The sequence below is a fragment of the Eschrichtius robustus genome, chromosome 19 (genome assembly GCF_028021215.1).
Source record: "Eschrichtius robustus isolate mEscRob2 chromosome 19, mEscRob2.pri, whole genome shotgun sequence".
NCBI classification, from domain to species: Eukaryota; Metazoa; Chordata; class Mammalia; order Artiodactyla; family Eschrichtiidae; genus Eschrichtius; species Eschrichtius robustus.
Window position 1 is genome coordinate 61,501,006 of NC_090842.1, and position 138,550 is coordinate 61,639,555.

Sequence of the window (138,550 nt, forward strand, 5' to 3'; positions counted from 1 at the left end):
CCCTCAGGTTGCCTGGCAAATTATGGTCTTGGTGCTTATGTGTTTTTTTAGGGAGATGGCCCATAGTTTTCATCCTATGATCAAAAAGGATACTTGACCCCCCAAAAGTTACAAACCATCACCCCAGAGTAAGAGCTCCAGAGAGAAATGAAACAGAGATCCAGAGAGAAAGGGACAGAAATTGGAGGAGGGGACAAAGACCCAGAGAAAGGAGGGCAGAGATGGGAGGGGGAGACAGAGTCCCAGAGAGAGAGAAGGGGGTTGAGAGGGCAGGCTGTAAGCCGTACACCCACCCCTGCTGGGCTCTCTAAGGATATTTTTATGACCCTCATAAACAGCTCCACCTCTGCCACACCCTGCTGCTCTTACCTCCTCCCAGCCTGTGGAAATTAAACCAAACCACCCGGGCCAGGGAAGGGGGTGAGAGAGCTGGAGCTACAGCATGAAGGATTGAGGTTAGGACAGCAGCAGCACTTCCCAGAGGGAGAAGGCAAGTTGGAGGGCTCTGGTTGAGGGCGAGGATGATGGCCCTGGTCCCCCTCAGGCCCGGGGAAGGCTGTTCCTCGTCCACCCAGGATTCAGCCTCACCTCCAGCCCACCCCCCCATCTCTGTCTCTCCCTGGATCTCTTTCTCGTCGACCCTCACTCTCTCTGTCTCACCCAGGATCTCCATTCCTGTCTTTCTCTGTGTCCCTGACTCTTGTCCTCTGACTCCCCCCTCGGCACACCACCAACCTTCCTTCCTGGCTATCCCTGGGTCTCCTCCAGGAATCTGGGGTCCAGACCCACCTCAGACCAACTCTTCCTTCTCTAAGCCTCAATCTCCCCATCAGCTGGATGAGCCTTGGGCTTGAGGAGTGAGGAGTGATGGCAAAATGGTTAAACTGGTAGGTGCCAGGACTCTGGGCACCTTGTCTGAGTCCGGGGTCCTCAAGCCAATGGGTGCTCCCCCTGAAACTTTCCCACGCACTGTCCCTCGGGTGACGCTGGCACTTTAAGGCAGGCGGAGGGTCAGGGGAGAGCTTTTAATGACTGCCACACACACCCCGCCCCCCAGATAGGGGTTTTGGAGCAGAAAATTTATTTAAATCACTTTTTAATTAAAGACGCAAAGCTTTTCTGGGTGCACCCCCTCCCCTCCCCCTACTGCTCTCAGCCGAGGCTTAGGGTGCGGGAGCCAGGGGTCTGGGCCCCCAGCCTTGCTTTGGGTCTTGGGGGGTGTGTTGAGGTCCCCTCGCCCAAGCTGATTCTGAAAACAAGGAGGGTGGCCTGATCTGATGGGGGGCAAGGAGGGTGGCCTGATCTGATTGGGGGGCGGGGGGTGGTAAGTGGATGGAGGGAAGGAGCCAGCTGTGTCTTAACTGGGTGGCGGTCTTGGTGAAGCCAATGGGGGCAGGGCGGCTGGGGAAAGGCAGAAACAGAGTGGCGCAAAGAGGGAAAGAAGGAAAGGGGGCAGACTGAGGCCCAGAGTGAGCCGGACAGAGGAGGGGGTTGGGGGGAGAGGGAGGAGGGAGAGGGAGGAGGGAGAGGGAGGAGGGAGAGGGAGGGAGAGACGGAGACAGAGAAGACAGGAGACAGAGACCAGAGTTATTCCTTGCATCGCTCAGCCCCCAAACAGGGAGGAGGGGCTTGGACTCTTGGGCATAAATCTTTTTAATTAAAGAGAAGAGCAAGGGGAAAGTAGGAGTGTCTGGGAGAGAACCTGCTGGGGAAGGTAAGAGCCTGGAGGGAGGAGGAAGCAGGAGGCTGGTTTTCTCACTCCTTCTGCCCCCATTCTGTCTGTCTGACACACAGACACACCCTGGCCCATCTCTCTCAGACCTCAGGCCTCCTCTGCAGAGCTGTCTCCCTTAATTGGTCCTTGGTTAGACATTTGTACCCATCGTCTCAGGCAGGGGAGGGTGCAGATGGATCCAGGCCCAGCCCCTTTGTTGGCAGGTGCCCCGTACTTGCTGGTCCCGCCTTGGTTGCATCTGTGAGGTGATGTTTGGGCCCCTATGTGCAGGAATCTGGAAGCATTCCGACTGCCCGTGTGCATTTCTCTCTGGGTGCGTGTATCTGGGTGCGTCTCTTGGTGTGTGTGTGTGTGTGTGTGTCTGTGCGTGTGTGTGTGTCTGTGCGTGTCTGTGTGTGTCTCTGTGTGTGTCTGTGTGTGTGTGTGCATCTCAGCGGGGGCACAGACTCGCACATGAACACCAGACCCAGGATGGGGTCTCGCCCCCTAGCCCCACCCTGCCCCCATTTTATAGATGGGAAGGCCCCAAGCCTAGCCCACCCCGTTGAGATCTGCATGAATAGATCTGGGGGACCTCACAGGTCTCCCCAACACCAGTTTCTCCCAGCGTGCCACCAACCTCTCAGTGGCTGGGCGGGACCTTCTTGCTCTCTTCGGTCCCCCCACCGGAGCACGGGCCACTGGGGCTGTGCCCACCAGGCAGCGGCGACCCCCAGGGAACCCCAGTGGTCCCCAGGGTCTGCGCTCCGAGGCTGTGGGAGCTGAGGGAGTGAGCGAGGACCAGCTCAGGGCCCCCCATCTTCTCTCGTGGGCCTGCTAGCTCTCCGCCTCAGTTTCCCCTCTTTCTCATGAGCTGTGTTTGCCTCGCCCTCCTCCCCCACTCCTAGTCTCTCTCCAAGGGTCTGTATCTCGGGGGTGGGGAAAAGGGGGTCCTATATGAGGGGGCCTCTGTGTCTCTGTTTCGGTCTTGGGTGTCTGTCTTTCCAGCTGTTTGCCTCATGTGTCTCTCCCTCTATTTTTTTCTCTCTGTCTCTGTGTCTCTCTTTCTCTGGGCTATCTCTCTGTGTCTCTGTCTCCATCTCTCTCTCTCTCTCACTCTCACTCCCGGTCTCTCCCCTTCACTTTCTCTCAGGCCTCCCTCCCTCCCCCACCCCCAGTCCGTCTCTGGGTACCTGTGTCTCTGGGCCTTTGTCTCTCCACCTCTCTGCACCCCCATCCCTGTCCCCGGGTTTCTGCCTTCCTCCACCCCGCTGCCCAGGCCTTTCATAGATGCATCGCACCGAATCCCCAGTTCCTCCCCCTGTGCCCGGCCCGGCTCCAGGAGAAGGAAACATTTATCTTGGTGGGCCCCCTCTCCTCCGCTCCGGGGCCCGCCCCTCCGCCTGCCGCCCAGGCCCATCCATCACCAGAGCTGGTGACTCCGGAGGCTCATTTGTCACCCGCTGCCTGCCGCCCCACCAAGCAATCATACCATTAGCCATGGCTGGCCAGAGGCCACCGGGAGGACCGGGCCTGACGCGGGCGGGGGAGGGGCACAGGGCCGCCGCTCCCCCACCCACTTCCCGTCTCTCCGGCCTCTCTCTCCCTTTTCTCCGCATCTGCCTCCCTGTCTCCTTTCTGGGTCTCCCCTCTTCACTCTTCCTGCCCACCCCCTCCCCCCCACCCCCATTCCTCTTTCACTGTGTCCCTCCCTGTCTTGGGTGTGTGTGTGTGTGTGTGTCTGTCCATCCGTCTGTCTCATGTGTCTCTCCCTCCATCTTTTTCTGTCTCCATCTCTCTCTCTCTCATTCTCACTCTCATTCTCAATCTCTCCTTTCCTTTCTCTGTCTCTCCCCCCTCCCCCTCCCCATCTCTCTCTAGCTCTGGGGACCTCTTTCTCTCCTGTCTGTCTCTGTTGCCCTCCCCCCACCCGATGTTTTGTTCTGGACCCCCTCCCTCCCCTGCTCCCTCCCTCCTGCCTCTTGTCTGTTCCTCTTCCCCTCTGTCCTTCGGTCCCTCCTCTCCTGACCCCAGCTGCCCCTTTTCAATCCATCATCCTAGACGTTTCCTTCCCTCCACCCCAGGGGGAGAAAATTGCAGGGAGAGGGCAGGGGGAGGAAGAAGCAAGAGGGCGAGCGCCCTGGGAGGCACTGAGGACTGGGTCCCTGGAGGCCTGGGAGGCCCATCCCTTCTGCCCCCCACCGCCAGCCCTGAGTGCCTGGAAGTCCTCCCTAGAGTCTGACTTCAGTCCTCAGGGAGACAGCAGGATGCAGAGAAGGTGCCAGGAGCAAGCCCTCCCTGTTCCCTGGAGGGACCAGAAGCTCTGTGCTCCCAGGTGCGAGGGGCGGAGAAGGGGGCTGGGGGATGTGGGGCAAGGGAGGGGGAGACCTGGGCACAGGTGTGCCTCCCCTCGTTCCTTGGTGCCCACAGATTTCCCCACGGGAACAGGGATGCGCCGTTCGCACCCCTCTGACCCAATAGCAGTCCCCACGCTGCCACCTGTGACGCCCCCCACTGAATGAAGCAGCCTTCCCCCTCAGCAGCCGGGAGTTAGTAAATAAACACCCCAATTTCTTCACCCCGGGTTGGGCCCCCAAAGAGGGTTCTACAGAGTCCCCAGCGGACCTCATTGTCCACGGGGGGTGCCCTGTTTGTCAACACGCCCCTTAATGGTTTCTTTCCCTGTCTCCCCTCCAGTGTTTCCTGGAATAGCCTTCCAAACAAGCCACTTGCCTTGGGCTGACTTCTCTGGAGCCCAGCCTGAGACAGCAGCCAGCCAGGCACATGGTGGATGGGCAGAAAGGGGGGCAAGGTGAGAAGAGACCCCCCCCCCCCCCGTGATGGTTAATTGTATATGTCCACTTGGCTAGGCTATGGTACCCAGTTGTTTGGTCAAACACCAGCCTAGATGTTGCTGTGAAGGTATCTTGCAGGTGAGATTCAAACTGAAACCAGCTGACTTGGAGTAAAGCAGTTTATCCTCCATAATGCGGGTGGGCCTCACCCAATCAGTTGAAGGTCTTAAAAGGAAAAGACTGAGGTTCTTTGAGAAAGAGGGAATTCTGCTTCCAGATTGTCTTCAGATTTGAGCTGCAACCTCAGTGCTTCCCTGGGTTCCCAGTTTTGGACTTGCCAGACCCCACAGTCACATAAGCCAATTCTTTAAAATAAATCCTTTACTATCTGTCTATCTACCTATACATCCTATTGGTTTCATTTCTCTGGGGAACCCTTACTAATATACTTCCAAAATCTAAATTGCTATGAGCATGTGAGGCATGACAAAGAAATAAAAAGAACATAAGTGTTCAAGATGTAGCACCCTTCGGGGCTTCCCTGGTGGCGCAGTGGTTAAGAATCCATCTGCCAATACAGGGGGCACGGGTTCGAGCCCTGGTCTGGGAAGATCCCACATGCCCCAGAGCAACTAAGCCCATGCGCCACAACTACTGAGCCTGTGCTCTAGAGCCCGCGAGCCACAACTACTGAGCCCACGTGCCACAACTACTGAAGCCCGCACGCCTACAGCCAGTGCTCCACAACAAGAAAAGCCACTGCAATGAGAAGCCCGTGCACCGCAACGAAGAGTAGCCCCCGCTCGCCACAAATAGAGAAAGCCCGCGTGCAGCAACGAAGACCCAACGCAGCCAAAAAAAAAAAAAAGTAGCATCCTTCAACAGATGACTGGATAAGCAAAATGTGGTATTTTCCTCCAGTGGAATATTATTCCTCCATAAAAAGGAATGAAGTTCTGCTCCATGCTACCGCATGGATGGACCTTGAAAACATTACTCATGCTGAGTGAAAGAAGCCAGTCAAAAAATACCACACATTGTAGGATGCCATTTATGTGAAATGTCCAGAATAGGCAAAACCATAGAGACAGGAAGTAGATTAGTGGCTGCCTGGGGGTGGGGTGGGGTGGGGTGGGGTGGGGGGCGAATAGGGCGTAACTCCTAATGGGTACGGGGTTTCCTTTGGGGGAGATGAAAAAGGTCTGGAACTAGATAGTGATGATGGTTGCACCACATCGTGGTGGTACTAAACGCCACTGAATTGTGCCCTTGAAAATGGTTAAAATGGTACATTTTATGTTATGTGTATTTTACCACAATTTAAAAAAAGAGTTCAAGATGTAGAGATCCACAGAAACTCAGACAAGAGGCAGTGATGAATTAGCTCTAGAGATGGTGTGTTAATTTCCTGCTGCTGTTGTAACAAATTAGTGCAGTCTCAGTGACTTAAAACAACACAAATTTATTCTCTCACAGTTCTGGAAGCTGAAAGTCCAAAATCAGTCCCAGTTGGCCAAAATCCAGGTGTCAGCCGGGCTGCAATCCCTCCAGAGGCTCTAGGGGAGAATCAGTTCCTTGCCTCGTCCAGCTTCTGGGGGCTGTGGCATTCCTTGGCTTGCAGCCACATTGCTGCAATCTTCAAGGCCAGCATCTTCAAATCTCTGCCCCGTCTTCACACGGCCTCCTCCTCCGTGTGTAGTATAATCTCCTCTTTGCCTCCCTCTTCTAAGGATCCATGTGATCCAGGATGATCTCCTCATCTCAAGATCCTTAATGTAATCACACCTGCCAAATCCTGTTTTGTCATAGAAGGGAACACATTCACAGTTTCTGGGAATTAGGATGTGGATATCTTTTGGGGGCTATTATTCAGCCTACCATGAATGGCCACCAACAATTCCTCCCCTCCTTCTAGGGTGCCCTCTCCACCCACCAAGAGGTGGTGTCCATTACCCTGCCCCTTGAATCTTGTGACTTGCTTTGACCCACCGAATATGGCAGACGTGGCCTTACAGCTTCCACGGTGGCTCTCTTGGAACCCAGTCACCATGCTGCAAAGAAGTTGGTCTAGACAACTAGGGGAGGTAGGGGGGCTCCAGGGAGAAGTGAGGTGGCCCAGCCCACAGACAGCGCCCACTGCCAGCCATGAACGAGGGCACCTCGCGCATTCGAGCCCCAGCCAAGCTCCAAGATGAATGCAGCCACACGATGACGTCAGCCAACACCACCATCAACACACAGAATCGTTAAAATCATTTTTTTAAGCCACCAAGTTTCAGGGTGGTTTGTTACTCAGATAACTGATACACACACAGAGACACAGACACAGGGGCGGTGGGCAGGGGACACTGACATTTGGAAACAGAGAGATAAGGTGGGGGGGGGGGGCGGAAGATACAGATCGAGGAAGCAAAGCAGAGAAACAGAGAGGTGAAAGGGTCAAAAAGCAACAGAGACCTCTGGAAAGAGACGGGTTGGTGGGGGGGGGGGGCGTGTGGGGAGACAGCAGTGCACAGACAAGATACAAAAAAAGAGAGAAACAGAAATTGTCAAGAAAGACACGGGCTAAAAAAAAAGAAAAAGGAAAGACACGGGCTCCTGTCAACAGCCCCAGCTAAGCTTTCAGCTGACAGCCAGCGTCAACTGTCAGCCATGTGAGTGAGTTATCTTAGGAGTTAGTGAGTTGCCTCCAGATAACTGTACGCTCATCTGACAGCTGATTGCAATCGTGAGAGACCCCAAGTCAACCCGTAGAGCCTAAGTCAACTGGAGCCAACCACATAACCATGAGAGACAATATCTTGTCATTTTAAGCCACTAAGTTTTGGACGGTTGTTATGTAGCAACAGATACCCAGAACAGGATGCATGGAGTGTCACAGAAAAGGCAAGTGAGGAAACTGGGGGAGTAGGGGGAGGTTTTAAGCTGAAGATTTAGCTGGAGGAAATAGATTAAGAACTTGGGAAACTGTTAGAAAGATGAAGCAGAGGAAATGTGCATTTCAGAATTTGGGGAAGGTTAGAGGGTCAGGACTGGCTACAGATGAGGACCTGGGTTCGCAGAACAGACGATGCAGAGGATCTAGGGTCCTTTGGCATTCATTTCAGTGCTGATTTCATCCAGTACCCACAGTCTGATTGGTTTTTGGAGCATCAGATCTGTGAGTTCCCTCAAACCTTTCTGCAGAAGAGACTGTTCATTGCCCCTCAACCTCCAACTTCCCCACTTTTCCTTAAACGTTCTCTATGAGTTTTAGCATAATGACTCAGAATTAAAACTACTTTCTCCCCAGCTCCTCTTGCAGCTCAGTGTGGCCAGATGATTCGGGTCTGGACACTGAGATGTAGCAGGAATCGTTAAGTGGAACTCCTGGGTCAAAGCCTTGCAGGGGACGGTGGATCCGGGACCTCTCCTTCCCTCTCCGTCCTTCTGGTTGGAAGATGAATACATGGAGGTGCACCATCCCAGACTAAACAGGTGAGGGTCATATTCTAGCTATGTCAGAGCAACAAGGTAGAAACAGGTTCTGTATTGCCCCCCTGAAACAGAGGTGCCATACCAGACGCGAACTGTTACATAAGAAAGAAAGAAACTCTTATCGTATTTAAACCACTATTATTTTGGATCCTTGTTATTCACATCTAAACCCATATCTAACTGCTATTAATAAAAATCTGATTAGGAAGCTCTTACGAGGACTTACAAACAGCCATCCTCTTCAGGTTCTGGAAATCACCCCCTTCTATTGCCCAGCAGGCTAGGGGTAGTAATAGCTCCCACCTCTGCTAGCCCCAGGGTGCCCCACCATCCCTTGTCTGTTTCCCTGCACTCTGCACAGCCTCGTTAATATCCCCTTTCACACTTGCCTAAGTCACCCAGTTCAGTGCCATCAGTGTCCTGCTGTGCCTTGCTACAGAGTTCTTGCCCTCACAAGTCCCACTGTGGTCACCACCTCTGGCACCCTGTTTGGCGTATGTCCCGCCACTACCGTGTAAGCCTCGGGAGAACAGGGCCCAGAGACGTTGTGGTCACTGCAGTGTCCCCAGCACAGCGCCAGACACAGGGCAGGCACCCAATGGAAAAGTGAATTAAAGAAACCCAGGGTCTGGAGGGAGGGGAAGGAATACTCCCCCTTGTCTAGTTCTTGCCCCCTGGGTTTGGTGACTTAGCATCTGGGACTCAGGTGGCAAAGCAGTTCATGGGGAGTCTGCATTTCTCTGTCATTCTGAGGCTGTCTGTTCCAGGATGGCAATGGTGGGGCATGTGTGTGTGTGTGTGTGTGTGTGTGTGTGTGTGTGTGTGTAAGTGAGCAAGTAAGGGGGAAATACCTGGAAAATATAACTATTCCCATTTGTTAAGCTCTTACTATGTGCCAGGTATTATTCTAAAAATATATATGTATATATTCAATACAACAATCCTGTGAAACAGGTACTGTTAGTTCCTATTATTATTATCCCCATTTTCCAGATGAGGGAACTGAAGCACCCAGAAAGTAAATCATTATGTTATGTTGCATCCCATGACAAATAATTCAAATCACTCCCAAGCTGCCCCTTGGATCGCCTTGCATCCCGGTGAGGATCATGGCATTTGGGGTGGGATGAAGGGGCATTTGTAATGTTCCTCGTCTCGTCCACACCCCAAGCTCTGGAGACGCCCCGCTTTGAAGCTGAGCCCTCACTCCTCTCCCCAGACTCACACCTTTCCCTATTCACGTCTGGTAGAATAGAGGTGTCCTGGTCCCGTTCTGCACCCTGGATGTCATCCTCTTCCATCTCTGTCCTTCCTCGCTGTGAGACTTGGGGCGAGTTGCTTCACCTCTCCGAGCCTCAGTTTCCTCACTGGTAGAAGGGGGGCACTCCGGGGACTGGCAGGGGACCGGACGAGGCTGTGCCCTGGGAAGCCCAGCACAGTGCTGGCATCGTGGGTGCTCCCTAACTGCCCGCTGCTGTTGGCACTGTTCTCAAGAGCTTCAGCCCCCTTGCATTCAGTGCCCTCCTGCTCCACACGTCTCCCCACCTTGCAGGAAAAGCCCTCTCAGGTCCCGTAGTTTCCTTCCTTTCTCTCAAGATTCTCCAAAGCGTGGTCTATATGCTCTGACTCAGTTTCCCCAACTTCCACCCCCTCCTCACTCTATATCAGCCTGACTTCTGCCCCCACACCCTCCCCCTAACTGCTCACATCAAAACCTAAACCCAAGGGTAGCCTCTAAGTTCTCATCTTCCTCCACCTCTCCATGGCCTTGGGTCCTGCTGACCACACCTTCATTCTGGAAACTTCTCTCGGCTTCAGGTGCCCCAGTCTCCTGTCTTCCCACCTACTTCTCTGGCTTCTTCTCCATTGACAGGTCTCCCACCTTCCATGTGCCCCTTAGGTACTGGGGCTCCTCAAGGCACTGCTTTCTTCTCACACTATCCACGCCCTGGGCAGCCCACCCCCTCCTGCGGCTCGGTGACACCTCATTGCCAACAAATCCCAAATCTCTCTCAAGTGCGGCCTCCTCTACTGAGCTCCAGGTGTCCCCTGGCTCCCTCCCCACCCTGACATCTCCTCTGGATGTCCCACAGGCATCTCACGTTCGGCATGTACTCACCTGAATCCAGCATATCCTTCAAACCTGTTCTTTCTACTTACCCCCCACTTGGCTCCCCAAGCCCAGGGGAGACCTCACTCTCTGGGCTGGAAACTGTCCACATTGCCCACCCCCTCCCAGGTCCACTCCCCACTCCCCACGTGCCCACACTCCATTCTTGCTTGCAGGATTCAACCACTTGCAAGACTATGAAAAAGTCATTAACTCACAAGGCTGCACACCTTTACAGAGGCTGTGCCCTTTAACCGGACACACACACACCCCTCCTCTGAGACAGTTACCTGCTTTCTTTAGGAAACCCGCATCAACCCCGGCTCTCCTGCTCAGGCGACTCAGGGTCCTTCTCTTCCGCGTTCCCAGGATACCCTATGACGCGGAATAGTTTGTGGCTGAGGGAGTGGGGGCGTGGCTAGGGAAGCTACTGGGTGATGGATGAGGGCGTGGCTAGTGCAGCTCCTGGGTAATGAGTGGGGGCGTGGCTAGGGGGAGCTTAGGGCTGATCTTCAGAGTGGCTGGTGCCTGCCGGTGTGTCCTGGCAGAGGATGAGGGGAGCATGGAAAAACCCAGATTATTTGGTGTATTTCACAGTTGCCCAAATTTCCATCAAAGACTTCATTAGCCCTCCCCTCGTGAATCCCAACTTCCCACGGGGAGGCTGTTTTTCCAGGCAGAATTTCAAAGTTTTATGGCAACTTTTACAGAAATCACAAAGAAAAGAGACAGCGACTGGTGCTGATGAGCTAGGAGTAGAGAAGGCAAGTGGGCAACAGGTCTGGGACGCTGGGGCTGATGCACAGCAGGACGATAGGACGCTAAAAACCTGTGGGAAGAAGAGTGCTACGGGGGTTGCGGGGTCATCCTCAGGGTCCCAAGAAGTGGGCAGCACTCCTCGCACCCCAAGTGTGTCCTTTGGGCAGGAAACATCAACAGTAAGAAAATGCACATGGCCTACCAACAGATAGGTGGCCTCCGAAGTTAAAAATGCCCACCCAGACCCCCTGGCCCCAGTCCCACCCTCCCACCCACCCCTGCTCCCCATCAGGCAGAGATGTGGCAGCATTTGCTGGCATGTAGCATTGGTCCTCTGGGACCCTCGGTCTCCTCTTCGAGGGTCCTGCCCGGATTGGCTGGCACTGAGGGCAAAATGAGCCTTCTAGATAGTCAGGGGAGATCGGCTGTACTCCCTTGGATTCCTGGCCTCCTCCCCAAAGCCAATTCTCACGGCTGAGGGAGTCTGCTGCCCTCTCAGTAGAAACGTCTGTCACCCTTTCCCCAAGTCATGCACCCTCCCGCGTCCCCCCGCCCCCAAACACACTATGTACACACATAGCCCCCCTCCCACCTCCAAGGCGTGGCTGGGCTCTCAGAGGTAGTGGAGGCAAGTGAGGGCGCTGGAAGGTGAGAAGTTACAGGTCCAAAATGTGCCTCCTCCAGCTCTGGAAGCCCAAACTTTCCCCTCCCTTCTCCAAGCCTCGAGAATTAGTGTCCTCCCAAGGGCCTGAGTGGAGAAATCAGGGAAGGTGTGCCCCCCTGTGCTCGTACCCATCTGTTCCTCCCCCATCCCCCGAGGCCCACAGAGCTCCCTGAGGGTTGGGGGAAAGGGCTGAGATCTGTGACCTCCTGGGATGGACCAGCCTCCTTCAAGGGCCCCCCAGGCAGGGCTGAGTTCTGAGGCCCTGGGGCACAGGTCCGTGGAAGTGGTGAGGGGGTCCTCTAGAGGAAGGGGGACTTATGGCATGGAGCAAGCCTGGGTGCCTAGGGAGACAGATGGGAGACTCTGTAGAGGATTCCGGATGAGGGAGGGTTCTCTGGGGAGGGGCCTCGAGGTGGAAATTGCTCCAGTAACAAAGCCGGTAACGAACACGGACGGACGGGCTGGACTTGCAGGTAACCGACGGGGCTGTTGGCAGGAGGACCTGGGGAGGCTCCCGAGGGGAAGGGAGGAGGCTGGAAGCGGGGACCGAGGACAGGGGGAGATGGCTTCCCAGGAGGAAGGGAGGCCGAGGCCCAGGAGAGGAGGCTGGAGGACAAATCTCTGGAGGACAAAGGAGAGCCAGTCCAGCGCGGAGGCGGTGGTCTCGAGGGGCAGGCCGAGTCCCTGGGGAGGACCCTAGAAGCCCCGGATGTGGCAGTAAGCCTCCAGGCTGGCGAAGAGGATGTAGAGGAACCAGAGGCCCAGGAAGAGCGCGGTGGTGGCGAGCTTGGGGCCGCGCGGGCCGCCCAGCTCGCCGCCGATGTGCGGCCGGCGCCGGTACAGCAGCACGGCGATCCCCACGAAGGCGAAGACGGTGAAGAGCGTGACGGAGAAAGCCAGCGTGCCGGTGCGCACCTCGAAGGGGCGGCCCTGCACCGCCCAGTACACGGCGGCCACCGACCAGGCCACGCCCAGGCCCAGGAACACGTTCACGGCGTTGGAGCCCGTCACGTTGCCGATGGATGCGTCGGCGCACTGGTCCTGCAGCGCCGCCACCTTGCTGGCGAACGTGTCTGCAGGGGCAGAGACGCCGCGGTTCAGGGGGGGCTCCGCGGGCCCCCCCACGAGCATCCGCCTGGCTTCGTCAGTCACTTGCTCCCCAGAGACCCACCAGCACCCCGCTGGCCCAAGGATCCAGACTCCTCACCCCAGTGTCGCGCGGGCCTCGCCTCCCACTCCTGGAGTTCTGTGCCCTTGACCCCACCCAGGGGGCAAAGTCGATCGCCATCTCTGTGCCTGCTCGCTACAGGCCCCGCTGCCTGCTTTCTATGGAACGGGTCTGCAACCAATGGGATCCACTACCTACTCCCTGGAACTCACCGCCTCTCTCAATGGGACCTGCTGCCTGCTTTCTATGGGACCCACTACATGGTTTCTATCAAGTCCTCACCTTATTTCTATGAGACCCCCCCCCCCTCCCATCACCTGTCTCTTCAATGCCCTGGCACCTTCTTTCTATGGAATCCATCGTCTGGTATCTACCATTTCCCACCACCTTAGTTCTACGGGACATCCCATTTGTTGCTTTGGGGGAGGATTCAGTTGACATACTGAATCTATGGGCCCCCCTGCCTAGTTTCTATTATTCCCCACCATTGCCTATGTTCTATGGGGTCTGCTGCTTGCTCTCTACAAGACTTGCTGCCCGCTTACTGTGGGACTCAATCTGCTTTCTGTCGGACACACACACTACCTGATTTTTGTGGAATCCACTCTATTCTATGGGGCTTGCTGCCTACTTTCTCTGGGACTTGCTGCCTGCTTTCGCCGGGAATCACTAGCTGTTTCCCATGAACCCACTGCCCATTGCCACCTGGCTGGACAAGATAAATGTTAGGCCCCAGCCACATGGCACCCCTTGCCCATCAATTCCCCACTTGGCTTCTGTCAAGCTTCGCTTCTCTGGCCTCCACCCATTCCTGAACATCTCACTAAGACTGCAAGTCTCTGGTGTGGAGGGCAGGCTTCACAGACCCATTCACCAATGGTTGCTTTCTACAGGACCCATCACCTGCTGTCTGGGCCTACAGCGCCACCACCTGGCTGGTGAACACATTGATGTGGAAAAGAAAGGTGTCTGCCTCCTCGCGTGGTCTCCTCCCTCCTACAGGAATTTCAGTCTCCTCCACCTGGTTTCTAAGGGACTCTCCCTCAGATTTTAGGGGAAGAGGGGATCACGTACATTGTAGTCTCTGAGGCCTCACTATCTTATTTCTATGGCACCTTCTCCAACACGTGGTTTCTACTCTGACTCTCATCTTAGTTAAAGCTTTGAGATTCATTGGCCTGGTTCCTATCATGCCCAGCAACAAAGGTCTATGGAATCTTTCATCTGGTTGCTCGGCAGGGGGAGGAAACGGAAAATGAACATCTTGTTTCTGTGGAACTCACTGCACGGTTTCTATGAAGTTCCCACCTTATTTCTATGGGACCCTCCTTCCAACACCTGTCTCTTCAATGTCCTGCCACTTTCTTTCCCTGGCATCCATCGTCTGGTTTCTGCCATTTCCCACCATCTTAGTTCTATGGGACATTCCACCTGCTTGCTTTTGGGGAGGATTCAATTCACATATTGAATCCATGGGTTCCCTCCACCTAGTTTCTATTATACCCACCTGCCTATTTCCAAGGGACCCACCATATGGGTTCTGTAGGATTCCACCACCTTATTTCTGCAGGGCCTTTCTCTTAGGGTCCACCTGCCTGGCTTCTCTGAGACACTCCCCCAACAAGTGGTCTCCTGAGGGGTTACCGGGGATGGAGGTGCCCAGGGCCACGAAGACGACAGCGTTGACAGAGTCCTTGAGGCCAACGGTGCAGCCGAAGTGGGAGGCGAGGTCCCCAATGAGGGCGGTGAGCAGCCCGATGACCAGGATGCAGACACCGAAGCAGGCCCAGCCGTGGCAGTACTCGGTGGGGGGCACGCAGGCGAACAGAACCTTCCAGAACACCGTCAGGAAGTGCATGACGTAGTCAAAGCACGACGGCAGTCGCTCCTCCCGGGACCCGTCCTCCTCCTCCTCCTCGTCCCCTGTGGGCACACGACCCAGCTGGGGCACACGCCCATGCCTCCTTCCTCACCTACAGGGCCCCCCTTTCGTTCAACTTCTAGGCAGCAAGTCCCCAACGAATTGCTTTCCCAGAATCCCTTGCAGCTAAGAGAATGTATGGGCCCAGGTAAAAATATTCATTTTCTCAGAATCATTTGAAGCTAGAGGAGGCCATGTGCCCAGATAAAAAATACGCAGTTTCCCAGGATCCCTTCTGCTAGGGGTGGCCATGTCCCTAGCTAAAGATATGCCTTTCCCAGAAGCCTTTACAGCTACTGACAGCCAGGTGTGCAGCTAGAAATATTCACTTCCTCTGATTCATTGCAGCTGACGGTAGCCACATGCTCAGCTAAAGGTGCTCACTTTCCCAGAATACCCTGAGGCTAGAGAGAACCATGTGCCCAGCTAACATTAGTCACTTTCCCAGAATCCCTTGAGGCTAGCAACAGCACTGTCCTCAGATAAAAATATTCACTTTCCCAGAATTCCATGCAGCCAACAGCAGTCAGGTCCTCAGCTAAATACTTGGTTTCCCAGAATACCTTGCAGCAGTGGTCGTGTGATCCAGTCTGGCCATGAGACATAAACAGAGGGTTTCTGGAAAGCTCTAGCTTTCCTGATAGGGGTCCTGTTGTTACAGATGTGTTTTCTGAGATTTGTAAAGGATGCATCATCCTTAGAGCTGTTTGTGTCACCTATTGTGACCGAATTTGACCCACTTTTGACCTGCAGTGACTTGTGTAATGGGAAAGTGCAGATGAAATGTCTTCCTACCTCACCTGAAACTGATAAGCAGAAAGCAATGAATGAGAAGCAATGAACACACTTGAGTGTGCCACGAATTACATCTGGAAGGATGCTGATAAGAAACATTGTAACCCCTGGCCAGTTGCTCACGTTAAGTCAGGAAATAAAAGCCAGACCAGCCACCAAATCATGAAGCCACTTTCCATGGTCCCACCCAATGGTTCCTTGGAATGTCAGGGAGCATAGGACAGCTGGTGGCAGTGGAGGCAGAGAGAGACTGATGGATTTGGGGATTCAGGTCATATATCCCTTTCCCACTTTTCTAGCTCACATAGCCACTTGACTTGTTAAAGAAATAAATGGTTGAATTTGTAAATGTTTAACTAAGTGGTTTGTGAGGTTTCTCGGTTCTGCATGTTGCATCACAAAGAAAATGTTTTTGCTGCGACCCCAAGTAAAATGCAATTGGAAACTAGAACTGGAAACTCAAATGCAACAGGCACTCTGCCCCTTCCTGCTTCCCAGCTTCCTTTCTTCCTGCCTGGAGTATGGACTTGACACCTGGATGTACGGCAGCCATCTTGCAACCATGAGGACCACAGCTGAGAATGGGAAAGAGAAATAAAGACGGGGCCTGGGCCCTTAATGACATTACTGAGCTGCTGCTAACTCTTGATTGCCTCCTACAGATTTTTTTTTTGTTCCGTGAGAAAAAATAAAGTCTAGTGTGCTTAAGCCACTTACGGTCAAGTTTTCTGTTGTTTGCCACTGAACGCATCCCTAACTGACCATACTGAGACATGGCGGAGGTCAGAGCAGGGAAGACACACTCTTGGGAGGGAGGGGGCTGCTATCACTCTGTCTCTTGGGGCTTCTCCCTGTCCTGCTCCAAATCCTGCCTTGGCTCCCCATTGCCCTCAGATCCAGGCCCACACTCCTGAGCTTGGCATTCCAGTACCCACAGGCTCTGGCCTCTGCTTACTTCTCCAGCCTCTCCCATCTAGAGGGAGCCTCACGGGTATGCCTGTGGTTCTGGAGCTGACTCTTTGGTGTCAAACCCTGTGTGATCTTGAATCAGTGTCCTAACCTGTCTGAGCCTCTGAATGTCTATTTGAGAAATGGGAATAATAATCAGACCTGCCTCAAGAGAGGCTGGGATGACTACATGAGTCAGGCCATATAATATGCTCTCTATGGGGCCGGGCACATCTCCACTGTGACTGTCATTGTTGCAGCCATTGTTGAAGGCCCATGCCGGTGCCTGGGGGGCGATTCAAAGATGCCTGAAACCAAGTCCAGCCTGCAAAGAACTTTCCATCGGGAGGTGAAGGAAATACAAAATCACCTCTAAGTGCAAGATGGGACATGATTCATCCCCTAAGGAAGCGAGAACCACCCTTCTTCAGCACCTCAAAAAGCTTTGTGCTCACGTGAGGAACCAAAAGGAACAAAGTACAAAATGATCAAGCCCCAACCCAGATACTCGGGATACATTCATTAAATGAGTTCATACAGGAAATGGACTTCAAAGCTGCCTGACACTCAATCTGTCTTCATCGTCGTCATCGTTGTGATTATTATTACTGTTATTATTACCATAATGGTTTTATTCTTCCTCTACTACTTCCTCTGATCTAATCACTTGCTTTCTATAGACCCATGGCCTCCACAACCACCATCTCACACCCCCAGTTTCAGTTTCATGCAACCCTCTTACCTTCACTAAGCCCCTAGAGGGACCTCTCTGGCTCCCCACTGTTCTTGAAGCTCAAATTCCTCACCACATCCTCTCAGACCCTGCATGACCCATCTCCTGCCAGTTTTGACAGCCTCAACTCACACCCCATCCCACCCTCTCGCTCTTCCTTCCACAGGTTCTCTCCACTTCCAGGAGTTCCCCTCATTCAAAAAACACTCCATGGGGAAAAAAAAGAAAAGACAAGAAAAAAGCTCCATGGCTCCCCACTGCACCTAAAATGACACCCAAGCCCACTCCTGTGGCCTCTAAGGCCTTTGGGGTCTGGACCCTGCTCACCTCTCATACCTCATCCCATGCCTTTTCTTCATGCCTGAAACCAATCACCCTCCCTAAATGTGCCATAATCTTGCACATTTCCAGACTCTGGATTTCCCTCTGCCTGGCTCCCTCCTCCTGGCTAACTCTTATTCCTATTTGAAGACTCAGATCAGAAGGCTCCTCCTCCAGGAAGCCCTCCCTGACCTTCAAGTTGGGTCAGACACCCGATGTGGTTCCCCCATAGCTCCCTGCGGATCCCGTCCCAGTCCTGCCCAATCTGGGTCGTCACTCTCTTGTGACAGGTTGTTTCCCCCACTGGACAGTGAGCTCTGTCAGGACAGGTCCCGAGCTGTCATGATCATTTCTTTGTCCCCAGCAATGGCCCTGCATAGGACCGGGTCCAGAGGATCCTTCAGAAGTAGATGTTGAAAGAATGTGGCTTCAGAGGGAGATGCCACTTCATTTCTATTAGGCCTACAATCTGGTGTCTCTAGGCCTGCTACCGGCTACTTTTCCATCCCTGATGCCTCGTTTCTTTTGATCCCACCGACCAGTTTCTTTCCAACCACAATTCCTCGTGTGTTTTCAGTTCCCACCAGCTTGGCCTCCCTGAAGGAAACCTGATGTTATTCAAGTGACAGAAGTCCTGAGTTCCACCCTGGTCCTTTCTGGATTCCCTGAGGGACTTCAGGCCAGTCCCTCTTAAGTCTCTTGGCCTCAGTTTCCCCAATTCCTATCACAGATGGCCAGTGTTGGTCTCCAAGATTGTGTCTGTGAATCCATGTCATCAAATATCTGGCCACAGGGGGGCAGTGTGAGCCTGTCTGAGGCCTAAGGGGGTGAGAACCCGCTCAGGTGGGAGAACTGGGTGCCCTGGAGACTGTCTCCATAGCAACAGAGGAACCCAGGCTGTGTGGAGAGGCCACGCCATTTAACCTGTTTCCACCCTCCAATTACCTGACGCCAGGAGAAAGCCCGGGCTGGGATCCCACCGCTTCACAGCTCTCCACCTCTGCCCCTGTCTCCACCAACTTTTCCGTGTCTCTGTGTCTACCTGCCTCTCTCTCTCTCTGGCCCTCTGCGTCTTCATTTTCCACACCTTTCATGCTTTCTCCGCATCTCTGTCCTTCTCTGGGATTCTGTGTGCCTCTCTGTGTGTCTATCTCTCCTATTTGTATACTTTCCCTATCTTTTCCTTTGTCTTTCTGTATCTGTTTCTTAGTCTTTTTCTTTGCATATCCCTGTGTCTTTCCTGTCTTCTTTCTCTTCTCTATCGCTCTCTGTCCTTCTCTCCATGTCCCTCTTTCCCTCTCCCTTTCAGTTCTCTTCCTCTGTCTCTCTGTCTCTCCATCCCTCTCTTCTTTCTCTCTTCCTCTCTCCTCCCTTCCCACTTACCTGCGCTCACCGTAATTGCCTCTAAAAACTGCTCTCTCCACGAATGGGTCCCAATCACCAAAGCCAAGTTCGTTTTCTTGATGAGTTTATCCACCGTGTTCTGGGGATGAGAGGGTGGGGAGAGACCATGGCCCATGATCACCCCAGGGCAGCTCCATGAGGGGTACTGGGGATGCGGGCTCACACCCCATGCTCAGGGGTCCTCAACCTTTCATATCCCAGTTCTAGCAAGAAGGGACAAGGGAAGCGTGTGCTGTCCATGGTGCTAACGGAGGGACACAGACGGTGGCCTCGGACCTTGGTTGCCCTTCCCTTGTGACCCTCATGGTTGATCCCCTCCTGGACTCTCCCCAAGGAAATGACCCAGGCAAGACTCCAGGAAGGTGAGGTCCCAGAAAATCACCTTAAAATCATACGACTCCTCAATGATGACCTCCAGTCGACAGTTTTCCCCAAGAACCGGCTTGCCCATTTCTGCTATCCTCCGAGCCTCTTCCTCCTCAGCTGTCAGTTTCCTGTCCCCATCCCCTGCAGCATGAGGGATGGGAGTTAGACTCCAAGGAGACCTACCTACCTGGGCCTGCGACGCCTTTACTACCTGTTCCCACTGATGAAGAAAACCCTGTCTGCTCTTCTCTGGGACGCCTCCTTGGTGATGCTTCCGCCCCCTGCCCCTGCCTCCCATCTGACCACCACCTTCCCCAACCTGAGACCCAGCTCCCATGGGCTGGTCCACGAAGTTCAGTTGGTGGGCTCTGAGGTTCATGTGGTGGGGGCTGTGTGACCTTGGACAATACCTTAGTCTCTCTGTGCCTCAGAGTTCACATCTGTAAAATGGGCACAATAACAGTACCTACCTCATAGGGTGGTTTCCTATTAACTCCTAGTTAAAGGAGTTAATTCATGTGAAGTGCTTAGAAGAGTGCCTGGCACACAATAACTAAAAAGGTTACTTTATTATTATCACCACTATCGTCATTACCATCACCACCCTGTGGAAGAGGCCTGGTCTTCATATCCAAGCTCTGAAAACATCCTAGAGTGTGTTTGAGGTGGTGAGGAGAGAGGGGGATTCCCGATTTTGGTACAAATCTTGGACCCAGAACCATCTACAGTTGGCTCTGGGCTCATTGACCTCCCCAAAGGATGTTGATCCTTTGCTCCAAGCCCAGCACCAACCCAATCCTAACTCTCATAAGAAAGCCACCCGCCAACCAGGAACAGTCTCAGAAAACTATGCCTGAGTGAGAAATGACTTTTATTGTGTTAAGCTACTGGGATTTAGGGGCCTATTTGTTCTAGTAGCTTGTATTACTTACCTTGACTAATATAATCTTCAGTCTATCCTTAATCTTAACCCCAAACCCCAATTCTGATCTCAGCTCCAAAATTACTCTGTCACTATCTCCAAGCCCCTGACCCTAGACCCAACTCTCACCCCCATCTCTGACCTTGGCTCCAACTCTACCCTCAAATTCCTCAAACTCACCTCAAATTCCAACCTTAGCTTTGACCTCAATCTGACCCCAGTTCTAATCAGATCCCACCACAAACCCAGAAGCCAATCTCCATCTTAATTCTAGCTTTGACCCAGTTCCTAATACTGATCCCAAATCCCAACCTCAACCCAGCCCTAATCAACCTCAAACCTGATTCCCTCTGACCCCACCACAAACCCAAATTGGATTCTATGACTTACTCCCCCCCACCATCTTAACTACAACCAAAACACGATCTTGGCCTTTAAACTTCTGTCACCCCAAATTCACACTGGTTCCACCAAATTTATCACACCTGCAACCTGCCTCAAACCTGACCTTGAGGGGAACTTGAGGCACTGACCCACCCCCAAGACCCTCCCTCCGGTGCCCCCCCCCCCCCAAGGTCTGGAAGTAAGTCCACTCACCTTGATTGAGTAGCAGAGCTGGGGAGAGACAGAGACAGGGAGAAGGTGAGATCTTCCCTGGGAAGCTCAGATCCACGAGCTTGAAGGATTGCCCACAACTGAGCCTCCAAGGGTCCCCCCACCCTGGACCCCTTACCTCTCCCACAGCCCACCCATCACCCCTTACCTGAAATCCCTCGCTTAAGCCACTGTGGCTGGCCCAGCTCGATGAAGAAATTATCCTTTTTCTCATATTCCTCATCGTCAACTATCTTCACCTGAAGAGTTTTCCTGAGCAGAGAGGGAGAGCACGCAGCCTAAGACCCCCTCCCCCTGAATCACCAATAACTTGCCCATTAGCCACCCAGTTTCTTGAGCACTCACTCCATCTCAGGCTCTGGAATCTCATTCAATGTTCACAACAACCCTTGGGAGGAAGGCTCTCTTATTATCCCCATTTGACAGAAACAAGCTCAGAAGCATCTGACGAAGCTGAGTTTGTATGAAGCATCAAGCTGAGGGATCCCGATAAAACCTAGGTTAGACTGGGTGCTTCCTTCCTCTGCTCAGAACATTCACCTGGCTCCCATCTCACCCAGAAGAAGAGCCAAAGACCCAAGAATGGCCCACAAGAACCCCTGCCATCTGGCCCTTGTTCCCTTTCTGGCCTCCCAGCCCTCTCGCCCTCGCTCACTCCCTCCAGCGACGCTGGCCTCCTCGCTGTTCCTTGAACCTACCAGGTCTGCTTGTGCCTCAGGGCCTTTGCACCGGCTGTTCCCTCCACCTAGAACACGGTTTCCCCATGCTCACTCCCTCAGCTCCTCCAGTTCTCTGTTCAAACTTTACTTTCTTTCTCAATGAGACCCACTCCCACTGCATTCTTTAATATTGAAATCCATCCCTACCCCTACCCCAGCATGCTTGGCCCCCTTCCCCTGCTCTATGTCTTCTTTGTTCCAGATCATCTTCTAACACACCGTCTAATGTGTTTATTTTGTTTATTGTTTGCCATTTGCCTCTTCACATTAAATTGTAAGTTCCACCAGGGCAGTGATCTTTGTTCATTTATGTTCTTTGCTGTATCCCCAACGCCTAGAACAGTGCCTGGCATATAGTGTGCCCTCCATAAGCAGTTGTTCACTCAGAGTTTTCAGTCCGGGAGACCCTTGGCTTCCTGTTTCCTGTCCTGACCACATTCGCAGGTGTAACAGAGGGCTAATTGATTTTCTCTGCATCCCCGCTGCCATGGTAACCAGGAGGGTGGGCGGGGAGAAACAGCCAAAAGTTATCCATCCCCTTCAGGCATACAACCGACCCCCCCTCTATTACGAAGACCCACAACCCCCCAAAGCCCACAGCTCTGCCACTAGCAGCTCTTTCAGCTGTAGGAACCACAAGGCCTGGCCCCAGAACCCAGAAACACAAACACCCAGCCCACACAGTCACCCAGCAGAGGAAGCACAGCCAATCACATCGCCCACACCCACACACCATCATACCCCACAGCCATTCCCTATGCAGTGGCAAAATCACACGGACCAGATGCCAACTAGCACGACACCCCCTCCACAGCCTGGGCGACATCACCAACGTGTAAGACCCCTGCTGTGGTTCCATGTAGATTCTCCTTCCTTACACCTCACTCTTTATGCCTCTTGGTGTCTGTTTATTCCCTTCAACATCTCTCTCTGCATCACAGTCTCTCAGTCTTCCTTTGTCTCTCTGCCCATCTATCAGCCTCTGTGTCTCTCTCTCTCCATCTCTCTGACCTTCTCTGTCTCAGTCTCTCCCCAGCTCTCTGCCTTTCTTTCTGTGTCCTCCTCTCCCCATCTCCGTCTGTCAGTGTTGGAGAGACTGAATGCAACAGAATGGAATAGCCAAAGTCAACACAATCTAAGCAAAGGGGTCTCAGTCAACAGACCTATCTCAACACACGAACGCACAGGACACAGTGACACCCATGCAAAGACAGACGCACACAAGACGGTCACGTGGAGACATACGCCTACTTCCGCCTTCACCCACTCCCAGTCTCAAGATATTTAAAATTTTCTGTGGGTGGAAAAAATGGGTGCCCCCCACCTCAGGAGTGGGCTGGGAGCTGTCCGCGGTGCTGAAACACCGCAGCAAGCAGGGGGTCTCCTGACACACGCAGACGGCTATTGACACGTTGACACACTGACAGGGTGATACACACACACCTCCGACGCTCACTCTCTCTCAGACACGCCGTGATCCACTGACACGCAGTGACTGACACGCAGTGACACACGCGCCAACTGGCGCCCAGACAAGTGTGCCCTCACGGGACCCAAAAGGAGGAGAAACCCAACTACCAAGGGACAGCAAGAGGGACTCGAGCTAGACAAGGGCAGGACTTCCTGAGATCAAAGGAAGCAGCCTTAGGAGTATGGGATTAACAGATACACACCATTATATATAACATAGATAAACAACAAGGATTTACTGTATAGCACAAGGAACTATATTCAATATCCTGTAATAATCTGTAATGGAAAAGAATCTGAGAAAGAATATATATATACATATATATACATATACATATACCTGAATCACTGAGCTGTACACCTGAAACTAACACAATATCATAAATCAACTATAGTTCAAATAAAAACTGATTAATTAATTATTTTTTTAAAAAGGAAACAGCCTTCCTCCCCAGCCTGACATTTTGTCATACTCACGCCTGCCCTCCTTGTTTCCTGGGAACTCCACTCTGATTTCAGACCCAGTCTCTTTCTTATCCTGTCTCCCATCCTCTCTTGCTGACCCAAACTCTTTTCTCTCTGTAGCATCAGGAGGACCTTTCCTTCCCTGAGTCCCACTGACTTCCTCTCAGTGAGAAGAACGTCTCTCTTGATCTCCCCTGCATCTCTCTTCCTTTCAGTTTTCCTCTGTCTCAGTCTCCCAATCCCGTTTCCCCTCTCTTGATGGGCCTCTGTCACTCAGCTTCTGGCTTCCTCGGTATCCATCTCTCAGTTTGTGTCTTTCTGTCTCTCTCGTGCTCTCTCTCTCTTCTCTGTTTCTCTCTCTGACTCTCCCTTACTCTGGCTCCGTCTCTCTTTCGCTAGGTCTCTTCTGTCTTTGGGTGCCTCTCTGTCTGTCTCTCTCTCTTGCATATCTCCCCGCCGCCCCATCTCTGGGTGTCTCTCTTCCATCTCTGTGTTGATCCTGCCTGGGGCCAACCCTCCAAACCAGCTGCTTCGAAGCATCTCTAATTAGCGCCTGCCCGTCAGAGGAAGGATGTGTTTCCCTAAACGCTAATTAGCCTCCTGTTCTCTGTCTCCTGAAGCCACAGCTGGAAGCTTGGGCGGGGGTGGGGGACAGAGGGTGTCCCAGCCTGGGGAAGCCATGTGCTGGAGGAGAGGGCCTGTGGGTTTGTAGCGGCGGGAAGTTGGTTGGAAGCGACAGACTACAAGAAGGACTGGAACAAGTAGAAAGATAACGCCCTCCATCCCCTCGGCCTCTTGGGTGGGAGACATGGGGCCCGGAACGGTGCCCTCAGCCCCCAACCTAAGTTCTCAACCCAAGTCAGACAGAGAGAGAGATGGAAAGGTATGGAGAGTTCGTGACTGAAATATAACCCGAGTCAGAGAGCTAGCTAGATACTGGGGACAGAGATCTAGAGATTAACAGAAACCCAGAGGGGGAGTGCCAGGAGCGAGAGACGCAGAGACGCAAACGGAGAGATGGAGAGATAGAGCAGTGAGAAGCTGAGCGGGAGGCCAAGCCACTAGAAGCTGGGAGGGGGAGAGGGAAGGGGAGCGCGGTAGGGCCTCCGCTAGGTGGGGGGAGCGTGGGCGGCAGGAGGAGAGAGACAGACTGGCGTGCGGGGGCGGAAGGGAGCGGGCAAAGGAGGGGAGGAACCTTCTGCATCCCAGGCAGGCGGGGGGGGGGGGGGGGGCGGGGGGAAGGGGGAGGGGGATGTGAGGCTGCAGGCACACATGGGGGGGGACTCGGGCATCTGTGTAAGGGGTGGCCGGGTGTCTGGGCGTGAGACCAGCCCTGACTCTGTGTCTTTGACTTTGTGTGTCCGTATGTGCCGGTGTGCGTGTTGGTTGTGTCTGTGTGTCTACATACGTATTCCTGTGTATCCAGCTCGCCTCCCGAGATTCCACCCCACCCTCCCAAATCCCAGCCCTCCAGCTTCCCGTGTCTCTTCCTAGGCCCCCATATTCCTACTCGGCCTCTTCCCAAAGCCTCTCCCACATTCCTCTTAGGTCTCCTGCTATTTCCCCAGGTTCTTCCGCCTACCCAATAGCTTCACCCCTTCTCCCATCCACCTCCTCAGTCTCTGCCCCATCTCCTTAGACCCCGCCCTCTTTCGCTGTCCTTGTCCTTTTCCCTGAGTCCCTACCCAGACCCCACTCGCCCTCCATTTCCACAGACACCTTCCCACCTCGAAAGGAACCTCAGGCCACACTCCTCCATTCTACCAATTAAGCCTTCCACATTCCTCTCCCCGGGTCCCACCCTATTTCCTCTCCTCTCTCCTCACTTGGCCTTTCTTCCTGGGGTCCCACTCTCCTCTCCCCAAACCAGCCCCGTTCTCCCAAGCCCCGCCCACATCCCGTCCCAACATCTTGGCCACGCCCCGTCACTCCAGTCTCCTCCCTCCTCTCCCCTGTCTCACCTCTTCCCTGGGCCCTGCCCCACTTCCCCTGACCTCTCCGTTTCAAGAGGAGGGCTCCATCAAGGCCCCACCCCTTTCCAAGACCACGCCTCTCCGAGGTCCACCCGCTTCTCGACCTCGCCCATCCAGGCCCCGCCCCGCCCGGGCACCGTCCCGTCCTGGTCCCGCCCCTCTCGCCGGCCGCGCTCGGTCTGCCCCGGCCCGCGGGCTGCCCGACCGGCGCGCTCACATGGTCTCGTCGTCGCCGAACTCGAGCTCGCCGCACGCGTCCTCGTAGTGCACGCCGCCGCCGCGCGCCGTCCCGTCCACTGTGCGGTAGGGGAGGCGCACGGTGCCGCGCGCGCCCGAGCTGCGCACGACGCGCACGTCCACGGTGCCCATGCACTCGCTCACGTGCAGCAGGCGGTCCTGGAAGGAGAAGATGCCCGCGTGGTCGTCGTCCAGGATGGTGACGGTGGCCAGCAGCGGCGCCACCAGCCGCCCCTTGGGCCGCCCGCCGCCGTCGGGCTCGAACATGCCCTGCGCGTCGCCCACGCGTAGGTTCAGCAGCCGCACGAAGAAGTGCTCGTCCTCCTCGAAGATGTCGTCGTCGATGATGCCGATACGCAGCTCCTTCTGTGTCTCGCCCGGCTTGAACACCAGCGTGCCCTCGCTGCGGTGGAGGAGAGGGGAAAGAAAGGGGTGAAGGTCGCTCAAAGGCTGTGGGGGAGGTGGGAGGAGTCAGGGTGGGCCTCCTAGAGGAGGGGGCCGCACCACGGAAGAACTTACAAATATAATGGTGGACAGGCATTAAACAAGTAATACCGAGGGTGAATGAGGGTGGGCTTCTCCGGGGCAAGAGATGCAGGGGGAGAACAAGACAGAGTTGGTCCCTCCCAACATCATCATCTGATGATGAAGGTCAGATCAGGGCAGGCTTCATGGGAGAAGATTTAGTGGGCAGGAGAGCTCCAGGCAGAGGGAACAGCACATGCAAAGTCCCAGGGTGTAGAGGGAGCCTGGAGTGGTCCACAGCCATGCTTCTCCAACCTCCATGTGCACACGAATTCCCTGGGGCATCTTGTTAAAATGCAGATTCTGGTTCAGTAGCGCCTGGGTTTCAAGACTCTGCAGTTTTAGTTAGCGCCCAAAGGATGTGAATGGTTCTGGTACATGGATCACACTTTCAGTAGCAGGGACATAGGGCCCAGAATTGACCTTGCCATGCTTCTCATAAAAACCATTCTGTGCTCCCAGATATCCCCAAGAGAAAGTCCACACTCCTTAACTTGGCATCATTCAGTCATTCAACATACACTCCCCGAGTAACTGCTGGGCAATGCTGGGAACACGGGAACAGCCCCATGGCAGAGCCATATCACAGTGACAATTACACATCTAGGGATTTAATTACAGTTCATTCATCCAACAAACATGTATTGTGCATCTGCTGTGTGCCAGGCACTGTTCTTAGTGTTGGGGAAACAGCAGCAAACCAGATCAGAGGAAAACCCTTGCCCTGGTGGAGCTTCTGTTCCAGTGCAGGAGACGAATAATAAAACATATAATGTCAGGTGGTGATGATGGTCTGGAGAAAACAGAGGAAGGAGGGTAGAGAGTGAGGAGAAGGAGCTGTGTTAGAGTGGTCAGGGAAAGCTTTTCTGAGGAGGTGACGTCTGAGCAGAGGCCTGAGGGAGGGAGCCACGTGGAGGATATCTGGGGAAGAGTATTCCTGTAAAGGGAACAGCCAGTGCAAATGTCCTGAGGCAGGAGTGAGCCTGGACTGTTTGAGGAACACCAGGGAGGCTGCATCTTGAGGGAGCAGGGGAACAGGGGCAGATGTCATGGGGCCTTGGTGGGCCACGGTGAGGACTTTGGCCTTTACTCCAAGTGAGATGGGAACCATGAGAGGCCTCCGAGCAGAGGAGGGACGTGAACTGGCTTAGGTTTAAAAGAGCGTCAGTTGTGTAACTCTCTAAAGCACATGCAAGATGTTCTATTATGGGGTGGGGGAGGGAATGAGGCAGGGCCTGAGTCAGGGTGAAACTTTGAGGGAACAGGGAATGAGTGGGCTCCTCCTGGCAGGGCTGCAGACATCAAAATGACTCTGGGATGTTAACAGATGTCAAAACTCTATAATATCCCCCCTATCCCTCTGTGGGAGGGGCAGAGGGACCCCTAGATTCTGGCAGAGGTAGAACTGGATGACGAGATCTGGATGGAGGGAACTAGGGCTCCCTGTTGGGGCAGCCGTCAGCCTAGGGGTGCTATCCGTGGTGGCTAAGGCACCCAGCTGGGTGGGCCGACCTGTGCCAGCTGTGTGATCTCCAGGCAGTTAGGATTCTGTAGCCCTCTGAGCCTCGGTTTCCTCATCTATAAAATGGAGGTAATAACCCTGTCTACCTCATGGTAGTGTTATAAGGATTGAGTTAATACAGGGGAAACACTCAACAAAAGTTAGCTCGTGATATTTGCACTAGCTAACTAGTGAATCCTAAAGTAATGGCATGTTAGAAGTGGAAACTTAAGGGATAGTAGAATGTTGGGCTTTTAGCACCATCTTTACGAAACGGTTAACCTGGACATCACCAGTAATGGGACACGTGGGCGTCATGTGCCTCCCGGCACCATGCACCGAGGAGGGCACCATGCACCGAGGAGGGCACAGCGTCACCTCCATGGAGTCCTGCCAAAGTGCATCACCTGAATCTAATCATGAGGAAATATTAGATGAACCCAAATTGAGGCTTGTTCTAGTAAGTGGTCTAACGTCTTCAAAAGTGTCGGGGTCATGAAAGTCATGGAAAGGCTGAGGGATCGATCCAGACTGAAGAAGGTGAAAGAGACATGACGACCAAATGCACCATGTGGTTCCAGATTGCATGGGAAGAGAGGGGGTGAAGACACAGCCATGAAGGGTGAGATAGGGACAACCGGGGAAATGCAAACATAGACTGTAGATTGGATCATAATATTGATTCAGTATCAAATGTCCTAAGTGTGATCATCGTATTGTGATGATGGAGGAGAATATCATTATTCGTAGCAGATGCACACTTATGTTTATGGGTGAATGGCCATGCTGTCTGCAGCTCACTCTAATAAAGTGCCACAGTTATTAATATTATTATATATTTTTCTAAAACAAACTTATGGTTACCAAAGGGGAAAGGTGGGGGGGGGGGGGAAGGATAAATTAGGAGTTTGGGATTAATATACACTACTATATATGAAATAGATAATCAACAAGGACCTACTGTATAGCACAGGGAACTCAATATTCTGTCATCACCTATATAGGAAAAGAATCTGAAAAAGAGTGGATATATGTATATGTATAACTGAATCACTTTGCTGTACACCCAAAACTAACACAACATTGAAAATCAACTATACTCCAATATAAAATAAAAATTAAAAAAGAGTAGCATCTCAAAAAGCATATTATTATATATTAAAGAAAGAGAGTGAATGCACACAGGACAAAATAGGAACAATTGGTGAATCTGGGTGGAGGTTACGTGAGGGCTCGCCAGACTATATTTGCAGCCCTTCTGTAGGTGTGAAATTTTTCAAAATAAAAAGTTGGGGAGAATCCGCCTGCCAATGCAGGGGACGCGGGTTCGAGCCCTGGTCCAGGAAGATCCCACATGCCGCGAAGCAACTAAGCCCGTGCTCCACAACAAGAGAAGCCACCGCAATGAGAAGCCTGCACACTGCAACGAAGAGTAGCCCCGCTCGCCGCAACTAGAGAAAGCCGCGCACAGCAGTGAAGACCCAATGCAGCCAATAAATAAATAAATGAAGAAAAAAGAAAGTTGGGGAGAAAAAGAACATGGGGATTTTAGAAACCAGATATCAGAATCATAGAAGGCTAGGTGCACAGGACTCATATTCCCATACTGGGTGCACAACATCTGAGAAAATGAAAATCTTAGAACCATCAGATCAGAGACTGGTTGGGGTACAGATTAGAATATCAAAATGTGGGAAACCTGGAATCTTAGAATTTTAGACCCTTAGCATGTTAGGATTATAGGGGCTTAAATCTCAGAGTCTTGGAAGAGCTGTGCAGTTTGGGGGCCTCAGAGATCATTATTAATTTGGAGAAACTAAGACCCCAGAGGACCACCATAGCCTAGTGATACCTGTGGGCAAATTAGAAAACGGCTCCCCTTCTTCAAGACACTATTTCCACGAATCTGGAAATTGTCATAATAGACATAGAAATCTACAATGTCCACTATATGAATAGCGCTTTCTTAGATGTGCTGCTCTTGTGCAGTGCACAACCTCAACAACTGTACGTGACAGCCCTGTCTACCCAGACTGAGGCAGGAACTTACACAGGGAACAGGGGGCAGGGCTAAGCTTGGGCTGGAGCCCAGGTGTCCTCCCTCCCAGTCCTGGACCTAAGCTGCCTTGATAAGTGATGCCAGGCCTGTGAATATCAACTGCGTTGGGAGAACAGGGATGGATAGGAAGGTGTCAACTCCTCCTGGCTCTTTGGTTCCACCACTGAACAGCATTTACTCCTTCACTTCAAACATCTCCTTCGTGACGTCACTGGCAGGTGAGAAGGCAGCCTCTGATCCCAGCAGGTGACACGTGTACTCACTTCCTTCTGCAAAGGCTTGGGGCTTTGATGGGGGCAATGCAGACCCAGAGGTGTGGGTAGGAGGGGAATGGTGGATAGACTGAGTCACAGCAAGCCCCCAAACAGTGAATACCTTTTCTTCAGTCGAAGAAGGCTGGAGATGTAGGATGGGCAGAGAGGATGGAGGGAGGAGGTCATGGGTGGCCAAAGGGATCCCATGCTACAGGATGATGGAACAAAGGTCCGTGAACAGCTGTGCTCCATTCAGGGAAGGCTGCGGAGGGGCAGGGTGGGAGAGGTGGATGAGGATGGGCAGACTAAAGGATCCTGGACTGACTGAGGTGGAGGGAAAGACCTACAAATGTCCAAAGCAGTGGAAAGATGTGTAGATATGATGGGGCAGAGGGGAGCCTGGGCTACCAAAGGTCTTTGCTGAGGCACAGTGGTGGAACTAAAAATCTGTGAAACAGGTACCTCAGTCCCAGAAAGAGAAGAGTTCGCGGATGAGGGGCTGGCTGCTGCATGATGGCAGAACCAAAGATCTGTGAACAGTTCAGCTTCCACTCAGCAGGTGGAACCCATGAAAAGCTCAGCCATCAACACTCTCTCCCGTATTCTGCTTTATTTTTCTTCACTGTTCTTACCACTCCCTGATATTTTAATGTATTGAATGTATACTTTCTAATGGCCTGTCTTTCCCATGAGAATGTCAGCTGCATTGGGGCAGGGACTTTTACGTTTTTCGTTTACTGCTGGTCTCCATTGCCCAGATTCGTTTCTGGCACATAGAAGACACACAATAAATGCTATTATTATAGGAAACCATGGGAGACTTGCACATCAGTTAACATAACAAAACATACTGTAAACCTATAATTCTTGAAAGAGTGTGGTATGGACAGAACTACAAATACATAAAGAATTTTGTGGTCCCATGAGGACACAGAAGTTATCTTCTTTACTGTTCTCTGTTGAGCCCCTTAAAAAAGCATCTGTCAGATGGATAAACAACAAGGTCTTACTTACTATATTCAATATCCTGTGATAAGCCATAATGGAAAAGAATATGAAAAAGAATGTATATATATATATATATATAACTGAGTCACTTTGCTGTACAGCAGAAATTAACACAACATTGCAAATCAGCTATATTTCAATAAAAAATTTTTAAAAAGCATCTGGCACCTAGTAGGCGTGCAGTAGGAGTTGCTGAACAAGATCACAGTTCTGCTCAAAGAGGGGTGCGGAGAGAGACTGGGGCAGTGAGACACAGGAGGGTGCAAAGAGTGGGTAGCTTTATGGTGGAACCAAAGACCCAGGGACAATTTGGACACTGTCTGTCCTCTTATCCCACTTCATTTCCCCCCATCACCTGATGTTTTTATATGTTTCATAGTTTATGACCTTATTGCAACTTGAGGGTAGGGACCTTAGCTGTCTTGTTCACCGCGGTATACACCTGGCATATAGTAGGTGCTCAATAAACATTTTTACTTTACTAATGGTGTGTGGGAGGGTGCTTGTTCTACCAGGTATGATACATATAATGGAGCTATAATAATGAACACAGTGGAGTGTCAAGCACAAGAATGCACAGGTAGAGCATGGTCATGGGAGGAGCAACCCGTGGTAGGTGGACAGCCACTGCTGTCTGTCTTGTCCAGCAGCGTTTGCCAAATGCCTAGAACAGTGCCTGGTACAAAGTAGACTCTCAAGAGTGAATGAATGAATGAATGAATGAATGAATACTGCAGGTCTGCCCATAGCAAAGTAAGGATGGGCGCCAGAGGTAGCCAGGAGACTGAGGAGCCTGGAGGCCGCTGGGTGGCGGAACCTATGACCTTCGAACAGCCGGCCCTCCCTGCCCACCCACCGCAGGCGGGCCGGGGAGCACTGCCCGGGACCCACCTGTACTCATAGTCGGAGCCGGCCTTGGCGGAGCCGTCCTCCGTGCGGTAGTCCACGTAGAAGGTGCTGTTGCCCTCGCCGCCTTGGCAGGTGACGGACAGCAGCACGGAGCCGCAGTTCTCCAGGCAGTGGTAGAGGCTGGGCTCAAAGAAGATGCGGCTGGCGCCGTCGTCCTCGTCCTCGCCGGGGCCCTCGGCCAGGGTGGCCCTGCGCGAAGCGTCCACCGCGTGTCGCCGCAGCACGTTGCCCGCGCCCGTCATTAGCCGCGTGGCCTGGATGCGGTAGAAGGCGCGGCTCTTCTGCTGGTGCAGCAGCGCGTAGTAGTTGGCGATGCCCACCAGCTGCTCCAGGTCCTTGTCCGGGTGCTTCTGCTTGAGGTCCTTGAGGATCTGGATGACCTCGCGGCGGCTGGCGTCCAGCTCGCGGGCCTCGGCGGGCCCCGGGCCCAGGCCGCCCACCTCGCCCGGCGCCTCGGCGCCCAAGAACGTGCCGTCCAGCTCGATGCTCTTGGGGGGGTCGCCCTCGGCGCCGATGATGATGCCGCTGCGCGGGTCGGTGCGGTAGCGCTTGTACACGTACTTGTAGAAGAGCAGCCGCTTGTCGGCCATCCAGGCGAACACCACGCACACCGGGAAGAAGACGAGGGTCAGCAGCGCCTCCCACACCTGCGGGCGGCCCCGCGGGTCAGGACCGCCGCGCCGGGAGGGGGCGCGCTCGCAGCCGGCCCGCCGCCTCCCGGCGCCTCTCTTCCCAGAGCCCGGTCCCGGCCGCCACCCGGCGCTCCCCGCGCCCCTCTCCTGCATCTGTCCCCATCTGGCCTTCTGGCTCTGCCTCTCTCCTGTCTCTCTTCATCTCTGCCTCTCCCCCTTCCTCTTCGTGTCTCTGTCTCTCCCCTTTCCCCTTATCTCCCTCCATCTCTGTCGCTCTCTCTCTCTCTCTGGCTCTTGTCTCTGCTCCTCCCTGCCTCGCCCCATATCTCGCTCTCTCTGTTTCTCTAGGTCGTTGTCTCTTTCTCTTTCCGCCTCTGTCTCATCCTCTATGTCAGTTGGTTTTTTATCTTTCTCCCTCTGTGTCTTCCTTTCTTGTTGCCGCTGTCTCCTTGTCTCTCTTTCATATCTTTTGTAGATACCTACCTCTCCCGCATGAAATTCTTCACAGTTTCCCACCCCACCCTTCTTCTCTCTTTATGTCCCCCCCCCTTCCCCCGCCCTTCCTGTCTCTCTCCTGGTCTCATCCATCCATCCATCCATCCATCCACCTTTTGTCACACTGAGAACCACACTTAGCTGCCCCAGTGCCGGGAACCCAGACATCCTATCCCCAGACATCCTAAGCCACCACCAAGCCAGAGACACGTCCCCACCGTGTGGTCCCAGCCCCTGTCCAGGGGCAGAGCTGGTGTCTCTTCTTGCCTCTCTCTCCCTCTGTCTTTTCTCTCCCTGCTCCATTTCCCCTCTGCCCCTCCTCACCCGGGATGCCTCCACTTCTCCAAAGCCTACCCATCACCCAGGGTCTGTCCTCTGCTCACCTCCCCAAACTGTCGTATTCCCTCCCCACCCCCACCCCCACCCCCCCACCAGTGAGTACAGCCCTTGCCAGATTCTCCTTCCTTAGGATTTGTTTGGCCCTTAGGGACAGGACTCTGACTCTAAAAGAAGCCCAAGTTTGGCTCGTTGTCTGACAGCCTCATATAGCGAGTTCCCATATTTACATGCTACCGCCCCAGAGAGACAAGGCAATGCTGAGTTTAGATCGTGGTTCTAGAAGAGGAATGCCTGGCCCAGCCTCTTATCTGTAAAATGGGGACATCCCCAAGATTGAACGAACTTATGTACCCCTAGCACTTAGCCTTGCTGGTTATTGACACATGGAAAATACACAAAACGTGAAATGACCATTACCATTATTATTATTACTAGCGCTATTATCTTGGGCTCATTGAGGTCTGGGACTCAAGTCTGCCTGTGGTCTGGCACAGGCCCAGGCATGTACAGGAAACATCCACCAACACGTGACAGCTCGCCTTGAAATATTCATGTAAAGACTCATATGCTACCTTTCTCATTAAAGATAAGGAAGAAAAGATGAAAGAGTATTTACAAATCAGATGGCCCCAGAGGTGTATTTAAAATGAGCCTGGTAGGGGAACGATCTTTAAGCTCCGACTGCCACAGGCCCTTGTCGCTGTGTTTACTGATGGTCAGAGGAAAGGCAGGACTTGGAAATAGTACCACACAAAGCCACCAAGCAGGTTTGTGAAAAGAAACTGAATTTTCCATGCAAGCTGTAAAATGAACTCTTGCCTTGTGCTCATTGAACTGGCCACTGTATATGCTGTGGGCGATTCTCTCTTAGAAGAGAGATCTCAAACACCTGAGATCGGCTTTCTTCCCTGCAGGTAAACAAAAGGTGATTCTGATAGATTCACATCTGCTTTCTAGCGCATCCCCTGCAAATGGGCTCACGGGCTTGCCCACCCTGGGAGGGGAGCGAGACACACCTTCAGGTCTCAGTGGACAGAACGCCCCCAAGAGGGGGTGTCACAGATCTAGGGATATTTATGGGTTGCCACCATAATTGGGGAGGGGGATACGGTCCCAGCCTGGTGACATCCAGCGACTCATGGGACAGTCCCACACGATGCAGAATTGTCCCACGTCCTGCCTGACTTCAGAACCTCCCACTGGGCGTTCACATCAGCGAAAACCCTGCTTATGATAATTGGAGTCTACCCTCCATTCTGTTTTATATCTGTATGAAGTATTTTCCTGTATGGTTTAATGTACGCTGAATATGCCTGATTTCAATCTCATGGCTACCCGCTCCTCTGCTGGTCTCCGTGCATGGGAACGGTGTCTGATTTTTTTTTTTCTCTTAAACACCAACTTGTTCATTATATGTAAGTAGATGCCACCATCTGGCTCTTCGTCATGCCTTTGAAGGTAGTCATGCCCAAGCGTTTACATGTAGAAATGCAGATTGTTCTATTAGATATTACTTTCCTTTATATCATGGTCTGGGCATTATACTGACTTCTGGGAAGCCAACAGTGTAGGGAAGTTTGTTAACGGGAAGAGGAGCTCACATTTACCCTGTCCCAGGCTCGCTGTTCTAAGCCCTTCCACATGTAGCAATTCAACAGATCCTCATGCAGCCCTCTGAAGCTGGTACTAGGATGACTCCCTGATTACAGGTGGGGAAACTGAGGCACAGAGCAGGTAAGGAAACTGCCCAAGGTCATACAGCTAGGAAACAACAGAGATGGGATTTGAACCCAGGCCTCGGGTTCCAGAGTCCAGGCACCAAACTCCGAGGCGAGAAAAACCTCTCTCCTATTAGCTAAGAATTTCACACCAGCAGAATAAAGGGGATATAACAAAATTTGTTATAAAAAGGGAGGATTGGATATGAAGGGTCCAGAACCAATGGTCTACTTCAACCCCTTCTATGGTTCAGATGTGTAAACGGAGGTCCAGAGGGTACAGGCTTTGCCTGACGTCACACAGCATTTCTGGAGAAAACCCAGAGCCAGACCCATCTCTCACTACTCCAGTTCGTTGCCTCTAGGAGGGAATGGCATCATCTTTAGCTCATGCCCGTTCTTTCGATTATGTCATGAAAACATCCCATAAGTCTGGCCATTTCATGAAAACATCCCAAAAGTCTGGTCTCCATTTACTCCTGAAGAGATCCTCCATAGCCACTTCTCTACCCAGCGCTGTGGCATTTTACACTCTCTTCCCTATGTCTGAGCCAGCTCCTTCTCAGGGGAAATCTCTCCCTCTCCCTATCCCATCCCTATCCCATCCCTATCCCACCTCCCACCCATGGTGTCTAAAATTCCTTTCACAGTTTCGGTGTAAATCCTTGTCAGGGACCACTTTGAAAACCCAAGTCAGAATAGCATCCTTTTTTAATAGTGCCTGAGAACCGTGTGAAGCATCGTTCTGTACTTTTTGCCATGGCAGCCAGGAAACTCAGCATTACAGTAGTGAGTCAATCACAGTAACTGTCTCTCTCCCTTTCTCATCCCTGTTTTCTGGCGCTACCATCTCCTCTTTTCCTCACTGTGGTTTCTAATCCCTCAGATCTGCCTTGATATCATCTGCAAAGAATTTTTATAACTCTAACTTTAGATCCTTCCTGGAAAGAAACTATAACTGGCAAAACATGACAGATACGCATGAGTATGTTATACGTACGTGTGAAGGAATCCTGGGTAGGCTCAAATAAATTATGCACGCGTGTGAGCGAATTAAGCCAGGCCCATGAATACATTATGCAAATATAGGTGGTGGTCATGGGGGCTGTGGGAAATAAATTGGGCAAATGTTTTAAAGGAAGACTAAGCAGTATGCCCGTTAAGACACTGGATAAATGAGAGGCAAATGATTATGTGAATGTGGGTGTAAATTATGCAGCTGTGGGTCTAAATTTTGTCTCACTATTGGAATAAATTATGCAAAGTGGTCTTTGCAGTGGGCTGGGCTTATACCTAGGTTGGATTGGATGTGAGTATGAGTTACAGTGAAGTGGCATAAATTATCCTAACATCAGAAATCAATTATTAATAATGAATGAATTATGCAAACCACGACTGCATATCTGGCAAATACAGAACTAGATAACGCAGATGTGGGCATGGATCTATGCAAAATCCATGGGTAAACTGTGGAAATTGCACCAAGTTACACCAAGTTACCCAAGTTAGCACTGTCAGAAAACACAAGGCTGGATTATGCAACTGTAACGCAAATTATGCAACTGGGGGATGTCTTATTGCCAAAGTGGGAATAAATTATGCAAAAGGCAGGGAGTATAAGAAAACATGTGTGACCATACCTGGCAAATACCTGGCTAGACTGTCGTATGCATTACACAGATCACTAGGACTCTGTTAGCACATATGGCCCCCTTGTGAGAGTTCTGGATGGGCATATTGCACAATGGCACCCCATACTGGGCAGATGAGCCCTTTCCAGGACCTGCAGTGCCATCCAGACCTGGCTTGGGAGCACCCACTGGACTCCAGTCCCAACTTGCCCTCTCCGGCCCAATGCCTTTGTGCAGTGCGTGACCTGCACAACCATACCTGGCAGCCCTCTCAGATGTGAGCATGCATTTCTGCAAATACAGGCATTGACTCTCCAAGCCCGGGGAGCCACCCCTCTGGATTTTGCTGACATACATGCACCAAGGAGTTGTCTGTGGGTCCTTGCTCACCTGGACCACACCCGGGGAAAAGACGGCAAGGATGAGATAAAGCCAGACGTAGGCGAAGATACTCCAAGAAGCGGTGACAAAGAAGACTCTCAGGTGCTTGATCTTGCGGCTCTCACCAGCTGGGATGACGTAGATGCACACGGCAATGACCACAAACATGTTGAAGGCAGCGCTGCCCACGATGGTGCCCGGGCCCAGCTCGCCCGCCTGGAAGTTGTGGCCGCAGACCTCAATAACAGACAGCAGGATCTCAGGGGCCGAGGAGCCCAGGGCCATGAGTGTGAGGTTGGACACAGTCTCATTCCAGATGCGGACGGTGCCCACGCTGGTCTCGCCGTTGGACTTAGTGATGGTGATCTCTTTCTCCTTGGACGTGATGACCTCGATGGATGCCATGAAGCGGTCGGCAATAATGGATACACCCAGGAACATGTAGACCATGGCCACAAAGTAGACCACGGCCCGCGCGGCTTTGTCGCCCAGCGACGGGTCATCGGGCTCCCAAATGGGCAGCAGGACCCCTGGCTGGCAGCGGTTGGAGCCCTGGCAGCCCCCCATGCTGCTGGCATCGCTGTCGTTGGCTGGGGGAGGTGGCAGGGAGGGGGTCGGGGTGGCCGCCCCTGAGCATGGGGGAGTCCCCAGGAGGAGTGCAAACCCCACCAAGGCCAGGGGAGCCATGGAGGGGGTCAGGGTCCTGTGGGGGAGGAGGAAGTCTGGGTGAGGGGAGCAAACCCCTCCCTGTTGCTCAGGAGTCGAGGTTCATTGGGGTCGGAGAATGGGGGAGAAGCTGAGGACTAACAGAGGGAGGAGAGAGACTGGGGGAGCCAAAGAGAGACAGTGATTCAAAGAGACAGGGTCACAAAGAGACACAGAGAGCGCCAGGCAGAGACCAAGAGAGAAAGACACAGAAAGATAAAGACATCATGCACTGCTGATGGGAGTCAAACCACTGCAGGAAACTATAGCTGAACATCAGGTATCCTAGGAATCAGCAATTCCACTCCCAGGTATGTACCCAAAAGAAATAAGTCAAGTGTTCGTCAGAAGACACATACACACATGTTCGCAGCAGCTTCATTTATAATGGCTCCCCTCTTGAAACAACCCATATGCCTATCAGCAAGAACATGGAGAAGTACATGGCGGAATAGGCATGCAGTGGAATATTATACAGCACTGAAAAGGGAGCGGGCAACTGATACACCCAACAATGCAGATGAATCTCACAGACATGCCATGGAAGAGTGAAGTCAGGCACAAAAGAACACAGACTGAATAAGTTAGTGGGAGAGGCAAGGGGCTGGGGGGCCCTCAACTCATTTTGTGATTCCTATGGTTTCCAACTTGGTGCTTGGAGGGCTCCTGCTTGGGATTTGGGCTGTGGCAGGTGCTGGGGTGTTTGTCTGTCTGTCTCAGGTAGGGCTGGGGAGGGGCTGCTGGAGGGTCTCTCTCTCACATCCTTCCCCGCAATGCTGGCAGGTGTCTCTCTCCAGCATCCCCGGGTCTCTGGAAGGTGCAGGATTCCTTAGAAGCTGTGACATGAGGTCCTAGGTTGGGCTTTCTGACCCCACACCCACATTTGTGGGTGTGGGGTGAATACTTCTCTTCCTGCCTCTGGTCCTGGGTTCGAGTGGCTATTTCTATGTCTAGGTGTCCTTTAAAAATGCCAATCAGTTCACATCCTCCCCTCTGATCAGAACCCTCCATGGCTCTGGTCTCACTCAGAACACCAAAGTCCCTCCCCGCTTCATAAGGTCTCGCACAATCTGGCCTCCTCATTCCCTCTCTGGCCTCATCTCTCTCTCTCTCTCCCCCTCCCTCACTTGGCCCCAGCTACACCACCTCCTTGCTGTTCCTCGGGCAAGTTCTTGCTTCAGGGCCTTTGCACCTGCTGTTCCCCCTTCCTGGGACACTCTTCCCCACATATCCGCTCCCTCTTCTCCTTCAGCTCTCCACTCAGATGTCACCTTCTGTGGCCACTCTGTTTGAAATGACACCATCCCACTTTGGGGAGTCCCCAGCCATTTCACAGAGGAGAAGACCAAGGCTCAGAGAGGCTAAGTAACTTGCCCAACGTCCCCCAGCACCCATTCTGCAGCTCCCAGTTTCTCTCTCCAAGAGTGGTCCTGACTTCCAGCTCCCCTGCCCCACCCTTGTGTTGTCATGGTAACCCCGTAGCCTATAAAATGGGACTGAGAGAGGAAGGCAGGGGTCCTCAGGGCCTCCACCCTCCCGGACCCCTCTCCTGGACACCAGCCTCAGTTCACCCAGTAACGTCCATTTCTGTCTGAAAAGCTCTTCTCACGGTCTAACCCACAGCCTGCCTCCAATGTACACCCATGTCCTCATGGATTGGGAGCTGGCTCCTTTGGGGGAGGGAGGCAAAATATTGGCAGAACTTCCCTGAAGAGTGTGTGTGTGTGTGTGTGTGTGTGTGTGTGTGTGTGTGTGTGTGTGTAGGGGGGCAGGGGGCGGGGTGATTCTTAAAGGGCCACCGCACAATTAGCCCCCTCGGCAAGGCCCCTAATGATACATCTAATTAGCAGCCCCCTAATTAGCAACGACTTAGGCATAATTACAAACCCACCAGGATCCAAGGCAAAGACTCACGCTCTCTTCTCCCTCCCTCCCCTCCCCCCAGCTTTCAGGAGAAACCAGGTCCACCTGGGAGTCAAGAATTCATCTATAGCATCTCACTCCCTCTCTCAGGGAAGGGCCATGGGCTGGGAAGTCTGCCCTCAAGTCCAACCACCTGTCCCTCCCGCCTCAGTCCTCAAGGGAGACCCGGGTCAGCCAATAGGAGGCCCGCCCTCCTTGCCCTGGCGCTGGGCAAAGCAGCCTGGTTCAATGCCTTTTCCTGCAAAACCTGGTTTCCTCTCCCTGGGGCCTTAGGGAAGAAGGCGTCAGGGAGAGAAAGCACTAGATAAATATCTGTTAAATGAACCACCAAGAGGTCTGAGCCCTGTCACTGGGGACAGCTGGGTTCCCTCTTCTTGAGGCTCCTGCCTCTGCCTCTCTCGCTCCATGAGCAGCCCTGAAACATAATCTGGGTTTAGAATCCAGGGGCAAAAGCATCAGGTGGAGGCCAGGGTGGGACTCCGGAGGGCAGATGGCGGGCACCGTCTCCTGGGGCCATCTCGCCCCTCCCTTGTGGGCCGGTGGCCAGCTGGGTCAGTGGTGAGTGCCCCAGTTCTGCCTCACCCACCTCTCGGGGCCTCGGAGACCTCATCTGTAGGGTGGGACTGCAAGCTTCAGTGGGGTGGGGCAGTCAGTCCGGCAGGCCAGGTGGGACCCCCTCCTTCAAGTCCCTCATATTGGTAAGGGGGGTGATGTTTCCTGACCGCGCTCAGGGTGGGCGCAGGGGGTGCCCGCTGCCTGCTCTCGGTGGGGACACGGCCTTCTAAACATGCACGCTTACTGCTCCAGGGTAAGCCAGGCTCTCCCGCCTGCACACAATGTCCCAGCCTGGGGATCACACACAGACACACACAGTCTCAGTGTTCAGGCTATGGTATGCCGATCGGTAAACTGAGGTCCGGAGGGGCAAAGAGCTTGGCCAAGTCATGCAACTTCAAGTCAGGGGCAGAGAAGAGATGGAACTCAAGGTGTGGGACTCCTAAGCTGGTGCTTGTTTTAACCCACCTGGAATCCCACGTGGGCACTCGAGGACCTCACCCCATCACATCCTGGGCTACAGGCTCAGCCCCACACCTCTCATCTCGCCCGCCTTCTCTGGGGCCCCCTTCCCAACAGAAAAGAAGAGGATGTATCGGCCAGGGACCTCTAGACTCAGAAGGGCCCTCTCAGAGCCCCCAAGGGGCGGTGGAGAAGCTTTTGAGCTCCAGCCCCACTGGGAGACAGGTCTGGGGCTGGCACACCATGAGACGATGGAGGCGAGACTGCAGGAAGGACTGGCCTGGCCCAGTACCTAGAACTGTGCCTGGAGCAGGAAAGGTGCTCAGTAATTGTCAAAAGAATGAATGAGTCAAGAAATGGACAAACGGCAAAAGAGGTATGGAAGTTAGACTGCAGCAGGGACCGGTCTAGTCAATTTTGAAGAGGAATGGGAGGTTAGATTGCAGACAGGACTGGTTCAGTCTCCTCTACAAAGGCTACAGGTTAGACTGCAAGAAGGACTGGCCTCAGGATGCCAGAAATAAGGCAGGGGAGAGCAGAGGAGCTCTGTCCTCAGGGGCGGGACGGGCGGATGCCAGCCGGGAGGATGGGGGAGCTCGGCTGAGGAAGGGAGAGGAGTCTGGGGGACTCCGTGCCTCCTGGGGGAGCCCACTCTGCGGCGGCGGCGGCAGGGGGCGGGGCGGGTCTTCTTCCCCCAGGTCTCCCCTTGCCAGGGGCGGAGACAAAGGTGTGTAGGAGGCAGTTAACCAGGGAGAGGAAGCGGAGAGGAAAGAGAGAGAGAGAAACACAGACCAGGTCCTAGAGACGGAGATGGAGATGAGAAGCAGGGAAGAGAAAGATACACGCGGAGATGGACAGAGACAGAGACACGGGAAAGCTGAGACAGTAGAGACAGAGACAGAGGGACACACACAGAGATGGCGAAAGAGGAAAGCAGAGAGGAACCAAGGACTTAGAGACAGAAAGCCGGAACAGACCCAGGCACAGAGAGAGACAGAGACAAGAGTGAGACTGAGGGAGACAGGGAAAGGGACTCGGAGAGGCGGCCAGACTCCGCAGGACAGAGACCCCTGAGAGATGTGGAGACACAGAAAGACGAGACCCAGACACAGGAAGGCGGGGGCGGAGGTGTAGGTGGAGGACGCGAGTGCGGGTGCTGCCTCAGACAGGGTGGGGTGTTCTCAGCCCCTCAGTGCCCAGGAGGCGCCCCCTCCCCAGCCCGCCGTGCTCCCTGAAGCGCAGGAGGGCTTGAGGATGTTGACCGCTGGTGGCGCCCCTACTGCACCTTAGGGCCCTGGTACCCGCGCCCGGGATATGCAGCCCCCCATCCCCTATAACGGAGCTCAGGGAGAAGCGGCTCCTGGCTCCTCAAATGCCCCCCTCCACCCACCTGGGGTAACACCATCCTTCCCCCAAGCCCCCCCTAACTGGGGGTCTCCTACCTGCAGCTACAGCCTAGAGCAGGTTCCCTCAGCACTGGATTGGCAGTGGTGGGCGACTCCGCCCGACAGAGGGAGAGAGAGAAGGAGAGAGAGGGATGAGCTGGAGACTGAGAGGGAGAGCTAGGGAGGAGGGGAGGGAGAGGGGATAGAGGGAGGAGAGGAGGAGGGGGGAGGGCTTCGGGGGAGGGGGAGTCGGCTAGAGAGGGAGGAGGGGGGCCGGGGGAGAGAGCAGGGAGGGAGGAGGAGGAGGCGGGGAGAGGGGAGGCCGGCGCAGGGGGCCGGGGCGGGGCCTGGAGAGAGGAGGGGCGGGGGGTGGGGTGGGGGGAGATGAAGCAGCCCAAGCCTCCCACCTACCCTCTGGGTTCAGCACCACAGGCAAGGGACAGCACACACGCACGCGCGCGGACACACACACACACACTTGCTGATCCATACAAGGGCCAAAGAGGCAAAACAGCTACAAATAGTCACAGGCTCCCAGAACTGCGGGGAGGGCAAGAATGTTTTTAGCCAGAGTCAGATCCAAATTCACATGCTGTGCCTGCTGACAAAGCCAGCCAGAAACAACCACAAAGGCACCCACTAATAATAATAACAACAGTTGCCATTCACAAGGGGCTTCCAGCCCTTACCACGTGCCAGGCATTGTTATAACATTTTTAATAAGTGCTTGACACATGTTGACACAGCTGACCCTCCTAAAAGCCCTGTGAAGTAAATGCTACTAGCCCCATTTTACAGATGGGGAAACTGAGGCACAGAGTGGCGAAGTGTGGCTTCAGGTTCTCCCTTAACTGCTACACTACACACTGTCCCAGACTGAGGGGCTGGCAAGAAGTTAGGCAGCCAGCTGCAAAGGACCGGGCAGGCGCTGGGAACACAAACTCACGAGTCCTGAAACGGTGAACACACACACACGTGCACACACCTCACAGACCCAGAACATCACTACTTAAATGCCCCAAATCCCACCCTAGGGTCCCACTCCCACCCAGGACAGGAGGCGACGGAGCACTCAGCCTCTGCAGACGGGCAGCAGGAGGGAGACCCTGATGTTGCCAATGGCCCATGCCCATCGCCAGTCCTGGCTGGACACCCCCGGGCCCACTGCCAGGAGAGGAGGGAGACGACGTAGCTCCGGCTCCCTGCGATTTCCCACACTTGGGTTCTGGGAGGTGAGGTGAAGACAGGGGTGGCCAAGAATTGGTGGGCTCCAGCCTCCTGAAGACCCACTGTGGGGCACTGGTAGCTTAGTCTTCACTGTCGGTGCAGATGGTCAGACTGACGGGTGGACTTCCATGGCAGGAGGTAGACAGATGGCTAGAACGACCATGGTGCCTGCCCCCCCCCCCCAGGAAGCAGGGGTCCCACCCAAACCCTGCAGCAGCAAGGAAGGAACTCCCTCCCACAACCAGCCTGGACCCCGCTCAGGAATTGCTCCCCCACCCTCCCGACCCGATTCTATTCCTGGCAAGATTTCTTCTGTTGTCCCCGCCCTCCACTGGTCCCTGTGATGTAGGCCTCAATTCCTTCTCCTGGTGCCACGGAAGTGGCCACAGGAGGGGCAATCGCTACAGCCACGGGGCAGGGAAGTTAGCCTTGTCTCCCACTTCCTGGTTCCCCAATCCCCTGGGCTTTTCAACTAGGCCTACCCTTAGCCCTTTCCAGGACAGTGTAGCCTGGGGCTCATCTCAGGACTCCCCAGTTGAGACCTAAATCGATCACTTCTGCTGGGTGTTAACCTTGGCTCTTGGCGCAAGGTCTAACCATAGTAATTTTTGCTAGGGTCCAACTTCAGCATTATTCACAGGGGGTCTGGCCTGAGACCCCTTGCTACAATTTGACCATGGCTTCCCCACGACAGTCCTTTCCACCCACATCTTCTCCTCTGAGGCTCAATTTCCTTATCTTCCAATTGAGCCCTGACCTCAGATCCAGAGCTTTCCACTGGGGTCTAAGCTCAGTTCACTTGCGGAGGTCTAATAACCCTACAGACCTTTCCCTTATATTCTACAGTCTTTCCTATGGAGGTTTAACTTCCTGTAGGGCCTAACTTCCTTTCTTTCCTCTGAAATCTACGCTACGATCCCACTTCAGTCCGGCTGCTGGGTCTGACCTTGGATCCCCAATCCCCAAAGTCCCCCCCCCCCTCCCTCCATTCTTCTGGGTGAGTCCGGCTCCCGACAGAGCCTGGCAACAGTTGGTCCTCATCAAGCGTACGTCGAACAAAAGAATGGAGACAAGTGCAAGTTTGATTCCTCTAGACACAGAAATAATCACCACTGACCGAGTCTCAAGGGGATAGAGGCGGGGTGGGGTGGGATCATCCAATTTTCAAATGGGGACACAGAGGCACAGAGAGGGGAGTGGGGGTCACAGGGCACGCTGGGGTGGAGCCAGAGCAGGACCCACCGCTCCACCACCCTGGGGTGTCTGGGGAGACCAGTGCCTCCTTCAGGATGCTTCCCCCGCCATGAAGAGCTGGAGGCGGGCACCCCAAGGAACTGTGGCAGGCCTGGGGTGGGCAGTGGGTGGGTGCTCAGGAGGCCGGGGTCTCAGCAGGCCCGGCGCCCACCTTGTCCCCCAGCCTCTGTGGCTGACGTCTCCTCTGCTCCGCTTGGTGCCGAAGCCGGGTCAGAACCAGCTCCGAGGCCTGGATCAGGCTGTGCTGTGGGGAACGAGAGAGGAGGGCAGGGCTGACACAGAGCTGGAAGGTGCAGGTTACACGCCGCCCCCCCCAACCCCCAGAGGCTGAGAGCGCAGCCACGGTGGGAGGTCCGCGTGTGGGGTTCGAATGGGTCTCTGTGATGGGGTGAAGGTCAGACCCAGGGGGACGGCCTTCAGTGAATTTCCGGTGGAAGGGACAAAGCCCAGCCCCAGATGTGTGGGTCTGAGGTTAGAACTCGGTGGAGGGGACGGGGATGGATCAAAACATAACAGAGATAACACAACATTGTAAAACAACTATACCCCAACAAACAAACAAAAAAACATAAAGGAGAGCTCGCGTTATATGGGGGTGAGGCTTGACCACCCGAGAGAGGCTGAGGTTAGTCCACAGCAGGGGGAACAAAGGTGAGACCCTGGCAGAAAAGGTTAGGCCCACAGGACAGAGAAGGAGCAAACCAAAGTGGAAAAGAGAGGACTATGTCACCACACAAGGGACGGAGCCAGACCCTGGTTGGAGGGTCCGAAGTTAGCCCCTGAGAGAAGGGACGGAGGGGAGATCACAGTGGAATGGCTTGAAAGAGGTCACAATGCGGGATGCTGGGAGGCTGAGACCACAGCAGAAGGGAAGCCCCTTCTCCCCCAGGTGGACCACAGCCCTGTCCACTGTGGTCTAACCTCAGACCTCTCCTCGTTCCGTTTTACTCGAGGGTCCAACCTTTGTCCCATGTACTGTGGTTCAGCCTCAGACTTTTCCACTGGGGTCCAACCTCTATCTCTCTGAGGTCTAACCTGGACCATTCCGCTGATGACTAGACTGAAGCAAAAGGCCCCAGCAAAGCCTGCAGAGGAGACAGTAAGGCTAGACTCCAGTAGAAAGAACCCAGGTGAGACCACATGGGAAAGGAGCCTGGAGTCAGACCAGAGCGAAGGGGTGGGAAAACACCAGATCAGGAAACAGAGGTACATCACAGCTGAAGGGCTGGGGCCGGGCCGTAGTGAAAAGGTCAGAGGTCAGACATATTAGTTGGAGGTTAAACAGCAACGGAAGGTTCCAGGCTGGACCTTGGGCCATTGGAATGGTTGGATGTTAAACCGTAAGGGCAGTTAAGCTGCTGTCGGAGGGTGAGAGGTCAAAGTACAGGAGAAGGCTGGACATTAGACCACAGGTCACGGGCGTGACCACAGTAGAAAGTTCAGTGGTTAGACCAAAGTGGAAGGGTTTGAGATTAGACGATGGCAGAAAGCTGGAGACTGGCTGGAGAAGGAGGCTGAAGGTTAGACCACAGGCAGAATGAAGCCGGTCACACAGGTAGAAGAAAGGGTGGCTGCAGTAGGAGGGCCAAGGTTAGGGCGCAGTGGAAGAGTGCAGGTCAGGTCCCGGGGGCAGATCCAGGCTGGGCCACAGGGAAGGGACACGGTCGAAGCAGGCGGAACAAAGTACAGGCGTTCGGGAGGCGGAGGGAGGCCAGGGGGCCGGGGCTGACAGATGCTGTGGCCGAGCCCCCTTCCCCCTGGCTGTGAGTGCCCCCAGCACCTCCCTTCTCCTTGACCAACAGGAACCGCCTGCCTCCCCCAAGAGGGGGCCTGCAGCCAATGACCCCCTTGCCCGAAGCAGGGCCCAGGCTCCAGTTTCCAGAGGGATCGGGCCGAGGCCTGACTGCCCCTCTCCTGTGAGAACGTGCCCTCAATAAGGCGGGTGTTAAGGTGCCGTCTCAGGGGCCCCTGGCTACCTGCAGGATGTGCACGCCCTTCAGGGAGACCACAGCGAGCTCGCGCAGCCCGTCCCCGGTCAGGTCCACGTGCGCCATGGCCAGCAGGGGGCTCGAGAAGCTCCGCTGCCACAGCAAGCGGAAGCCACGCTGGGCCCCAGGGAGCCCGCGCTCTGGGCTGCAGTACTTGTAACAGAGCAGCTCCTGCAGGGGCAGGGGATTGGGGTCACACGGGGAGAGGCAGGAGGCAGAGGACACAGGCCACGGCAGCCCCATCCCTGCGGCCCCACCTGTCCGTAGGTGGCCACCAGGACCTCCGGCCGCCCATCCAAATCGATGTCGGTGACCAGGCCACAGAGGACGCTGTCAAACTGGTCGCTGCCAGGCAGGAGAAGCTGGTCCTCGAGGCCCCGGCTCAGCAGGTCCCTGAGGGTCAGACCGCGGCGGGGAGACTGAGGTCGACCGCGGTGCCCGCCACCCTTAGCACCGGACCCTCACGGGTCAGGTCTGGATGTGCTGTTCCTCCTGAAGCCTGGACACCCTGGTCTCCAAGTTAGACATCCTCATATCCACCAAGGGGCGCTCAAACTGTCTCTGATCTGGACGCCCACACTGTCCCTGGAGGTGGGACCGCCTCGCTCCCAAATAGAAACCCACACCTTCCTTCTGGTGACCCCCTTGTCTCCAGTCTGGACACCCACGAAGCCCCCTGAAGCCTGAGAGCTCAGCCCCAGCCCGGACACCTTCACCGCCCACCAGCTGTGCCCAGCTGGCTCGCACTGGCTCACGGGAGCCGACTGGGAAATTTTCAGAAACTTTGTGAGCGGCTTGGCATCACGTTGGTGGCTCAAAATCCACTGAGGTGGGAGTGTTGACAGCACGGAAATGGGCAGATCCCATAAACCAGGGCTTTCTCCCACATGGAGCCTGTGATTAAACACTTACCAACATGCTCTGTCCACCTACCCCAGGGGGACGGGACATCTCGGTTCCCACCCGAGGCCTCAGCACATCCCCTACAAGTTCTAGACTTAAACACTCATGCTCCTCTCCCTGGGACACAGACACCTCTACCTGCCCAGCCCTGAACCACTACACCCAAAGCTTTACTCTCTGCAGAGAATGACAAGGTTAGATGACCGTGCAAAGGCATGGGGTCAGCCCACACCCACGTGCCCCGTGGCCCTCACCGATACACCACCGCTGGTTCCAACATGCTGGCCACCAGCACGCTGTACTCCTCCTGCTGTGGCCTGTCCTCGGTCTCTGGAGAAGGAACGTGAATGGCGGGGGAGGTGTGAGGGGACAGGTTCTAGGCTCCTCCTCCCTCCTCCCCATCCGTCCATTCCTGAGAGGAGCACACGTTAGACCCCTGAGATTGGGCTACAGGGGGAGGGTTAGAGGTTAGACCACGAGAGAATGATGGAGGTCAGATGCCAGGAGGAGGGAGAGGTGTTGGATGACAGTTTAAAAAGTCCAAGGTTAGACCACCAGGGTAGAAGAGACAAAGGTTAGGTGACAGCACAAAAGTCCGTGGTTAGACCACAGTGAGAGCATCAGGGGATAAACCACAGGGGAAGGGGCAGAAGACAGACTACAGAGGTCAGGCCAAGAGAAACGCCAGAGAAGGACAGACCGCAGTAAGAGGAACAGATCAACACGTGGGGCGAAAGGAGAGACCCCGAGTGGGGAGACAGCGCTGAGTCCGTGAGAAAAGCCTGGACTTGGATGGCAGCGAGAGACAGAGTGAAGAGGCCACAGACGGGGGGTCAGAGGAAGTCACAGTGTGAGCGGTGAAAGTCAGACCACCAAGGGAAAGGCAGAAGTTCAACTCCAGGGTAAAAGCTAAAGTCAGACCACCACAGGGGCAAGTAGCTGGAGCTGAAATTCAGGAGCGTCGTGGGGAGGGAATGGGCATACTGGAGCTCCCGGGCTGGAGTGGGGCACACAGGGGGGAGGGAGGGATGGTGGGGAGCTGGGCATGTGGGGAGAGGGGTACAAATGTGGGTGGAGGAGCCGAGCCCGCAGCCTGGCCTCCCCCTGCCCGGAGCTCACCCTCGGGGGCCGAGAGGCTGAACACGATCACTCGGGAGATGGGGCCGTCCTGCAGGATCGTCCAAGTCTGCAGAACCTCTGTGTGGAGGGCGAGGACTCAGGGCCCAGCCCCGAGCACCCCCGCCCCGCCCGGCCCTGCCCCGCCCCCCGTGTCTGGGCCCCCGCCCCAGCCATCACCTCGACTCTGCTGGTCTACGTGGGCGACACGGACATCACCGCTCTGACAGCCGAGAGCTGAGAGTCGCCGGGACGTGCCGGGCAGGTTGTGCACGTCAAGCCAGAGGACACTGGGGGTGGACGGGTGGACAGAGGGGCCTGAGGGCCGTCACCAGGCCCCAGCCCCCACCTCCACCTCCCTAGAAGCATCCACCCCACCCCACCCCACCTCCGGTAGAGCCCTGGGCCTCCGGTGGGCCTGATTTCTCTAGGGGTCAATTCCCACCACCTGATTTCTCTGAGGCTGCCTGCCCCGGTTCCCACTGGCCTCTGTCAGGGCCTCTCCTACCTACTGGTCAGGTTCGTGAGCTCTGGGAAGAGGTTTTCCACGGGCTGTTCTTCAAACTGATGCAGCCCCTCGTTCTGGGGGAACCAAGACCCGCCATCCGCTTGGAGTCAGCGGCCAGCCTCACGCACTGCGCCCCATGCCAGCCCACGGTGGCCCCAGCAGGGCTCTGCCCACCCAGCCTCCCCCTGCCTCACCTCCTTGTAGAGATGAATGGCAGGGTCATTCCCACTCAGGAGAAACACGGTCTCCAGTTGACCCCCGACCTGGACCCTGAAAGCAGAAAAATCTAGAATGCCAGTGTGGTAGAGTCCGTGTGTTTTAAAATCCTCCTCTTGCAGAAACTCTTGCCTGCGAGAACCCTAACATTCTGGGTTCTAGACACTGGATCCAGAGCTAGGATCTCAGGATGTAGAATTCTAGAAACTAGCCCTCACAGAATCTCAGATTTTAGAACTTTCCAGTCCCAGAATCACAGAAACCTTCTGTTTCTAGAGCCCTCACTTGCTAGAATCTTCACTCTGGATGTGGATTCAGGAATGAACATGGAGCTCTAGAATGGGCTGCAGAACCTCAGAACACTAGTACCTCTTTACCCTAGAACCCCAGTGTTCTAGAAGTTCTGTTTTCTGTCTCCTTTGAAATGCTAGAACTTCTGGAAATTGCCATCATGGATATTCAGACTTATAGAATTGGTAGAATACCCAGATCGTAGAACTCAGAACATTAGTGCTTTAGAACCTTCAGTTTCTAGAACTCTCATCTGCTAGACCAGAGGTTGGCAAACTATGACCTGCAGGGAAAATCCAAAACCCACGGCCTGTTTTTGTGAATAAAGTTTTATTGGAACACAGCCACACCCATTCATTTACACAGTGTCAATGGCTGCCTTCTTGCTACAGTGGCCAACTTGAGTAGTTGTGATAGAGATTATTTGACCCCAAAGCTGCGCCTTAAAAGAAAAAGTTTGCCAACCCCTCTGCTAGAACACTGGTGTTCTGGAATTCAGAGCTCTAGAATGGAATTCTTATACTTTGGGATTCTAGAACATCAGTATTCTAGACGGTCTGTATTCTATCTCCTTGAAATGTGACAATGTTAGGGCTTTAACGTTACAGAATCTCAGAATCATCAAACTGTAGAATTTTCAAATCTTGGAATCCCAGAGCTTATAACTCTAGAAAAATTGGCATTTCTGGGTCTTGGAATGCCCAAATCTAGAACGTTAGAATTTGAGAATTCTACACGTCTGGAACACAGGTGCTCAATTCACTCTCAAATTATCTAGTTCGGGGATAACAAAATGGTAGCCCATCAGCCAAGTCTGGTCCATGGCTACCTTAAATGCACGATGCTTTAAAAAACAAACTAGTCTGACTGTCTATAGGCAGGTTTGTGGTCTCCAGTTTGCTACAGCCTCCGCCCTCCCAACACACACACACACACACACACACACACACACACACACTCCCTATTGTATCACACCTGTGGCTTACTTACTCTGCGTGGCACAGTTGGAAAGGAGTGAACTGGAGCTCCAGGTTCAGGCAGCTCTCTGCAGGGGGAGCACAGGCAGATGGGAACAGGAGACCTGACAGCCCCCCACCCCCCACCCCCTTCCCCATCCCTCCTTCCCTCCAGGCCACACTTACGGGCAATGGAGTCCAGGTTGTACTCAGAGCCAGGCTCATAGTCACAGTAGATGTTAAGGAAGGGGCTGCCCTTGTCCCCTGAATCCTGGGAGAGGAAACTGGCCTCAGGAGAGAGTAGGGGCAGCAAGAGGGATATGGGTCAGACCCAGTAAGGAGGAGAAAATGGATAGGTGGAGGGCTCTGGGTACCTTGATGAACGTGATCCCCACCACCAGGCCCTGCTTTGGGGGCGACTTGTTGAAGGTGTCGATGGAGACAATCTCTGCGTCCACTGGGAGAGGACAGTTCAAAGTTCACGTTTCAGGCAGACCCGTGACCCCAATATTCCCAATCAACAGTGAGCCCTGACCTCTAGGACTCAGTCATCTCCGACCACCACAAATTATCATGACCTCTGGGACGGTACGAGTCCTCATCACCATCACCATGGTAGGAGGGATCCTGGTTTCTGAGTCTGAGGAATCCTGAACCCTAACTACTTAAGGCCCCTATTAGCCCTGTCCTCTGACCCCAATGCCTCCAGATAACCAGCCTTGACCCCCTTCAATCACCATCACCCTGATCCCATTCTCCCATCTGGTGACCTGGCTCAGAGCCTCAGAAGCCTTCTCAGCACTACGTTTCAAGCCCCCAGCCCCCTGGCGCCACGCACCGGGAATGTAATTGAACTGCAGCTCCTTGGCCACGGGCCGGATTTTCTGTCGGAGGTCTTGGTAGCGGAAGCCTAGCACCTTGCCTTTAAGGGTGGCGGCCAGCAGCTCCCCGCGCCCGCCCGCGCCGCCCGCCAGCCCGTACACATTGCTCTGAGACGAGAAGCGTGTGAAGCTGTCCTCGCGCAGCGGGCAAGGCCCCGCGGCCACGGCCGCCTCCCCCATCACGCCCCTCAAACACCGGTCCCCGTAGCCCCCACGGCTGCCCGCTCTACGCCATGGACCGCCGGGCGCCGGCCGGTCGCGCAGACTGATTACGTAGAGAAGCTGCCGACGCTGCCCTTTACCAAGATGGCTGCCAGCCGGGCCGCTTGGGCTGCCCACCAGACTTTGCCTCAATGCGCCTGCGCGCTCCTGCCTGGTCCTTTTCAGGGCCGTGGGGACTGCCGCCAGCAGATTAAGACCTGAAGGTGGGAGGTGGTGGCCCCTGCTGTGGGCTGTGCGGAAGGCGGAATAAGAAGAACCTTAATGCTCAATATAGCCCTTACCTGCCAGGAACTGTTCTAAGCGCTTTACATCTATCAATTTTTAGTGAAAACTCACAGGCAGGCTTGAGGTAGGTACGATATGTTTTACCGATGAAGAAACTGAGGCACAGACAGGTCAAGTAATTTGTCTAAGATCACACAGCTAGAAGCAGCAGTCAGGACTGGAACCCAAACACAACTAGCTCCATAGGTTGTTTGAATCACATCACCTTTAAAATGGTGAAATGCATTCTTCTTACCCCAAGGAAAAAGTTCTAGCTATCTGTCCTGGCCAATTACCACCACCTTCTTTACTGAAAGCCTACTTTATCAGTCATGTTGGCTGACTATCTCATTGAATCTTCACAACTACCCTGCTCGTTACCCCGCGTTCATTTATTCAGCATTTATTGACCACTGTACGAATTTATCTCCAAAAACTGTTGCAACAACTCCGGAAAGAGGTTTATTATCCGTTTCTGGAGAATGAAATTGAGGCTCGGGGAGAATAAGTCCCTTGACTGATATGATAGTAAGTGGTGGAGACAGGATGAGGTCTTCTGGGATTCCTGTATATACTTTTTTGTCTCCAGAAGGGCATCGAGGGTTTGGGGACTCTATGCATACCTGTATGTTATTTCCAGAAGACATGAGTTGGCCAGCTGTCCTGGCCACCTTGAGTAATCTTCTGTCACCCCCTTCCATACAGAAAGAAAACACACACACGCACGCACACACACTGCAAGATCTGTGAAGGCAGTGACTGGATCTCCCTTGGTCACAGTCAAATCCCTGATGCCTGGCCCACAAGGCCTGACATGGAACGAGCATTTAGTAAACATGTTAAGGACCCAAAACTATGTACCAGGCCCTTTGCCAAGCACCTGGGACACTTGCATAAGAGACCTGAGAGGAGAGTTCTCAAAGGCAGACTGGATCTGGAGGGTGGTGAAAAGAAAGGAGTCTGTGTCCACTCCAGATCTGGTTATGCTATTTAGTGCTGTAATCCCAGGGTTTGAACCAGGGCGTGGCACACAGTAGGTGCTGAGTAGATAATTGCGGAGGAAATGGGGGTGGGGTCTGGTTCTGCCGCTTCTGAACAATGTTTTCTTCAGGCTTCTTCCACCTCCCTTGGTAACCGCGAAACCACATTCCCTTCATGTTTGAGTGAATGAATAAACAAATGGGTTGGAAAGGAAGGAACTGTCCTGTTCAGTGGTTTCCAACCCTAACGACACGTTTGGATCACCTATGGAAAAAAACCCTCCAAAACCAAAAGGGTGGGGAACCTCAATCAAATCACAATTTATCAGAGTGCAACCCAAGCTTGAGCACTTCTAATATGATTTTAAAGCACGGCCAGGGTTGAGAATCACTATTTAGGTCATGGGTGGCACAAACAGATTCTCACACTACTTACTCTTCAGCCTGTGCCATGGCAGACACTGGTAATCAATCTGGGATCTCAGGAGTCTTAACTGAGCTCTAGGCAGCCGTTACCAATCGATTAGAGCTGTGGGAGAAGCTGAAGGGGACAGAGGGGCAGGGCAGGGTGTCACATAGAGGCCACTCTCTTGACACACGCTGAGCCTGAACCTTTCCTGAACTCCTTCCAGGCTCTAGGCTGGAGCAGCTCTCCGAGGAGCCTGCCCTGGTTTCCTGGGCAGCACCTCCTCCGCAGCCCCTGTTCACTTCCTGACGTCACGCCACATACTGTGACACTTGAGTCTGCAACTGGGCACTGGCCCTCCTCCAGCTGTTCCCCTACTCCAAAGTGGGGAGTGCCCGGCCCAGCCCAGTGCCGGTGGAAGCACAGGCACATCAGACTGTCCACCTGACAGGCAGGCCCACGTGCTGGAGTGTGGAGGCGGCGGCTGATTCTTGCCCTCCTTTCCTGGGCAAAGGGCTCCTGCTGTCTCCCCTCCCACTCACCATACCCACTCAGTCCTCCATGTACTCCGCCCCCCAAAGCCGTTCCCTCCCCCACCCTTCGACAGATGGAACAGTGCCACTGGGGCTTTCAGCCCTCCCTGCAGGGAAATATGGACGTGGGGTGTGAGGCTGGAAGACTTGGTGGGCCTCCTCCACCCCTTCTCATCACCGGTGATGCATCCATCCTCCCGCCAGCTCTGGGGGAGGGGCACTGGCACCCATCATCCCAGCTGAGGAAACCAAGGACCAGAAAGCCCAGAGCTCAAAGATCGCAAGCCCATGGCTCCCAAACCCACCAGCCCTGGGCCTCCCCTTCTCTAGGCTCTGACCCAGCCCATCCTCCCGGTTAAGCCTGCCCTCTTCTTCCCCACAAAGCATGCCCAGAGCCCAAGGCGGGAGGGCCAGGGAGACGGGACACAGGACCTGAAGGGTGAGGAGGAAGAGACTCGTGCACAAGTGTTGTCTTTTATTTCCTTCCTCAGGCAGCGGCAGCTTCCCACCAACAACACCTCGAAGCGCAGGGTGGAGATGGAGGGGTGGGCATGGGGATGGCCCTCGGAGCTCCAGGGCCTGGGACTACCCTGAGAGGTGAGGGCTGCAGGAGGCTGGGAGGCTCCCGTGCTGGGTGGGGAAGGAGCCCACCCCCAGCGGTGACAGCAAATCACGGTGGCTACGTGGGCTCAGAGCTCGGCTGGGGGGCAAAGGTGGAGAGACAGACACCAACCTCACGACTCAGCTGGTTGGGAGATGGGGGGGCCAGATGCCGACCCTGACCCCCGGCAGCACCCACAGCAAATACGTCTGCATCAAAGATTCTGCGTGTCGGGGCGGGGAGAAGGGTACCTCCGGGGGCTTAAATAAAGGGGCAGGGGGCAAGGGATGCGGCGAGAACAGAGGGTGACCGTCCGGCCAGCAGGCCTGGCCTCAGGGGCCCCCGAAGCAGTGCTGAGCCTGCGCTGTGGCTTGCGAGACTCCTTGGTGGGGAGGAGGGAAGGTCTCGCAGCCAACGTCTCGGGCCCCACCTCTCTCTGGGCTCCTCGCCATCCTCTCGATCCTCACTGGAGGGCCAGGCTGGGGGAGAGCGGACGGGGCAGGGAGACGGGCGCCGGGGGGCCAGGGGGGCCTAGCGCAGGTCCTCCTCGTCGCCCTGGATCGTCTTCTTGACGCGCAGCAGCATGGTGGTGAGCCACTGGTCCAGCCGGGAGATGGCGTCGTACTCCTTCACCTGTGTGCGCCGGGGGACCGGTGTCAGGAGGGGCGGCCCACCCCGCGCCTGGCCTCGGCTCCCGCCCTGCCACCAATCCCAGCCCAGGGTCTCTGTTCCCAAGATCCTCCAGGTGTGTCCCTGTCAGCCTCAGTCCCCGAGGAGGAGCAAGGGGAGGCGCGGGCCCCGACCCAAGCCGGAGCGGCTCCCTTCTGTGTCTCTACTGGCCTGGGCGTGAGGCTTCCCTTGGGGGGGGAAGAAAGATTTTATAGCTGGAAAAAAAAAAAAAAAAAAAAGTCCAGTTTTCTTGTTTTACGGATGGGAAATTGAGGCCTGGAGACGTAAGAAGCGGCGGGATGGACTGTCTGGGGTGGGATGGACCTGACGAGTTTGGTCTCTGTCATCATTCAGAGGCCTACGATGATGAGTGATGGCCTTGGTGATGGGTACCCAGGGAGAGACATGCTTGACAGATACAGTCTGGAGGACCTAATGTGGACCTGAGCTGGATGGAACTGAGTTCCAGAAAGCTCAGAACAGGGTCAGGAAAGGGAGAAACATCTCCGTGGGGCGGTTCTATCAGAGAAGCTGCTGGAAAGGGGGACCCTCCCAATGCTGTCTCTCCGGCACCCTTTGCTCCTCCTCCCTCCTGCTTTCGGGGAGGGGAGGGGGAATGATGCGACTCATTCCCTCCCTCCCTGCGCATCCAGGATCACCCGAAGTGCCTGACGTGAGACATCCTTAACTGCTCACCCAGGGGGACTCTTGAGTGGTGCAAAGACCTTGGCCTTCAGGAGCAGACAGATATGGGCTCCAATCCCAGCTCCGGCCCCGAGAGGCCTCAGTGCCATCATCTCTACAACGGGGAGAACACTCCCCGCAACCTCTTGGGGCTACCTGTGAGGATTCTGGAGCGACGGGAGAAAGGAATTCATAGCCAGGGGCCGGGGCTGGAGATAAAAACGGGTGAAATTCATGGGACCACATCTGACAAGGGCGGCCACGCCTGCCAGCCACTCACCGCCTCGGTGTAGCTGTCCACGTTCTGTTCCTCGTGGGCTTCTAACAGTTTCTGCAAGAAAACGGCAGGCGGGGCTCAGGGGCCCAGGCTGGCCTGAGGCCTGACCTGGATGAGATTCACACACACACTATCTGGGTGAGTGAAAGTCGGGGGGACTCCCATGCTGACAGGAAGGAAGGGGCTGTGTTCCAACCCTGCCCTCCGCATCGGAAAGTCGCTAACACAGAAGGTCACGCGTGCCTGTGTGCGTGTGAGATCCCGCGGCCTCCCAGCTCTGCCCCCAGCTCCATCGCTGACTGAATCTCACTTGTCTCATCCAGAAACTGGAGACCCAAATGGCAGACGAGGGGGAAACAAAAGACCCTTGAAAAGTACTGTACAAATCTCGGTGATCGTGCTAACCGGAGCCAAGCCTCCAGATTCCCGTCCACACGCCCTGCTCCAAGCGCAGACGCAGGACAGGGGTGGCCTGAGCCCCCAGCACTCACTTTCATCAGCTTGCACTCCCGGGAGTCGGAGAATGCAGGGAATAGCTCCTCATACTTCTGGACAGCGAGCTGAGTGTCGGCGAGGGCGGAGGGGAGGAAGAAGGGCACAAGTTAGTAAAGAAGGGCCCTCGGAGCAGCTGGCCCGGCAGCCGAGGGGATCGGGGGCCGCTCTGGCCCCGAGTCAGCTGTCTGCACCCCACCCCCCCCACCCCAGCCTCCAGTGATGCCGGGCTCTGTGCTCGGCGGCAGCTTCACAGAGCTGAGCTCAGTGCAAGCCTGGCCGCAGAGACAGCTGCAGGGGACGGGGGCGGCGGGGGCCTGGGGGAGGGAGGAGGGTTCCCCAGGCCGGTGCTCAGTGCCCCTCCTGCACCCGGTCCACCCAGGGTAGGGGCAATGGCAACAACTGCCTGGTACTGCCTCATAACAGCACATCCTATGTGTCAGGCCTGACACCAGGCACTTCTCACGTTTAACCCTCACGAGGACCCGGGGAGGGTCAAACGATGGTGACCCTATTTTGAAAGTAGGAAACAGACCCAGAGACGGTAGTGAGCCGCTCAGGGCACAGGTACGTGTTGGGGATCTGAACTGGCCTGACCCCAAAGCCCAAGCTCTCACCTGCCCTGCCGGACCCCGGCAAAGGGAGCGAGGGTGGGGCTCAGACAGACCATGTGGCTGAGGATGGGGCAGCTGGAGACCCCAAGAAATCCCAGACGCCAGCAGAAGCCAACTCCTCTCCCTGGCCACTCCCCAACCCCTCACCCAGCCCTGACCCCTCTCTTGCTAAGAAGCCCTGAGAACAAGCGGAACTGGCATTTAGGCTCTGGTTCAAATCATGACACTGGGAGTCAGAAAGATCTGGAATCCTGAGGCTGCAGTTTACTGGCCACGTGCTTTGAACAAGAGACTCTGGTTTCAGCCTCAGTGTCTTCACCTGTAAAATGGGGCGACCATGATATCAACCTCATGGGGTGCAGGAAGGACTCAAAAAGTGCTCCTACAAAAGAAAAAGCCTGGCACTGAGCAAGTCGGGAGTTGGAAACTCAAAGGCTACAGGGACTGAGCGAGTGAAATCAGGGATAGAAACAAGCATTTCCTGCCCAAAGGTCGAATGCCAGGGGCCAGACGTGAGTGAGGGGTTCACCCTCCGAAGGGGTTAAGAGGTGACTCGGCCTAGTGACAGACACTGTGCTCCAAGGGCAGTCACCCTGTGGGGGGTGGGGTAAGCTCTGGGTGGGCCCCTGGGCCCGGGCTCACCTTGGCGTTGAGCATGTCGATGCAGAAGTGGCAGAGAGCCGCCTTGAAGAAGTAGTCCTTGGCGCTGTACTTGAGCAGCGGGCTGTCCATGGCGTTGGTCCCCACCTGCAGGCATGAGCAGGCGGGCAGCCAGAGGACCAGGGTCACTGCCAGGCACTTGGGGGCCAGCTGGGAACGGGGTTTGTTCCCCAGTGGGGCCCTGTTAACCCAGGACCCCGAGGGCAGGGAGAAGAGAGACCAGCCCCGGGGAAGTCAGCAACCGGTCTGTGAGTGGCCGAGGACCAGGGCATGATGGGGAGTGGGGCTGTGGCCACAGGACTGAGGCCAGGTGTCCGTGGGCTTCCCGAGGCGCCCGCGATGGTGGAGGGAGAGGCGGCCCTGCTGTCAGGCCCGAAAGGAGGCTGGCACATCGGCGGGCAGAGGGGTGGCAGGCTGCGGGAACATGAGAGGCGGCGCCCGCCCCGCTCTCCTCCGAGGCCAGCTGCCTGCCTTTCTCCTGGCCAGGCTGAGCCCACCAGGGCGGCCGGGCCCCCCCCAGCCCTCCCCGCCCAGCAGACGCCACCTCCCGGACCCCTTCTAGCAGGCTCCTCCGCTGCCTCGGGCTACCCCAGGCCTTGCAGTTCTTTCCACTCTCCCCCTGACTCTGCTTCTTCAGAGCTGGCCTCACTCTGGGGCCGCCTGGGAAGGGCCTGTCTAGGAAGACAGCGGTGACAGGCGGTGACACCGCATGGGGTCGTGGGCGGAGAGAGCGTTCAGCCAGGCTGAGTACAGGGCGAGGGCGTGGGGATGACCGAGGGAAGTGCAGAGAGCGGGGGGGGGGGGGGGGGGGGGGCACCGGCAGGCCGGGGGGGGGGGGCGCGGTGCCGCCCCCGAGGGGGGGGCTCGGAGCCCCGCCCGCCCCCACCTGCTCGTAGATGTCAACGGCCTTCTGATACTCCTCCAGCTGCGCTGCGTAACCGGCCACCTTCAGCAGACACTTGTTGGCAGAGCTGAACGGGGCAGAGAGAGGGGAGGGAGGTCGGTGGCAGCCGGGTCCGGGGCCCTCGCCGAGGGGCTGGGGCGGGCAGGAGGCGTACCTGTTGGACTCCTCGCCTTTGTAGTAGTCTGCAGACTGCTCGTAGTGGGCGATGGCCTGGGGAGACACGGGCGGTGGCGGGAGGGCGAGGGGCCAACGCAGCCTTCATCACCTCCGGGCGCGATACGGCCCGGGACCCACCGGAGCCCTTTACCCAGGCTCTGCCGGTGCCCCGCGCTCCTGTCCTGGTCTCAGAGGACTGGCCGAGGCAGCCCTCCCCGGCCACTGGCCGGGCCCCACCTGCCACTGACCTTCTCGATGTCCACCAGCTCCGTCTCGTAGATCTCAGCGATGGAGATGTGGTGCTTGGCCGCGATGGTGAACCGGCCCTGGGTGAGACGTGGGAAGGAGCCCTCAGTGACGAGGGGCGTCCTGAGTGCCCCGCCCCAGCTCAACCACACCCCTCCGCGTCCCCCAAAGCCGGATTCTCGGCCCTCAGCCGCCCCTGGGAGGGGAGGTGCGCAGAAGAAGGTCCCAAGAGACAGAGGGGCACGGGGCTTAAAAGGCAGGCCCCAGCATGAGCGGCCTGGGTGACGGCGGGCACGGCCCTCCACATCCAGTCTCCATGAGGGCACAGGCAGATGGAGTATCGCCGAGGTACCGTTTGCACAGGACTTGCCAGAAGCTCTGGCCCGAGGAGGCATGTGACAGATAGTCCAGAGAGGCGGAGGAGCAGCCCAGAGTCACCCGGTAGAGGCGCCCCGCTGCCTAAGAAACAGCCTCCCTCCCGGCCTCCCTGCCCCGTGCGGCCACACAGCCCTCCTCACAGGTCAACCCCTGCTCTCCAGCTTCCCCTGCAGGCGCCCAGGGCTTTCCCCAAGGACGCCTTCCAGCTCCCAGAGGGGCTGAGCACCTCCTACCTGCCTCCACCCAGTGGGGGTCCAGAGGCCTGGCCCGCCACTCACACACGGAGCCTGGTCCATGGCCGCCTCCTTGCTGAGGGCAGCAGGAAGGGGCAAGGCCCTGGGCTCAGCCAGGACTAGTTTTGGGTCTCAGCGACTCCTGTCGGTAGGCGTGGGGCCCTGAGCGAGTCACGTCTTGTCTGGGACCCTCCTTCCTGTCAAACGGGATGACAACAGTGCCCACCTCACGGGGCTGCTGCAGGGGAGACTAAACCACCCAGCTCGGAGCGTCCACTTCAGTGCGTGGCGGCTGCTGCCACTGCTACGACACCACTACAGCACGGCCCTGGACCCGGCCAGAGGCAGGGCCCAGGCTCCTGCCCAGGTTCCTGCCCGAGGGAGGGGTCTGACAGAGGTAGAGCACGAAGGGGCAGAAAGTGGAGTCGACAGGCGCCAGGGCCTGGCTCTGGTCCACGGTCCTGGCTCCCTGGCCTCAGCCCAGCAGCCGCCTCCCTGGGCCTCACCTGTCGATGGGGATGCCCCCTGGGGCAGGGCAGGGGCTGAGCTGACTCTGGGCCCTGCCTACCCTCCCCGAATCAAATGGGACGCTGGCGGGGGGGAGGTCTGGGTAAGGGGAAACACACCGGACACGCGAGGACCCCAACAGCAGTGACGTCTACGAGTGAGGACAACGACGGCCTGTGGGGGGCCAGAGGCAGGACCTGGGGAGGGGCCGTCAGCCCCTGTGACGTGCTGGGAGCTGCCACCAGGAGCCAGGCTGGTGAGGAGCTGCGTGAGGACCCAGCCAGCCCAGCCCGGCTCCGGTGACACCCCCCACCTTGCCAGTCTCCCGCCTGCTCTCAGGGCCGGAGGAGGAGAGGCGAAGCTGGGGCAATATGGTAGGACTTGCAACGGGGCAGACAGGACACGCAGTGACCCTTACCATGTCTGTGTATATCTCAATTGCTCTCATCAAGCAGTTAATGGCCTCTGGGGAGAGAAAAAGGAAGGCGGGGAGGAGAAATGAGAAGGTGAAGTCATTTCAGCAGAGGCCGAGGAGAGGATGAAGGTGCAGGGCTGCACTGGGAGTGGCCAGGGCTACGCTCCTGAGCAGGGAGGCAAGGTGAGGGGACGCCGAGCCGCAGGAAACCTGGTCAGGCTAATTTATTCTGCTGACTGTGACTTGCTGGGCACATGCTTCCGGGGGAGCCCTGCTGATACAGCGGCCCTCTCCCTCGGGCCACCACGATGCCACCACCTTCCCAGCAACCCCTGGGACAGGGCATAGCCAGCTGGCGGCCAGACTCCCGTGGGTGTTTTGGGCCAGACCTGCCAAGGCCCTGCCCCTGAGGATGAGCTGCTGGCAGAGGCGGCCAGGTCCCACCTGGGCTCTGCCACCCTTTCACGGTGGGACCCCGAACCAGCTGCATCCCCTGGCCTCCGTCTGCGGCAGGAGGCGGCTGGGTGCTGTGATGCTGAGGCCCCAGCGGTTGGGGTCCCCACTCTTCTGCCCACATCCCAGCCTGCAGCACAGCCCTCTGCACCCTCCTCCGCCTGGCACTGCTGCCTGCTGGCTCCTCAAGCCACAGGTTTCACCGACAAAACACACACACTGGGATGGCACCTGGAGGAAGAATTGGGCACCTTTGCTGTACTACCTCTTGCAAGTTTTTAAATTTGGAAATTTGGGAAAGGCATTTTTCTTTTTTTTTTGACAAGTTATTTGGAGGAGAGAGAGAAGCATGAGTGGGTGGCATTTTCTAGCAGATAGAGATGAGCTCTCGGGTGGATTTTTTTTTAACGCCATTTTAATGCATCTCAGGAGGAAAGGGTGTTGGGGGAGATGGAGGGAGACGGGCAGAGAGCCTGGACAGACCACAGCAGGTGGGCTCTGAGCTGGGGCAAGGTTGAAAATTCACCCCGCAGTCCGGCATTTGTAAGCCCCCTGGTCTGCCGCCGGGGTCTCCAAAGTCAGCAGGGCCCACTGGGCTGAGATGCTGCAACGAAGCCGCAGGCCCGGTGTCTGCTCGCCAGGGGCTAATGGTCTCATCACGCAGGGAGACGTGTGACAGAGGCTCTTCGGCCCAGACCTGTGGCTGGCCCTTCAGGGAGTCCACAAGCCCCCCCCCCCCCAACCACCAAATTTACAGGCCAAAAGGGGGTGTCTGTCAGCACTGCTCTGGGGGAGGGAGGATTGGTAGGTCGGGTCCAATTCTGAAAGGCCCCTCGGGACCCCTAAAAGATTCAGAGAGCGTACCCCACTGGGTCAAGGTTCTGAGGCTGATGGGGGAAGCCTGAGGCAGTAGGGAAGACAGAAAGAAAGCAAAAAGGGGCAGAGAAGGAGAAAAGGGAGAGAACACCACAAATAAATACAGCCTGAAGCAGTGTTACTTTAACACACACACACACACACACACACACACACACACACACACACGTTTTGTGACAGAGCATTTCTGGAAGTAACTGGTGAGCTGGCAACCCAGTGGTACGGAGGATAAGGAGCCGGGGCAGGGCTGCAGTGCGTGAGCTGTGCACACCCCACTCTGCTCCGTTCTCCACCCCAGGGGGGTGGATGCGGCCAGCAGGTCCCCCCGGCAAGCGACTCACAGGCTCCCTCTCCTGGAACGATGGGGCGCACAAGCAGGCACCTACAGGCAGAGTGGCAAAGGTTGCCCGGGTGAGGCTAGCAGCCCTGGAGGGGGAGAGGCCGGAAGCTCCCCTGGCAGGACGGGCTCCCCTGCAGCGGCCGCCCCGGGCCTGCTGGCACTGGCCTGGAGTGTCGTCAGCAAGACGGCCCTTGCGGTGGCAGTAGGGGAAGAAGGCTCACCCACAGGCAGCAGCATGGATTGGCAAGGTTGAGTCCCCTCGCTCCAGGACAGCTGTCCCTGAAAGCGGCAGGCTGCCAGCTGCCACCCCAGCCAGAGCACTAGCGGATTAGCTGCTGACACACTGGCTACAACCAGCTTATCTCCGGTCACCAGGACCCCAGGGGCGCACAGCCCACGCACCCTGGCACACCTGCCCCTGACCAGCCACCTGCAGAAACTGGGAGCCAGAAAGGGGCTCTGAGAATGATCCAGCCCCAGAAGGTGGGCGGGGAGGGCTGAGGCCCAGAGAGGGGAAGGCGCTGGCTTAGGGAGACAGGTCTCCTCAGTACAAGGAGGAAAATCGCAGAACCCCACGAAGAAGTGGAATGGGTAGAAGGAAGACGCCACGTGTCTGGTACACAGCAGGTACCCAGTGAGGCTGGCAGTGAGGTTGGCGGAGCACACGGGGGAGGGCAAGTGGGGGTCTGGCCACTGCCCTGCCCTGGGTGCACGTGTGCGCACACACGCACCCCTGGGCCCGGCTAGCAGGCGGGCAGGGTAAGAGGCCTCCCTGGCCTGAGTCTACCCATAGCGGCCGGCGGCGGCTGGGAACCAATGACAGCTGTGGTCACCACCTCCCCCCTCTGCCCTCAGCCACCAAGGGGGTGGCAGGCCACCCTCGGCCCACACTCAGGGCAGACTCGCAGAGGGAGAGTGGTGACAGGTGCCCAATCGCTTCCTTCCGCCCTGGCAGTCCCAGGCACAGGCTCAGCGGCCTGTCGGCGGTGGGGAGGGGGTGTTTCCAGGACTCCTGTACGAAGTGCTGGCACAGGCGAGGCCTGTGAGGCAGGCGAGCGGAGCAGCGAGGCCCCGGGAGCTGGCCACCTGCTCGGGGAAACTGGGCAGTGGTCCACATGGGCCCTCCGGCTCTGCTTCACAAGGCAAGCGGCCAGGGGTGGGTGGAGGCAGGGGGTGCCCAGGCCGGGCTGCCATCTGATGGGAGCCGAGGGCTGCCCCTTACTGGACGTTTATCACACGCCAGGGGCCGTGCTGGGCACGTCTGTGCTTTATCTCACGTGTGGTCTCTGCTCTACCAGACCAGGAAATGGAGACCCAAAAGATTAGGTGTCTTTCCGAGGTCACAGGGGAGCAGGCTGCCCCGGGCCTCAGAGACCACAGTGAGCCCCGCCCTCCTTGACTGGGGTGGGCAGTCGAGATGCGGTGCTGCCGGGACGCTGCCGCTCCAACACCGCTCCCGGCTCAGCACCAAGAGCCTGGAGCTCCAGCCAAGGCACCGCTCCTGGCTCTGCCCACACTAGGCTCTCCCCTGAGCCACAGTGCCTCCTGCTCCCTGAGCGCCACCGCCAGTACCAAATCCACCCCTTCCCACCCTCAGCATCCAGGGCAGAGAAGCAGGCTCGCTGATCTGATCTCTAGAGAAACCAAGTTGGCCTCTGAGCCCCAAGATGGGCACGTCGCCACACCTAACCACTGCTGCCTTCCCACCGACGCCTCAGCCGCCCTCCACGCTTCCGGAGGCCAGGCACCGGGCCACACCCCCGACCCGGGCCCCAGCACCCCACACACACCCTGCAGACCATCGCTGCTCGCCGGAAAGGCTCAGGTCAAAAGCTGGGGAAGGACGCGACATCACGGTGCCAGGTGGGGCCTGTCCCCCGGAAGCGCGGGGGCTTGTGTGAAGAGCAAGTGGCGCTGTGCACGTGCCATGCAGCCTGGCCTCAGCTCCCGCCCCAGACTTCAGTCCTTCCAGGCACTCTGGAGCAGCAGCTGAGCGTCACAGATGCTAGGGCAGCGTCTGCAGGTCGACCAGTTCCCCAGAGAGAAGGCAGGCTGGGGGTGGGGGCCCTCTGCGGGGGACGCACAGACTTCCCTGGGTGATTTGAGCTGAAAACAAACCCAAGGTCACCCTGGGTCATCATCACATCACCACGTGGCCTGCTGTGGCCCAGCGCTGCCAGCCAGATGCACTTAGCTTTGTGCAGAGCGACGACGGCCCACCCAGTCACAAGGCCTCCCCTTGGTTCTCGCTGAGCCTGAGCTCACATGTGTGAGACACCCGGCTGCACAGGAACCACCCGTCACGTCTGGGAACAGAGAACAGCTACTTGGTCCACACAGACGTCAAATCCTCCACTGGGAACTAGATGTCCCGATGGTGATAACGAATCCGCCAGCAATTCCCCAGCGCTGGTGTGTGAACCAGTGCTCACAGATCCTTGGAGATACCCCCGGGCACTGGTGCCAAATGCCCTCTCTTGGGAAGGATAGGCCTTTATTCCAAGGTGATGCATCTCCTTTTTTTAAAAAAAAAATTAATATTCACATATTTCCCATTCTCTTATGAGTGAATAGTGATAGTAGATGGTCATTTAAAAAAATGAGCTTGTTAAAATTAAAAGTTGGCAACCGATGTCTGGCACCATGATTAAAAAATAAAATTCCAGCTCCGTGAAATCCAAAATTCTGGTACCCACTGGGTTGTGCTTCTACTTCAGGATGAGCCCAGGGGGACAGAAACAGTTTCCTCACAGTGAGTCAGTCCCAAACTGGGCTTCTGTCCCCAGCACGCTCTCATTTTAAGGAACTTGTTCTCTGCAGCTACGTCTCTGGGATCTGTTCTCTCTGACCCCATCCCCCCGCCCCCAGGGGATAGGGAAGCCAGGTTAGGATAATTTCCGCTCCTTTTTCGGCAGCAACTCCTACCTGGCTGGTCTCTGCACCCCCTCCCACCCCCTCTCGCATGTTAATTCTGACAACAGAACAGATTTTCCTCTCTCCTTGGCATGCGGTGGGTCTGAAATGTAACTCCCACTCCCAAATGCTCCCAGGCTCCAGGGGGGGAGGGGCGCGATCAGCTGCAGGCACAGAGCAGAAGGGGAGGCGGAGGCTTGGAGCGGGAGGCCAACGCCAGCCGGAAGGGAGCCAATTCTGAAGTTAGAGCGCCAGCGCCTCCAGGCCAGCCTATTGCCTACTATCTTGGGTCCGAAACCTGAGGCCTTCTCTGGGTCGGGGCTCAGCTGGCGCTCTGGGCTGCCAGCTCCAGCGGCCCACAGAGGCCCTCACCTTGGGGGTCGGCTTTCTTGAACGCGTTGCCAGCGTCCACGAAGCAGGTGGCCGCGTCGTGCTTGCTCTGGAGCTGCAGGTGCAGCTGGGCTGCCTGGCAGAAGGCGTTTCCGGCGGCTGGAACAGAAGAGGGGGATCCCGTCTTAGGGGCGGCTCCGCGCTTTAGGTCGCTCAGACAGGGCCCGGGGAGGTGGTCGAGCTCTCCAGGTGCAGAAAGAGTCCCCGAGAGAGGAAGAGCCTGGCCGGGGTGAGCCGAGGTGCAGGCCTAGACCTCGGGCCTCCTGACCCTGGAGCTGCTGCCCCCACCCCAGGCCCAGGCAGCGTGCCGGCTGAACCGTGGGATGGGGCTGCTCGGGGGTGCTGGGCAAGAGAGTGGCGATGAGGATGCAGCTACCCCAGACCCCCCACTGCCTCTCCCCTTCCAAGCCTGACTTCTCCCCGCACGGCCCCCAGCCCTTCCAAACTCCCCGGCTCCCCTGCCTCTGTCCACATGCCGGTCCCTCGTCCGGAGTCACTGCATGTTGATGGCAAGGAGGCCTCACAAGGTCCACTCCCCCAGGGACTTCACGGCCAGAAAGGGAAACAGGGCAGAGATGCCACGAACTTGAGAGCATGGGGACCAATGCCCATGGGTGGAGGGAGGCGGAGACCACACCTGAAGCCCAGGCTGTCCCGTACTCAGCTGCGAACTGCCACCTTCCAGGCGCCCCAAGCCATCCTTTTCGCACGTCTCCGGCTCCTAATCTGACTTGTGGGAGACAGCGGGACCCCTCCTCCTCCAGGGGTAGGGGCTGTGCTAAGTGGGAGCGCCAATGGCCAACGCCAGCTCAGTCCTGAGGCCCCTGCCCTTCGTCCTCCTCCAGCTGAGTCCGAATCACAGAATTCCTGAGCTGGAAGAGGACAATCGGGCCTGGCCCCCATCCTGTCCCTTTAGAGCAGGAGGCTAGACAAAGCCACCCAGGTTTGCACTATGTATGATTTCTTTCTTGTTTTTAAGGGCTCCAAACTTGAGTGCAGAATTTCCAGAAAAGTAGCATCATTGGGGGAAAACTTAAAAAAAAAAAAAGGCCTACGACTTTTGTTTGAATATTTGGGGGAAGGAGGGAGGTGACAAATTTTAGGAGAAAAGCACCATCTATGCGACTGAAAAAGAAATACTCTTTCTCTAATGGTATTGTTACCTTAGGAGCATATAAAAATACACATAGGATCTGGCTCTAGGCACAATACATGCTGTGAAAGCTTAGGAAAAAGCTCTTCTAATTTTCAGGACACCAAAAATATTCTCAGAAAACGGTAGTCCATTTTGCCCTGTGCCTCCACACCCTGCCTTCACAGCCCCATCCCAGGTTTCGTTTCCTTTGTAGTTGGAAAGTTCCTCCCTGGGTTTCAACACTGTCTTTGCTTGATCTTCTTGATCCAATCTTGCTGATGTTTGAAGCCATGTTATGAAGTCAGCCCCCAAAGGGCTCGAGGCTGGCTTTTTGAACCTCTCTTCCAGGCCTGCAGGTAGCACCCAAACAGATCTTCGGCCCCTTGGACCTCCAGGAGCTCCTCCCTGGACTTTCCTGGCGGCCCAGTGGTTAAGACTCTGCGCTTCCACTGCAGGGGGCACAGGTTCAATCCCTGGTCTGGGAACTGAGATCCCGCATACCGCACGGTGCGGCCAAAAGATTAAAAAAAGAGCCCCTCCCTGCCCACCCACCTCTCCTTGGCGGACGCCGCCCAAGCTCCAGCCTTGCCAGGGTCTGACCATACCCCTCCTGGCCAAGTCAGAAGGGCCACTCCGTTCACCAACACAGCTTGTGAGAGTCTCAGGAGGCACGTGACCTGGGATGCCCTCTTCCGGGAAGAGGCCCTTCCAGTATTCTATGATACTGTCTGTGTGTGTGTCTTGCCCCAACCGGAGTGAGAGCACACAGGTGGCTGGGGACCTTGTAAGTGCTCCTGCAGTCTGCCAGTCTGTTGACTGGAGTCCTCTAAGGGCTTCCCCTCCCACTCTAGAGGGAGGGGTGCTGCTAATAGGAGTGGGAAATGGAGCTCGCAGCTGCTACTGTGCTGTGCTGACTGCCCTGCGTGGGGACGGCTGACCTCCATGAACCCACATGACAGCCCCGCAGGGTCAGGACCGTTCCTTTCCCCGTTGCCGTGCTGAGGAGGAAACAGTTTTGGAGAGGCCAGGTAACCTCCCTGGGGTCACGTGGCCAGCCTGAGCTGTGACACAGATCCAAGTCACTCTGGCTCCAAAGGTCAGGAAGCCACATAGGGCAGGTTAAGCCCTCCAGCTCCAGAGTCAGAGTTCTGGTTTCTGAATTCTGCTTCAGTCACTCACTAGTCGTGGCGTGTTGGGCAAAGGGCTGGGCCAAGCCTCAGTTTCCAAATCTGTGAAATGGGGATATTAATGGTACTGACCCTCATGGTGTTGCTGTGATGATTCAGTTAAATAATGCAAGCTTGGTGCTTAGGAGAGTGCTCAATAAATGGAGCCGTGTTAATGTTATTATTGGAACCACTTGAATGATCCCCAGCCCAGAATTCAGACTCTGATGGAAGTATTAGGGAAGTGCTTCCAGGGAAACCTGAGATTCTTTCTTTCTTTTTTTTTTTTTTTAGTAGAAGTATAGGTGATTTACAATATTGTGTTAGTTTCAGGTGTACAACACAGTGATTCAATTTTACACATATATATTCTTTTTTCCGATTCTTTTCCATTATAGGTTATTACAAGAAATTGAATATAGTTCCCTGTGCTATATAGTAGGTCCTTGCTGGAAACCTGAAATTCTGAATTTAAGGAGAAACCCCTCAAAGAGCTCATCAATCTACATGGGTCTATCTGAATTCAATAATCTATTTATCCTTATCCTCTAAGTTCTCATTCCAAGGCCCTGTGACCCAAGTTGTAAAACAACCCAGCGGGCTCGGAATGACCAGATGTTAGGCCAGTGGGTTTGTAAAGCTGGAGATGGCATTGGTGGGGGAGCTGCAAGGCCGACGCCTCAGCCAGGCCTCTGGGACCAGAAGCTGAGGGAAAAACGGAGAAAGAGCCACGGAGGCGCTCTAGCAGGGATCACATACCACTCCAGTTTTTGGCCATCTTGAACATGTTTGCTGCTCTGGCGTAGATTTCACATGCTTCCTCTATTTTGGATGAGCCTCTGGGAAAAAGGAAAGGAAAAACAGGTAAGAAAAAGATCTAATCTGGTATCAAAGAGAAAGCAAGCCAGGACTTCCCTGGGGGTCTGGCGGTTAATTAAGACTGAGCTTCCAATACAGGGGGCACTGGCTCGACCCTTGGTCAGGGAACTAAGATCCCACATGCTGCACAGTGAGGCCCCCCCAAAAAAAGGGAAAAGCAAGCCTTCTGCCCCAGCGACAGTGGAGATATGCCCTCACATCTCCGCTGGATGGTGGCCCCAGCCCCAGCCCCAGCATGTCCCCATGAAGCCAGCTTCCCAAGTCTAGCTACAGCTCAGGCCTCTGCTCGAGCTCAAGGGAGACGGAGTCGGTGGCCCCCAGCCCCTCACGCAAAGGCTGGCTAGGCCCTCGCTGGGCAGGTCTGGGTTGGACCCTCATTGCAGGGGGGGGGTCCTTCCCGACCACCCCCAGGAGCCCTGCCTCTGACAGTCTCCTCCACTTCCTGCTCAGATGCTCGGTGCTGACCACTGGATCCCAGGCTCTCTGCAAATCCCTTTTCCCCACGAGACCGCAAAGCATTCTGGGGGAAGAGTCCATCCTTGGACACCTTGTCCTTTCCTCGAGGCCCTAACCCTGTCCCTTGCACACTGCAGCTGTCCAATGAAGATGTCTCAACCCTAAAAGCGTGTTGCTGCCAATTCACGACCAGGCAGATATATACTAATACAGACATACGAAGAAACACTGTTCTAAAATGTGTACACCGAAAGTTCCCATTTGTGTTAAAACAAAACAGAAAAAGAGGGTGAGAACAGAAACATACATGTAAACATAGAAGGTTTCTGGAAAAATACACACACAAAAAAATAGTTACAGTATTTTTCTCTAAGGTGGGGTCTGTAGAACTGGGTGCCAGGTGTGGGAGACAGACTCATATCCCTCGTTAGTACTGTCTGGATTTTAAAATCGTCTGCATATTTTACCTATTCGAGAAAAAAAATATATATGTATTTTAAATATTAGCATTTACATTGGGTTCTGTGATGCAGCAATGAATTACATTCCTAGCAATTTATCCTAAGAAACTAAGCAGAGGGACTTCCCTGGTGGCGCAGTGGTTAAGAATCCGCCTGCCAATGCAGGAGACACTGGTTCGAGCCCTGGCCCGGGAAGATCCCACATGCCGCGGAGCAACTAAGCCCGTGCGCCACAACTACTGAGCCTGCACGCCTAGAGCCTGTGCTCCGCAACAAAGAGAAGCCACTGCAATGAGAAGCCCGCGCACAGCAACGAAGACCCAACGCAGCCAAAAATAAAAAAATATAAACTACAAAAAAAGATTTAAAAAAAAGAAACTAAGCAGCGAAGCTACAAGGATGCTCAGCACAAGATTATTTAAAATGGCAAAATAATGGGAATTCCCTGGCGGTCCAGTGGTTAGGACTCGGCGCTTTCACTGCCGGGGCCCAGGTTCAACCCAGGTTGGGGAACTAAGATCCCGCAAGCTGTGAGGCTGCCCGCCGGCCCCCCCCACCCCCCCAAAAAAATAAAGCCACACAAATAAATCATCTTCACTGTCCCAGCCCTCAGCCCTGTGTCATCCGGCCCTGGACCCTCGCCGACACCAGCCACAGAGGGTGAGGGCCTCCGACCTAATTCTGGACACAGTATGGGGAGCACCCCTGCCCTCTGCACTGCTGGTGCGGTAGGGCCAGCTTGCCCATGCTTTGGATGCACATCAGATGTTTGCTATAATAATCAAATCAGAGCCCCGGAGCCACCCTCCCTGGAGATCTCACTCAGCAGGTCTGGGTGGGGCCTGCAATCAAGATTTGTAACAATGGCCTCAGATGATTCAGATGATCAGGCGAGTCTGGGAGGGAAAAAGCTGACCTAGACTGACCTCTTGGGAAGCAGCCACCAGTGACTTGTCCCATGTCAGGTGACGTCGTCGGAAGGCAATACCCCCAGGGCGGGCTGGCAGGGTGGCTGGGACTGGAATCCTGGCTTCCTGAATCCAAGTCGCACCAGGTAAGCTTCTTCTTCAGATGAGAAGTCTCCCCTCTGCCTTCTGGGGCTGTGCTGACACTCTGCACCCACCCGCTGCTGTCCCCAGGAAGCAGCCCTGAGGGATGTGGTGACGCACACCTCCCACGCTCACCCTGCTGGGTTCCCCCATCTTCCCACCACAGCTGCACAAGACGCCTTGGGCCTGGGGCCCCTGTTTGGAGTGACTTCCTCAGAACCCACTCCCGGCCCTGGAGAGGTGAGGAACTTTCACAAGCTTTGGGCAGAAGAGATTTCAGAAGGGTCCCTGGGGGCCAGGCTACAAAACCCCCTGGGGGATCTGCTCTGGAAGGTTCTCTGAAAGGAGCCAGGTGCATTCACAGGCCGCAACCACAGATCTGCCCACCCCATGGATCCCCTAGCGCATCCTTCCCTTCCTTGTGAGTGCAATTAAATCCTCTCCAGACCCAGACATTCTCTGAAAAAGCTCAGGCTCCCAGAGCAGCAGAAATTGGCCCGCCCCACCACGGAGAGGCCCAAAGCCGGGTGATAACAATGAGCAGAGTCAGCCTCAGCTGGCTTGTCGCAGCTCAGCGGGACGGGGCGGGCTCAGAACACAAGGCCTGTCAGCTGCTGGGCTGAAATCCTATGATCCCAGACTAAGCTGGGCCAATCCCGTGCTGGCTCACTGATTCTAACTGCGGGTGGAAAAGCCAGAGGGATTAACATCTGCTCAGGCCTCCAGGCCTGCCTCTTCCTTCCCCTCAAAGCTTGGGTCCGGGCCACTCCCATGACCAGGCGATGACAGGCGAATCTCTGGAGCTCCAGCCTCTTGCTTTAGAGATGGAAGTGGAGTCATCAAAGGGGAAAGTAATATGACTTGGGTCCCTGGCAGATCCTGAAGGAGAAGCCATTCACATAGCTATTTATTCAACTGGGGAGCAAATATCTGAGCATTTATTATGTGCCAGGCACTGCAGATAACAGCAGCAAACAAAGGAGAAAGACCTGACCCTCAGTAAACAGGACATCAGAAAGACAACTGCAGAGGGATTGGGGGAGGAGGGGCTTCTTTGAATGGGCAGGTCAGGGAAAGCTGCTGTGACTATGTGAGATTTAAGCTTAGTCCCCAAAGATGACTAAGGAGCCATCCATGTGAAGAGGGAAGCACATTCCAGGCAGCAGTCACAGCACGTGCAAAGGCCCTGAGACAGAAACAAACTTGGCGAGTTCAAGGAAGAGAAGGGGAGCAGGATGGCTATGGTCCAGGGAGTGGCAGGCACTGAGGCTGGAGAGGTGGACGGGGGACCCCATGCTGGAAGCCAGGAGAAGGGTTTAGGCCCTATAATAAGGAGCGTTCTGGCAAGGAAAGAATGGGCGGAAGGAAGAAGAGCCCAGCTCCTCTGCTTTTCCAAGCTGTCTCCCCATGTGATAAATCTGCATGGTTTACTACAGGACTTCTCTCCTTGGTCAGGTCACTTCATGTCGCTTATCTAAGAGTGGCCTCCCCGACAAACCTGCTGAGGGAAAGAAACCAGGCCTCCCTCGGACCCCTGCACAAGGGCCAGAGGGGCTAGCTGGCCCTGCATCTTCTGAAGAGCCCAGGTGGCAGCGCCTGGGACAGCTGACTGTCCCTCCCCCCACTGATCCCCCCAAGCTGCCTCTGCTCTGCCCTTCCCATCACACAGCTCCGAGCCACACCGGGAATAGAGGGAACTGGTTTGGGCCGGGCTGGTGCAGGGCTGTCTATAATTACCCGACGCAGCTTTGCTCTCTCCCCCGCCCCGCAAGGCGGAGGAAGCAGGCTCAGGTCTCCCAGGCACAGCCACCATCCTCCAGCGGCTGCCTTACAGAGGGAAGGGTGCGGTGCCAGGCACCCACAGATAGCCCGGTGGGACCCGGGCCAGGGGGTCAGCAGGGCAGAGTCTCAGCCTCCCTCCTTCCTTTCTCCATCCCCTGGGCACTTCCCGGCTCCCAGAAACAAGCCACCCACCCAACCTGCAGTCTCCTGAGGGCCTCAGAAGGCAAGGCAGGTGGAGTAACTCCCACGTTAGGTCCCCGACACTCCCTAAACCCGTCCTTCTGCGGTGCCATTAGACACCTGCCCTCAGCCCCCTCCTCGGCCTGAAGATCCCCGCCCTGATTCTCCGTCCGCGCCCTGGGTGGGGAAGAACGGGCCCTTCCGGTCCGGGCCCCGACCTCCTCTCCTTTGCTGTGCATCCTCATGACTCATTATAGCGGCCTGCCAAGTGCCACCTGAAGCAGCACAGAGATCCCCACAGTCACCCTCTAGGTATGACCCTGGCTGACAGAGGAGGAAGCTGGGCTCACAGTGGTGAGGGGCTGGCCCAAGCCGATGCTGCCAGGAAGCGGCCAGGCCGGGAAACCTGCCCCGCCTCTTGCTCACCCTGAGGTCCAGGAAGCTTCCTTCCCTGTGTCCGAGAGTCTTCTGGAAAAGGAGGGGGCGCACAAGGTCCCTGCCTGCTCCGGCCTCTCCTGTCGATTAAACAGCCAGAGCTGCTCAGGTTTCCCTCATCTGAGGAGAAAATGCTGCTCTCAGCTGGGGGCAGCCTGAGCAGCCTGGAGGCCCGGAGGGAGCCATTAAGCCAGCCCCCCGCTGAGCCCTAGCCCGCCTCATGGAGTGGCAGGCTGAAGGTACATCAGAAAACAGAGAGGCCCCCGGCGCCGGGAGCAGCGGCCCCCCAGCCTCGCCCCTCTGCTGACTGCGCCGGGGCTGGCAGAGCCAGAGCCGCGGGGTCTCTGGGCATCTCTCGGCCTCTCCTCCTGCATCGCCCACCAGCGCTAAGCCCCTCGCTGCCCCTCTGGCTCTGCGGTGCGTCAAGCTCCCGTAGGGCCCCAGGAACGACAGAAGAATCCAGTGCTACACACTAACTGCCCAGCTCTGAAATGCCTGGACGGGCAATGGGGAGAGAGAGAACGCACTTGGGGGCGGAGAGACCTGGGCTGAAGTCAGCCTCGGGCACTTTGCTAGCTGTGCGGCCTTGGGCTAGTCATCCCTGAGCCTTGGTTTCTTTATCTGTAACACAGAGACAATGAGCCTGACCTGGGAGGCGTCTCGTGATGGTCAGAAGCCGCAGTACCTGGCACACGGCACAGAGCGCGGCCCGGAGCAGGCGCTCCAACAGCTGCTATTATACGACGGGGAAGAAATACACCCCAAGGGCCGCCGGCCACCCGGCAACGGGAATTCTAGAGTCGCTCGGGGTGGGTGGAAAAATCGAGGACCACAGTCAGGCAGGCCTGGATTCCAGTGCTGGCTCGTGGCGCCCCAGCCTCTGCTTCCTCAGCTGTAAGTGGGGATAAGACGCCGCAGCCGGCAGGCCTGCTGGAGGCACGAGGAACACCCCGTCCCCGCAGGCAGCAGCCAGGAGAGCGCCTGCCACAGAGCAGGTGCTGAGCCAACGAGAGCATCACTCACTCGCTTCAGGCTGGCGAGAGAGCGGGTTCTGGAAGTGTTCTCCTTTCGCATCTCAGCGTGGGCTTCATCGCCTGACCTCCAGATTAGCTAAGTGGCGCCCCTCCCCTGGCTTCCACAGAGCCGTGGGCCTCCCACCTACCCCAGCCCCTGCACACCACACGGATGGGGCTGGGTCCCGGGCCATCGCCCTCCTGCCCGTGAGCTCAAGGGCAGCGGCCACGCCTGCCACACGGCCCAGCAGGCCTTCCCGTGGTTCTTACACGGATGCCCTCTGCAACCCAACAGGATTCCTTCATCACAGCCAGAGCACCCAATGGTTCCTATTCTTAAAAGATGTTTCGGAAAGACCCTTGCCTCTCAGTAGCCTCACTCCAAACAGGAGTGTCAAAACCTCTGTGTGAGCAGACAGCAGGGTCCCATCCATCAAGAGAGGCAGAACCCTCAGACTGCGGCGAAATGACGACCGACTTCCTTGGAAGCCTTGTGTCCCCTCAGGAAAGCCTCGACTCTGAGCCCGGGCAAGAGAGGCTGAGTTTTAAGCTGTGGATCTTGGCAGCTGGCAGGGGACAGTGAGTGACCTCGGTGCCCAGCTCACCGACATCCCGGGGTCCTGCGTGCTCTGCAGGTGGAGGGTGGTCTGGAAGCCGGCACTCCTCAGCCAAGGGCCTGGGGGGGTCCTGGATGGGGGACACCTACCCGGAGGACCTTGGCTGCAATCTCTGCCTCAGGAAAGCCAGCCTCCAGGGCTCCCAGGGGTTGCTGGTGCCCAAGAGCGGTTCAAGCAGGAACTGTGTCAACATTTGATCTGCAGGCTGCTGTTTGTGCACAGAAAGCACCCTGTTATCTCTAGTTCTCCAGCGCCTCGGGCTCAACTTCCAATCACAATACCTAATACTAATACTGTTGATAACAATAAGCACTTAATAAGCACTCACCAGGGTCAGGCACTGTGCTCGCAGCGCTTCACATGCATAACCTCATTCTCTCCTTAGGACAATCCTACGAAGTAGGTATTACTATGAGCTTCAGTTCACAGAAGAAGAAACTTGCTAAACACACTGGTATCTGAGTGGAAAGAAGTTTTTATTTTGGATTTGGGGGAAGGGGTCACGGGGAGATGTTCGGGATGAGGAAAAGCACGGGGAACAGAACCACTGTTTGGAACCTGCGCCATCCCGAAGGGGCACAGCAAGAAGTCTGGATCCATCGGGAGACAGGGAGCAGGAAGGAAGAAAGAGCGCATCTTGCATCTCCCCTCTCCTTTTCCGCAACTGCATCGTCTTTGGGAAATCGCCACCTTTCTGCTTCCAGAGCAGAAGTCTGGGCTGCTCTCCCAACTCCTGAGCCCTGGCTGGGGAGCCGAGGAGGGCAGGGAAGGTACAGAAGCAGCTTGGATCTGCGAGCCGGCTGGTACAGCCTCCCTCCCAGGCTGCTGGTGCACCAAAGCCCCCTAGTGTCTGGCAGCCCAGAAACAACGAAGAGCAAAGAAGGCCTTAACATCCAAGGTGACGGGGCTGCCCCCGATCCCAGGCGGGAGCAACCCTACTTGGCCCTTCTGACATGAGCAGAGACCCCTCAATTTGGGCTGCTGTCATCGCTGAGGTTCCTGAAAGGGGAAGGAGGAGCAAGAGGGACAAGCTGAGCCCCGACACACTCCCTCCTCCAGTCCTCAGAAGCCACAGAGGGTTGTGAAACGCTGAACCCCAGGAACCCCGGCTCCAGAGGGAAGGTGTCAGGAGTGGTTCCCGCCCATGAGGCAAGTCCTCTCGGGCTGGCCCCTCCGGCAGACAGGCTCTGGTCAGGCGGGTTTCTGTCTCCGTCTGCATCCCTGTCCTGTGCGCTAGCCTTGCACCATGGCAACCGCTCATGGCGCTGAAGGGTCTGGGATGAATACACCTGCTCTTTCTTTCATACGTTTGGAGAAAACTGCCACGTGGGTGGGGAAGATGGGAGAATCAGAGGAAGGAAGCTCCCTAAGACGCCTAGTTAGTTTGCCAACGTCCTCCCTAAACGGAGTGCCCAGAAACGGGCCCGAGCATCAAGGAGAAACTTCGTGTGGCAGCAAGAGGGCTTTGGGATCAGACAGGCCTGTGTGTGAACGCGATCTCCCACTCACCAGAGGACTGGGCAAATATATCAACATCTCTAAGCCCCCATTTGTCCACCTCCACAGGGATGTCGTGAGGACTACATGTGAGGACGCAGGTAAAGCGCCTGGCCCAGGCCGGACTCAGAGTCAGAGTGAGCACTTAATAAATGTTATCAGCTAGTATTACTGTCACTGTCTTCACTCTCCGCAACACCAGCTGCTGCAGTCCTTTCTAAAAGTCAAATGGGAACCCTCCAGCAGTGGCCCTACTATGGATTGAATGCTTGGGTCCCCCACCAAAATTCATGTGTTGAAACCTTAACCTCCAAGGTGATGGTATGAGGGCCTTTGTGAGGTGATTAGGTCATGAAGGTGGAGCCCTCATGATTGGAATTAGTGCCCTTACAAAAGAGACCCCAGAGAACTAGTTCACCCCTTCCACCGCCCCTTCCACAACGTGAGAACACAGTGAAACCATAGCTGTCTATGAGGAAGAAGGTCCTCATCAGACACCAAATCTGTCAGCACCATAATCTTGAACTTCTCAGCCTCCAGAACCGTGAGAAATTTCTGTTGGTTATCAGCCACCGAGCCTATGGTATTTTGTTACAGCAGCCCGAACAGGCTAAGACAGGCCCCCGTTAAAATCCTCAGTACTCTCCAACACCTCCTCAAATCCAAGCCCTTTCTCAGAAGACCCTCCAGGACTGGGCCTGGTTCTTGTTCAGTCTCACCCTCTTCTGCCCATTCTACCTTTATGGGCTAACACGGAACCCCCTGCGTTAAACCTTCATCTGAGCCTTGCTCAAACTGTCTCCTCTGCCTGAAGCAGTGGTCCCCCACCAGAGGGTACCCCTGGAACTCCTGTTCATCCTCCCAGATGGAGCTCTCTCCTCTGGGGAGCCACCCCTGTTCCCTTTAGATCTCAGTTCCCCATCATTTCGGGCAGAACCTCCCCTCACACTAGACCTCTGTTCACACAATTCCCTCTGCCTAGAACACCTTCCCCAGCCCCCACTCCCTTAGCATGACCTAGGGTTCCTTGGGGCCCAGCTCACACCTCACCAGAACCTTCCTTCAGTTCATGCAGCTTCCTCTCAGGTCAGGCACCTCCCACAAACAACAGAATCTAGCCCTTAGTCACATTTGACAATTTTGCTTTAATAGTGTTTTAGCAAGCGTTCATCTTGCCTTCCCAACCAGGTGAAAGGTGTTTCAGGGTCTCACTCAGCTGCTCCCTCCAAGCACGGCCCAAGAGTACACTAACCCCCAGTCCAAAGGGACCAGACACCAAAAGCCACCCAGGAAAACCATTACCGAAAACTGAGCTCTTAGCCCCACCCCAGAACCCTGCACTTGAATTTCTCCCCTTGTGAAGGAAGCAGAAACACACATACCCTCTCCCCACTCTTAGCCTCTAAAATAAAACATTTCTCACCTAATCAATACAGGCCATCAGCCCCGGATGTTTCTCCACACCAGGCAATTCTCAGCCAGGTTACTCAAGTTCTTTCACTAAACATAATCCACCCTCAAATAACAACGAGCAGCTCCCATCTCCTTTCCTGGGAAGAACCCTCCCCTACTTCATTTCTTACCAACCTCTTAACACCATCTCTCCCAATCCCTGGTCCTCCCCCCAAGCCCCTTCTCCAGCCTTCTGGACGACTCTCCCAGCCTCACAGCCCTCCCCAGCCTCTGCCTGTCTCTGCTGCCAGGCTCCATGCGGCCCCCTCCTCACGGTTCCTCCTAACTCACTACAAATTCACCCGGCCCACTGCAGCTCTCCTCCCAGGCCCATGAGCAACACAACCCTCCTCAGTCCTCCGCGGCCTTCTTTTCCCTCCACCCGGGGCCTCAAGCCCCCTCCCCTCACCCTATTAAGTCCCCATGGCCCGGAGTTCCTTTCCTAACCTCTTTCAGCTCCTCTCTCATCACACTGTTTCTCCCTGCTCTGACCCCCCATCCCCACTTCTCCCATCAGACCCCTACCTTGATCCCCACCAGCCCTGTACAGGCTCCACATCTGTTTCCTTCCTGGAAGTAACACTGATGGTAGCTAGCACTCTCAGAGTGATGACCACATCCCAGGCTCAATTCTAAGCACTTTACTTACATTCTTATTCAATACTAGCAACAAACACCTGAGATAGGTTTCACTAAGCCCCCCTGTAACAGAGAAATTAAACAGCTTACCCAAGGTCATGAAATGGCAGAGACCACTTCAAACCAGGGCTTTTGACACTCCTAAGCCACCAAAATTCCTCAAAGGACGGCCAACCAAACAACTTTTACGAGCCAACGTGAACTTTATGTGAAACGTCTGCCACACTGCAGGTGTTGGTTCTGTCTCCCAGACCCCTTCAGCGGTATCCTGGGCACGCCACTCTCATACTACTCACAATGCCCACCCAATCCTTACTCAAGGATCACACAGCAGGTCTTCGGCCCCTTTTGGTTTTCTCATCTCCCTCATCTCTCCCTTTTATCCCTCCAGTTCCTAAATCAAGCCTCACCCCACCTTAGTCTCCAGCCTCCCAGTCCAGGCTTCTTCAGAAGCCGTAACTCCATCACCCCAGGGATTCCTCTGCTCAGATCTCACTCTGGTATCAGATCCCCTTACACTACTCACCCGTGACCAAGGCCATACTCATCCCAGACACCTCACACATCTCAGACTTGGGCTCATCACTCCCAGGATCACCTTAGCCCTAAGCCCTGAGCCTGCGTTCACACAAATCCACCGCCCCAGGCCTTGGAAAGGTGAAGCCCTCGGGCAGGGGTCCTCAGTCCCAGGGACCCAAGACGCCCGTCTGGGATCCTTCAAATAGGTTCTCCTAGAGCTCCAAAAGGCTTCTTGACCTGGTTGCCCTCCCAGGCTCCCTCAGTCCCCGCAGGCCAGGTCCCCTTCAAGGCCTGAGACCATATTCCCTCGGCCCAGGTTCTCCTCCAGCCCCTTGGCCCATCTTCAGCCTGGGTCCCCTTCCTGCCTCCAGATGGTGTCGCCTCGGCCTGGGTGTCCTTAGCCCAGGGCCCTTCTACCATCTCGGACAGACTCTCCTCAAACTATTCTGCCAATGCCACAACCCGGGCACCCTGGCCCTTGGCCGGTGTCACCTCTGCTGCCTTAGACCATGTCACATGATCCTGCAACCTCCCCACCCACCCCCCGTCCTCTAGGCTCGAGCCCTTCGTCTCTATCGCCGCCCCAGTCTACGACTCCTCTGTCCTCCCAGTCTAGGTCTCGGCCGGACCCCTCGGCGCGGTTCTTACCCAAAGAGGCCCGAGAAGAAGGACTGTGAGTTCTTCACTTTGCGCTCCGCCTCGGCCAGCAGCGCCATCGCCTCCGCTTCCTTCCCGGAGTTGTCCATGGCGGCCGCAAAGGTACTCATCAAACCGCCCGGGCCCTCGGAGGACTCAGCTGCGGCCGGGCCGCGGTACACAGCTCACGAAAGCTTCGTGGTCTGCGTTGACGTCGCACCGGCGCGCACCTCCTGCGGCCCAGTACCACGTGATTCGCACTGGCCAACCAGCGGCGTCGTAGCGCGGCGCGCGCCCCGTCGGCCACGCCCTCACCAGCCGCCGCACGCCGCCCCGTGACTCACAGCCTCCAATTGGCGACCCGATGCTTTAACGCATGCGTATGCATCCGCGTACGGCACCCTACTCTCTCCCTGGTGCTACCGGGCCAGACCACGTGACCCCGCATAAGCCAGTCGTAGTCCTCACCGCCAAGGACCCGCCTTGAGGTGCTACCTTTCTGGATCCTCCTCCACCAATCAACATCAGCCCTTGGTCCCGTCTCACTTCCCGGCGGAATTTGGACCATAGTCAGCTGACCATTGATCCTCACGTGACAGCTCCATGCCGGAAGACACGGCCAATCCACGCCTGGGTTTGACAGTTCCCTTGCTCAAGAGTTTAGTCCCCGCCTTCGCTCTTTACCTCCTGAAGTTCTCCTTCACTTGGAAAGGCGTAAGTGGTAAGACTGAAAATGGTATCCCTTTTCCTGCGCCCTCTGTCGACCTATGCTGAAATTGGCTTGGGAAGGCCAGTGAAGTAGGCGAACATCATTTTATCGTGCTTTGCTTTCTTGCCTTTCGCAGAAATTACGGTTTTTACAAATTGAAGGTTTGTGGCAACCTTGTGTTGAGCAAGTCTGTCCAAGCTGCGCCATTTCCCAAACAGAGTTGGCTCACTTAATGTCTCACTGTCACGTTTTGGTAATTCTTGCAATACTTTAAAGTTTTTTATTACTATATTTGTTAGGGTGACCTGTGATCGGTGATCTTTGATGTTACTGTTACGACTGGCTAAAGGCTCAGATGATGGTTAGCATTTTTTAGCAGTTTTTTAAAATAATTTTTTTATTTCTTTCTTTGACCCATGAGTTATTTAGAAGAGTGCTATTTAGTTTCCAAATACTTGGAGACTTTTTTCTCTTCTTTTATTTATTTATTTATTTGTGGCTGCACTGGGTCTTCATTGCTGCGCGGGCTTTCTCTAGTTGTGGCGAGTGGGGGCTACTCTTTGTTGCGGTGCGTGGGCTTCTCGTTGCAGTGGCTTCTCTTATTGCGGAGCATGGGCTCTAGGCTCGCGGGCTTCAGTAGTTGTGGCACGAGGGCTCAGTACTTGTGGCTTGCGGGCTCTAGAGCGCAGGCTCAGTAGTTGTGGCGCGTGAGCTTAGTTGCTCCGTGGCATGTGGGAGCTTCCTGGACTAGGGCTCGAACCTGTGTCCCCTGCATTGGCAGGCGGATTCTTAATCACTGTGCCACCAGGGAAGTCCGCAATAAAGTATTTTTAAATTAAGATATGTACTTTTTTTTTTTTTTTACACATAATGCTACTCCACACTGAATAGACTATAGTATAGTGTAAACATAACTTATGTGCACTGGGAAAGAAACAAACAAAACTCCTATGACTGGCCTTATTGTGGTGGTCTGGAACCAGACCTGCAGTACCTCTGAGGTATGCTGATACTTGAGCGACGGGAGTCAAAACTGAGAGCAGAGGTTCTCTAACTCTGGTTTCATTAAGAAGTAGCTGGTGAGACTGTTAAAAATTCAGGTTCAAACACACCTAGTGCCCAGATCTTAGTTTTTAATACTGTTCTCCAATAAAAGGAACCAGGGCTCCTTGGATAAATGGCTGGTTCTAGGACTGGGCAGGAAATTATACAGGATGCGCTTAGAGCATCTTGTAGTTCCAGAACAGAAGTCTCTCAGCCTCCATCTCGTCTCTCTCTCTCTCTCTCATACACACACACACACACACACACACACACACACACAGACACACAAATGGGGTATGTCAAAGAGACACAAGAGCCTACTGAATGAGCTCCCAATAGTCAAAGCTGGAACAATTTGAGCAACAAAGTAGCACTGGATAATAACCCAGTCTATAAAACCTCCATGAGCCCATGCTGATATAAATGAATGACTGAACAAATAAATAAATGGCAGAAAATAGACAAATATTTCCGTGCATAATTCCAAATAATTTATGTGGCTAGTCTACCCTCAAGAAGTTGAAGCGTGACTCTTCACACCTTACGCATGAACTGTGCACAGTGACTTCCTTCCACAGATGACAGTATTGGGGGCGGGGACTAAGTTTACAGTGTAGAAACATGACAAACATCGTCAGCCAGGTGGTGGAAGTTAACATCAACAGTGACAAGTCACACTGATACTGTGTACCCTTAATAACATGTGATGACAGTGGCACTTCACTTCTGTGGTCTTCCTCCCCCTCTGATCATGAGAAGCATAAGACAAACCCCAGTTGAGGCACATTCTCCAAAATACCTGACCACGACTTCTCATAACTGTCATCAAAAACAAGGAAAGTGTGAGAAACTGTCACAGCCATGAGGAGCCTAAGGAGATGTGACAGCTAAATGTAATGTGGTGTCCTGGGAGGATCCTGGCACAGAAGAGGGACATGAGGTAAAAACTAATGAAATCTGAATGAAGGATGGACTTTAGTTAATAATAATATAGCAATATTGGTTCATTAATTGTAACAAATGTACCATACTAATGTAAGATAATAATAGGGGAAACTGAGTGGGGGGTATATGGAAATTCTGTATACCATCTTCCCAATTTTTATGCATATCTAAAAACTATTCTTCTAAGAAAGCTTCTTTAAAAAATTTAAGTTCCAGGGCCCTACCTCCAATGATTCAGATTAGGAAAGTCTGTGGTGGGGTACAAGAATATGCATTTTTACAGGACCCCTAGATGATTACGATGCAGATAATTTGGGGTTGAGAAAACACTGTTTTCTGGGGGTGGAGTTTGGCTGGGGGGAGGTAATTCACAAGAAACCTTTGCCCAACTCTCTTCTTACATTCAGAGATTCTTCTGGACCACCCACTTGTGGTTGCCACTGTATTCTGACCGCAGATAAGATGGGGGTGAGTTTGGATAACCACAAACAGTTTGGGTTCCCTGCCCCTCTAAGCAGCACTATTGTAAAAGTTTCCATTTGTTTAAAGCTGTTAAGTTTCAGCTTAATTTGTTACGCAGCAATAGGTAACTAATATACCACCCGACCATGAAGCCAGAGACTTTCATTTCCAGTGTCATCGGGCTTCACTTGTTATGGAGGGTGGGACCCACACGGTGACAGCAACAGCATGAGTGCTTGTCAAGTGGCTCAACAGCATGAGTGCTCAGGTCATACGGGGCACCTGCCAATATCCGATTTACATTTTCTCATCAACAGATACATGGGGGTAGGTGTTTTCCATCCCAGTTAACAGAATGAGAAAACTGAGACTCAAACAGGGAAAATGACTTGCCCAAGGTGGCAAAGAAGGAAGAAGAGCCAGGCTGTAAATTCTGGTTCATCTGACGCCAGAGCCCTTTCCCCAGCCACAGTGCCCACGCCGCTTCCAACTCAACTTCCTCCTCTGCTCCTCCTCCCTCCCCGTCTTTTCCGATTTACTGAGCTGAAACCTGGCCCTTCTGTGAAGCCTCCTGACACCACCGTTTACCCTGCTCCCCTAGCCAGTCCCTCCGAAGGCAGCACATAGTTATAGACGCAATCACGCCTTTAAGCTATCAACCCTCTGATGTGTCCCTCTTCCTCATCTCAGTTAACAGCATCTGCTCAGTTGCTCAAACCCCAACCTGCCATGCCAACCTCGATCCGTCCTTTTCCTTACCAGCTCTCTCTGTGACGTGTGACCCCTCAGCAAGTCTGAGTCTACTTCTAACGTGATCCCTAAGCCTTGCGCTTCTGGCCTCTTCACTGCTTCTCCAGCCCAGGCCACCATCTCCCCTGAGGGCCTTCCAGCTACTCTCCAGGCCTCCCGTCTCACCGCCCATGGCCTCCACACAGCAGCTAGAGCTTTGAACAGCCTCCCCTGGGTCCCGTGGCAGAGTCAGCGCTTCGCCACGCCCACGCCGTGGCCTGGAAGCGGGTCTCGGCCTCAGCAGCCTCCTCGGTGTGGCTTCCCACCCCCGCGCCACCCACCTACTGGCCTGCCACTCCCTGTCACTCCCTCGGACTTGGCCCCCTGCTGTACTTTCCTCACGTCGCTTTGCTGTGGACACAAGGTCTGACTCCCCAGTGGCCATTTCTGCTTCCTCTTCTTTTCCTGGCAAATGGGATTCCAGTGTTGATCGGGTGACAACAAATCTGAGGGGAACACACTGCTTCTCCCCAGTCCTGGAGACAAATCTTGAGGGTCCGGGATAACGGTGGCCACTTCCCTTGCCACTGCCAGGGATCAGTTTAGAAAGAGCACGGGCTACAGTTCTGGCCGAGGAGACGTGAGGAGCGTTCTGTTGGGCGCTGCTACAAGCTTTCCTCACTCTTAAAAAGGGGAACAAGGAAGGGAGGGAGCTGCTCTCTGCCCTGCACCCTCCGAAGGTTTGGGTGCTCGCGTAGAAGAGGGGATTCTTGCTGCTGCTGCAGCCGACCTGCTGACGCTGGCCACCGCTGGCAGGCCTTGACTTCACCGTGGAGCCACTGGCACCACCACATGTCCTGAGAGCTTAAACCTACGCTGACTCCTCTGTTAGTACGGCCAAAAGCATACGCACTATCGATATCTAAACTCGCCTTTTTGCTGATTTATCACTGCTACCTTCCCGCTCCTAAAATGTAAACTCTGTGAGGGGAGGGGCCTTGCCCCTCCACATCACTATGTCCCCATCACGTGTCCGGCACAACTACAGTAGGTGCTTGATAAATGCGGGCTGCATGAATGTGTGAGGCTCCTCCAGGGCAGGGACTCAGTTTACTCGTCACTGTGGCTTTTGGGAGGGGCAGGGGCTCAGAAGCCTTTGCTGGATCAACAGGCAGGGAAGCCAGAAGACAGCTGCTTAGGAACCCAATTTAATAAGATTTACAAGTCGACACGTACAAAAAAAACCTAACAACGTACAAGTCATGGCAAGACTAGGGACGGAATCTGAAGGCAGAGAGACCCCCGGTAAGGGGCCCCAACACGGTGGAGATCTGAAGGTATTTTCCACTGATTCTCTACATCTTGGCCTTATCTAACGAATGTAACCAAGCCCGAAACTGAGGCTAAGATTGAAGAGCTACCCAGATGTAACCTTTCGCTCCCCAAGCCTCTCTGCTCTGGAAGGAGCGGAACTGAAAGAAGGCAGGAGACTATTAACCTAAAGAGAACAGAGCCTCTGGCACAGCTGGCAGGGCCTTCGCAGTGATCAGATGACTGTGCGTCCCCTGCCTGCTCGTGGCCTAATGCCTTTCGTGTCTGCAAGCTGGGCTGCCCGGTGGGGACACTGACGGGGCCAGGGAGGCAGAGGGGTACCTTGGAGTGGCTAAAGGAGACGTGACAGGGCTGGAGGTGCCCGTCCCAACTTGCTGCCCGCCCAGAATCACCACTGCAGAGGGCCGATGTCAGCCCCTAGCTCCTCCTCCTCCTCCTCCTCCTCCTTCAGCTGGAAGGGCTTCACGGGCCACCTTGCCCTGACGATGGGCTCCACGTGGTCCTGAAGCCGGTGCCGCTTCATGTGGGCATTTCGACTCTTGATCTTGTCAAACACCCTGAGGAGGCACCAGAGGACACAGGGGTCAGAACAGGGGGAGGCGGGTAGCCCTGAGGCAGGGACCCCAGGGGGCTGAGGGCAGGCGGTGTGGGAGCATCCAGGGAAAGGGCGGTACCTCTCACACTCCCTGCAGGGAAAGAAGCCCTGGCCCTCCCTGCTCCCCGGCAGCTCAGGGGTCCGCTTCAAGCTGGCGTTTGGGCTGGAGTTGAGGATGGACTCCCTCCTGTAACTCTTAGTCTTTATCTTTAATTCGGGGGTTGGACGGTGGCTGGGTCTCTCCCGAGGGCTACAAGTGATCTGCAGAGGGGGCAGAGATGATGAAAGGGTGCTGACCACCCCGCCGCCCTTCTAAGGGAGAAGCAGGGGTCCAGAGCACAAACGTCGCGGGGTGCACCCCCCCCACCCCCGCCCAGCTTGGATGGGCACCGGGCATCCAGATCCGCGCTGAACTCCAGAAGCCCTACCCCGAGACCCTCTGCCTTCGCTTCTGTCCTGTCTGCTTCATCTGGCTCTCTCTTGACCCTCTTTTCCAGCACTGGGGCTCGGCCGCAGTCAAACTTGATCATTTTTTTCCAGATGTAGTAATACTCAACACACTGGGCTACAGTTTTTGTCTGGATCTAGTGGAGGAAGACAGAAGCCGGCTAAGGACAGTGCCTCAGGAGCAGCAGTGAGTATGGCCTTGACGCCCTAAATCCCCTCCCCATGGGGCCAGCCGCCACTTTTTGAAAGCCCTCCTGAAACGTCTCTCCCTACGGCTTGGTATGCTCCTCTGCTACAGGGGACAGAGAATCCCAAAGTCCTCCTGGGGATGAAGGGGTTCAGAGAGAAGCCACCAGAGTCAACCCACCTAAGCTCTGCACGCTCTGAGCAACAAGGCTGGCCCAGGAACGCTTTTCTCCAGGAAAACGCACACAAAGGTACACACAAGGACGCTCACTGTGACATCCTGTGGAGCCACACGTCTACCGACTGGGACTAATTAAAGCAGAGTGTCCTTACGTGGCGGATACCTCATGGCCTTATGCGACAGCTGGGCAGAGCCCTCCAAAAAACTGAAGAGGAAGGAACACTTCCCAACTCATTCTGTAAGTTCAACATTTCTCTGATACCAAAGCCAGACAAAGATATTACAAGGAAAGAAAGTTACAGACCAATGTCCCTCATGAACATAGATGAAAAATTTTAAACAAAACTTTTAACGAATAGAATCCAACAATATATATATATATTTATAAAGGACAATATACCATGACTAAGTGGAGCCCATCCCAGAAACGTGAGATGGGTTGAACAATCTAAAATCAATGTAGTTCATCATATTAAACTTAAAAAAGAGAAATCATATGAGCATCTTGATAGGTGCAGAAAAAGCATTTGATACAATCCGATGTCCACTGCTGATGTAAACTCTCAGCAAAATAGGAATAGAAGGAACTTCTCTTCAACCTGATAAATGATACCTACAAAATCCTTACAGCTAACGGTGGAGTGGTTTCCCCTCAAATATCATGAACAAGACAAGGATTTCCACTCTCACCACTTCTACTCAATACTGTACTGGTGGTTCTAGAGTGCAACAAGGCAAGAAAAAAGTAAAGGCATCCAGGTTGGAAAGGAAGAAATAAAACTGTCTTTATTTGCAGATGATATGACTGTCTATGTAGAAAATCCAGTGGAATCCACAAAAAAGTTACCAAAACTAATAAGTTAGTTTGGCAACATTTCAGAACACAAAATCAATATAAAAATCAGTTTTATTTCTATACATACTAGCAACAAACCATTGGAAACTGAAATAAAAAAGAACTCTTTATAACATCATAAAAAACAGAAGTACTTAGGAATAAATCTGACAAAAAGTATGCAACAACTGTACACTAAAAACTTCAAAACATTGCTGAAAAGTTAAAGATTTAAATAGAGAGATATACCCTGTTCACGAGTCAGAAGACTCAATATTGTTAAGAAAACAACTCTCCCCAGTTGACCTATGGAGTCAAAAACAGTACCAATCAAATTCCTAGCAGGAATTTTTTTTATTTTGAAATTGACAAGTTATTTCTAAAATTCATAGGGAAATAAAAAGGATCTAGAATAGAAAAAATAACTTTGAAAAAGAATAACAAAGTTGAAGGACTAACATTTTCTGATTTCAAGACTTAGAATAAAGATACAGTAATAAAGACAATATGGGAATAGCTTAATAAAAGACAAACAGATCAATGGAACAGAATACAGAGTCCAGAAGTAGATGCATATATATATGGCCAACTGATATTTAACAAAGGTACAAAAGCAACTGAGTGGAGAAAATATGGTCTTTCCAACAAAAGGTATTGGAACAATAAATATCCATATGCAAAAAATGAACTCACCTCGCACCCCATACAAAAATAAACTTAAAATGGGTCATAAATCTAGAAATAAAACCTAAAACTATAAAGCCTCCAGACGAAAACATAGGGGAAAATCTTTGTGACTTTGGCTTAGGCAAAGATTTCTTAGATACAACATGAAAAGCACAGTCTATAAAAGAGAAACTAATAAGTTATGCTTAATCAAAATTAAAAACTTTTCTTCAAAAGACACTGTTAGGAGACTGACAAATTGCATATTGGGAGAAAATATTTCCAAAGCATAAGCATATATCTGGATAAAGGACTGGTGTTCAGCACAAAATAAGAACTCCTACAACTCAATAAAAACACAGACACCCCAATAAAAAGATAGGCAAAAGATATGAACAGACAGCCCACCAAAGAAGGTGCACATATAGCAAAAAAAGACAAAGATGCTCAGCATCATTAGTCATTAGGAAAATGGAGTCAGATGCTACTGTACACTCATTAGAATGGCTAAAATTAAAGAGACTGAGCATACCAAGTGTTGACGAGGGTGTGGAACAACTGGACCTTTCATAACCTGCTGGTGGGAATGGGAAATGGTATAGCCACTTTGGAAAACAGTTCGGCAGTTTCTTAAAAAGTTAAACATACATCTGCTATAAGTTACCCTCATTCCCCTCCTAGGTATTTATAATCCCACCCCCGTCCCCGCAAAAAAAAAAAAGGACCCAGTACATGTCCATACAAAGACTTTGTATGTGAATGTTCAGAGCAACTTCATCTGTAGTCATCAGTAACTGGAAACCGCCAACAGGTGGATGATTAAATGAACGGTGGTCCGTCCACACAATGGTACACTCCTCAGCAATAAAGGGATGAACTATTGGTACACACGACAACATGGATGAATCTCAAAATCATTATGTTGAGTGTAAGAAGCCAGACAAAGCAGATCACATGCTGTACGATTATTCCATTCATATAAACCTCTAGAAAATGCAAACTAATTTATAGTGACAGAAAGTAGACAAGAGTTGACTAGGGACCTGGGTGGCAGGAAGGAAGGGTTGCAAAGGGGCAGGAGGGAACTTTTGGAGGTGACATATTTTCATTATCTTGATCATGGTGATGGTCTTACAAGTGTATAAATATGTCAAAAACATTAAATCTTACACTTTGATTATGTGCAATTTTGTGTACATCAAGTTGAAAAAAAGAGCAAAATAATCAGCAGGATATTAAATATATGATCTCATCCTTTTTTTGAGAAAGTGCATATAGGTGTGTAAAATCCGTATGGGCAGTAAATGCCTGTCAGGTTATCAATCAGAAGTAGGATTGTGGGGAGGGGCCTGGAGGGCTTTATTTTGAACATGGGATTCCTTTCTGTACTGTTTGGGGTTGTTCAAAGCAATGGCTTTTTAGTTGTCAACTGTTCACAGCATGAGCAGAGTATCGCCCGACAGGCCCTGCAGTTCTAGCGCCTCGGCCGTGTGAGGGAGCCTTGTCTACACCAGCCTGCCACGTTCGCCTTACCGTCTTGTGTATCAAGTAGAAGTCCTTCTTGTGGGCACAGAACGCCTTCTTAAAGAGCCTCTTCTCCATGGGGTTCCAGATGTCCGAACCTATTGGAGAAACAGCCAAGAGGAGGAAGGATGTTTCTCCTTCTGGGACCACAGCCACGGCTGAAGTGCAGACTCCCCTCCTTTTTCAGGCCACCGAGCGCCAATTATATGCCAAGATTTCTGCTAAGCCCCTTACTTGCTTTATCTCACACAATCCTCACAAAAACCTTAGCAGGTAGGGGCTATTACCATCCCTACTTGACACATGCAGCAACTTGAGGCTTCCGCTGGTTAAGAGACTTGCCAAGGGCAGGCGGGGGCCCCAGGTTGCCTGACTCCAGGGCTGGAGTGCTCAGCTGCGGAACCTGAGCACCCCCCCCCCCAACCTGGCACCCCCTTTCTGGCCAGGCAGAGCCCATGAGGGAACCAGTGGAAAGGGGAAGGTTGGATCCAACTAGAGAACAGCACCCACTGAGCACCCCAGAGAGGACGGGCCCTTCTGGGAGGGCAGGTGCAGGCCCCAAGAGAACTCCGAGAGGCAAATGCAGAGCTTGCCACGGAAACTGACTGGCTCACAGGGGCCTCAGCCAGGCCCAAACCACGCGGGCAGCCACGCTCCAGTTACCTGTGTAGCGATAGTTGGCGAGAGGGTGAGTCCATGGCTTCTGGGGTCCTCTCAGTAAGAGGGTCTCCAGGGCAACCTGGAACGAGAGGAGTGGCGGGCAACTCTCTGAGGGAGGGAAGGTGAGGCAGAGGCCCGCCTTCATTCTTTCATTCATTCAAAAAATATGTGCAGCCCTCCCTAAAGCCACCCCTACCCCAGGGCGACTCAAAGTGTGGTCGGTCTGTGGACTGGCCACCAGCTGTGAACCACTTGGGACACATTGCCTACAGCACGAAGCGTACTGTTGAGTGCAGCTGACGTTACCTTTTTCATAGCAAGATTTACTTGATGAAGGAAACAGTGTGTGGACTTATTCTGGCACAAGCTCCTTATTTCTTCAAGGAGCAGCATTTGGAGTGGCACTGCCCCTGCCCTACCCCATTTTATGGTCCTCATAGCACTAATCATTATCTATCACTTTTAAAAAATGTATTTCATGTGTTCACTCTCCTAAAATGTAAGCCCTGCAAAGAGAGGGCATTTGTCTTGCTCAACAGCGTAACCCCGGTCGGGACTAGCTATGTAATTTGCAGGACCCAGCGCAAAATGGAAACACGGGGCCCTGTGTTCAAAAACTATTAAGAGTTTCAAGATGGTGGCAGCAGAGCATTAAGCCAAGAATGGGCCCCTGAGCTGGCCCCAGCCTGACACCGTGACATCACCAGGTATCAGGAGGACCCAGTAAATATGTGCTGATTACTCTGCTGAGCACCCGCCACGTGCCAGCCACTGCCTCTCAGCTTGAGAAAAAGCACCACGTAGCCCTGACTCTTGGGTCTCTAACTCGGGTGACGTGACTTCCTCTCCCACTACACAGAGTTGGACTTTATCTTCTAAATTTCAGGATTGTGAGGAGGGTCCTTGGAGGAGGCAGAGGCATTTCTGTTGCATCAGAGGTTTTCACACACCATTTTTAATCAAAAAGTTAAAGTTCAGTAAGTAAACCAGATTAATGCAGGCCCTGAGTTGGTTCTGCTAGGCACCCCCTCCCCAGTGCCGCTGAGATGAGGTAATGCTGGAGGAACCCTGGTGCTCTGCTGTCACCCCAGATAAATAACTGATTGAGCCCGTATGTGTGCATTTCCCCTATGTTCACAAGGACACCACCAGTCCCAAAGCGACCAGGGAGAAGGGTGGGTGGCCAGCCTTCGGTTCTCGTGAGCTGCAAAGCCCCAAGTAGAAGGCACGTGGCATGCGCCTAGAGCCCCTGGCCCTAAGAGAGCAGGGAGCTTCCCACAGCTCCTCTGAGCCCACCCTCGCCGGCACCTCACCTGGATGTTGCCCTGGGCTTCATGCAGGCAGTGCAGAGCGAGCTCCAGGTTGGCGCCCCCGCCCGGCATCGCGCTGGAGCAGGCCACGTTGCAGAGCTTGGTCACTGTTTCCAGCAGGCAGCCCGGCAGCGGGAAGGAGAGGAGACACAGAGGGTCAGCAAGGGCCAGAGAGGAAACCTCCCCGACAGCACAGATGGGGCGGGGGGCTCCTGTCACCATCTCCCTCTCCTCTCTGTTAAAAGCAGGCTGAGGGAAGGGAGGGACAAGGAGGACGGCAGAAACCCTGCTCCTGGCACCTGCTCTGGGTGGCCTGGCCAGCTACTGGGTGAGAGGAGAGGTGGGGCAAGGGGCTGCAGCACAGCAAAGCAATACTGCGCTGAAGGCCAGCTCTGCCCACCCCACCCCCGCCCGGGGATCACTGCTTCTTGGTCAAGGTGAGAACTGGGAGGAGAAACTCCTTGGAGATGGAGGAGGGCCCTTGGGAACCTGGCCCCAAAGTCTCAGCCACCTCTATCCTGCGTTTCCGGGTTGGTCATCACATCTCCCCATGGCTTCCAGACCAGAGAAGCTACATGCTCGTCAGTTCCAGCCAGTGATCGGTCCTGGAGCTCTGGGATCTCAGCCTGAAACCGGCTTCCTATGTTGATGTGTCTGAAATGAGGCCACACACACGGACATACAAGACATATGTGTGTGACCAAATGGGAAATAAAAGAGAGATGTGCGGTGAGCCCTGCTCTCAGGCCACAGCCCTGCTCTGTGGAACCCTTCGGCCATCTCTCAGACACAGGGAGTGCTCATCACCCCAACAGACACGCATAGGTATTCTAGAGACCTCTTGAGGGATACTCCCTTCCTTCCTCTGATTTGCTTTATCGCCAGATTTCTGGCCTCAGGCGTTTGGGGTCTAGGACAGGGGAGGTATGTGCTGATACCTGGCATGCTTCTACATCCAAGGTAACATCCATCTAGCCACAGTCCGTGGCTACACAAGAGTATCTCACTGTGCCATCACCAATTCTACCTAGAACCCCAGGGTGCTGGGCACTCTGTCCCCAGAGATCCAACTATGGTATGTCTGGACAGAAGGAATATTGGGGAAACACCTGGAAAAATCCACCACTTCTCTCCTAGAGAGGCTCTGGATCTAGACCTGATTTTCCCGTGATGAAGGCTCCCTTGGGAAAAACTGACACTGGAATGCAAGGAGGGTAAAAGCATCCCCACTTTGGAAGGACCCTCAGGTTCTAAGTCTGTTCCAACTCACGGTTCAGTGCTGATCTTGGTGTCGTCCTTCACCACACAGATGCCAAAAGAGCCATCCACGTGATCTGGAAAACACACAAAGAAGAGCCTCAAGAAGACTGGCTAGAACTGACCCACGAGGCCCTTTCTGCCTGCTTTTCCAGAGCATCTAAAAGCAGGCTCTTTAAGATTGCATGGTATACACACACTACTATATATAAAATAGATAATCAACAAGGACCTACTGTATAGCACAGGGAACTATACTCAATGCTCTGTAATAACCTATATGGGAAAAGAATCTTAAAAAGAATAGATATGTGAATATGTATAACAAACTCACTTTGCTGTACACCTGAAACTAACACAACATTGTAAATCAACTATACTCCAATATAAAATTAAAAACTAGAAAAAAAAAGATTGCATGGTATGGAGTTTCCTTAAAAATTAAAAGTAGAACTACCATATCATGCAGCAAACCCACTTCTGGGTATTCATCCAAAAGAACTGCAGTCAAGACCTCAAAAAGAGATCTGAACTCCCATGTTCACTCCAGCACTATTCACAATAGCCAAGATGTGGAAACAACCTAAATGTCCATTGACAGATGAGCACATAAAGGAAATGTGATATAAACATACAATGGAATACCATTTAGCCTTAAAAAAAGGAAATTCTGCAATATGCAACAACATGGATGAACACTGAGGACATTATGCTAAGTGAAATAAGCCAGTCGCAGAAAGAGAAATACTGCATGACTCCACTTATATAAAGTATCTAAAGTAGTTGAATTCATATTGATATAATCAAAGAGTGGAATAGGGGTTACCAGGGGTTGGGGGAGTGGGAAATGGGAGGTTACTAATCAATGGGCATAAAGTTTCAGTTAAGCAAGCTCTAGAAATCTGCTGTATAACATTGTACCTATAGTCAACAATACTGTATTGCACACTTAAATATTTGTTAAAAGGGTAGATCACAGATTAACTGTTCACATCACAATAAAATAAAATAAAAAGATTGCATAGAAGGGGGATAAGACTTCTGAAAAAGTGGAGTAAGGAACTCAGCAAAACAACCAATTTACTGATAAAAATCATTAAAAAAAAAAAAAAAAAAAGAACGGTAAGCTAAAGTCTCTGCAAGTTGTCCTAAAGGCATACAGCATTTTAAGAAATACTCATTCAAGAAAATCTACTAAATCTTGGTAAGAACAGTGAGAGTCTGTGGCACTGGAGCCATGGCCCACTCCCTTACCCACCTAGCCCCCAGCTCTTTGTAACGGAAGCTCTACCCAGGTAGGTGCAGCCAAGGAGATGGGGGCTTCTTCTTCCCCCGGCTCCCATGCTTAAAGAATTAAAGTAAGATAAAATAAAAATTCCTCATCAAAGAGAAAATGCCATTAAGAGATGGAACTTATTTTTTTACAAAGAACCAAATGTGGACTTCCCTGGTGGTCCAGTGGTTAAGACTCCACTCTTCCACTGCAGGGGGCACGGGTTCAATCCCTAGTCGAGGAACTAAGATCCTGTATGCTGTGCGATGCAGCCAAAAAAAAAAAAGAAAAAAGAACCAAATGGAAATAATTCTGGGGTTAAAAAAGTACAATAAGCAAAATAAGGCTCAACAGTAGATCTGAGCTGGCAGAAGAAACGATCAGCAAACCTGAAGACAGAACAATGGAGACTATGAAATCTGAAGAACAGAGAGAAAAAAATGTAGGAGAGTGAAGACAGCCTCAGAGAAATGTGAGATGTCATTAAATGCAACAATATACATGTAGTGGGAGTACCAGAAAGAGGGGAGAAAGGGACAGAATATTTAAAGCATTAATGGCTAAAAATTTCCCAAATTTGATGAAAAACAATATGTATGGGCTTCCCTGGTGGCGCAGCGGTTGGGAATCCGCCTGCCAGTGCCGGGGACACGGGTTCGAGCCCTGGTCCGGGAGGATCCCACGTGCCGCGGAGCAACGGGGCCCGTGAGCCACGGCCGCTGAGCCTGCGCGTCTGGAGCCCGTGCTCCGCAACAAAGAGAGGCCGCGACGGTGAGAGGCCCGCGCACCGCGATGAGGAGTGGCCCCCGCTCGCCGCAACTGGAGAAAAGCCCTCGCAGAGAAACGAAGACCCAACACAGCCATAAAAAACACAAAAAAGAAAACACAACTGCATAAAACAGTATGTATTGTGGGCCTATGCCATAGAAATATGATATATTTGAAGAGATCAGAAATGGGAAGTAAGAAGGTTAATGTAACAGTCTCTATAAATCATGCTTGCTTTCCTTTCTTCTCTCAGTTTTTTTACACGAAATAAAATTGCATAAAGCAATAAACATGACCAGTAAGGTATTACTGGGTCTCTCACATATAAGAGCAAAAGACTTAGAAGGAATAGAGCGAGATAGGAGCAGTATCTCTATATTTCATTGTTAATGAGTTATTACACATCCTAACAGATTCTGGTAAGACGTATATTTTAAGTCCTAGAGCAACCACTAAGAAATGACTAAGAAAAAGTGAAAAATTAAAGGAATTAAAATGTTACACGAGAAAATACTTAACGCAAAAGAAAGGAGGAACGGAGGGAGAGAAAGACATGTAACATACAGAAAATACAAAGCAAAATGGCAGATGTAAATCCAACCATATCAATGTAACATTAAACAAGAATGGATTAAACAAACCAATCAAAAGGCAGAGTTTGTAAGACTGGATAAAAAAACACATGATCCAACTAATGCTGTCTGTAGGTAACATGCTTTATTTTCAAAGACACAAACAGGCTGAAAGTAAAAGAAGAGAAAAATATATACCAAGCAAACAACAACCATAAAAGAGGTGGAATGGCTATACTAATGTCAGGCACATTAGACTTTAAAACAAAAAATATTACTAGAGATAATGATAAAATTATTGTAATAATGACAAATGATATCACAATCACATCATAATGATAAAAGGTCAAGCCATGAGGAAGATATGACAATTACAAACATATACACACCTAAAAACACAGCCCCAAAATACACGAAGCAACAAACGACAGAACTGAAGGATGAAATGAACCATTAAAAAATAATAGTCGGAGATTTCAATACTTTGAACAGTAGATAGGGCAACTAGGCAGAAGATCAACAAGGAAATTGAAACTAACTAGACAAAACAGACAAAATACAGCATTCCACCAGACATCAGTAGAATACATTCTTCTCAAATTCACATGGAACATTCTTCAAGACAGACCGTATTCTAGCCCATATAACATGCCTCAATAAATTTTAAATGTTAAAATAAATTTAAGGGGATTCCCTGGTGGTCCAGTCGTTAGGACTCCACGCTTCCACTGCAGGGGGCATGGGTTCGATCCCTGGTCGGGGAACTAAGGTCCTGCAAACTGCACAGCACAGCCAAAATAATAAAAATAAATAAATTTAAAAAGAAACAAAGTATGTTCTCTGACCACAAGAGAATTAGATTACAAGTCAATAAAAGGCGGCAATTTGGAAAATTCACAAATATGTGAAAATTAAGCAACACACTCCTTAATAATCAGTGTATTAAACAAGAAGTGGAATGATAAATTAGAAAATACTTTAGCTGAATGAACATAAAAACACAACATACTAAAACTTACAAAATGTAGCTAAAGCAATGCTCAGAAGGAAATCTATAGCTGTAAAATGTCTGTATTAAAAAAGAAGAAAAATCTCAAATCATTTATGGTCAACTGATTTTCCACGAAGGTACCAAGACAATTCAATGAGAACAGAACAGTATTTTCAAGTGCTGGAAGAACTGATACATACATGCAAAAGAATGAATTTGGACTCCTACCTCATACAATATATAAAAGTTAACTAAAGATTGATCGAAGACCTAAAAATAAGTTGGACTTCATCAAAATTAAAAACTTACGTACTGCAAACCATACCATAAATAAAATGAAAAGACAACCCACAAAATGGGAGAGAATTTGCACATCATGCATCTGATAAGGGGCTTGCGTCCAGAATATATAAGGAACTGATACAACTCAATAATAAAAAGATAAGAATTCAATTTAAAAAATGGGCAAAGGATCTGAATAGACATTTCTCCTGAGAAGATATACAAACGGATAATAAGCACATGGAAAGATGCTCAACATCATTAGCCATCAGGGAAATGTAAATCAAAACCACAATGAGCTACCACTTTACACCCACTAGGATGGTTATAATAAAAAAGACAGATAAGAAGTGTTAGCAAGGATGTGGAGAAATTGGAACTTTCATACAATGCTGGTGGAAATTTAAAATGACTCGGCCATTTTGGAAAACAGTCGGGCAGCTCCGTAAACGGTTAAACATAGTTACCCTTTGACCCAGCAATTCCACTCTGAGGTATATACCCAAGAGAAATGAGGACTTATGTCCAACAAAAACTTACACATAAATGTTCTTAACAGCACATTTGCAATAACAGCACATTTTCGTCCCTTGTAATAGCCAAGAGACGAAAACAACCCAAATGCTCGTCAGCTGATGAATGGATAAATAAAACGTCGTCTATCCAGAGAATGGAATATCACTCATCCATAAGAAGAAATGAAGCACTGATGCAAACTACAACGTGGATGAACCTTGGAAACATTATTCTAAGTGAACAAACTAGACACAGAATGTCACATATTGTATGATTCCAATTATATGAAATGTCCAGAATAGGGAGACCCATAGAAAAAGTAGGTTGGTAGACTGGTGGTTGCCCAGGGCTGAGGAGTTGGGGGCTACAGGGCCTGTGTGTAACCGCTCGTGGAAATAATCTTCTGAGGTGATGAAAATTCTCTAGAATTAGATTGTGTGATGGGTGTACAATCCTAAGGATACACTAAAAAAACACTGTACACTTTAAATATGGCGTGTGAATTATATCTCAATAAAGCTGTTTAAAAAATTACTCGAGGGCTTCCCTGGTGGCACAGTGGTTGAGAATCTGCCTGCCAATGCAGGGGACACGGGTTTGAGCCCTGGTCTGGGAAGATCCCACATGCCGCAGAGCAACTAGGCCCGTGAGCCACAACTACTGAGCCTGCGCGTCTGGAGCCTGGGCTCCGCGACAAGGGAGGCCGCGAACAGTGAGAGGCCCGCGCACCGCGATGAGGAGTGGCCCCCGCTTGCCGCATCTAGAGAAGGCCCTTGCACAGAAACGAAGACCCAACACAGCCAAAAATAAAAAAAAATTAAAAAAAAAAAAAATTACTCGAAAGGGCAGGCAGAAGGGTGGTTAGGCTAAATGGCATCTATTTTCTTTCTGGCTACAAAATTATAAGCACCTAGAAGGCGGCTGGTCCCAGATGGTCCTGGGATAGTTCTGAACAGCAACGGGACCCCCAGACCAGACCCAGGCGTAGGCCAGAGAGAATGGCTGGACCAGATTCTACAGGGGGCGGGGTCTGGCCCCCCGCAGGCCCGTCGTGGGGTGATCAACCTCACTCACCAAGCATGGCGCTGACGAGCCTGTCGGGACGGGCCTGAGCCGACGTGGGACAGAGGGTGTTGAAATACAGCCCAGAGCCCTCCCGGATGGGGCTGAGCATCGGGGGCGGCGTGTAGGGAGGGCACCAGGACAGTCCCTTCAGCAGGCGGTCCACCAGGAGCACGGGCGAGCGCAGCCAGCTCTGGCGGCATCCCCCCGGGCCCGGCTCCCCGGACGTGGAGGGCGGAGGAGGGATGAGCGGTGCCTTGGGCCGGGGCAGCTTCTTCCGCTTCCTGTGTTGGCTGCTCTCCTTGCTGTCTCTCTCTTCCCCGTCCTTCCCCTGTCCCTGGAGAAGAAGAGACTTCAGAGCCACGGGGGTCACCTGAGGCCACCGGCCCCACAGCTCAGTCCTCAAGATGGCATGAGAGTGGGAAAGGGTACTGACCAGCCAGATGCACACCCAGCATGGCCGTGCCCAGAGTCCTCCACGCGGGAAGCCGAGCAGGGCCACCACGCCTGAGCCAGACTCCAGACCCTAAGCCGGGCGACATTTGACGCTGGAGCCTTCTCAGGCACCCACCCCCCGCAAGGAGAGGCCCTCACTCAGACCATCTTGGAAACTCATGTCCGTTGTTAAAATGACTGGCACTTAAAGTGTGGGGGCCAGATGGATGCCACAGCATGACAAAAGGAAAAACTGTTCCCCTCAAAATGACAGCAGCTCCTGTGAGACAAACAGTGGGCTCCATGCACCCCGTCCCCGAGTCCGGCACGAACTTCTCCAGGTGGGGTCTTCCAGCACAGGCTGAAGAGACGATGGCTTGGACTTGCTACACTCTCCCTTACCTCCACGCAATCTCCCCTCCTCTCTGCCCGTCTCACTCCTCCTCCTCCTCCTCCAGATCTCAGCTCCGATACCCCCTCCTCAGGCAGGGTCTCTGGTGCCCCCTCGGGGCTCCCACGGCTCCCTCTCCCAGCCCGGCCCATTCTGGGTCGTCAGTGTCCGGGGATGGGTCTATCTACTCCGCTGGGCTGGGAGCCCCAGGGGACAGGGGCAGGCCTGCTGTGGTCGCTGCAGTGTCCCCAGCCCTGCCCAGCACAGGGCCAGACACAAAGGAAGTTCACTGGAGGTTGAACGGATGAATGAACACGCAAACCAAGCTCTTCTGGAGTCAGGATTTGGGGGCTTTTCTCACAGCTCCCACTGGCAGGGGGAAAGCAGCTGGAAGGAAGTGCACCTACTTCCTTCAGCACCCACCTTGCTCCCCGGGGGATGTTTCGCTGCAGCCACAGGCACCGACACAGGGACCACCAAAGGGGCTGCGGTCATGTTGTCCAAGGGCTTCCTGGCTCCCGGGGGACTCTGCCTGTCCCCCTCCGGCCTCAGCACCTGTCCTGGTGGCTTGCAAAACTCCATGCCAAACACCTACACACAGAGAAGAGCCAGCCCTTTAAGAGACACAGTAGGTAGGGAGCAAGGGGCCCCTCCAGAGCAGCACAGCCCTGACTCCCGGCCCCCAGCCAGGCTCCCCACAGGAGGACGGCTCCATCCTGAGATGAATGGCAGCTTCGCGCCCCTTCACCTGCGGCTCCTGCTTCCCTCGAGGTGATGGCCACTGGTCGCTGTGAAAACACATGTGGCTGCTCAGCCCTTTCTCTGTATAAAACACCTGGCTGCAATTCTTGCAGACGTAAGTGCTCCTTGGCTCTGCCCCGTCTGTGGGACCACCACTGTGCTGGTGACTGTGGGGAAGAAAGGGAGGATGGGACGCCGTCCCCAAACACTGATCCCCTGACAGCTCTGGACGAACCCTAAGAAATGGAGACAATGCCCCCGATTCTCCGTGGCCTGGTGCTCGCCCCTTCAGGAGTGAAGCATCCAGAGCTCGCTCACCCAGGGCCAGCACATCAAAGCCACCAGAGGATTCCCGAGGGGCTTCTGAACTTACCAGCCACCTGCCATGTTCTCCTCCTTCATCGGGTGGGGGAGCCGGTAGATACTTCCACCCTGAAGATGAAAATACATCTGAGCCAACATATCAGAGATGAGATGCAAGAGTGAAAACTATAAGACTCGGAAGAAAACACAGGTGTAATTCTTGGTGACCCTGGAGTAGGCAGTGGTTTCTTGGTGACTCCAAAACCAAACAAAAGACAGAACGTATTGGACTTCATCAAAACTTACAACTTCTGTGCTTCAAAGGACATCATCAAGAAGTGAAAAGAGAGAATAAGAGAAAAGAGTTGCAAATCATGTAGCTGATAAGGGACTATGTATCTTTATGTATCTATAATACATAATGAACTCTCACAGCTCAATAATAAAAACACAACCCAATTTAAAAATGGGCAAAGACTCTGAAAAGACACTTATCCAAAGAGGATATACAAATGGCCAATAAACACATTAAAAGATGCTCAAGAGTATTAGCCATCGGGGAAATGCAAATTAATCCATAATAAGATTATCATTTCCCACCCACTAAGGTGGCCGTAATGAAAAGAAACCACTGGACGATAACAAGTGTTGGCGAGGATGCAGAGCAACTGGAGGCCTCATGCACTCTGGGTAGGAATATAAAGCAGCACAGCTTTTTGGAAAAGTCTGGCACTTCCTCAAATAGAATTACCCTATAGCCCAGCAATTCCCCTCCTAGATATTTCCCAAGAGAAATGAAAACATATGTCTAAACAATAATCCGTACACAAATGTTCATAGCATTATCACAATGGCCAAGAAGTGAAAACAACCCAAATATCTATCAACTGATGAATGGATAAATAAAATATGGTGTATCCATACAATGGACAGATTACTCAGCAATAAAAAGGAATGAAGTTCTGATCCATGCATGCTACGACACAGATGAACTTTGAGAACATCACGTTAAGCGAAAGAAGCAAAAGACACAAAAGGCCATGTAGCGTATGATTCCAATCACATGAAGTGTCCAGAATAGGCAAATCCATGGAGACAGAAGGTAGATTCATGGTTGCCAGGGGCTAGGAGGGATGGAGAGATTGCGGGTGACAACCAAGGGTGTGGGGTTCCTTTCTGCGGTGATGAAAGTGTCTTGGCAAAGAATGGCGATGGGTGCATGACCTTGTAAACATACTAAAAACCACTGGATGGTACACTTCAAAACGGTGAATCAGATGGTACGTGAATATTAAAGCTGTTAAAAAAAAAAAAAAAGAGGAGGAGGCAGCTGTGGTGTGACAGGAAGGACGCTGGCCCTCGGAGCATCACGAAGACACGGGGCCGAGCTCTCTGCGCCCAGGACCTCGTGGGCACGACGTGGGAGGACCCAAGCTGCTCCACAAGGGCGCACCGGCGCCAGGCTGCAGCAGGGGCCAAGTCCGACTTGTGGACCTGTGATTCACAACCAGAAAAGACAGCATTTCACATACGAATATCCAAGGCAAAGGAGCTCTGCCTTTACATTCTCTGAAGAAGTGAAGGAGGCAAATCCAAAAGGAAGCGAAAGGCAGAAAGAAAGCAAATAGAAAAAGTTTAGTGAAGAAACATGACACAAAGTGTCTCTGACAACTCTAAAGCCCTGTTCTGTTTTGTGTGTGTGTGTGTTGCGAGGCAGAGGGTGTTGGGAGGAACCGTCACTTCTCTGGACCTTCATTCCCCCCTCTGTAAACAAACTGCATCTGAGGATTTGCTGAGGTTAAATACGGTGCCTGGACAAGTTAGAAACACGGAAACAGGTAAGGACGAGACTCTGCCTCCCGCATGGTCAGGTCCCGTGAGAGGGCCCTGGTACCTGGATCCTGTTGAATATCGTCAGCTTGGACTTGGAGTCCCAGGGGGGATCCGCTGGAGGCCCGGCCGATGACGAGAAGGAGGCCATGGCTACCTGGCTTGGAGAAGCCGCACAGCGCATATCCATTTTCACCTTCGCCTTCCGGAAGCCTGAAAAGCGCTGGGCCCTGGAGTTGCCAGAGAAGAGCCTGTAGCCTCCGCCCCGGGAGCAGGCCGGGCCCTTTTCACCTTTTGTGGCCCCAGAAGCCGTGCCATCCTCAGCCTGGGCCTGCTTCCCTGGGAGGTGGGCTCTGGATGGCTCCTCCCCTCCTAACTGGGTCTGACGCAGGCCCCCGGGGGAGAAGATGTTCCCCAGGTCCAAGGTCCCTTTCGAGGATCTCAACTGCTTGGGCAGAGAGGAGATGTCTGGGTTCCTGGGAGGGTCCAGGGACGACGCTGTGAGGGCAGGTGGAGCGGCAGCCACTTTTGCTCTTCCCTTTGTGTCCTGGCTCACGCTGCCGGGGGAGGCCTCTGTGGGGAAAGCGGGTGTGGATTTTCTCCTGCGGGCTAGGGATCCCTCTGGCTCAGGGTTCACAGGGCCAGCATGGAGAGAGTCAACAGTGGGCGCCATAGGCGGGGGCTGCTGCGGCCACAGCCCCTGCAGTGACTTCAGGGCAACTTGCTTGCTGTCGGGCGTGGGAAGCTGGGAGGAGGCGGCGGCCACCTGGGTGTGGGAGAAGATCCGCTGGGACTTGGTGATCATCTGGAACACCTGCATCTGCTCGTGGCTCACCAGAGACTCCTGAGACTTCAGGAACAGCTGCCGCAAGAGCGGCGTGGCATCCGACGGGAGGCCGCTGGACTTCGGGCCGTCCTGGGGGCCAGGCTCACCAGGGTTCTGCCACGAGAAGGAGTCGCAGTCAAACTTGCTCATCTTGGAAGCCCACGAGTCATCTTCCCCGCTGGTACTGGCATAGCTGGGGTCACCCGAGGCCTCCCCCGGTGCCTTCAGGAGCGTGGGAGGGAAGGGCGGCGTGTCTTCCAGACCGGTGCCCCGGCTGGGTGAGGGCTCCCCCGCAGGGGAGTCGCTGCTGAGCCCGGGGCCAGGCTCGGAGCCCTCCTGGGACGGCACTGCAGAGGGCTTGTGGACGACAAACATACTGTTTCCTTTGCACTTAGGGCAGCCCGACAGGTTCCGGAGCCACTGGAAACTGTGGCTTGATGGCTGGGAACTGGCGGGGACAGTCTGGCCACGGAACAGAGGCAGGCAGGGGGGCAGGGGAGCGCCCTCGGGCCAGCCCTCCAGGGATGACGGGGGCTGGAGCAGCGGCGGCTCCGGCTCGGCTGGGTCGGGGCCGCTGTCCTCCGCTGCCCGCGAGTGGACGGCTGTGGACACGTCAGTGGCAGGCTCCTTCTGTGGGGGCCGGGGCTCCTCGGGAACCTCAGTGCCCAGGGCTCCTGGGGCCGCCGGGGTGCTGGCTGGGCCGCAGAAGGAGGAGCCCGATGCGGGCAGGCAGGAGCAGGCCGTGTTCCTCCCTTCGCGGCTGTCTGAAGGCCCTCCCGGGGCTGGCCCGGGAGAAGGGACCTTCTGGTGCACGATGCTGCTCACGATACAGCGCAGGAGGTCTCGGCTGGGCAAGAGGGAGCTGGGGGACGGGGCCTCCGGGGGCGCCAGGGGCCACAGGCTCGCAGGCGCGGGCTGGCTGGCCACCTCGTGCGCGTGGGGTGAGCTCCCGCTGGCCTCCTCCTCCGGGGGGGCCTCCTTGAGGATGCACAGGCCGTGCTGGACCTCGTAGTGCCGGCGCAGGGAGCGGTAGTCGCAGTAGCTCTTGCTGCAGCCCTGCTCGATGCACACAAACGGCTTGGTCTTCTGGTGGGTGAGCATGTGCCCGGTCCTGGAATCACATGAGGAGGAGGTTAGCGGGTGTCTCGGCGTGGGTCACGCACTGCAGGACCTCAGGCGTGTCCCCAGGGGGCAGCAGCATTGCAACTCAGAAACTGTGCTCAGAACCTATGACGAAAGACCCCTGCTACGGTCAAAGCCGTCTGGAAGGGGGAGCTCTTTCCCTCACCCTTAAGCAAACCCCGAATCTGAGATTAAAAAAAATCAGTGGGAGCCAAGTCAGAGTTCCCCAAAGTGGGTTCCTAAGGAACACCAGTCTCCGGAGTTGCTCCCTGAGGACTTGGGCTCAGCTGGCAAATAAGTTTTGAAAAAACAGTTTACTTCTTGGAGGTTCCTAGTAGCAAACTGAAAAGCCACAGAATAGATAAAGAAATATCTGTTTAACTTTCCATGTCTCTCAAACTTGTTTGCCCACAAAACCATTTTTTAAAATAGCCCCTTTTAGCATCCCCGAGAACCAGAGAACCAGAGTTCTGAGAATGCACTTGAGGAAATGCTAACTTGGGGATGATCCTTCCTTGAACACAGGAGTCTTCACCTTCCCATAGGATTCCTCTAGACAGCTACCTGGGAGCCCCACAGCAAAAAAAAAAAAAAAAAGCCAGATTTGCCTATAATTTCTGCAAATATAAAAGAATGCAAGTATGTATTATATTTACATCATTCTTATATCTACATTAATATATTACAAATATAAACAAATGGGTAAATCACCCTCTGGGTTCCCAACAATCCTACTCCGGATGGTTCTAATCGATGTGGCCCAATAAATAATAAAACCCTTTTCCAAATGTGGACCCTTGGCCTCCATCTGAGGGAAGCAGCAGAGAGGGGATCCGGAGACCCACTTTCCAGCCCTAACTGTTACCAGCTTGTGACAGGAGTAAATCATTTCGCATCCTTCACGGGGAGAGGGGAGAGGATAAAATGAAAGCGGGATTCATCGAAGCCCTCAGTAAAGGCTGGGCGAGCTGTAAAAATGCAAGGGATCGTCCTCGCCCACTTACAAGTCTCTCGGTTTGAAAGTCTGTCTCTCCTCCCTCAGCAGCAAGAAAAGCTTATCATTTCTAAGACATGAAGAACAAACGGAATTCTGCTCCTAACTCTTATACTGAGCTTGCTTTTTTTTCGTTTTTGTTTTTGTTTTTTTGTTTTTTTTGCTTTTTAAAGTCAAGTTAAAAAAAAATGAATTAAAGAAAGGGGGAATTAAAAAAAGAAAAAAAAAGAGTGAACACTCCATTGCCATGTTCTAGAAACAGGCATTTCAGAACCCCTCACGCCCTGGTGTTATCCCAACACATATTCATCGTGAAGTGCATATCTGTTTTGCTCAGACACCTACCAGGGACTCTGAAAATTTCTCTACAGAGTTAGCCCAACTCCCTCCATGACAAAATTGCCTCCGGAGTGTGTTTTTAAAGCACAAGGGTCCTGTCTGCAAATCGCAGCGGCGCTCTCCTCACCGGAGTGAATTTGGAGGCTGGGGAGGGCGGCCTGTCCTGGGCAGTGTAAGCCCTGCCCCCCAAAACACTGGCCATGGGAGGAGCACAGGTCGCACACACCTGGGACACCCGGCGGTGGGGGGCGGTGCAGGTGGATGGGAGGGGATGCAAAAGAACCAGGAACACGCCCAGCCCCCAGCAGCCCCCTGAACAGACGTCCTGACCAGACTCCTACATACAGGTGGTCCTGGCGCTTAAAGGCCTTGCTGCAGGTTTTGCACACGTGTCTCCTCTCCTGGCTGTGCGTCACGTAGTGCTTGCTGAGAGAACTGGCGCTGCTGAACACCTTCCCACACAGGCTGCAGTCCAGGAGTGGGTTCTGAGGGGAGTTGTGCTGCCGCTTCCCTTTCCTTGTGCTCCTGGACGTGGCCCTGCCTCCTTCGTCAGCCTCTTTGGGCACCTTGAGCACGCCTAGCCCCAGGTCTAGACAGAGGGAGAAAGCACAGGTTATGACATCCGGGGACATCGGAGCCCGGGCGGAAGCACTCTACCACCCTCGGACCACAGCGGACTCAGGGAGTTGGCCAAGAACCCTTACCCCAACTTCAGCAGCTTCACTCGCAGAGAAGGCCAGGTTTAGCACCAGGTGAAGGGGAGAAGGGACCCTGGTCAGGCCACCCCTCCAGGGCAGCACCCAATCTTGAGGCCTCACTTGGGGGGTAAGGGAGGGGACAGCAACAGTCTGAGCGCTTCCAGGACAGAGTGACACGACGGGCGGGGCTTCATGACCGTAACATCAACAGCACACTTGCAAGTGCAAGCCAGAAATGCACAATGCAAAATCTTAAAAAGTTTAAGTCCTTTCTCCCAGCCAATTCCACTCTGGGTTTTTTAATTAAGGAAATTAACGTAGATCTGTACAAATTAACGGAGATCTTGCAGTTAACTGCAAGCGAGTTAACTGCAGCATTGTTTTTCCTGGTGAAATGTGAGAAACCACCTAAAAACTGACACGAGGGCAGGTGGGTGACTGCATTCTGGTCTCAATGGTCTATGGCGCAGGCATTTAAGATAAAACTGCAGGAAAATATCTGATGACGTGAAAGGATGTTCATGCTGTACCACTAAGTGCTGTGCCACTAACAAGCAGACTGCTGAAAAACAGAATGATCTAGTCTTTAAAAGGGAAAAATAAATTTGAATAGAAAACAAACAGAATGGGATTGATTGGTAGGATCATGGATCAACTTAATTTTCCTCTTCCTGTATATCTGAATTTTCCATGTTTCTGTACTCCTTGGGTAAATGATAAAAGGTATTTCCATGAATCACGTCATCAGAGGAACAGGTGAAGGGGCTGGGAATGTCCATGTGGGAGAGGGAGATGTCTTCAAGTAGCTGAAGGGCCAGGATGTGGAGGAGGGAGCAGATTGCTTCTGTCTTGCTACAAGGGGCAGAGCTAGATTTGATGAATAAAAGGTAAAGGGAGGGACTTCCCTGGTGGCGCAGTGATTAAGAATCCGCCTGCCAATGCAAGGGACACGGGTTTGAGCCCTGGTCCAGGAAGATCCCAACGTGCTGCGGAGCAACTAAGCCCGTGAGCCACAACTACTGAGCCCGCGTGCCGCAACTACTGAAGCCCACGTGCCCAGAGCCCGTGCTCCGCAACAAGAGAAGCCACCGCAATGAGAAGCCTGTGCACCGCAACGAAGAGTAGCCCCCGCTCGCCACAAATAGAGAAAGCCCGCGTGCAGCAACGAAGACCCAACGCAGCCTAAATAAACAGAAGTTTTTCCCTAAAAATAAATAAATAAAATGCTCATTAAAGCAACTGTTAAACTAGAAAACAAAATGTGGTTTCAAAAAAATTGGCAGGGACACTGAAAAACAGGCACACTGAGTCACTGGCCCGGGAAGCCACTTGCTCTTCCCAGAAAGCGTGTACACGAGCTCTACAACTGTGTGTGTTCTCCGACCAGCAAGCCTACAGGGAGGAATATGTGCGAAGAACTCATCCACGAGAAAACTCAATGTCAAAGTTATTCACAGATCCACTGTAACAGTCTATCAGGCAAGAATAGGGTCTGACAATACAATGGGATAACCATTACAGTGACAATCGAATAGTCTACCTTCATATAAGAAAGCAGACACACTAAGTTTTAGAAACGTCAAATGAATTAGACACTTAATACATCTCTGCAAAACCACGTGTATCCTAGTGGCTTCACCTACGTTTTTTAAAAATCCACGTGTGGGAGCCATGGTGGGGATTTTTCTTGTTATTACTTTTATTTTCTAAGTTTTCTATATAAATATGTATTACTTTTCTAATTAAAACATATAAGCATATCCATTTGTATGAATCTGAATTTAAGTTAGAGAAGTGTAAAGAGTTAAAATTTAACGTTCAGTGGATTTTTTTTAATAAGGTAACCAAAAAAAAAAAAATCCTCAAGTTTAAAACAAATTAGGAAAAACTGAACTAGATTAATGTTTTGTAACATTCGCTGGGGGGCACAGACCCATATGAAAATCTGGGGAAAATCAGTTTCTCTGCCCAGCAAAACGCACACGTACTCACCGTAGCAGCATTTCTAGGTAATTTCTGTGGTCCAGGTTGAGAACCTTAATTACTGTAGCCAGGCCTGGCCCAGCACCTGCAATACCAAGGATGTCCTTGGTCTCTAGGATTTCACATTTAGCCATGGTTCCAACACGGGGACAAGGCTAATGGCTTGTCTACATCGTGTGGAGGGCGGGCCTCAGTAGTCTTTCATTCTAGCGAGTATGCAGGACATTTCTTGAGCGGCTGATCCCAATTAACATTGACATTTGTTCTGCAGGGCTGTTCCGGATGTGGCCTTCCACGCGTGTGGTGTGATTATAAATATCAAAGAGCTCTTAGTCAACTCGCCTAAGCAACTTACCCAAGAACCCATGAAGTGGGTTAAAAACAAAAATCAAATTTATCCTATGGCGGAAGTCTGAAGGTAAACCAAAAGGTGATTTAACCAAGGTCTCTGACTATTCCATTAGTTCTCCCTTTGCTTCTCCGCTGCGGAAGAGAAAGACTTAGAACTGCATCAATGGGCTGTCGGAAGGTATTCTAACAGTATTGGTAAAAATCACTACCATCTGTCCAGTGCTTCACAGCCTGCAAAGTGCTTTTACTTTCATTTCTTCTTTTGCTTCTTACTGCTGTCACTCTTGGGGGGAAGCAGAGTGGGTATTACTGTCCCCCACTTTACAGATGGAGACAATGAGGCTTAGGAAGGTTAGACAACCAAGGAGCAGGTAGACAGGATACTGGGTCATTCTGGACACGCGAAAGGAGCCTCTGAGCTGTGGTGATGGATGGGAAAGTGTCCCATCAACTCAAAGGTCTGCCCACACCACACACAAGATTAGGATACCCCCAAACATCCAAGTTTCTCAACGTTATTCCCCAGGATCAGTGTTCAGTTTCCTTGACTAGGAAGTTGGGAACAATTTCCAAGTAGGAAGAAAGTGACTGTTCCCTATTCGCCCGTGGAAGAGAAAAAAGTTCTTAACCGTTCCAGGTACACTCAACCCCTCACCAGCCACAGGAGCGCCGAAACAGCCCGCCAGGCGGGGGACCCGGGTGGACAGCCTCACCTCGTAAGGAAGTCTGGGATTCTGGATCTGCGCGCTCCTCCAACAGCTTCACGGAGTCACCGTCCTTCCCTGAATACAGGGACAGGGCATCCAAGTTGTCCTCCAGCATCTCGCTGGGCGCGTCGGGCATCGGGAGGCTGGGGTCCAGGTCCAAGCGGCTCAGGCCGTCGTACAGCAGGTCTCGTGAGCCGGGCCCCAGATCCCGGTTGAGGGTGTCGCTGCACTTGAGCGCCTGGCTCTCGGGAAACGAAGGGAGGTGCATCTCGGATGGAAGGGTGCCCTTGTCCCCCAGGCTGCACTGGTCCATGGCTCTCCACTACCAGGTCTCGGCCAAGAGCTACTCTCTAGACAAGCAAGGCTGTGTAAGGAGTCAGGGAGGAGAGAGCTCTTGGTGGTGTCTAATTCCTGAGAATGAACGAGGAGGAATCACAATTATGAGATGGCAACACGCACGGCGGATAGAGCGTGGACTGGGAATTCAAACAGACCTGTGTGGGGGTTTGTTCTCGGCCACTTAACAGCCACATGACCTTGGGCAAGTCACTTAAGCTCCATGAGCCCTAGTTTCCTCATCTGTAAATTGAGCGTAAGAGTACCTCCATCATAAGATTGTTGTAAGGAAAAAGCAACCTAAATGTCCATCAACAGAGGAATGGATAAAGAAGATGTGGTACATATATACAATGGAATATTACTCAGCAATAAAAAAGAACAAGATAATGCCATTTGCAGCAACATGGATGGACCTAGAGATTGTCAAAATGAGTGAAGTAAGTCAGACACAGAAAGACAAATATCATATGATATCACTTATATGTGGAATCTAAAAAAAAGGGGGGGTACAAATGAACTTATTTATAAAATGGAAGTAGAGTCATGGATATAGAAAACAAATTTATGGTTACCAGGGGATGGTGGGGGGGAGGGATAAATTGTGGGATTGGGATTGACATACACACTACTATGTACAAAATAGATAACTAATAAGAACCTACTGTATAGTATAGGGAACTCTACTCAGTACTCTGTAATGGCCTATATGGGAAAAGAATCTCAAAAAAGAGTTGATATATGTATATGTATAACTGATTCACTTTGCTGTACACCTGAAACTAACACAACATTGTAAATCAACTATACTCCAATAAAAATTTTTAAAAAAAAGAAGAAAAAGAAAGATTGTTGTAAGGAATAAATGAAAGGATTTTGGCAACATGGTGGACTAAACTGACCTCTTTCTCCAACTGTAAACACATAGAGATATGAGAAAAGACCATTTTTAATACAGAGTCAAGCTCAAGAGACAGGTAAGACCCCCAAGTGCCAGCAACAATGGGGAAACTCAAAGCCACAGGTGCGAGCACAAGTTGGCCCAAGGGGAAAGTCAGACTCCAATACAGGGCCTGGAACTGTCATCCAATATGGCGGCCACCAGTCACATGTGGTGATGACACACTTGAAATGTGGCCCCGAATTGAGACCTGCTGTGAGTGTCAAATACACTGGATTTGGAAGACTTAGTACCAAAAATAATTCATTTTCATATTGATTACATGTTGAAATGATAATATTTTGGATCTACTGGCTTAAATGTAATATGTTATTAAAATTAATTTCATCTACCTCTTTATTTTTTAATGTGGCTATTTGCAAATTTTAAATTATATACATGGCTCATACTATATTTCTCTTAAAGAGCACTGCCCTGGAGGCTGGGACCTGAGGTTGTAACAGACACATGGAAAAGGAAACAGGGGCTTGAGTTCACAGGAAAGGGAGACCTGGGACCCTGGAAGAGCCAAGCCATCCACAGGAAAACTAAATAAATGAAAGAAAAACACTGCACACAAGCCTTGAAAAGCATCACAAGAACTAGTTAAAAATAGGACGAGAGACAGCAGAACCTAGCAGAGAAAAGAAGAGGACACAAGGGGCAAGGACATTTTTTAAAAGAAACAAATGAAACTTCTAGAAATGAAAGACTTTTAAATTTAAAGCTCACTGGGAGGGTTAAACAGCAGATTAAACAGTGCTGAAGAGACAAATAATGAACGGGCAGAGCAATCTGAAGATAATCGCCCCCCCCCCCCCAGAATTCAGTGCAGAGAGAGAAACAAATGGAAAATACAAATGAAGAAGCAAATGCAGAAGTCCAACATATGCCTAAAAGGGGTCCTGAAAGGGAAGAGGAGAGGATGGAGGAGACATGGTATCTTAGAGAGAATGGTGGAGGGATTTCCAGAACTGCGGAAACACGGGACTCCAGACTTACAGATACGATTCTTGAAGGTATATGGTTACTCATGACCAAGCACTGCAAGGCCAGAGCAGGACAAATAAAAATGAATTCACTCCTCGACACACAAGCAGAACTGCAGAACCCTAAAGACCAAGAGAAAACCCTAAAAACTACCAGGAAGACGAGGCAGATCATTTACAACTTCTCAACAGACACGAGGCTAGAAGACAAGGACTACCCCCACCTGCAGACTGAGGAAAGGCAGGAGTCAGCGCAGAACTCAACGCACAGGAAAACCAGTATTCAAGAGTCTACACAGACTTTTCCAGACAAGGCATAAGACTGTACCTTGTAGACTTTGGCTCAAAGACTACCACAGGTTTTGAATCATTTAGTAAAAAAAAAAAGAAAGACGAAGATTAACTTCATACTTAAAGTATTCACACTAAAAGAATCTAAGCGTAACCGCAAGAGAAAAGGAATAAACTATGTAACATGTAAACTAGTAGAATTTATCCTAAAAAGAAAAAGAGAGAGAGAAAAGATTCAAAATATTAAAATCAGAAATTAAAGAAGGGACATCACTCATGATCTTACAAAATTAAAAGGATTGTAAAGGAATACTATAAACAACTGCATGCCAACAAATTAGGCAACTCAGAGAACAACGGACAGACTTCTAGAAAGATATAAATTACCAAAACTGACTCAAGAGGAAACAGACTATCTGAAAAGACCTATAAGGGTAAAAAGATTGAATTAATAATTTAAAAACTTCCCACCCATGCCAGCATAGAAACAGTGAAAAAAAATCTACCTTGTCTGAACTGTGGAAAATAGTCAAGGTTTACAGCAACCAAGTAAACACTTATCAAGAGAAAGGTGAATGAACCCCACCCCCCCCACCCCCGCTTCCCCACTCTCCAGCTCAGCAGTGATTCTGAAGACAGCACCCACCTTCTCTTGTGGGTTCCCGGTGTGGGAGGGAGCAGACAGGACCTTGTTCTCAGAGAACTGAGGCTGTCTGTCCTGACCTGTCAAATAGCTCCTGAAGGTCTAATGAAAAGGTGTTGCCTTTGTGAGTTGCCTTCTGAGTTGTGTGTAACTCAGAACTTGCTCAGAGCAGAGAGTGGCCATGGGGAGGGCATTTGTCAAAAACATTCAAGGCAGTCAACCAGTCACTGCAGCCTGGGGCAAAGGATACTAATTGAGGCTGACAACGGACAGCACTGAAAGCCAGGGAGGAAAGCTGGAGAGTGAGATGCTTTGGGGAACAAGGGCTCTGAAAGGGTTCCACACTGGCAGTTTCTTACAAAGCTAAACATAAACAGGGCCTTACCATACCATCCAGCCATCGCACTTCTAGGTATCCACCCCAATGAGCTGAAAACTTATGTCCACACAAATGTTTATAGCAGCTTTATTCATAACTGCCAAAAACTGGAAGCAACCAAGATGTCTCTCAACAGAAGAATGGATAAACAAACTGCGGTACATCATACAATGGGATATTATCCAGCAATAAGAAGCAAAGAGCTATTGGACTTCCCTGGTGGCGCAGTGGTTAGGAGTCCGCCTGCCAATGCAGGGGACACGGGTTCGATCCCTGGTCCGGGAAGATCTCACATGTTGCGGAGCAACTAAGCCCGTGCGCCACAACTACTGAGCCCGCATGCCACAACTACTGAAGCCCACGTGCCTAGAGCCCACGCTCCGCAACGAGAGAAGCCACCGCAATGAGAAGCCTGCGCACTGCAAGGAAGAGTAACCCCCGCTCGCCGCAACTGGAGAAAGCCTGCGCACAGCAGTGAAGACCCAACGTAAGCTGTAAGCTGCCTGCTGAATGCTGAAGGCCTGTCCCAACACTCACCCAGATCTCAACGGCAGAGACTGTGAGTTGTTTGATGTGGGGTTTGTTTGTTTTGCTTTGGACTTTTAAGGAAATCTCTGTCAAATGTCTCTTTGGACACTTAAGGAAATCTCGGTCAAATCTCAGAAGACAGTCTTCACTGACCACGCATAACAAAAAATACAGTCTTTATAAAAATAGCCTAGAGAAGTCACTAAACGAACAAACAATTACAACCCACAGTGGACAACAGCAAAGCCTGGGGTGGAGGTGCGGGGGAGAATCTGATTCCCAGAGTCACCATATTATAATATTCAAAATGTCCAGTTTTTCAACAAAAAATTATGACGTATGCAAAGTCTGGAGAGGGCCATCCATTTCATATAAATGGCATCAAACAATATGCAGCCTTTTCTGTCTGGCTGCTTTCACTAAGCATAGCATTTTCGAGTTTGAGCCCCCCCTTGGGGCACATATCATCACTTTATTCCCTTTTATGGATGAACACTATTCCACTGTGTGGATAGAACACATTTTCTTCATCCATTCATCTGTTGATGAGTATTTGGGTTGTTTCCATTTGGGGCTATCACGCGTAATTCTGTCCATAGCTAGACATTTAATAAACGCTTGACGACTCACTGATAAATCGAGTGGATCCTAGAATAACTGGAGTTTGGGCTAGTTTCCTAGGCCATAGGTTTCGATTGTTTTTAAACCTTTCACGTTGCAATGTAATAGAATATCTGCAAGCGCAACGTCTGAGTGTCACATTATGTGTCCACCTGTGTGTCTGTGTAAGTAGCCTACCGAGGGCGCTCAAATTAAAGTTCAGTGCACGTCTGAAATCCTGTACCAGAACTCCGGGACCCAAGTGAGTTTCAGAATTCAGAATCTGAGGGATTCAGAAAGGTAAATCAATGCATACGCCACACTGTAAGTAACCCCCAGTGGGTCCAGGGCAGCACCTGGTGACCTAATCATTCTTTCTGCCTCGAAACCCTGACAACTCAGAGTAAACAGAATAAATAAAGGCAGTAGAGAGCAGTATGTGAGTTCAGGTGTGGCCACAAAGAGGTCTGAGCCACCTCAGCATGCTCAGAGCTTCTGGGGATTCTAAATTGCAGACACAGGAATGTGGACGACAGAAGTTTATATTTTAAGGCAAAGTGAATTTCTCTGCCAATTCCAAAGTTTCTTCTACAGTGCTGCTATAAAGTGTTCCCAGCACTCCAAGGGGAAAAGAACCCATCTCCTTCACCTCCCAACTATAAAAACAAGCAGATAATATAAAACATAAAGCATTATTTAAAAGTAACATAAAGCAACATCTCATAAAGTAAAACTGTAAGCATTTTCTCCTTGTCAGGTATCACACCAAGTGCTCTTCGTGCCTTAATTCACTCACCCCTCACAACGACCTCGAGGTCGGTTCTATCATTACTCCCACTTTGCAGAGAAGAAAAGGGACTCTGAGAGGGTAAGTCATTTGTCCACAGTCACACACCTAACAGCTAGTTGAACCAGATCTTAAACCCAGGTATTTTGACTTTAGAGCTTGTGTTCTCACCCGCTGCACAATACTGATTCCCTATAAATTAATCTGTAGACTGCACTGCACCAATTATACTAGAAAACACAAAAGGTGCCGATGGGGGCGGGGTGGGAGACAGGATTATGTCTCGGGATTTCCCCAATGCCGAATCGCCTTCCTTCCAACATATTCCTACAGTCCAGAGAACAAACTGGTCCGGTTACAACCTCAGGCAGGCATGCCAAAAGTCCAAAGGCTGGGCTTTGATATTTACATCCTTTTCCAGATAGTAAAGCAACCCCCCCCCCGCTCAACCAATATTGAACTTGCTCTTGTTCTGTCAACAGATAAATTCAATTCGACAAGTTTTAGCACCTTCTATGCACAGAGCTCCCCGCTAGTCCCTGTAGGGCAGGGTTTCTGGTCCCCTGGAGACATTCCCAAGCGTCCAACTACTCTTTCCAAGAATTTTGTAATTTTGTGCTTTCGTTTTGAGAACAATCTAAAACAAGAAAATCTGTATATCTGGATTATTGGATTACCACTTTATAACCCAGTAACACTACCATTTGGTTTCAATGCCCGCGGTATGTTTATAATTGCACTAATGCCACTAACGCTGACTAGGACTGCTTTAATTGCTGCAGGCTAATGAGAAGAGGACAGAGGTGGATTTAGCTCATGATAATGCTTTTGGGCTCAACTAAAGCCAGCGGACATCATGGTACAAGTGGAGGTTTTGCTGCAGTTCAAACTGAAAAAAGGGATGGGAGATCTGAGATACCACAGGGCCTGCTAAACTCAAAAGGGCCCGGTGTGGCAGTCTGCAAAGTATTTGTTTCAAGGAAGCAGTTAAATTCCAGCAAAATAGCAATACTAAATAATATTAAATATTTATTAAATAAATATTATTTAATATTTATTATATTAAATAAAAATAAATGGTAATTTGAGTTACATTAGTTTGGTTGCTTTGTTTCTATTTGATTTGCAAATTGACTTTGGCTTTATGGTGGCACGAGAGCGGTAAGCTTTAGGAACTTGTGCCTCATTTCATCATCATTTAGGCCTTGTTTAATAGTTTAAAAAACAATTTAAGTCAACACTGGGGATCCAAAGCAATTTTAATTTTTTTCTTTTCAAAAAGGCCTATCATTCCACGACTGGTGGGGTAGGAGGAGAAACAGATTCTCCTGTGAAATGCTACAACCTCTTGGGAAAGTAACCCACCATACGATTCTAGACCGCAGCCATAAATCCACAATTAGGTAAATAATATTTACTGAGGCCTTGTTTGGAGGGAAGGGAGAGAACAATTTCAATATCTACCTGTTCTATAAAAATGTTTTACTCAGCCTGCAGTAAATTTCAGTATTTTTCAATTAGTTATCAAGTTGAAAAATCTGTCAGAGTTTTTTTGGACAGAGTATCACTGTCCAAAAGAACTTTCTGCGCTGCTGGAAATGTTCTAAATCTGCATTGTCCAATGATAGCCACTGAGCACATGCAGCTAATGAGCAGCTAGAATTGCAGCTGGTGCAACTGACAGACTAAGTTCTTTATTTTATTTAATTTTAATTAAGTTAGCTACAAGTGGCTTGTGGCTACCACCTGGGACACTGCATTGAAAATAAGGTTGTCCAACTTCTATTGAAAAACCTGGGGAAAAATATCTGATGCTCTGTCAACACTGAGTCCACAAAGCAACAACTGGCTGGAGCTGAGAAGCCACAGCTGCCTTTAGACACAGCATGCACTCTCCAGTTTGCCACAGTCCTCACCACTCCCTAACCTCTCACACCTGCCAATCCCACTCATCTATATGCCCTGCCCAGCCCCTCGAGACATCTGAATTTATGACGCTGATTTGTGCCGTTTCCCTTGACCACCTTCTCTTTACTCGGCTTTACCAAATGAAACGCTTCCAAATCAGACCGAAACGCCCCCTCTACTGCAGAGAATACTCCCAACATAACTAAGTCTGAGATTATTTCTCCCTCCTCTGAACTCTGATAAGCACTTGTCTGACAATCCACGTAACACTCATCCTGAATGGCTTCAAAATTTAATTATCTTTCAGGTTCTTCTATTTTCCCCCGGACTATAAGCTCTAGGATGACTCTGACTCTGCCTTATGTGTCTATACTTCCTATAGCATCTTGCTGGTCACAGAACTCTGATCAAAGAAGGCTCTCAGCATCCCTTTCCTTATGAGTGACAGGATTCCATTGGGCCACCTCTCTTCCTCTTTGAGAAGCCCTAACCTGTTGGTGTGTCAGCTTTGCCACCTCCCCCTCCCCACCAAGAGCCACCTTCTCTTCCTCTCTCTGCATCAGTGTTACCAGGGAGACAGTGATCATGTCTCAGTAACATCAGGTTGTTGGGAGCTGGGAGGTAGGAGAGACTTGCAGCTTTTACCCCGCCGACGCCAATTCTTTCCTTATTTTCCCACTCCAAACGTTGTAAACTACAGGCTTGTTTTGTTTAACCTACACAGTGTTTTTAAAAATTGGATCAAAAAAAAAAAAAAAGAAAAGAAAAAAAAATGGGATCAGATTGCCTGAATACCCAAAAAATAAATAAAAATTGGATCAGTCACCAACATTTTTTTTAATGGGGAGATTACACCTAGAGGTATGAATTTCTGGCTTCTCTTGAAAATGATTAGATTTGATATTCCCAGATAGGTAATAATAGGGTAGAGTGAGGGACAACGGCCATCTCTGGATGGGGCAATGGTCTCCAGGTCCCACAGTCCCCACTTACCTTCCGGCCTGGCCCCCATAATAACCACCATCATAATACTAAGAACAGCAGCAAACATTTACCAAAGCTTTATCATGTTCCAAGCATTACTGCAATCACTTATGTATCACTTCATTTAATTCCCACAACATCCCTTTGAGGCATAAACTATATTATTAACCCTATTTTATGGATGAGGTGAATCAAGTCCACAGAAGTTAAGTAACTTGTCCCAAATCAAGGTTAGCATTCAACCCTGGGAAGTGTGACTTCAAAGCCCTCACCCTTAACCCCTCACTGTGCTGTGATTCCACGCTTGACGCTGGGATTCCTGCCCTATACTCTGCACTTAACATTCTTCAGTTGAACAACCAAGGAAAACTCCTCCTCTAGCCATGTAACCAATATATAATTTTAACCATAAGTTTAACTCATTTCCTCTGATCGCTCATTTAAAAAGCAGGTGTAAAGATTATGCTGGAAAACAGAATGACATAGAGGAATCAGAAGGCTATGATTGCACTTGCCAGAGAGACTTCTTACACAGAATTAACTAAACGAGGAAAAGAGACATCAAAGTTTCTCACTCCACAAGCTCTTCCTACCAGAAAATGCAGATAATCGTTAAAATCTAGAATAGACATTTTCATAATGAGGACAATGAGAGGACCCCTGGGGTCCTCGAGAGTCTTTCAGGGAGTCTGTGAGGTCAAAACTATTTTCATAACAATATTTAGATGTTATCTGCCCTTCCTATTCAGTGAAACTTTCCAGGGGCTACAGGACTTATCTCAAAAGGCTGAATGCAGAAGCAGATATAAGACTCCAGATGACTCTAAAAATGTAAAACGGGGACTTCCCTGGTGGCACAGTGGTTAAGAATCCGCCTGCCAATGCAGGGGACACGGGTTCGAGCCCTGGTCTGGGAAGATCCCACATGCCGCAGAGCAACTAAGCCCGTGCGCCACAACTACAGAAGCCCATGCGCCTAGAGCCCGTGCTCTGCAACAAGAGAAGCCACCACAATGAGAAGCCTGTTCACTGCAATGAAGAGTAGCCCCCGCTCGCCGTAACTACAGAAAGCCCGCGTGCAGCAACAAAGACCCAACGCAGCCCCCCCCAAAAAAGTAAAACGATGCCACTATTCTCGCTAAATTTATCTTCTGAAATATAGTTTTTTAATAAAAATGTCAATTGTTAATATATAATGGGTTTACTATTGTTATTTTTAAATGAATTAATTTTAAAAAATTTGTTTAAACTTTTAATACAGCAAATATCAGCAGATACAGTTCACATGCACAAAAATACCCTGAGGTCTTCAATAATTTTTAAGCGTAAAGGGGTCCTAAGATAAAAAAGTCTGAGAACTGCTGCTCTGAAGAGGAAAAGTCCAGCATGTACGCATGGGCCCAAATAGGTGTGTGTATGTGTCTAACCTAAACCCAAAATTCCAAACTGATGGCCAGTAACATGTTTTGCAAGGTCCCACACCTTGGTGTGGTCTTTAATAAGGTCTTTAAATACTTATATTTAAATACTTTTAATAATTTAAATAATTTAATTTAATAATTTAATATTTAATAATTTAAAAATCAAATATTTAATTTAAATATTTAATTAAATATTTAAAAATTTAATAATTTAAATAATTTAAATATACTAAATACTTATATTTAAATAAAGGTCTTTAAATACTTATTAAATTGGTTGTCAACATTTAAAGATCAAAAAGCTTCACATAAAGACAGTGTTCTGGTTTCTTCTGGGAAAAAAAAAAAAAAAAAAAGAAAAGAAAGTAAAAGTTCTGGCAACACTGCCCTGACATTTCCACTTGGCCATTTCCACTGGCTGGCATCGCTTAGATGGGGAACACAATCTTAGGTTCGCCACAGTCTGGGCCTTTACCTGCCCATCCCCTGTAGGTATCTAAGTTGCTGAGCTAGAGAAAAAAAAAAAAAGGGTTTCTTTGCAATAAATGATAAAACATACACCAATCTAATAAATGTCTGCATTCCTACAGAGCAGTCAACGTGTACAATAAATAACCCTTTTCCTCATCTGACCTCCCAAAGCAGCAACTTCTAACGGTTTCACCATTGGTACAGAGACCCTTGGATTGACGGGAAACCCTTCTGAGAAAGAAAGGAATCCAGCTGACAAAGTGGATGTCCTCGGACAAGTGCAAAGGGAGGAAACTCACCAGGAGAAGTGCGAGTGAGTGAAAGAATCTCGAGGGAACAGGAGGGCCCAGTTTAGGTCCCACAGGGAAGGGGGTTCAGGTGACAGACCATTAGGTATTTCCTCCTGGAATTCTGGATAATAAATTCCGGACACTCATCCAACTTCTTTTGCCCTGAAAGCAGGTGGTGGAAAGGCAGGGGCAGTCAGAACTTGGGTCCCCAAAGAAGCAAGGGCACAGGTGTGAAATTGGGGGAGACTGGCAATTTTTGGAAGAAAGAAGAAAGCAATACTGAACTGGGGAGATCTAGGTAGGAAAAGGGATTTTGTTGTTAAAGGAGTTATTTTTTTCTTTCTTTCCTTATTTTTCCTCCCTTGGGAAGGAACCTGGAGAGCTTTGCTGGGAGAAGCCTAATTGGGGTGGAACTGGTGATGAAAAGGGGTTTTCGATGGAGAGTTGGGGAAGAGGGTTGGAAAAATAAATATTAGACGAGAGAGAAAACGGAAGGACTGAGTTGGTTTGTTATCAGTGGAAAGATTTTCCAAACAGGGGGACTCTTGGTGGGAAGAAAGAATTTTTGCTGGAAAGTGATCCTCAATGGAGGAGAAATCTGGGAAAGAAAAAATAATTTTTTTGCTAGAGGAAGCTCCTAAAAGGAGGGGGAGGGGCGTAATCAAGGAGTCGGGGAGGGCTTTTTGGTTTTGCTGGAAGATCCTAAAAGGAAACAAATCTGGGTCCCCTAAAGGGGGGGGTTTCTTCAGGAGGAAAGGAGATTTTAGCACCAGGGGCCTAGAAAGCGGAGGGCGAATGCAAGGCCGAGATGCAGAAAGTGCGGAGGTCGGGTAGGGCCCGCGGCGCGAGCTGGGGAGCTGCGAGGGGGCAGTTGGGGCCCGGGGAGAGCGGGGTAGGAAAGAAAAGTGGGCCAGGGGCCTCTGAGGAGAGTCTTCTCCAAGGGGGAAGGGGCTGTGGGGATGCAGAAGGTGCGTGCGTGACGCGGTGCGAGGGGCACCCGCCGCGCCTGCTGCGCCCCTCGAAAGGGAGATTGGGCCCCCCCTAAAGAAGAAATATAAACTAATTAGATTTTAAAAGGGGGAGGGGTTGAAGAATGAGGAAGGGGCGGGAAAGGGCGGGATAGGGAGGAAAGGGAGGGGGGCAGGGGCATCAGCAACCGGGTTTTACCCGACCCCGGGGGCTCGCACGCCGGGCCTCGCGCCTTGCGGGCCTCCTAGCGGCCCCCGCCTCCCCGGCGCCGCTCGCCGGCCGGCCAGGCGCGCACGCGCAGCCGGGCCCGCTCCCGGGGCGCCCCGCTCACCCGCAGCGCGGGCGCGCGGGCGTGGCCACGGGTCGCTCGCACCGCCCAGAGAGTCCTCGCGCGCGCGCGCCTCGCGCCGCCCGGGCTCCCGGCGCGTGCCGCCCGGCCGCGCATTCTCTGAGGCTATTCGGCCGCCGCTGAGGGGCGGGGGCACGCGAGGGGCGTGGCTTGGCGTGGTCAGGTGACCAGTGGCGGGCGGGAAAGGAGGCGGTTGGTCGCCATTTTGGGAGGAGGGCGGTTGAAGGCGGGAGAGTGTGAAGGCGCAGCAGGAAAGGAGCTGCGGGGGGGGAGGGGCCGGCCCCCCCACGACCCACACACCGAGGCCAAGAGTCGGGCAGCTCCGGCCATTGTTCCTGGAGAGCGTCGTTCGGACGCAGCATGGGGAACTCCGGCTCCGCGCGGGCCACGCTGAGCTGCAGCCTCCCGCGATGGAGGGGGGGCGGTGAGAGCAGGGGCCGCCCTCGCAGCGTCGTGGGGCCCAGCGAGGCAGTCCCCCGTGCTCCCGAGGGGCCACCGAGACCTGCCTGGCAGTGGGTTGGGAAGATGTGGGGCTGCAGAAGCACAAAGCGGGACGCGATCTGCTCCGCCTTTCTTTAAGCAAACCCGGAACCATCTGTGGATCGGGCTATGTCCTGAGCTGTGCTGCCTATGTCCTGAGCTGTGCTGCCGGACAGAAGGAAACCGGGAGGAGCAATGGCCCGGGGTGAGAGATGGGGGCGTGCTGATCGGCCAAGAAGTCTGAACCGTGGAACGACTTAGACGGGGAATTCATTCCTTAGAAATTGCGCACTGAAAACCCATGGAGACAGCAGATTCGTGGTTGCCTGGGGGCGGGAATGGGTATCGACTAGTAAACAAACTCGAGGGGATCTGATTGGGGTGATGGAAATATTCTGAAAGTGAGTTGTAGCAATGACTGCACAACGTGGTGACTTTGCTAAAAATCCTTGTATTTTACGCTTAAAATGGGTGACTTTCATGTAAATTATATCCCAATAAAGTTTTGATGTTTTAAAAAATTGATCCCTGGGGTTGGTAGAGCAGAGAGGAGAGGAAAAGGACTGGCATTCCACTTTTGGATTCCTTCATTCAACAAATATTGTTTATTGAGTTTCCATTCTGTTCTGAAATACCACAGTATATGAGTCAAACACCCCTGCTCTGGTTTATGTTCTAGAGAAACACTGTCTGGTAGAAATATAATACAAGCCCCAAGTGCCAGTCACATAATTTTACATTTCCTAGTAGCCAGATTTTTTTAAAGGTTAAAAAAAAAAAGGTGAAATTAACTTTAATAATACAATTTAACCCTAAATGTTATTTCAACAGGTAACCAATACAAAATTTTTTAATAAGATAATTTACTTTGGGGGAGACTTTAAAATCTGGTGTATAGTTTACATTTACAGGACATCTCAGTTCAGACCAGCCACATTTCAAGGGCTCCATGGCCCAGTGTAGCTAACGGCTTTGGTACTGAACAGCGAGCATACCTTTAGTGGGGGACAGGCAAATACATTTAGAATGCAATGTGGTTATCCTTTTTGAAAAATGTAAGGAAAGAAGGTAGAGAGTGTCAGAGGATGCTATTTTATATAGGTCAGTAAAAGCCTCTCTGGTAAAGTTACTCTGAGCAGAGACTGGAAGGCCATGAGGAAGGGAGCTATAAAAATATCTGGGGGAGGAGCAAGTGCAAAGGCCCTGAGGCAGGAAGATGTGGGGTCCATTTGACCAGCAGTGACCAGTGTGGTTAGAATGACATGAGTAAAGGAAAGCGTAAACTAGGGGCAGATTATGTAGGGCCTTGTAGGTTATGCAAAGACAGGGATTAAAAACCTGCCTTCGCTTTAAGAGGGATTCTTGATTTATATAGCAAACACTAAAAAATACTGAGTTTCAGCAGTGTGTTCTCTTGGTGGAAGAAATGAGGACCCTGGCCAATGGGTAGATGAGAGTTTAAAGAACAGGACTTAAGCTCCTGAAGGAAAGTGACATTTTCCTGTCCTTTGACAAACATTGATCACTTTATGGACAGAGACAATATCCTTGCAACACATAACACAAAGAAGTAGCATTCAGAAATTATTTTAGAAGACTACAAGTCAATGCAACAGCCCAATAAACAAACAAATAAAAAATATGAAGAGGCACTTCATACAAGAGGAAACATAGGAAAAGGGGCCTAATTATAGCAAGATTTTAATGCAAATTAAAACCACAGATATTCGGTCACGCCCACCAGTTTTGGCAAATTTTTACATTTTTTCTATCACGCAGAGCAAGGGGAACTCACAGTACTGGTCATGGGTAAACTTGGTACAATCACAGTGGGGTACAAATTGAAGATACTGAATAAAATTAAAGATGTGATGTGTCCCATGCCCCAGCAATCCAGGGATTGACGGTAGAGAAACTTGCTCATATGCACTAGGAGATGTGCACAAGAATAGTCATAAGCAACAATGTTTGTAATAAACAAATAAAAACAAACAAAAAACCAACTTGGATTGGATGATTCTGGAACAGAAAAAGGACATTAGTGGAAAAACTAGTGAAATCTTAAAGACTGAAATTCAATGCAGGGGACACGGGTTTGAGCCCTGGTCCGGGAGGATCCCACATGCTGCGGAGCAACTAAGCCCGTGCGCCACAACTACTGAGCCTGCGCTCTAGAGCCCGCGAGCCACAACTACTGAGCCCGCGCGCCACAACTACTGAAGCCCACGCACCTAGAGACTGTGCTCCGCAACAAGAGAAGCCACCGCAATGAGAAGCCCGTGCGCCGCAACCAAGAGTAGCCCCCGCTCGCTACAACTAGAGAAAAGTCCACGTGCAACAACGAAGACTCAACGCAGCCAAAAAAAAAAAATTAAATTATTGATGAAAGTTAAATTAAAATTCGGTAGTCACATTAAACTTACATGTTAGTGATTAGATTATACTTTTTTACTAAATTTTGATTAAAATGTAGCAAATAAAAGTAAGCAGTGAATTAAAATTAAATTGTAAATTATTAAATTACATTTTCTGCAGATGATGTTCTACAATTTTAATTCTACAATGAAAGGAATTCATGCAACATATGTGTGAAGGTACCAAACGCAGGGCCTGGTGCATGGGAGATGCTCCGATGGGTGAGTTTCGAGGTAGGACGTGAGCTCAGGCTTAGAAGCTGGGGACGCTAACCTCTTGCCAGAGACCACATGCCGTGGTGGAAGGAGCATGAGCTCTGGAATCAAATATTTAGCAGCAGCAGCAGCACCCCTGCCATGTGCCAGGCACTGTTTGAAGCCCTTTACATGTATTAACTCACTTGAATCCTTATAAGCACCCTATGAGGTAGATACTATTCTTATCCCCATTTTCCAGATGAGTAAACTCAGGCACAGAGACACTCACCGAATCAAGGAGGAGTCAGGATCCAAAGACCTGGATTTGAACCCAGCCTAACCCACAAGCTATATGGCCTCAGTCGAACCTCAGGTTCTGCCCCACAGATTGAGGACAGCGACCCACTGCATGGGAGGTCACAAAGAGTAAATGGGAATACTTGGAAGAAAGCCCTCATTGAATCATAACATATGCTGAACATATGTGAATGATTAAACAGCCAGGAGGGAGGCCGGCAGTCCTGGCAGGGAAAAAGGCAGGAGCAAAGGTAATGAGGCCTCACCTTGGAGGCTGGGCCAGTATGGCTGTGCTGGAAGTTGCTATAGGAGATGGGGAGTGAGGTGTGTTTGTACCTGAATCCTGGATGCCTCCTGGAGCAGACTTTTTCCTTCTGGTGCTTAGTGAATGTGCCACTTGGTGGCCACAGGGCAAGGCACTCTTCTGGTAATGCTGGTTCCCATGGGTGGAGGCAGTGTGACTCTGAGGAGGTCAGCTCCTTGGGTCAGGGCCTCCCACCCTGAAGACATGTCCCATTATCTCCGGTGGAGTCTCAGAACTCCCCCCAAACCCCCAGAGAAAACTCACCTCAATTTAGGAAAGTGAAATAGGTTGTAGAACTGGAAAGGACCAGAGATGTCATCTGGTCCAACCCTTTCAGTATACACAGATCAGGAGATTGAGGCCCAGAGAGGGCAAGGGACTTGCCTAAAGTTACACAGCAAGTCAGTGACAGAAACAGGGCCAGATGCAGCTATCTTGACTCCTGGACCTGTGCTTTTCCCTCTCCCCCAGGTTTGTGTATGGGAGTATCTGGGTATTCACATGAATTGAACAGATGGGAGCAGGGGAGGGGAGCTGCCAGCCATATTGCACTAAAGGAGAATTGGGTGGTGCTTGCCTTGACAATGGACAACCACCACCATGCTATTAAATTTTTTTTAAGTTTGACATTCAGCCATTTTACTGAATAAATGATTCAACCAAGTATTTCCTAAGAAGTCTCTACTATATCTCCAGTAAGCTAAGCACCAAAGGAGATTATAGACAAAGACCCAAGAAATTGTCCCACCTTGTTAGGTCTTAATGTTTGTGTCCCCCGTAAATTCATATGCTGAAACCTAACCCCCAATGTGATGGTATTAGGAGGTGGGCCTTTGAGATATGAGTAGATCATGGGGGTAGAGCCCTCATGAATGGGATTAGTGCCCTTTTAATTAATTAATTAATTTATTTATTAATTTATTTATTTTTTTACCATCTTTATTGGAGTATAGTTGCTTTACAATGGTATGTTATAATTTATTTTTTATTAAAGAATTTTTTTATTGAAGTATAGTTGATTTACAATGTTGTGTTAGTTTCGGGTGTACAACAAAATGATTCAGATATATATACAGATATATATATGTTCTTCAGATTCTTTTCCCTTGTAGGTTATTACAAATTATTGAGTATAGCTCCCTGTGCTATACAGTAGGTCCTTGTTCATTATCTATTTTATATATAGTAGTGTGTATATGTTAATCCCAAACTCCTGATTTACCCCTCCCTCTCCTTTCCCCTTTGGTAACCATAAGTTTGTTTTCTATGTCTGTGGGTCTCTTTCTGTTTTGTATATAAGTTCATTTGTATCATTTTTTTTTTTTTTGATTCCACATATAAGCAGTATAGTATGATATTTGTCTTTCTCTGTCTGGCTTACTTCACTTAGTATGATAATCTCTAGGCTCATCCATTTTTGGACATGATTAGATCATGGGGGTGGAGCCCTCATGAATGGGATTAGTGCCCTTTTAAAAGAGACCCTAGAGAGCTCCCTCACCCCTTCCACCATGCAACGTTATAGCAAAAAAAACCCCAGCTGTCTATGAGGAAGCAACATCACCAGACATTGAATCTGCCAGCACCATGATCTTGGACTTTCCAGCTTCTAGAACTATGAGAAATACATGTTTATTGTTTATAAGCCACCAGTTTATAGTATATTTGCTATAGCAGCCTGAATGGACTAAGACACACCCTTACCAACTTCACAATTGTCGTCAGATTAGGTTGGAGAAGTAAAAAGAGACACATAAAATAATAAAGAACAATTATCAAGGTTAGGATTGACCATGATTAAAAATAACACTAGGCAAGGCTTTGCTGTACTCTGCCACACCTCCATCATCTTATAAGTGCATTTTCCCTTCAGTATCTTCTAGATGGACACCATCTCTTTTTATCTCTGAGTCTCCTGCAGTCAAACATTTAACAAATATTGAACACCTGCTCTGTGCCAGAATACTGCAGTAAACAAGCAGACAATCTCCCTGGTCTCATGGAATTTACGTTCTTGTGCAGAAGACAAGCAATAAACAAGGAAAGAGATAACAAGTTAACTCCAAAATGAGATGAGAGCTATGAAAGAATTGAACATGACAGTGTGATAGAGAGGGTCTGGGTGCTTTAGAACCTGGCTATTCAAAGCACGGTACCCAGACCAGCAGCATCAACAGCTTGTTAGAAATGCAGAAGCTCAGGCCCTATCCCAGACCTCCTAAGGCAGGAGGTCTTGCAGTTTAGCAAAATTCCCGTGGGATTCATGTGTACCCTGAATTTTGAGAAGAACTGCCTTAGACAGCACGATCCACGAAGACTTTTCGGAGGAGGTGGCATTTGAATTGAGACCTGAAGGTTAAGAGTCAGGCTGTCAAGCAGAGGTCTGGAGCAAGAATTCCAGGCAAAGGGAACTTCAAGTACAAAGGTCATGATACCAATTAGAGGTCTGAGGAGCTCAAAGAGGACCCGTGTGGCTATGGCAAGCAAGTTGGGGATACTGATGAGGTTAAAAAAGTGGATGAAGGCCAACCAGAGCCTGGTGGGCCCTGGGAAGGAGTTTGGATAGCATGTGAAATCAACAGAATCCACTGAAGAGCTATATGCAAAGAGAGACAATCTGATGGGCATTTACAAAAATGTCCCTCCGGGCCTGAGGGACTTCATACTGTGACAACTTAGCTAAGCTGGAACCACATTTCTCAGAATTCCCTTCCATATATGGTTCTGGGTTAGGCTTGGCCAGAGGAGAAATCCACACAACATTAAGATTCATTCAGTGATTTTTATCGAATGTTAATCCATATTCAGATTTCCCAATCTTCGTCCAAATATCTCACCTTAATAATATTAATATGAATAATATTCCAGGTGACGATTAGAGCTGTCCTAAGGTTGATCATACATAATTGCAAAAAAAAAAATCTGTTAGGGGTGGCAAACAGCATCTTCCAATAGTTTCTCCCCTTGGAGTGACCAAATTTTACACAACCAGCCCTAAACGGAATGGTGTGATGGGAAATGCACGTCTCATGCCTGGAGATTGTGAATGAATTGACAAGCCCGTGACCAGGGCACTGCTTGGTTTTAAAGCTTCCCCAGGTGATCACAGCGTGCAGCCTGCTTTGGGAATCACTGCTGTGGCTGCAGGAAAGCCTGCCTGTCTCAGAAGTCAAATCCTCACCATGCTCTCCCTGGGATGTTGGTGGATAAAGCTGCCCCTGTGGTCCTCTCTGCCTCCCACCACTGCCTGACCTGCATGCAGACCACCTGCTCTTTTCAACAGATCATGACAGTGCTTCTGATACTGGGCTCAGGAAGTTATCTGGTCACCGAAACTTTGGAAGGCGTGAGAATGCTTAGGAAGCCCAGGCAGAAAAGGAGAGTCAAGGGGTGGGGGGGGGGGGGGTGAGGGTGGGGTGCCCGGATTTGCACTCGGAAAAGTGCAGGCATTTGAGGAGAAGTCAATCAGTGAGGACACTGAAAAAGAAGAACCAGAGAAGTGGAAGGAAAACCATGAAAAATTAAGCCCCGGTGAAGCGAAGGAAAAAGATGCTCTCCAGAAGGAGAGAGGGGTCCACCCTGGCCACCGGTTTCTCCTCTCCACCCCGCTTTCCTGTCCCCACAGTCATCCCTTGAATCACTTCCTTCAAGCATCCTCAAAGCCCTTGCCCCTCCCAATCTGCAGTAGGCACCTGGCCAAACTCTGCCATCTGCCTCTCCAAGCCAGCTGAACGCAGCGGGAGGAAACCACCCAGCCAGCCTGGCATGTTTTACCTGAATCATAGAAATCACAGACCTCAAGGGGGCACAGGGCACTCTCTCTGTGTCTCTGGGGAGCTTGCTTTTGCTCCATCACAATAGGACTGTTTCCTTCCAGGCCTCCCGCCCACCCACCCCTGCCATCCAGCTGATGGCCATGCCCCATGCTTCTCTGTGCAAACTGAAGCCGTCAGTTGGGAACCGCCTCATTGCCCAGCCTGAGAGCACAAGCCCCCTCATTTTCCCATTGGTTACCAGTCCCCCAACCCTTGGGGTCCATCCTGTTTCTCAAGGACTGAGGTTATTTCCTTTCTTCTTTCGTTTTTACCTTCTTTCCTTCCTTCCCCATTTCCTCTTCTGCTGATGCTTCTACTTCTCCTTCTAATTCTCCTCCTCCTCCTCCTTCTTCTCCCCGCTTCCTGTACAATCTGGCCCCATGCCAGCTGCTGCAATCCTTTCTAAAAGGCAGATGGGGACCCTCCACCTCTTGGCGGGAAGAAGGGTCATAATACTGCGGACAGATTTAGCTACTACTGTCTTATCTAAAGGTGTTTAGGTGGTGACTGTTAGCTCCCTCCGTAGTAAAGGAAACTCTTCTCCTTTGCGAACAGCAATCTGAGATGTGATGCTTTGAGACCGTGTAAGCATCCTGCACCCCACCAACCTTTCCCCAGGGATGTTGGCATCTGATTCTGCCCTTCGCCTGGAATAACGTTTCCCAGCAGTTGACCACGTCAGAGATGATAGCAGCCTGAACTCAAGTAGTCGGGTTGGAGATGGTCAAAGATGATGACTCTGGGTTTAACTGTAATGAAATCAATCCCTCACTGTGTAACTAATGACTAAGTATGCATCTCCTTTGCTCGTTCCGTGAGGATGGGGGCCATGCAGGTCTTGGTCACTGTGTCTCCAGTACCTAAGAGGACCTTCCAGTAACAATAATATAAAAGCACCAGGTAGTGTTCTAGCACTTCACATCCACTCCCTCATTGAGCAAGGAGGGTTGCTGCTATGCCCATTGTACAGATGAGGAAACTGAGGCACAGAGAGGAGACTAACTTGCTCAAGGCACAGAGCCAGTAGGTGGCAGAGCTGGGATATGAACCTGGAGGCCTCATTCCAGAGCCTGCACTCTTCAATATCATACTCTCTGGCTTCAGAATGAAGCTGCAGGGCTTCCCTGGTGGCGCAGTGGTTAAGAATCTGCCTGCCAATGCAGAGGACATGGGTTCGAGCCATGGTCTGGGAAGATCCCACATACCGCGGAGCAACTAAACCCGTGCGCCACAACTGCGGGGCCTGCGCTCTAGAGCCCACGAGCCACAACTACTGAAGACCACGTGCTTAGAGCCCATGCTCCGCAACAAGAGAAGCCACCACAGTGAGAAGCCTGTGCACCGCAACGAGGGGTAGCCCCTGCTCGCTGCAACTAGAGAAAGCCCGCGCACAGCAACAAAGACCCAACACAGCCAAAAAAATATAAATAAAATAAATAAATTAAAAAAGAAGGAAAGAAAGAAGCTTCAGTGCCACTATGGAAAACAGTATGGAGGTTCCTCAAAAAACTAAAAATAGAATTGCCATATGTTCCTGCAATCTCTTTCCTGGGCATATATTTGGAGAAAACCATAATCGAAAAGATACATGCACCCCAATGTTCATAGCAACACTATTTACAATAGCCAAGACATGGAAGCAACCTAAATGTCCATCGACAGATGAATGGATAAAGAAGAGGTGGTATCAATACATATACACGATGGAATACTACTCAGCCATAGAAAGAATGAAATAATGCCATTTGCAGCAACATGGATGGACCTAAAGATTATCATACCAAATGAAGTCAGACAGAGAAAGGCAAATACCATAAGATATCACTTACATGTGGAATCTAAAATATGACACAAATGAACCTATCAACAAAACAGAAACAGACGCATAGACATAGAGAACAGACTTGTGGTCACCAAGGGGGAGGAGGAGTGGGGGACGGGATTGGGAGTTTGGAATTAACAGATGCAAACTATTATATATGGGATGGATAAACAACAAGGCCCTACTGTAGATCACAGGGAGCTATAGTCAATATCCTGTGATAAACCATAGTAGTTTATCACAAAAGAATGTGAAAAAGAATGTATATATGACTGAATCACTTTGCTGTACAGCAGATATTAACACAACATTGTAAATCAACTATACTTCAATTAAAAAAAAGAAATCCTTTGAGACTATAATAATAAAGATATTCTCCTTAAACAAAACAAAGCAAAAAACAGAAGAAGCTGCAGTAAAAATTTACTGAATGAGTTAACACTGCAGAGTGTAGAGAGGATGGGGGGTGGGGAGTTTGGGAAATGTGTTCCAGGTCATTTCAGCTCCCTCTACTTCAAATCCTTTTAAGGGGGATTTTTGTCTTGTTTGCTGGGTTTTTTTCAATGATGGGGAAATGTCCAGCCTTCACAGAATGGGTTTTCTGAGAACGAGTAGCACTGGGCCCAGCCTGGCAGATGGGTCCCTGCTCTGCCATGCCAGGTCCTTTAGGGCACAAGGCTCCAAGATTCCAAAGTGCAGCTCCTTCCATGAAGAAAAAAATTCAAGTGTGTCCTATGTCTGAAGCCACCCAGGATATTCATTTTCCTAAAAGAAAAATCCAGATTCACAGATACTGTCCCTTCCTTACCAAAGTCGTTGAAGTTTCCCTGTGTGGGGTCCAGAAAAGAAGAAAGGGTGTAACAAAGGCAATTTGGCCAAAGCCATCTTTGCGCAGGTGATGTGGGTGGCTGAGGAACCGTGCTTCTCTCCCTTCCACTAGTACCTCTCACATTATTTCCTGAGATTCAGCAAGATCATCAACTGCTCTGAAATTAAGACCATTGTTCCTTGATTTCAATGATAATAATAGCTCTCAGCTAACACATGGTCTAAGTTTCAAAGCTGTTATTCTTTGGCTGTGCCATTCTCTCTTTCTTGAAATGTTAATTCAGCATCCCTGGAAGGGACCTATTTTGTATTATTAGCAGCAAGCTACGAGCTGAATATCGGAATAAGAGTTTCAAGAGGAAGTTGTTGAGGGAAAGGTGAGAGATAATTTTGGATTTCTTTTGTCATTCAATAAATACTAAAATACTGGGTGTTGGGGATGCCCACACGTTTATCCTAGCGCTTAGCCTCTCCTTTGTATCAGTTAGCTACAGCTGTGTAAGAAACCATCTTGAAATTTAGTGGCTTAAAACAACAACTTTTTCTTTTTTTCTCACGTGTATTTGGGTTGTCTAGACAGTTCTGCTAATCTGGGCCAGGCTTGGCTGACCTTGGCTGGTTTCACTCGTGAATCTGCCATCATCCTCTGGCAGGTTAACTAGAGGCTGGCTGGTTTGGAATTACTTCAGCTGGGATGACTCAATTCTTCTTTACCTCTCCCTCACATCCCTCCAGCAAGCTAGCCCAGGCATGTTCTCATGGCAAAGGTGGAGAAGAAGAGAGAGAAGAGAAATACTCTGAGCCTCTTAAGGCTTAGCCTTGGAATTTGTACACTCCTGCTGTATTCTACCGGCTAAAGCAAGTTGTAAATTTCAGTTCAGGGGATGGGAAAAGAGACTCCATCTCTCTTTTTTTTAATTTTTAAAAAATATTTATTTATTTATTTTGGCCCTGCTGGGTCTTAATTGCGGCACGCAGGATCTTCACTGCAGCATGCGGGATCTTTAGTTGCGGCATGCATTTGGGTTCTAGTTCCCCCATCAGGGATCGGACCTGGACCCCCTGCATTGGGAACGAGAAGTCCTACCCACTGGACCACCAGGGAAGTCCCAAGAGACTCCATGTCTTGATGGGAGGAGCTGTGAAAGCACACCGCAAAGCGCCCAGATAAGGGGAGGGGTGGAGAAGGGCAGCCTCAAGGCAGGGAAGAGTGGTCTTTCTTATTTCTGCTTCTCCCATGAGCCAACGAAAGTCTGATTCCCATTGTCCACAGTTGCCTCATCTGCCCCACAGTCCTGTTTTCTGACTTTAACCTTCACTTCTTTCTGTGAGTCCCTTAGGTCTCTTTTGGGGCAGCCCTATCCCATTCCTTACTCTCCAAGCCCCCAACCCCACCTCCACCCATCATTGGAGGCTGATGAATCCCCCTCCTACTTCAGGATAAGGCTGATTCCAGCTTCCTTGCCTTTTGTTTATTTCTTCCATCTCCTGTGAGGAAGTGTTTGTTCTCGAGTGCTCATGAGGGAGGGGTTCAACCTGGACTCCTCCCACTTTCTCAGACTCCCCCCACCCCCCGAGTTAGTCACCCTTCTACCTCCCTGTGGGTCAGTCCTCTTGTTTCCATCCCCATGTTTCCACCCTGGTCCAGGCCCCACCATTATCTCTTGCCCTAGACTAACAACAACCCTACACACAGGCATGGTGGGGGATGGTGTCTGGGTTTTAATCCTGGTTCGGCTGTTGATCAGCTGGGTGACCTCAGGGAACTGACTTTGCCTCTCTGTGCTTCAGTTTCCTCCTGCTGTAGACTGAATGTTTATTTCCCCCCAGCCCTCAAACTCTATATGTTAAAACCTAATCCCCCATGTGATGGTATTTGGAGATGGGGCCTTTAGGAGGTGATTAGGTCATGAGGGTGGCGTTCTCATGTATGAGATTAGTTCCCTTAGAAAAGAGACCCCAGAGAGCTCCCTCACCCTTTCTGCCATGCGAGGACGTGCAAGAAGATGGCTGTCTGTGAACCAGGAAGCACCTTGATCTTGGACTTCCCAGCCTCTAGAACAGTAAGAAATAAATTTCTGTTGTTTATAAGCCACCCAGTCTATGGTATTCTGTTCCAGCAGCCTGAACAGACTAAAATACCTCTTCTATAAGACACCTCACTTCTATAGATTAGTGATGATAATAGTATAGTGATGATAACAGTATCTGCTTATAAGGTTGTTTGCTATACGGATCCGAAAAGCAACCTCATCTGAAGATCTGAAGCACTTGGGACTGTTCTGGTCCTGGAAACTGACAGGGATAAATGGCGATGATTGGATGGGGGTGGGGGGATTGATTCCATCCGACGTGCTAGGTCTGTGCTCAGTATGTCACTGGTCCTCCCAGTGAGCCTAGGGGTTAGTGCCATTTTCCCAATGAGACAACTGAGGCTCAGAGAGCCTCAAGGTCACGGTTGCTCAGGGTCACGGTTACTGAATAATTGGGCCACGATTTGAACTGAGATCCATCTGATTCCTAAGTTTCTCTTTCTGACTGTGAGCACCGGCTTCTCCCTTGTCTCCCCGCTTCCCCTCTGACCCCCCAGTCTCTGCTCCCCAGTCAGCCAAAGGGAGGCAAGGAAGGGGTAAAGCTAATCAAGACTCCCCCTTCCTAAGATTCTTCAGCAACATGACTCAGTCTAATGCATGATCCAAGATTGGATCCTATACTGGCGAAAACATGGCTATAAAGGACATTATTGAAAGGAAGCCAGAGATTTGAATTTGTGGATTAAACGACAGTATTATTGTATCAGTGTTACATTTCCTGATTTTGATAACTGTCCTGGGGTTTTTGAAGAGAATGTCTTTGTTCTGTAGCTCCATGCTGAAGTATTTATAGGGATCAAGGGACAGGATGTCTGCCGCTGCCTCTCCAATGTTCAGAAAAGAGTGAGATAAAACACATGTGGTGGGCTTCCCTGGTGGCGCAGTGGTTGAGAATCTGCCTGCCAGTGCACAGGACACGGGTTCGAGCCCTGGTCTGGGAGGATCCCACATGCCGCGGAGCGACTAGGCCCGTGAGCCACAATTGCTGAGCCTGCGCGTCTGGAGCCTGTGCTCCGCAACAAGAGAGGCCGCGATAATGAGAGGCCCGCGCACCGCGATGAAGAGTGGCCCCCACGTGCCGCAACTAGAGAAAGCCCTCGCACAGAAACGAAGACCCAACACAGCCAAAAATAAATAAATAAATAAATTTTAAAGAAAAGCAAACAAACACATGTGGTTAAATATTATTGACTGATGAACCTAGGAGAATGGAATTCTTTTTACTGTTCTTGTTTGAGAAGAGTAAACTGTAAAAGAGTTTTCTGTAGTTTGATCTTATTTCAGGTGAAAAACAAATCAGCAAAACCACACTCTTCATTCTGCTCCTCAGTAGGTACCCGTGAGAAAGGAAAATCTATGTCCACACAGACACTTGTACACGAAGGTTCAAAGCAGCATTATTCACAGCAGCCAAAAAGCAGAAACAACCCAAATGTCTATCAACTGATGAATGGATAAACCAAATGTGGTGTATCCCAACAGTAGAAATATTTTTTTATTGAAGTATAGTTGTTTTACAATGTTGTGTCAGTTCCAGGTGCACAGCAAAGTGATTCAGATCGATCTATCTATCTATCTATCTATCTATCTATCTATCTATATCCTTTTCCATCATAGGTTACTACAAGATATTGAATATCGTTCCCTATGCTATACAGTAGGACCTTGTTGTTTATCTATTTTATGTTTAAAAAATTTTTATTGCAGTATAGTTGATTTACAATGTTATATTACTTTCTGCTGTACAGCAAAGTGAATCAGTTATACATATACATATATCCACTCTTTTTAAGATTCTTTTCCCATATAGGTCATTACAGAGTATTGAGTAGAGTTCCCTGTGCTATACAGTAGGTCTTTATTAGTTATCTATTTTATATATAGTAGTGTGTATATATCAATACCAATCTCCCGATTTATCCCTCCCCCCGGTAACCATAAGATTGTTTTCTACATCTGCGACTCTATTTGTGTTTTGTGAATAAGTTCATTTGTACCATTTTTTTAGATTCCACATATAAGCAATATCATATGATATTTGTCCTTCTCTGTCTCACTTACTTCACTCAGTATGACAATCTCTAGGTCCATCCATGTTGCTGCAAATGGCATTATTTCATTCTTTTTTATGGCTGAGTAATATTCCATTGTATATATGTACCACATCTTCTTTATTCATTCCTCTGTCAATGGACATTTAGGTTGCTTCCATGTCCTGGCTATTGTAAACAGTGCTGCAATGAACATTGGGGTGTATGTATCTTTTCGAATTACAGTTTTCTCTGGATATATGCCCAGGAGTGGGATTGCTGGATCATATGGTAGCTCTATTTTTAGTTTTTTATGGAACCGCCATACTGTTCTCCATAGTGGTTGTACCAATTTACATTTCCACCAACAGTGTAGAAGGATTCCCTTTTCTCCACACCCTCTCCAACATTTATTATTTGTAGACTTTTTAATGTCGGCCATTCTGACCAGTGTGAAGTGATACCTCGTTGTAGTTGTTTTTTTTTTTTTTTTTTTGGCTGCACCATGTGGCATGTGGGATCTTAGTTCCCCAACCAGGGATCGAACCTACGCCCCCTGCATTGGAAGTGTGGGGTCTTAACCACTGGACTGCCAGGAAAGTCCCCTACCTCATTGTAGTTTTGATTTGTATTTCACTAATAATGAGCAATGTTGAGCATTGTGCCTATTGGCCATATGTATGTCGTATGTCTTCTTTGGAGAAATGTCTATTTAGGTCTTCTGTCCATTTTTTGATTGGGTTGTTTGTTTTTTTTGTTATCAAGTTGTATGAGCTATTTGTATATTTTGGAAATTAAGCCCTTGTCAGTTGCATCATTTACAAATATTTTCTCCCAGTCCATAGGTTGTCTTTTTGTTTTGTTTATGGTTTCCTTTGCTGTGCAAAAGCTCATAAGTTTGATTAGGTTCCATTTGTTTATTTTTGTTTTTATTTCTATTGCCTTGGGAGACCCAACAGTGGAATATTATTCAGCTATAAAAAGGAATGAAGTTCTGATTCATGCTACAGCATGGGTGAACTTTGAAAACATTATGCTGGGAATTCCCTGGCAGTCCAATGGTTAGGACTCTGCGCTCTCACTGCCAAGGGCCTGGGATCAATCCCTGGTTGGGGAACTAAGATCCCACAAGCCATGAGGGGTGGCCAAAAAGAAAAAAAGAAAACATCATGCTAAGTGAAAGAAGCCAGACACAGAGGCCATATATTATAGGATTCCATTTATATGAAACGTCCGGAATAGACAAATCCATAGAGACAGCAGATTCGTGGTTGCCTAGGGTTGGTGGGTAGGGAGGAAATAGGAAGGACAGCTAATGTACAGGGTTTCTTGTTGGGGTGATGAAAATGTTCTGGAACTAGATAGTGGTGACGGTTGCACAGCCTTGTGAATATACAATAAACCATGGAATGGTCCACTATACATGAATAAGTTTTATGGTATGTAGATTGCATAGCAATTAAAAGTAATAACGACAGTGACAAGAAAACCTTCAATGACGGTGTATGGCCTTTGGGATCAAACCCCAAATCCCTGGTGTAAGGTCACTCAGTCCCTAAGCCTCTCTCAGCCAAGCTCTCAAGACTCCAGCAGCCCAACCTGCCTTCTTTCCCTGCCGCTGCCACCTCTGGGGCTTTGCACCTGCCCTTCCCCTCCACCCTTGTCTGACTAACTCTATTTATCTTGCAAGTCTTAGCTTACAATTGACTTCCTTCAGGAAGGTGTCCCTTAATCCCCAGAGTCTAAGTCATCGGGTTCCCAAAGTAGCATTTGGGATGATTTCCAGGTGACATTTTAATTGTTATGCATTTATTTTAAAGCGCGTTGGGGAAAAAAGGAACTGGCCCTTCACACCTGTGACTTCATGACTTTTGTTCCTTGGGATGAGCCTAAGGTAGCCCCAGGGGAACCCATCAAAGGAAGAAAAAAGTTGGTTGAAAGAACAAATTTTATTTTATTTTCTTGAAGTATAGTTGATTTACAATGTTGTGTTAATTTCTACTGTACAGCAAAGTGATTCGGTGATACATATATATTTTTTCATATTCTTTTCCATTATGGTTTATCACAGGATACTGAATATAGTTCCCTGTGCTATACAGGAGGACTTTGTTGTTTATGAGAGAACACATTTTTAAGGTACAGACAATAGAGGCAGTGCTCGGCAAAAGTTGTGAAATAGACCTTTAGGAATAATAGAAGTGGGGAAACCCCTGGGGGCTGAGTTAACTCCACCTGACCTCCCATAGCAGCCGTCAGGCTAATATCTGTCACACTGCGAAATGATTTGTTTTATGTCTATCTCCCGCACTGGGGTGTGAGTCCCATGAAGGCAGGGCTGGGCCTGGCTCTTCCCCGCTGTGTCCCCAGCACTGCCCGTGCAGGGCGGGGCAAAGAGCAGGTGCTCAGAGAGGGTGTGCTGAATAAACTGAGGCCAAGCTGTTCCGGAGTGTGGACTACCCCCAAGGGCACTAGGGAGCCTTAGGAGGGTTTCAATCAGGGGAGTGTCAAGGTTGATCTGTGCTTTAGAAATTCCAGGCTCCCTTTCTACTTTGGACCTGGAAAATCCACATTCCTCCCCATCTGACCTTTCCTATCAGACTCCTCTTTACCCTTCTCCTCCTCCAGGAAGCCTTCCTGAACTGCAGGCTGGGTCAGGTGCCTGCTCTGGGCTTCCACAACCCACCACCTTCCCCCATCCCAGCCCTGTCTACCTTGGGGGTGGGTCTGTATCCTCCAGAGACTTGTGAGATCTCCACAAGTTCTGCCCTAGGCTCTCAGGAGCCACTCCAGAGCAGGTGCATTGACTGGACCTCTCTCCACTGCCATCTCCCCAGATCTCCCTCCATTCTTTCCCTCCACCAGCCCCTCCCTAGCTGTTTTTGGATCCTCTCCTTGTATACACTGCCATGTGTATTATTTTTTAAATCGTGTGTTTAACACCACTGCTTTCTCACCATTGAAAATTAAAAAAAAATTTTGTATCATGAAATTGACTATTGTCACCATTTAAAATGTACAATTCAGTGGCATTAAGCACATTCACAGTGTTGTACCACCATCACCACTATCTAATTCTCGAAATTTCCCATCACCCCAAAAGGAAACCCTGTGCCCATGTAGCAGTCACTCGTCACTCGTCACTCCCCCCTCCCCCCAGGCCCTGGCCACCTCTGCTTTCTGTCTCTATGGATTTGCCTCTTCTGGACAGTTCGTATAATGGACTCACCCAATATGTGGCCTTTTGGATCTAGCTTCTTACACTTAGCATCCTGTTTTCAACGTTCCATGTCGTAGCATGGATCCGTTCCTTTTTGTGGCTGAATAATATTCCATTGTGTGGATAGACCACATTTTGTTGATTCATTCATCTGCTGGTGGACATTTGGGTTGTTTCCACCTTCTGGCTATTGTGAATAATGCTGCTGGGAACATTCATGTACAAGTTATTGTTTGAACACCTGTTTTCAACTATTCTGGGTATACACATAGGTGTGGCCATGTAGTAATTCCAGGTGAAACTTATGGAGGAAACAGCAAACTGTTGTCCATATTGGTGGCCCCTTCACCCACCAGCAGTGTGTGAGGATTCTGATTTCCCCACATCCTTTCTAACACTTGGTATTGTCCCTTTTTTGGATTATGGCCATTCTAGCGAGGGCGAAGTGGCCTCTCATGGTTTTGACTTGCATTTCCCTAATGAATAATAACCTTGAGCATCTTTTTATGTGCTTCTTGGTCATTTTCTCACTACCTTTTGCAAACTGACCTCAGCTCCTACCACCTTGCTA

The 138,550-nt window shown here is 51.7% G+C and overlaps 4 protein-coding genes and 2 long non-coding RNA genes across 8 annotated transcripts; 1 reads left to right on the plus strand and 5 right to left on the minus strand.

Moving 5' to 3' along the window:
• Positions 1-5,951: 5,951 nt before the first annotated feature.
• LOC137753761 (uncharacterized) lies at positions 5,952-10,520 on the minus strand. Its single transcript, XR_011071570.1, has 2 exons — positions 10,387-10,520; positions 5,952-6,304 (listed from the first exon to the last, which is right to left on the minus strand). It is a non-coding gene; the product is annotated as an uncharacterized lncRNA (long non-coding RNA).
• Positions 10,521-12,215: 1,695 nt separating this feature from the next.
• Positions 12,216-37,715, minus strand: SLC8A2 (solute carrier family 8 member A2). 2 transcript variants are annotated; one of them, XM_068529074.1, is made up of 9 exons: positions 37,038-37,715; positions 31,815-32,479; positions 25,557-25,979; positions 20,861-20,964; positions 20,695-20,712; positions 19,192-19,316; positions 18,789-18,888; positions 14,332-14,610; positions 12,216-12,592 (listed from the first exon to the last, which is right to left on the minus strand). In XM_068529074.1, exons 1-9 carry the CDS (start codon positions 37,713-37,715, stop codon positions 12,216-12,218), a joined length of 2,769 nt encoding a protein of 922 aa, XP_068385175.1. The 2 variants fall into 2 exon arrangements, with proteins under 2 accessions (XP_068385175.1, XP_068385174.1); XM_068529073.1 differs by lacking the exon at positions 20,695-20,712.
• A 6,650-nt stretch (positions 37,716-44,365) lies between these two features.
• On the minus strand, positions 44,366-51,634 carry KPTN (kaptin, actin binding protein). Of its 2 annotated transcripts, XM_068529080.1 has the most exons (12): positions 51,356-51,633; positions 50,892-50,974; positions 50,704-50,788; positions 50,552-50,606; positions 49,249-49,324; positions 49,055-49,128; positions 48,727-48,836; positions 48,550-48,627; positions 47,685-47,760; positions 46,785-46,920; positions 46,516-46,698; positions 44,366-44,783 (listed from the first exon to the last, which is right to left on the minus strand). In XM_068529080.1, exons 1-12 carry the CDS (start codon positions 51,576-51,578, stop codon positions 44,655-44,657), a joined length of 1,308 nt encoding a protein of 435 aa, XP_068385181.1. In that variant the 5' UTR covers positions 51,579-51,633; the 3' UTR covers positions 44,366-44,654. The 2 variants fall into 2 exon arrangements, with proteins under 2 accessions (XP_068385181.1, XP_068385182.1); XM_068529081.1 differs by lacking the exons at positions 49,055-49,128; positions 49,249-49,324 and having other exon boundaries at positions 51,356-51,634.
• A 2,624-nt stretch (positions 51,635-54,258) lies between these two features.
• NAPA (NSF attachment protein alpha) lies at positions 54,259-79,775 on the minus strand. Its single transcript, XM_068529097.1, has 11 exons — positions 79,540-79,775; positions 68,672-68,751; positions 65,594-65,710; positions 60,643-60,689; positions 59,109-59,186; positions 58,859-58,914; positions 58,687-58,771; positions 57,783-57,887; positions 56,526-56,594; positions 56,038-56,088; positions 54,259-55,037 (listed from the first exon to the last, which is right to left on the minus strand). Exons 1-11 carry the CDS (start codon positions 79,656-79,658, stop codon positions 54,936-54,938), a joined length of 909 nt encoding a protein of 302 aa, XP_068385198.1. The 5' UTR covers positions 79,659-79,775; the 3' UTR covers positions 54,259-54,935.
• A 367-nt stretch (positions 79,776-80,142) lies between these two features.
• Positions 80,143-88,950, plus strand: LOC137753762 (uncharacterized). The gene is made up of 3 exons (XR_011071571.1): positions 80,143-80,248; positions 85,884-85,977; positions 86,089-88,950. It is a non-coding gene; the product is annotated as an uncharacterized lncRNA (long non-coding RNA).
• ZNF541 (zinc finger protein 541) lies at positions 84,646-120,411 on the minus strand. The gene is made up of 17 exons (XM_068529069.1): positions 120,328-120,411; positions 119,170-119,322; positions 108,600-109,004; positions 105,200-105,443; positions 101,638-103,510; positions 99,814-99,872; positions 99,448-99,607; positions 99,123-99,290; positions 97,886-98,210; positions 92,423-92,486; positions 91,664-91,806; positions 91,156-91,259; positions 89,846-89,921; positions 89,192-89,280; positions 85,772-85,927; positions 85,423-85,604; positions 84,646-85,305 (listed from the first exon to the last, which is right to left on the minus strand). The coding sequence occupies exons 3-17, from the start codon at positions 108,904-108,906 to the stop codon at positions 85,137-85,139; spliced, it is 4,119 nt and encodes a 1,372-aa protein (XP_068385170.1). The 5' UTR covers positions 108,907-109,004; positions 119,170-119,322; positions 120,328-120,411; the 3' UTR covers positions 84,646-85,136.
• Between the last annotated feature and the right edge of the window lie 18,139 nt (positions 120,412-138,550).

What these genes read in the sequence shown, in the direction of transcription:
- KPTN (XM_068529080.1), bottom strand. Translation starts at nt 51,578, where the DNA reads ATGGGGGAGGCGGCCGTGGCCGCGGGGCCTTGCCCGCTGCGCGAGGAC. An exon ending in GCAGTTCAATTACATTCCCG is followed by an intron (nt 50,975 to 51,355) that starts GTGCGTGGCGCC and finishes GTCCTCTCCCAG; the next exon opens with TGGACGCAGAGATTGTCTCC. An exon ending in CAGCCTCTCGGCCCCCGAGG is followed by an intron (nt 47,761 to 48,549) that starts GTGAGCTCCGGG and finishes TTCCTTCTCCAG; the next exon opens with AGACCGAGGACAGGCCACAG.
- ZNF541 (XM_068529069.1), bottom strand. Translation starts at nt 108,906, where the DNA reads ATGGACCAGTGCAGCCTGGGGGACAAGGGCACCCTTCCATCCGAGATG. An exon ending in CCCGGAAACGCAGGATAGAG is followed by an intron (nt 91,260 to 91,663) that starts GTGGCTGAGACT and finishes TGCTGGAAACAG; the next exon opens with TGACCAAGCTCTGCAACGTG. An exon ending in CGAAGGCAGAGGGTCTCGGG is followed by an intron (nt 85,605 to 85,771) that starts GTAGGGCTTCTG and finishes CCCCCTCTGCAG; the next exon opens with ATCACTTGTAGCCCTCGGGA.
- NAPA (XM_068529097.1), bottom strand. Translation starts at nt 79,658, where the DNA reads ATGAGTACCTTTGCGGCCGCCATGGACAACTCCGGGAAGGAAGCGGAG. An exon ending in AGCTGGTGGACATCGAGAAG is followed by an intron (nt 58,915 to 59,108) that starts GTCAGTGGCAGG and finishes GTGTCTCCCCAG; the next exon opens with GCCATCGCCCACTACGAGCA. An exon ending in AAAGGCGAGGAGTCCAACAG is followed by an intron (nt 58,772 to 58,858) that starts GTACGCCTCCTG and finishes TGCCCCGTTCAG; the next exon opens with CTCTGCCAACAAGTGTCTGC.
- SLC8A2 (XM_068529074.1), bottom strand. Translation starts at nt 37,715, where the DNA reads ATGGCTCCCCTGGCCTTGGTGGGGTTTGCACTCCTCCTGGGGACTCCC. An exon ending in TTTCCCCGGGTGTGGTCCAG is followed by an intron (nt 32,480 to 37,037) that starts GTGAGCAAGGAC and finishes GGCCGCCCGCAG; the next exon opens with GTGTGGGAGGCGCTGCTGAC. An exon ending in GGCAATTACGGTGAGCGCAG is followed by an intron (nt 14,611 to 18,788) that starts GTAAGTGGGAAG and finishes GTGTGCCCACAG; the next exon opens with GGGACGAGGAGGAGGAGGAG.